At 49.0% G+C, this 121,896-nt stretch overlaps 9 protein-coding genes across 21 annotated transcripts; 6 read left to right on the top strand and 3 right to left on the bottom strand.

The window, feature by feature from the left end:
• Positions 1-8,741: 8,741 nt before the first annotated feature.
• Positions 8,742-29,639, top strand: Camsap3 (calmodulin regulated spectrin associated protein family member 3). Of its 5 annotated transcripts, none has more exons than XM_057764338.1 (19): positions 8,742-9,031; positions 17,869-18,122; positions 18,726-18,848; positions 18,931-19,026; positions 19,265-19,297; positions 20,567-20,614; positions 20,886-21,024; positions 22,523-22,662; positions 22,759-22,852; positions 22,944-22,998; positions 23,124-23,197; positions 23,980-24,049; positions 24,206-25,628; positions 26,977-27,116; positions 27,217-27,506; positions 28,304-28,403; positions 28,746-28,858; positions 28,936-29,054; positions 29,148-29,639. In XM_057764338.1, the coding sequence occupies exons 1-19, from the start codon at positions 8,884-8,886 to the stop codon at positions 29,451-29,453; spliced, it is 3,765 nt and encodes a 1,254-aa protein (XP_057620321.1). In that variant the 5' UTR covers positions 8,742-8,883; the 3' UTR covers positions 29,454-29,639. The 5 variants fall into 5 exon arrangements, with proteins under 5 accessions (XP_057620321.1, XP_057620318.1, XP_057620319.1 ...); XM_057764335.1 differs by having other exon boundaries at positions 24,155-25,628; XM_057764336.1 differs by lacking the exon at positions 19,265-19,297 and having other exon boundaries at positions 24,155-25,628.
• A 1,098-nt stretch (positions 29,640-30,737) lies between these two features.
• Positions 30,738-41,312, bottom strand: Xab2 (XPA binding protein 2). Its single transcript, XM_057764429.1, has 19 exons — positions 41,203-41,312; positions 38,584-38,732; positions 38,216-38,339; positions 37,738-37,935; positions 36,174-36,308; positions 35,920-36,084; positions 34,928-35,072; positions 34,486-34,637; positions 34,275-34,394; positions 34,036-34,167; positions 33,815-33,946; positions 33,617-33,730; positions 32,279-32,441; positions 32,000-32,190; positions 31,732-31,854; positions 31,467-31,638; positions 31,189-31,318; positions 30,973-31,082; positions 30,738-30,874 (listed from the first exon to the last, which is right to left on the bottom strand). Exons 1-19 carry the CDS (start codon positions 41,251-41,253, stop codon positions 30,813-30,815), a joined length of 2,568 nt encoding a protein of 855 aa, XP_057620412.1. The 5' UTR covers positions 41,254-41,312; the 3' UTR covers positions 30,738-30,812.
• Positions 41,313-41,457: 145 nt separating this feature from the next.
• LOC130871460 (protein PET100 homolog, mitochondrial) lies at positions 41,458-44,567 on the top strand. Of its 2 annotated transcripts, none has more exons than XM_057764819.1 (4): positions 41,458-41,583; positions 42,261-42,347; positions 42,517-42,549; positions 43,124-44,565. In XM_057764819.1, exons 1-4 carry the CDS (start codon positions 41,557-41,559, stop codon positions 43,205-43,207), a joined length of 231 nt encoding a protein of 76 aa, XP_057620802.1. In that variant the 5' UTR covers positions 41,458-41,556; the 3' UTR covers positions 43,208-44,565. The 2 variants fall into 2 exon arrangements, with proteins under 2 accessions (XP_057620802.1, XP_057620803.1); XM_057764820.1 differs by lacking the exon at positions 41,458-41,583 and adding an exon at positions 41,600-41,946 and having other exon boundaries at positions 43,124-44,567.
• Pcp2 (Purkinje cell protein 2) lies at positions 43,324-46,428 on the bottom strand. 6 transcript variants are annotated; one of them, XM_057764812.1, is made up of 4 exons: positions 45,297-46,428; positions 44,847-44,988; positions 44,588-44,712; positions 43,324-43,454 (listed from the first exon to the last, which is right to left on the bottom strand). In XM_057764812.1, the coding sequence occupies exons 1-4, from the start codon at positions 45,426-45,428 to the stop codon at positions 43,335-43,337; spliced, it is 519 nt and encodes a 172-aa protein (XP_057620795.1). In that variant the 5' UTR covers positions 45,429-46,428; the 3' UTR covers positions 43,324-43,334. The 6 variants fall into 6 exon arrangements, with proteins under 6 accessions (XP_057620795.1, XP_057620796.1, XP_057620797.1 ...); XM_057764813.1 differs by having other exon boundaries at positions 44,874-44,988; positions 45,297-46,416; XM_057764814.1 differs by lacking the exon at positions 45,297-46,428 and adding an exon at positions 45,090-45,154.
• A 6,907-nt stretch (positions 46,429-53,335) lies between these two features.
• On the top strand, positions 53,336-65,868 carry Stxbp2 (syntaxin binding protein 2). 3 transcript variants are annotated; one of them, XM_057765422.1, is made up of 19 exons: positions 53,336-53,379; positions 54,805-54,854; positions 55,087-55,168; positions 56,005-56,081; positions 56,658-56,736; positions 56,830-56,933; positions 57,301-57,449; positions 58,275-58,359; positions 58,438-58,568; positions 58,654-58,761; positions 59,010-59,067; positions 59,193-59,258; positions 59,340-59,420; positions 59,929-60,067; positions 61,956-62,065; positions 63,363-63,458; positions 63,938-64,023; positions 64,097-64,254; positions 64,799-65,868. In XM_057765422.1, the coding sequence occupies exons 3-19, from the start codon at positions 55,096-55,098 to the stop codon at positions 64,882-64,884; spliced, it is 1,686 nt and encodes a 561-aa protein (XP_057621405.1). In that variant the 5' UTR covers positions 53,336-53,379; positions 54,805-54,854; positions 55,087-55,095; the 3' UTR covers positions 64,885-65,868. The 3 variants fall into 3 exon arrangements, with proteins under 3 accessions (XP_057621405.1, XP_057621404.1, XP_057621403.1); XM_057765421.1 differs by lacking the exon at positions 53,336-53,379 and adding an exon at positions 53,667-53,755 and having other exon boundaries at positions 64,100-64,254; XM_057765420.1 differs by lacking the exon at positions 53,336-53,379 and adding an exon at positions 53,667-53,755.
• A 7,497-nt stretch (positions 65,869-73,365) lies between these two features.
• Positions 73,366-75,751, top strand: Retn (resistin). Its single transcript, XM_057764870.1, has 4 exons — positions 73,366-73,464; positions 73,610-73,749; positions 74,548-74,625; positions 74,889-75,751. Exons 2-4 carry the CDS (start codon positions 73,620-73,622, stop codon positions 75,023-75,025), a joined length of 345 nt encoding a protein of 114 aa, XP_057620853.1. The 5' UTR covers positions 73,366-73,464; positions 73,610-73,619; the 3' UTR covers positions 75,026-75,751.
• Positions 75,752-80,446: 4,695 nt separating this feature from the next.
• Positions 80,447-83,609, top strand: Mcemp1 (mast cell expressed membrane protein 1). Its single transcript, XM_057764871.1, has 7 exons — positions 80,447-80,501; positions 80,731-80,820; positions 81,718-81,849; positions 81,987-82,037; positions 82,128-82,274; positions 82,786-82,839; positions 82,926-83,609. Exons 1-7 carry the CDS (start codon positions 80,447-80,449, stop codon positions 82,940-82,942), a joined length of 546 nt encoding a protein of 181 aa, XP_057620854.1. The 3' UTR covers positions 82,943-83,609.
• Positions 83,610-90,400: 6,791 nt separating this feature from the next.
• Positions 90,401-94,928, top strand: Trappc5 (trafficking protein particle complex subunit 5). Its single transcript, XM_057764828.1, has 2 exons — positions 90,401-90,522; positions 92,855-94,928. The coding sequence occupies exon 2, from the start codon at positions 92,864-92,866 to the stop codon at positions 93,428-93,430; it is 567 nt and encodes a 188-aa protein (XP_057620811.1). The 5' UTR covers positions 90,401-90,522; positions 92,855-92,863; the 3' UTR covers positions 93,431-94,928.
• Positions 94,929-95,621: 693 nt separating this feature from the next.
• Fcer2 (Fc epsilon receptor II) lies at positions 95,622-103,677 on the bottom strand. Its single transcript, XM_057764690.1, has 11 exons — positions 103,656-103,677; positions 102,561-102,689; positions 102,288-102,341; positions 101,274-101,336; positions 101,019-101,081; positions 100,777-100,839; positions 100,606-100,668; positions 100,408-100,497; positions 96,945-97,096; positions 96,725-96,831; positions 95,622-96,331 (listed from the first exon to the last, which is right to left on the bottom strand). The coding sequence occupies exons 1-11, from the start codon at positions 103,675-103,677 to the stop codon at positions 96,130-96,132; spliced, it is 1,008 nt and encodes a 335-aa protein (XP_057620673.1). The 3' UTR covers positions 95,622-96,129.
• Between the last annotated feature and the right edge of the window lie 18,219 nt (positions 103,678-121,896).

Below are 121,896 nucleotides of genomic sequence, written 5' to 3'. Positions count from 1 at the left end.
ACAGAGCTTGTGTGGTCCACTGGGTACCAGTAGGAATGTCTTAGAGATGGTGGGTCCCTCAGGGCCAATTTGAAGCTCACGTATGTATATGAGCACTCCTGGACCAGATGTTCAGTTAGGCTCTGTTATTTGCATACATGCTTCATCAACCCTCCTCCTGTTCCCTGTCCTCCCTCGTACTAAAGGATTGAACCAAGGGCCTCCTACGTGCTAGGCCAGCTTTCTACCACTGAGGCCCACCCCCGGTATCTCACTGGTGGATTCTGAACTCCACCCCAGTTCCTCACTGACAGTTTCGAGTCTCTCCCAACAAAGCACACCCCTTGCACTATATACTACTTTAAGATTTTTATTTCTTGTTAGAATGCTTGTATTCATGAGTGCAGGTAGGTGTGTAAGCTGCCACATAGGTGTGTAGGTAAGAGGAGGTAAGAGGACAGCTTGCAGGACTTGTTCCCAATCCTGATGACTTCTGTTTGATCCCCAGAAAACACAGGTTGGAAGGAAAGAACTGACTTCTCCAAGTTGTCCTTTGAGACATACACATGCTAAAAAAATAAAAACATACATTTTAAAAATTAAGGAAGCATTTTAATTTTTAACTCACGTCCCCTCATTGCTTTGATCCCCTCAATTTTCCCAAAATGCCCCTTTTCTACTTCAGAGCCCACCTTGGATAACGCCGATTTTTGTGTTGTTTGGGTGAAACCCAGGGCTACAACATGCTAGGCCAGTTCTCTGAGCCACACTCACAGGTCCACATGTCACGTAGTTATCAAGTCTCCTCCGATCCTTTTTTTTTTTCTCCTCCGATTCTTTTTGACTGAGATAGTTTCTCAGACACTCCTTGTGTCTGGTGCTCTCAGCGGCGGGTTGGAGGAAGGCTAGTGTGTGTTGCAGAGCCCTTCTGTCGTCTTTCTCTCTTTCTCTCTCTCTCCTGCCTCTTGTTCCTCTTCCTCCTTCCTCTTGACAGGATATCATTTCTCAAAAGTTGCCCCCTAGTCTACTATGTAACCAAGGATGCCCTTGAACTCCAGACCTTCTTGCCTCTATTTTACCACCACATCCCAGGTTTGGTGGTGGCTGGGATGGGATCCAGGGATTCCCTAATGGCAGCCAAATTCTCTTTCCTCTTCCTCTTTCTTCCATATATATCATCCTTCCTCATCTCTCTCTTTTTCTTGAGACAGAATATCAGTATGCACCTCAGACTAGTTTCCCATTCTTAGCAATACTCCTGCCTCAACTACCCTAGGTTGGGATTACTGGTGTATACCACACCTAGTCACCTAGTTTTTTTTTTTTTAACTTTTTTTTTTTTTCAGACAGGTGTCATTCTGTTGCCCAAGCTTGTCTGGAACTCTTGCCTCAAGTGATCCCCTACTGTCCCTGGCAGACGTTTTATGGGTTGGAGAGAGACTGAGCCAGGCACGGAGTCAGTGAGATTATCAGAGAGAGAGAGCAAATGCAGGAGCCCCTGTTTGGGGAAGGGGGAGTTTGAATCAGACTTTCTCTGCATAGCCCCTGGCTGTCCTGGAACTCACTCTGTAGACCAGGCTGGTCTCAAACTCAGAGATCCACCTACCTCTGCCTCCCAAGTGCTGGGATTAAAGGCGTGCACCTGGTGTTGGAGCGCCTTTCAAATTCCTTATTCCACAGAGCGCCTGCATCCCTGCTCATTCCTGCCCCGGGGCTCGGCCCTTATAGGTTCCTCTGTTTGGAATGTTCTTCGTGAAGATGTCTCCTACCATCCAACATTCCAGCATCGACTCTACCCCCATTCCTCCAGGAAGCCTTCCCCTGACAGTGTCCCAGCAGAGGTAACCTTCTCCAGTTACTATATACGCTTTCTTGCAGAGGACCTGGGTTCTAGTCCTGTAGGTACCTGCATGCGTGCACATACACATATTTAAAAATAAAGAAAACAAAAAGTGTTTTAAACTACATTTGTGTAGGTGTACTTGTGTTACACACTTGTGCCATTTTGTGTGTAGAGATCGGAAGACAGCTTTACTATGTGGGTTCTGGGTACCATGCACAAGCTGTCAGACTTGGTGACAACCTCATTCTAGGCACTGGGTCACCTTAGCAGCTCCACATTTAGTTTAGTTTTGTTTTGATTTGCAGATAGAGTCTTGTTATTGGCTGGTCTGGAACTCTCTGTTTTGTTGACCAGGTTAGCCTGGAACTCACAGAAATCTATCTGCCTTTGCCTGCAGAGCCTGAGTACTGGGATTAAAGGTATGCACCACCACCTGGCGTGATTTTGTTTGTGAGGCAGGATTTCACAGAGTTTCACAGAGTCCAAGCTGGCCATATTTTTTTTAAAAAATTTTTTTAATGTACTTTGGTGTTCTACCCGCATGTATGACTGTGTAAGGGTGTCAGATCTCCTGGAACTGGAATTACAGACAATTGTGAACTGCCTCAAGGGTACTGGGAATTGAACCAGGTCCTTTTGTAAGAACGGCCAATGCTCTCAACTGCTGAGCCATCTCTCCAGCTCCCCCACAAATTTATAGAGCCAAAGATGACCTTGAACTTGTGACCCTCCTGCCTCTACCTCCCAAGATCTGGGATGACAGGTGTGCCCCACCAGGCCCAGTTTATGGGGTACTGAGGAGAGAATGCAGGGCTTCCTGCATGCTAGGCAAGCCCTCCACCCACTGAGCTATATTACCTGGCCAGAGACCCAGTAGCTTGATTCAAGGGTTAAATTATTATGCTAAGATTTTGAGGGGAGATTAAATGAGAAAAAAATACACACTCAAGCAAAAACCTTGCAGATGACTTTTATGGGAATTCTCTGGCACCCCCAAACTTAATCCTGAACACCCCTGACCTATAAACCTTCTAAGTCATCTCCACCCCCAAGCTTAATAATCAGGGCCTTTCTCTCTCTGAGACAGGAGGCGTGACAGAGAATAAGGATCCAGGTGATGAGGAGGAAGGAGGCAGGAATTTGCTGGGAGCAGGAGGGAGGCTGCGGGTTGGGGGCTGCCTGCGTACACAGAAGAACCAGTGTGTCTGAGGCTGCCCTGGCTGCAGGAACAGGCCCCCAGGGGCAGGTGGGCCCTCCATTCCAGCCTGCCTGGCTAGTGTGTGGGTGGGGCAGTCTAGCCCAGCCAGGCTTACAGGTCTGCCAGGTGTGGGGGCTGGGCCCCATGAGGGCCCCCAAGGCCCTGGGGTTAGGGCATTTAGCCTGGCTTCTGCTAGGACATTTTTAGATGCCCCCTGCCCTTCCAGACCAGTGTGAATGAGAGCCTGCAGCCCTCTCCTGGGATGGAAAACAAGTGCCTACACGTTCACCCGGTGTCTCTTGAGTGTTTGCAGCAGGCTGTAGGTTCTCTGGCTCACCTGAGCTTGTCCTTAGAGGTCCACAGAGGTCATGAGAACCGTCTCAGGGAAAGCGAACAAGTGGGTGAGCCAGGTAGAACATGCCAGGCTCATAGTAGTATAGGATAGTAAAGGGAACACCCTTCCTTGCCGGGGAGTCTCTTCCAGTGTTCCCAACCCCGCAAATACAGCAGATAAGGAAACCAAGGCTCAGTGCAGAAGTCACCTGGTATGCGGTATGCATGCTTTAAGAGCCTGGGCTGGGAGCCAAGGCAGGAGACGTAGTGATGCAAAGGTGCACGTGCGCGCCAACACACTACGCACACTGGCCGCTTTGTGCACCCACACCCACTCCTGCTTAGGCACATCCAGACAGGAGGACACATGCCCCAGCTCCCCTCCCTCGGGCACACCCATCCCCCTGCCCAGTCACATGCTCTGCTCTCCACCGTGAGACCTATGCCTAAGTAGGTGTGTGTGATGTGCATCAGGACATTGAACTTTTAACAAAGAGTCAGCCCTGGGGTTGGGGAGCTTGAGGACCTGCAAATAATAATAATAATAATATTCCAGATCCAGGTGATTCAATGCCACTTTTCAGTTTCTACTCGCTCCAGGCAAGAATGTGGTACACACACATACATACAGTTAAAACACTCATACACATGCAAATAAAAATAAATAAATCTAACTGGACAGTAGTAGCATATGCCTTTAATTCCAGCACTTGGGAGGCAGAGTTCGAAGTTTGAGGCCAGCCTAGTCTACAGAGTCAGTGCTAAGACAGCCAGAGCTGTTACACAGAGAAACCCTGTCTCAAAAAACCAAAATATAAAACAAACAAAACAAACAGACAAATAAATTGTCTTAAAATAAAGAAAATAGCATAATATTTGTATTAAACTTGCACAATATTTTCACAAACTCTATTGTATGCATGTGTGCGCACGAGTGTGTGGTGCATGCACATGGATATGTGTGTGTTCCAGCATTTGGAAGATGTTGGATGTCTTTCCCCACCAAGGATTTCTTTTCTTTGTCTTTTTCCCTTAAGACATGATCTCTTGTCTAAATGGAAAGTTCACCATTTCAGCTAGGCTGGACAGTTAAGGGGCTCCCTGGATCTGCCTGGCTCTGACTCTTGATGCTGGGATTATAAGTACACAAAGTCATACCTGTCTTTTCAGGAGGGCTCTGGGGATTTGAACTCAGATCTTACTGCATGCACAGCAAAGTTTTTATTTATTTATTTATTTATTTATTTATTGTGGCTGGAGAGACAGCCATGGGTGCTGGGAACTGAACTCTTATATTTTTGGTTGTGAGCTTAGCCTTTAACGGCTGAGCCATCTCTCCAGCCCACAGCAAATGTTTTTATCCTACTAAACCATCTCTCCAGAGACAGACAGAGACACAGAGACATAGAGAGGGTTCCATCATGAAGTCCAAATAGGCTTTGCCTTAAACTCGAAGCAATTCTCCTGTTTCAGATTTCTGAGTATGAGGATTTCAAGTCTACATGTACTGTCTCTTTTTTTTAAATGAAGCAGAGTTGGTGTTTAATAAGGATATTTTAGTATAGGCTCAAGCAAAGAGTTAAGAGAAAGAGAGGCGTTCAGAAGACACATACGACAACATGGGTGTGGACTTCTTGAAGAGCTGCAGAAAGTAAGGCATACCCAAATGCCAAGTGTGGGTACAGACTCTTTCTTCAGATGAGTTCCACGTAGCTCAGGCTGGATTTAAACTACTGATCCTCCTATCCCCGCCTCCTAAACCCTGGGATTAGAAGTGTGTACCTGCATGTATGATGCTAAAGATTAAACTCACGTCTCTGTACATGATAGGAAAGAGCTCAATCAACAGAACTACAACCCTAGCCCTCATATACTTCCAATTATCTCTACATGACGTGATTCATACTCATTATCTATATGCTATGCATATTGTCATGTTATTGTTTGTTTTGCTTATTTATTTGTTAGTTTATTTATTTTGAGATAGGATCTCACTGTGTTGCTCAGGTTGACCTGGAACTTGATATGTAGATCAGGCTGGCCTGGAACTTACAGAGATCTGTCTGCCTCTTCCTTTTTGAGTGTTGGCATTAAACATTCGCATCGTCAAGCCCAGTTCTGTCAGCATATTGTATTACTTGGAGAATAATTTTTTAAAGTTTATATTTATTGTTTAGTTAAGACTCAAATCTGAGAGCTTGAGAGATGACTCAGAAGAGTTTGTACTACTCTTGCAGAGGACTGCAATTCAATTCCCATCATTCATATTGAGAGGCTCACAAACACCAGAGATTCTAGATGCCCTCTTCTGGCTTCCCTGTTCACATGCACACATGTGTGCACACACAATTCAAACTCAAACACACTCAAACTCACACGCACACACACACATACACAAAATAAATTGTTAAAAAATACTTTTGTATGCTGGGCAGTGGTGGCACATGCCTTTAATCCCAACACTCAGGGGAAAGAGGCAGGTGGATCTCTGTGAGTTCAAGGCCAGCCTGGTCTACAGAGCAAGTCCAGGACAGACTCCAAAGCTACACAGAGAAACCCTTTCTCGAAAAACAAAAAAATAGCTGGGTGGTGGTGGCACACGCCTTTAATCCCAGCACTTGGGAGGCAGAGGCAGGTGGATCTCTGTGAGTTTGAGACCAGCCTGGTCTACAAGAGCTAGTTCCAGGACAGGCTCCAAAACCACAGAGAAACCCTGTCTCGAAAAACCAAAAAAAAAAAAAAGAAAGAAAAAGAAAAACAAAAAGATAAAAAGAAAAAAAGAAAAGAAAACAAACAAAAAACCAAAACCCCAAACCAAAAAGCCTTTTGTAACCTTAAATTTCTGACTCCACTCCTGACTCCACTCCTGGGTGATGACAGGGTGTGATGCAACACCTGGGTTTTGGTTTTTGTTGGTTGGTTGGTCTTTTGTTGTTATTTTGAGATAGTTTCACAGTATAGCACTGGCTGGCTTAGAACTCATCTGCCTCTACCTCCAGAGCGCTGGGATTCAAGGCATACACGACCACACCCATCTGTTGCTTTACTTTTGAGACAGAGACCCATCTATATTCAAAGCTGGTCTTGAACTCATGACCTATACTTCTGCCTCAGCCTCCTGAATGCTGAAATGATAGAAGGAAGCCACCATACACAGCTGGACTCCATGACTTTTCTAAATACTTTATCTTTTTTTCTTTCTTTTGAATCATTTATTCTTTGACAAGTTCATACATATATAAAATGTGTTTGATCATGTCCCCTCCAATGCCTCCACCATTCACCTGGAACTCCCCCAAAAACATGTCCCCTTTCATACCACTTTTTTATTTTTTGTAGCCCACTGAGTCTAATTAGTGCTGCCTGCTGGAATACCGACTGACCATGCTGCCTTGGTCTTGCGCAGGTCTAATGTGAGTAACCACAGCTGCCGTGAGTTCCTGAGTCCATCAGCCATGTCCTGTCCAGAGACTGTTTTCATGGCGCTTCTCCTCATCCTCCAACTCTTACAGTCTTTCCGTCTCTTATTCCATGATGGTCCCCATATTTTGGTGAATGTGTGTGAGACACAGATAGATGGTCTATTATTTAGGGCTGAGCACTTAACAGTCACTTAGCCTCAGCGTGCTGACCAGTTATTTCCAATCTGCAATTAATTGCAACCATGGCTGCTGAAACTGAAAACACAAAAGACAGACTGTGTGTGCAAAAATTATACACCGAGGAATCATTACTCATATGTACAAAGCCCCATGTATACAACCACACCCAGAGACTCACATACGAACCCACTCAGACCCAGCCTATCCTTACCTACGTCCAGTAGAGCCCTCCCTCAACAAATACTGCAGATATCAAAAGTATACATGAGGACATTGGAAAAACACCCAGTAACAAACACAGAATCACTCTTACACACAGCCTTTCTCCTGCCTAAATACACCCACTCACTATCTCCGCCATCTTCCTGCCTTGACAGAATCAATAATCACACCCTTATATGATAGACAAACATGTTTGGATTCTCTCTCTCTCTCTCTCTCTCTCTCACACACACACACACACACGTTTCAATCTTTGAAAACAGAAACTTCTATAATGTGAATCTTTGATATTACTCATTTACTGATCTCAAGCAGCCCAGGCTGACCTTGAACTCACAAAAATTCTCTTCTCTTCACCTCCCAAGTGTGTTGACTACCATGCCTAGTTTATGTGGTGCTGGGGAAGAACCCAGGGCTTTGTGCATGCTAGGCAAGCACTGGAGTATAGATGCAACCCTGTATTACAAATCTTGAATATGCAACATGTGTGAAATAGACACCTTTACATACAGATGAATCACATAGCTAGATACCTATGAATGGAGATTGTCACTTGAATCCATTCACAGGTGCTCTCAGACACATGGAGATAAAGACATTCTTTTTCTTTTTATTTTATTTTATTTTATTTATTTATTTATTTTTTTTTTGGTTTTTCAAGACAGGGTTTCTCTGTGGTTTTGGAGCCTGTCCTGGAACTAGCTCTTGTAGACCAGGCTGGCCTCGAACTCCCAGAGATCCGCCTGCCTCTGCCTCCCGAGTGCTGGGATTAAAGGCGTGCGCCACCACCGCCCGGCCTTCTTTTTCTTTTTAAACCAAGACAGGGTCTTGCTCTGTAGCCCTGGTTGGCCTAGAGCTCACTGTATAGACCAGGGAAGGCTCAAACTCATGGAGACCCACCTGCTTATGTGAGGGATCAACAACACGTGACACCATTACTTTTCTTATATGGTCTTTAATATCAAATTTTATTTAGTTTAAAAATCATTATTAATGGAAGAGGTGGTGTGGAGGTCATAGGACAACTTACTGGAGCCGGTTTTTGCGTCCCACCACGAGGGCACCAGGGATTGAATTCAAGTCTTCAGACTTGTTAGCAAGTTTATTTACCTACTGAACCATGCCTTCATCACTCCCAATCACCATTCCTATACCCACACAATGAGAAACAGAACAGGTGCATACACACACTCGGCTCCTGACTGGGTCAAGCAGAATAAATCCACATAGGTGCTCACTCAGCGACCTGAATGTGGACACAAGCCTGCATGGACATCCACGATAAAGGCTACCTAAGCCCTCCAGGGTCCAGGCGTGAGCAAAACACACACACATACACACACACACACGCACATGCGTTCCTCTGCAGCCCTTCCCTCCTCCGCCATCACCGCAGTCCTTTGCAGCAGGACGACACACAGTAGCGTTGGTGGTGTCCGTGGGCACCCGTGGGGACCTAGGGTACCCGAGAGGACCGAGTCCGACTCAGGAGGCGGGGTGCACCTGGGCTCCGCCCCGGGGCGGGGTCGACGCAGCGTCGCCAGCGCGATCGGCCGCACCTGGTTCAGCGGCGCCTCAGCAGCGTTAGCAGCAACAGCAGCAGCAGCCGCCGCGGCAGCGGGGACCGTGGTGGCGGCGGCCCCGCAGCAGCGCAGCCCAGCCCATCGGAGCGCGCCGACCCGGGCGGCTGTAGCCCCGGCGTCGCCATGGTGGAAGCGGCGCCCGCGGGGTCCGGGCCACTGCGGAGGACTTTCCTCGTCCCCGAGATCAAGTCATTGGACCAGTACGATTTCTCTCGGGCCAAGGCGGCGGCGAGTCTGGCGTGGGTGCTGCGGGCCGCATTCGGGGGAGCAGGTAACCCGAAGGCCTTTGGGGAAGGGACAGGGGCGCCAGGCTGGGGCGCGGCAGGTGCGGGGGGCGGGGCGCCAAGCCGGGGCCGTGGGAACAATAGCATCGGGGCTGCTCAGGGTCCCCCGAGCTCTCGGTCTCTGTTAAGCTGGGCCTCCAAGCTTCCTGCTCGGCCCGGGCCCTTGGACTTTGCCCGCCCGGGTCGCTGGAACGCAGTGGGGGGTGGGGCCCGCCAAGCAGCTGTGCGCAGGGGGAGCCTGGGATTAGAGCCCCCAGGTGAGCAGGGGCGGGGTCTGCAGACAAATTTTGGGTGTGTGGGGGAAGGGGCTCCTGCTACAGTCCTCTGCTTCCCGCTTCCACCCCACTTCTCAGACCCCAGGGCCTGACTGCATGGCCAACTCCCCTTTTACACACATCAGAAACATATAAGGATTTCCCTTACCCCACCCTAATACCCACCCCACAACACACACCGTGGCTTGGACTCCCCAAGGAGCGTTTTAAGAGCTCAGATCTACGGATCTACAGCTCTGTGACTGGGACACACACCCTGCATTGGCTCTGTCTGCGTTGCGGGTGACCAGTGTTGGGGGACTCTGGGAAATCCCCCCCTTTCGTCTCCATGACTCTTGCCACAGGATGGCAGCTGTGACTTATGGCCCCATTTTCCTGAGGATTCAGGCGGGCATAAATGGCTTATCCACCAGGTGTCCTGGGGTGGCAGCCCCGGCTGGCAGGCCTTCTCTTATTGAAGCTGACCCTTCTCTGCCCTCTTCTTCATGTTCACAGGCCTGAGGGACTAGGGCATCCTACTGGGGAGAATGAGGGTGGATTGTTAGACCTGGGAAGGCTCTCCAAGTCCTGGCTTTGGGCAGCTTCAGCCACCGCAGGCCAGAGCTGGGAGGCCAAGCCTGCTCTTAGGAAAAACAGGGGTTAATTAAGGTCTAGGCCTTCCTGGGAGCAGCAACAACTCTGTGTGTGTGTGTGTGTGTGTGTGTATGTGTGTGTGTGTGTGGTGGGTGATGCCCTGCCCTCCTACTGATTTTGGCACTAACTGGGTGCAGCCCCTCCCCCGACTCTGTTGCCTTCCCAGATCAACCTGTTCTGGGTGTGGGTCTCCTGTGACAGTTGTCAGTCAGTTGCTTCTGCCCAATCCTGTCTTTCCCACTTTCTCTTAGTCTCTCTTTCTGCACCCTTCCCTGTGTGGCCAGCTAGCTCCGACACCTGCCCACCCCCAGGGATTTGCTAGATAAAGAAAAGATTTGGGAGTTGGGACCTGTGTCCCAGTCAGTCCCTCACATGCTGAAATAATTAGATTAGAAAGACTCGCTTTGTAGGCTTTTCGTTTTGATGTTTTACTATGTGTGTATAGAAGTGTGTGTGTGCACCCCAGCATGTAGTTCTGGACACCTGACTGAGGTCGGCTGGCGTTGGCACTAGGCACCTCTACCCACTGAGCAGTCCTGCCAGCCCAACAGCACAACTTGGCTAAGTCGTAATTGAGTTTGAGTCCCAGCTCTTCTACAATGTGTAGAAATAATTCAGATTCTTTGAACTTTGTTTTTTTTTTTTTCTTTGTATTTTTTTTTTAAAGGTGTTTGTCCACTTAGGTATCCACGTGAAAACACATAGAAGCTGCTTCCGTGTAAGGCATGCCATGGTTTTCCACCCCAGTACTTTTTTTTTCTTCTCAAGACAGGGTTTCTTTGTGTATTCCTGGCTATCCTGGAGCTCACTCTGTAGACCAAACTGGCCTTGAGCTCACAGTGATCCTCCTGCCTCTGCCTCCCTAGTGCCGGGATTAAAAGCATGCACCACCACAGCCCATTGACCCCAGTCCTTTTTTTAAAATTACATTTATTATTTGTGTGTCGGGGGCACATATGTGGAGCTCAGAGAACAACATGGGTCCTGGGGATCAAACCCAGATCGTCAGACTTAGTGGCAAGAACCTTTATGTGCTGAGCTATCTTGCTAGCTTAAGACTCCCAATACTTTTGGGGCCAATTTGCTGAGAGGTGAATTCCTTGTCTTATGTGACACCCAGCTTGATGGGTGCTCCCAGTGGCTACTGCTGTGACTGGTGAGAGTACTTTACTAATGCCCCTCACTGTCCCTTAGCCAGAGAATAGTGCAAAAATCACTATCATTTTACACAAGGGAAGAAAAGCCCCTTGAGGGAACCCCTCAAGCTCAGATTAACCATTTCTCTTCCTATTGATCCAGCCCCTTCCGTGGCTGCAGCTGCCCTGGGGATCAAATTCAAATTGTCATCTACCTGTCTCCCAAACAAGAAGGGGGTGTGGGACTGTGGGACTGGAGGAAATGATGAGGAACAGAACTATATCAATTTTTAAAAATATTTCATTTATTTATTTGTTTGTTTATTGGGTGCCACAGGATGTATATGAAGGTCAGAAGACGATTTGGGGGTGTAGATGTTGGGGATTAAACTCAGACTGTCAGGCAAGTGTCTTTACCAGTCGAACCATCTCTTTCTTCCTGGTGTTTTTTTTTTGGTTTTTTTTTTTATTATTATTATTACCAGCACTTGGGTTGAAACTTAGGGCCAGCATGCTAGCAAGGGCTCTCTAGCTGAACTATGACCCCAGCCCCTCATTGGGGGATTATGCGGAGGCCCTGTACCTCTGAGCCACACTTTCAGCTCCTCCCTGGTGACCTCTGGGCTTGTGTTTTTTGCTAAGCCACAGTCTCAGGCTTCTTTTTACTTCTTTTGAGATAGAGTCTCACTAAGTTGCCCAGGCTGACCTATACTCTCTCACTCTGTAGCCCAGGCAGGCTTTGGACTTTTCTTTTCTGATAAAAGAAATGATTTATTCTTGTGTATGTATACATGTATGCTATAGAAGGACAGCTCTCAGAAGTTGATTCTCTCCTTTCCTTCTTTGTTGGCTTCTGGGCATAGAACTAGGCTTACCAGGCAGGCTTGCAATGTTAAGCACCTTTACCTGCTGAGCCATCTCACTGGACCCCAGCTTTGATCCTCCTGCCTCAGCATCCTGGTTTGCTAGGATAGTAGGCTTATGCCACCAGGCTCTACAAACTTGGGATTCTTTACAAATGCCTTTCAAGAGGCAGGCCATTGTTGGGTGCTTGGGGTGTGGAGGAGATGCTGGGAGAGATCAAGGACACTGGGGGATAGGCACCGAATTAGATCCTGGATATCCATGGCGGTAAGACCTGGTGTGGGCCAAGCAGCTGGGCCTGCAGGAGAAAATTGCCAAGATCTTTCAGAGAGACAGGTGAAGGGGTGCTCCCCTGAGAAGCAGTCTTGAAAGCCACCAAGGGCAGGAGCCTGTGTATGCAAATAACTTCTTAGAGGAGAACTTGAAGCGCTTTGTGATGGCTGGAGGTTAGGGCCGAAAGATAGTGTGTGCTCCAGAAGGAAGGCCTCTCAGACCAAGATCTGAGGGCACTGGGGAGTCAGAGAAGGTGTCTGAGGACCAACAAGATCAGACAGGCAGTGAACTAAGGCTTGGGGAGGGGTAGTTCTGGTGACTTTCAAGGTGTGCTTGTGAGGTATGCAGGCTGGTGGGCTCAGAGGAGACAAACTTGGAGGTAAAAGGTTCCAGATAAGTCTGAGAAACACTGAATGCCATTCCTGAGGCCTTGAGAGTATGAGAGAGGTCTGTGAGGGAAACTGCTTTCATCTGGGCTCCCCTGTTTACTGACTGTGTGATCTTGGGCAAGTTGGCTTAGTTCTCTGAACCCTGGTTTTCTTATCTGTATATGGTATTGGAGTAAATGCCTCAGGGACTAGGGATGGAGCTCAGTCATACACAAAACAAGACCTTATTCTCCAAGACAGCAACAAAAGTGTGTTTTAGGGTTAAACACAAAAAAGTCATGGAATGGATAATACTTGTTACGTTATAGGAATGTTCTGCCCAGTAGGGTGAGACTAGCCCCCATGTGGTTTCTGAGCACCTGAAATGTGGCTAGCGTAATCTAGATGTGGTGGCGCACGCCTTTAATCACAGCAGAGAGACAGTCCAATCTCTGTGAGTTCGAGGCCAGCTTGGTCTACAGAGGGAGTTCCAGGACAGCTAGTGCTATACAGTGAATCCCTTTCTTGAAAAAACAAAACAAAACAAAAAGCCAACAACAACACCAAAAACAAAACCCAGAATGTGGGGATGTGGCTTAGCTGATAGATTGCTTCACTTAGCACGCAGGAAACCCTGAGTTCCCCACGCTCAAATCCGCACAAACTGGGCGTGGTGGGACAGGCCTGTCCTCCTAGTTTTGGGGAGGTAGAGGCAGGAGGATCACAAGTTCAAGGTCATCTTCAGCTGAGTTTGAGGCCAACCTGGGCTACAAAGACCCTATCTCAAAACCAAAAATCAAATATCCTGTTAATGTTTTGATACTCAGTATGTATTGAAGTGGTGTTTGAATGTGTATTGGGCTGACACCAGATTAATGGTGTTTGTTTCTACTTTTTAACTTTCTATTTTTAATATTTTCTCACTATTTAATTTTTTAACTAGAATTTTTAGTTGTGTTTATTTAGTGTGTATGGGTGTGTGTGTGCGCGCATGCCATGTGTGTGCCATGGTGTATGTTGCAGGGTCAGGGGACAGCTACTTTGGGAGTAGTTGTCAGTTCTCTGCTTCCACCATGTGGAAACCAGAGATTAAACTCAAGTTGTTATGTTTAGCGACAAGTGCCTTTTACCCTCCGAGCCATCTTGCTGGTCTCTTTTGTTTTGTTTTGTTGATAGTGTTATACTGTATAGTTCAGGCACCTCAGCTCACTGTGCTGCCCAACTCGGCCTTGAACTCATCCTCCTGCCTCAACCTTCCAAGTGTTGGGGTTGCAGGCTTGAGTGGTAACAAAACATCTGGCGGTTTTGTCTTCTTGAAACAGTTTTGCTATGTAGTCAGGATGGCCTTGAACTCATGATCCTCTTGTCTCTGCTTCCCAAGTGTGGCACCATGTCCTGCTGGCTATCTCTACATTGGAATGTGGACCAGGGATTTTGCTAAACTGTATACAATACTACTGTCCATCCCCTCACCCCAAACGGCAGTCAAGTCGAGTGGAAGGACACCAGAGCAGAATGAGTGCTTGATAATACGTTTGAGATGACGAAGACTGTAGGTGTAGCCTAGTGGATAGAGTGCTCACCTAGCATGCTCAGGGTCCTGAGTTCAGTCCCCAGCAAGGCATAAAGTAGGCCGTGGTGGCACTTGGATAGTTGCATTCTTGGCACTGGTGAGGTAGAAGCAGGAAGATTGGAAGCGGAGTTCGTCCTTGGCTACATAGCAAATTTGTGACTGGCCTGAGTTCCTAGAGACTCTGTCTCAAAACAAAATGAAGCACGAGTCAGTGATAGGCCATTTTTCTTCCTTAGGGAAAGTCTTTACATTTTGCTCTTGGGAACAGGAAGTGCTCAGCAGGGGGCTGGGGAGATGGGGGGCTCAGGATTTGTGTGATGTCAGGAGGTAGATGTAGCATGGCAGGTAAAGGCAGGGTGGTGATTTATCACTGGGTAGCCTGGGGGATGGGGTGGGAGATGCCAGGGTAGAGACACATCCTGGTCTGCAGCAGGTGGCAATCAGATGGCCACACAAGCCTACACAAGATGGGGTGGGGCTTGTCCCTCTGGAATAAGATAGCAGGAGGAAGGGTTCCGGAAGGAGGTACTGGGCACAGAGCCTGGGTGCATTATGGGCCTGTGGGTGTGTGTTTGGCTGGCTGCTGTTGGCCTTGGGGAGACCAGGAACAGAACAGAAGCTGGGTCTAGGATGGAAGGCAGGACAGGGAGGTTGAGGCAAGGCCAGTGATAGAGCAGGCATTGAGCCTTCAAATTCTTCATCTTTCTTTAAAAGTTTAAAAAATACATTTAAAAAAATGTGTATGGACGTGCCTCTCTTGTGACACACACGTGAAGGTTAGAGGACAACTTTTGGAAGTTGGTTCTCCCCTTCCATTACGTGCTCCTGCGCATCAGACTCAGATTTTGAGTCTGGACAACAAGTACCCCTACCTGCTGGGCCATCTAGCCAACCTGAAATCCCTCATCTTTCAAGGAGCAAAGCTAAGGACAGGGAGGTGCGCTTGACTCTCCATAGGAGTACAGCCCTCACTGGGAAGGTCAAGTGTGGTTTTAGGAGGTGTGGAAGGAGATGTGGCAAGACGGGGTTTCTGTCAATGATGCCAGGTCCTTATATCAAGTGGTCTCGTGGGAGCCTGGCTTTGGAGAATGAATGGTCTGGTCTGCTGTATCTCGTTCACATTGTTGATGTATCTTGTTCACTTGTTGTGAAGTACAAAAGGCTCACAATTGCTTTAAAAAGCTTTTTCCCCCTTCTGGATGTTGAGCCATGCCCCCAGCCCCTCACTGGGGGATTCTAGGCAGGAGCTCTGCCTTTGAGCCACGCCCCCAGTCCTTCACTGGGGGATTTCTAAGCAGGGCTCTACCCCTGAGCCACACCCCAGGCTATCACTGGGGTTTCTAGGCAACATATCCCTCACATATTTTTCTTTCTTTTTTCTTTTCTTTCTTTTTTCTTTTTCTTTTTTTTTTTTTTTTTTTTGCTGTTGTTGGTTTTTGGTTTTTGGAGACAGGGTTTCTCTGTGTATCCCTGACTGTCCTGGACCTCACTCTGTAGACCAGGCTGACCTCGAACTCACAGAGATCCACCTACCTCTGCCTCCCCAGTACTGGGATTAAAGCGTGTGCCACCACTGCCCTGCTCTCCTCTTCTTAAAATATACTTTGTTCTTTGATAGTTTCAAAGACATACATATGTATACAGTGTATTTTTATCCTATCCACTGTCAACTCCCCTCCCTGACTCTCCACTGTTTGATTTATATTGTTGTTGTTAAGATAGGGCCTCTCTTTGTAGTCTAGGTTGGCCTGGAAGTTAATGTACCCCATGTTGGCCTGGAGCTTATAGCAGTTTTCCTGCCTCAGCCTCTTGAGTGCTGAGATTAGAGGTGTGATCTGCCACACTTCACTGGTTTTCCTGCCTTAATTTTATCCCAGTGTGTGTGGTGTGTGTGTGTGTGTGTGTGTGTGTGTTGGGGGGAGGGGAGTGTTGAAGGCTGTGGCTCGTGCATGGAGGTCAGAAGATAACACTGAGGAGTTAGTTCTCTCCACCTTCCTGTGGGATCTGGAGAGTGACCTTACGGTTGTTACTTTATCAGCAAGCACCTTTGCCCGCTTAGCCATCCCTTTGCCCTCCCTTTTGATTTTTATTTATGTGGGTATGTGTGGGGGTAGGTGTCCATGCTGTGGAGTATACATGAAGGTCAGAGGGCAACTTGTGGGAGTTGGTTCTCTCCTTCCACCATGTGGGTCTTGTGGATGAAACTTAGGTGACCAGGCTTTGTGGCAATGTTGAGCCATATTACTGACTTTTTTTTTTAAAGACAGGGTCTCACTTTGGCTTCAACTGGCCTTGATCTCAATTTGCTTGCCTCTCAAGTGCTGCAATTACAGACATGGGCAACCATACTCGGTGGGCTCTTTGAGGCAGGATGTCATAGCACAAACTGGCTTGTTACTGGTTCATAGCCTTTCTCAGTTTCCCAAGGCTAAGGGTATAGCTGTGCACACTGGGCCCTAAACTTCCACTCTTTATGCCCTCTGCTTTTCAGTGTCCCCAAGGCCTGGCATACCCAGCTTTTACCCTTGCCTGTTGTCTTACCCGTTTCTGTTCCTTGTCTGGTCATCTTCCCCTCTCTCCTCTTTTTCTTTAGTTACCCAATTTAATGCCCGCTGTTTCCTCAGCCTGCCTTTGGCATGTATATCCTGTCGGCAACCTCACAACCACCCCAGCCACCAAGATGGCATAGGGTATAAGGTTTGCTTAAGGCCTGAGTTTGAGTCTCAGTCCTGGCACTGGAGACCCATGTAACCCGAGGCCAGTCACTTTCCTTCCCCCAGCCTTCTGTAAAACGGTTGCTGTCTATGAAGTTTCCAGGGCTGTGGATGGAAGTTTGCAGGGCTACTCGCTGGGTAGAGTGCTTGAGGAGTGTGTGGGAAGCCCTTCGTTCCATTCCCATCAGGGCATAGACTGGGTGTGGTGGTGCATGCCTGTAATCATAGGACTTTGGGGGAGAAGATAGGAAGATCAGAAGTTCCTGTCATTCTTAGCCACATCGCGGTTTTGAAGCCAGCGTGGGGTAAATGAGATTCAACCTCTAAAATCTAGACAAATAAGGACTGAGGAGATGGCTTAGTGGGGAAAGTGTCCTGCTGGGAACTTGAGTGCAGATCCCCGGCAGCCACAGGAAAAAGAGCTGGGCAGACTGTAACCTCAGCTCTGGAGAGATGGAGACAGTGGGTCGCGGAGGGCTCACTGACCAGCTAGTTCAGCTGGAATGGCCAGGCCCCAGGTTCATTGAGACTCCAGGTTCAAGGAGAGACTCTGTCGAGAGTGGAGATACGCTCAGCTGTCAAAAGTTCTTGCTGCTGTCCTAGAGGGCGCTAACCCTAGTTCATTCTCCAGCTTCCATGTCAGGTGGCTCATGACTACCTGTAACTAGCTTCTGAGGGTTTGACTGACACCACCCTCTTCTGGCGTCCGAGAGCACTTTTGTATAGGGCATGCGTGCACACACACACACGGAGGGAAAAAAAGGAGTGCCATGATGCCTTGACTACTTCCTAGATTTGAAGCCTTAAAATGAGTTCAACACTCAGAATTCTTCCCAGCTTAGGTGGCCTGGAACCCCCTGTGGTTGCCCTGACAAATGACAGTCCCTTCCTAGGCCAGACCCTCCCTTCCTGGGGATCATGTCTTTGAAAGGGGGTGAGTAGGTGGGTTATGTGTTGATCTGACCTACCGTGCCCCTCCCCACTGCAGAGCACGTGCCCCCGGAGCTGTGGGAACCGTTCTACACGGACCAGTATGCACAGGAACACGTGAAGCCCCCGGTGACACGCCTGCTGCTCTCTGCGGAGCTCTACTGCCGGGCCTGGCACCAGGCACTACCGCAGCTCGAGCCACCCCCCAGCCCCTCTGCGCTGCTGGCCTTGCTGGCGAGGAGGGGCACTGTGCCGTCCCTGCCCGAGCACCCGGTGCGCGAGGCTGACCTCAGACACCAGCCGATTCTCATGGTAGGCTCTGCGCCTAGCCCGTGAGGCCCCGCCTACCAGGCATGGCTCCTCCCCTTAGCCACCCTGACAGTCCTGAGTTCACCTTCCTCCAAAGTTTCCAGTGTCTTTCCTGAACCTCCTTTCAAGTTCTGCCCGCTGATCCTGGTTTCTTCTACCAAACTTTTTCTTCTCTAGCCACACCCGCATGCTCAACCCATTAGATAGAGCTTCTCCCACAAACTTAGCTCCTGTCAAACCTATCTCCATTTTCCAAGCCTAGCTTCTCTCACCAAGCTAAGGGCATCACACTCAGTTCTGCCTTTCATGCATGGCTCCTCCCTCGAGTTCCTATAGCCTTCCACTCCTCAATCTTCTCCAACCCAGGCTTGTTCTGACCTTGCTTTCCCTACGTGGGCCACTCTATTGTAAATCCTGGTGTCTAGCTTCAAAGCCTAGCCCACCCTCTGTGCCTCTTCCGTAACTAGCCCTCAAGGTCCCACCTGCCTACCCCTAGCCCCATCACCAATCCTACTTTCAGGTTTTTCCTCTTCTTTGGAACTAGAAGCGGAAAGGTAGTCCCCTGCCCTGCCTTCCGGCCTCATCTTCCAGACTTTGCCCCTACAGGGAGCCCACCTAGCTGTCATCGACGCCCTCATGGTTGCCTTCTCCTTTGAGTGGACAAAGACACTGCCTGGTCCCTTGGCTCTGAGCAGCTTGGAGCACAAACTCCTTTTCTGGGTAGACACAGTAAGTAGGGTCAGGCCAGGCCAGGAATGGAGATAGTAGCATTGGCCAAGTGATCAGGCACTGACTTCTCTCTGACCCCTAGACCGTTCGGCGGCTACAGGAAAAGACAGAACAAGAAGCATCCCAGCGTGCATCTCCTGCAGCTCCTTTGGACGGGGCTGCTCCTACCCAGCCCTCGGTGAGGCTAGGGCGATGGATGCATGCATGGACGGATGGATGGATGGACGGACGGACGGATGGATGGATGGATGGATGGATGGATGGATGATTGTGAGGCTGGGTGGGGAGGGATGGGCTGCACCTCCTGGCCGTTGCTGAGGTTGGGGGTGGGCCTAGAGGTGACTCCCTTTTCCTCTTTCTCTCTGCACCTCTTGCACCGGCCCCTGCTGTCCCCTTCTCTGTCCCTCTGGCAATAGTGCCCCACACGCTGGTACTGGAAGCTGGTTCCTGTAAGTGGGGCTGTCTGTCGGTCTTGTCTGCCTGTCCTGCTTGTTTCTGTCTTGTCTGTGTCTGTTTCTGCCTGATGGCCTGCATCCTCCCCCACCCTCAGCTGTGAGCAATGGAGGTAGCACCCTGGCCCTGGGGACTGGGAGAACTCTTTGGAACCCAAGACTAGGGGGGGGAAATCTCTGTCATTAGCAAAGGTAGAGGTGAGCATTCTTTTGTATGTTTATAATCCCAGCCTCTGGGAAACTGAGGCAGGAGTATTACAAATTTTAGGCCAGCCTAGGGTATATCTAGAGACCATGTCTTTAAAAAAACCACACACAGCCCTGTCGGTGGTGGTACACACCTTTAATCCCAGCACTCGGAAGACAGAGGCAGGTGGGTCTCTGTGAGTTCAAGGCTAGTCTGGTCTACAAAGCTAGTTCCAGGACAGCTAGGGCTGCTACACAGAGAAACCCTGTCTTGAAAAACAAAAAACAAAAAGAAAAAAATTACAGACAGACAGACAGATAGAGGTTGAAACTGGAGAGATGCATGTAACTCCAACTCCCGGGAATCCAACACCCTCTTCTGGCTTCCATGTGCACTACATACACATGTACATACCAATATACAGACACATATATACACACATAAATAAAAATAAATCTAAAACAAAATAAAAAACCCAAAGTGGATGAACTAAAAATGCAAGACTCCCTGCGCCTGTCCTTAGCTTGAGGAGCAGGGCCCCTTCGCCTACCAGATACATAGATACCACAAATTGCAGATGGATGCGGAGGGAATCTTCCTAGCCAAGGGGAAGATCGTCAGCTTTCCTGGGGGGAGGGAGTTGAGTTTTAGAAGATTTTAAGTTCTCTCTCTCTGCTACTACTTAGCTTTGTGATCTCGCACAATGGTCTAAACCTCTCCTTGCTTCGTATAATTTATTGCAGTATATAAATAACAGGAAAGTGGAGGCTGGATAGGGGTTCCCACCTTTGCTCACTGCTTCTCCCTACCCCGGGGTCTGGGTTGGGGGGTTGATATTTCTTCTGCCTACCTGCTTCCTTTGCATCTTCTTCCTAAGCCGGGGCCTGGGCTTGTCTTGGGAGGCTGCTTTTGTGGGGTTCCTCAGGGCTGGGAGGAGCTGGGGTCCCCGAAGCTGGCCAGAGTATGATTAGGGAGTTAGATGGCCAAGGCTCAGGACAGGGGTCAGCACTCCTCCTTTCCCCAGAGGAGGCTTTGGGGGCCCAGCAGGCCTTGCTGACGGCCGCTCCTTCCCCCCCCAGCACGCAATTGCCTTCTGTTTGAAGGAGTCGGGGAACAAACCCCCTATGGTAATGTATCCCCCTTCCCCGGGGTCTCAGGAGGCCCTGTCCCTAGCCCCTGCTGCTGGCCTGGCTGCTCGCAGACAAGTCTTCTGCCTCTCGCTGCTGTCCTTCCCTTGCTCCAGGCTGGCCCTCCCTCCCCTCCCATTCTGGCTCTGGGGATCCCGAGCTTCCCACCCCTTCATGGCAGAAATCCCCATCTTCCCTGTTCCAGCCTGCATGACTGCCAACCTGGGGAGGACCAGACTGACTGCTAACCTCACTCTGCTCCTGTCCACAGATTCGATACCGCAAGGATCGTGCCATTGCCCGACGGGCCCCCTGCTTTCCAAATGTGACCACCCTTCAAGACCTGGCTAGTGGGGCAGCGCTGGCAGCCACCATCCACTGCTATTGTCCCCAGCTATTGCGGCTTGAGGGTGAGTCATAGATAATGCAGCCCCGATCCTGGGAAGGCTTCTCCAGTCTGCAAGACCAGTATGATTCAGTACTGAGCCGGGGTGACAGTGTGCACCACCCTGCCCGGTCCATGCAGTGCTGGGGATGGAATCCCGTGCTTCATGCACCCTAGGCGAGCACTCTACCAGCTCCGCCACATCCCCAGACCCTAAAGTCTGCTTCTAGAATCAGAACGTTCAGGTCCACATCTCTCTCTTCCCTTGGCTCTGTGACCCCATACAAGTGTCTAAACTTCTCGGGCTTTAAGGAGTTCATGCTTGCTGAAGGCCATGTTGCAGACCCCACTTTAGTTACCCCGAAACAGAGGCACACTCTTGACTTCCTGGATGTTCTGATTGGGGAAAAGAGATAATAAAGTTATTTAGAAGTATCTTTTGGGTCAAATGTGGTGCCTAAAGGGCAATGGTTGGCTAAGAAAAAGAGACTTGTTACTGTTTGGAGACAGAGGTCTCTCTGTAACCCAGGCTGGCCTCAAGCTTCCTCTCTTCCTGCCTGAGGCCTCCCATGTGCTGGGATTACAGGTATGTGCTATTGCATCTCCCTGGGGAAAAGTGATTTGTTTTGTTTTTATTGAAACAAGAGTCCCATGTAGCCCAGGCTGGCCTCAAGCTCACTAAATAGCCAAGGATAGCCCTGAACTCCTGATACTCCTGCCTCTACCTTCCAAGTATTAGGATTACAGACATGTATCCCCCAGGCCAAATTTATGGGATGCCGGGGGGGGGGAGGGGGGAGCCAGGCTTTGTATATTCAAAGCAAGCACTTTTCTAACTGTCCTGTATTCCCAGCCCTTAGGAAGCTGTTTTTTTTTGTTTTTTAAGATTTATTTTGGTTTTAAATTATATGTATATGTGTGTGGGTCTGTGCACATGTGAATGCAGGTGGCCCTGGAGTCTAGAAAAGAGTGTTGGATCTCCTGTAGCTACACCCTTCTGATGGGGTGTTGGGAACTAAAGTCAGGTCCTCTGTAAGAGCAATACATACTCTTAGCTGCAAGCCATCTCTACAGAAAACATATTTTGAGGAGGAATGGGAGATGGCTCAGTTGGTCAGCTGCAAAAACATGAAGACCTGGGTTTGGGTTCTCAGCACCCACACAAGCATCTCTGTATGGCGGTGAGTTCCTATAGTCCAGTGCCAGAGAGGTGGAGACAGGATGATTCTGGGACTCACTGGCCAACTAGTCCAAGCAGCAAGTTCCTGTTTTAGAATCTTCAAGTACAGCGTGTGTGAAGGGAAGACGCCCACTGTCAGCTTCTAGCCTGCAGCCTTGTACACAAGGGTGCACACACATACAGAGGACAAGAAAGAAAAAGAGCCCTTGAGTTAATTTTAGGGCGTCAACACTTTATAGTGTGCACTTGCAGAAGGTGTAAGACCTGGTTCATAGGAGGGCTTCCCTGGGGCTCCCATCTTCCTTCCCCTTGAGTTGGAGACCCAGACATACTGTCCCCGCAGAGGTGTGCCTCAAGGACCCCATGTCTGTGGCAGACAGCCTGTACAACCTCCAGCTGGTGCAAGACTTCTGTGCCTCCCATCTTCCTCGTGGCTGCCCCCTGTCCCTTGAGGACCTGTTGTATGTCCCACCACCCCTCAAGGTAAGGTCATCTTGGGAGTGTGGGGGTGAGGCTCAGGGCCTGAGGTCCACATCCAGGCCTCTTCCACCAGTCAGCTGACCTCCCTCTGGCCTACAGGTCAATCTGGTGGTGCTGTTGGCTGAGATGTATATGTGCTTTGAAGTTCTGAAGCCTGATTTTGTGCAGGCAAAAGACTTGCCTGATGGACACGGTGAGCCCTGGGGTCTTGGGTTTGCCTTGGGGTCTGAAAGAGGGTAAAGGAGCCCTGCCCTGCCTGACCTCTTTCTTTGTGCATCCAATAGCTCTCTCCCCCCGGGGTACTGAGACTTTACCATCTCAGAACAACAGCGGGAGCAGGTATGGGTCCTCATTGGGGTGGACTTTCTCTTCCATGGGGGTTCTTCCTGCCCACCTGGATGCTGGGGCAAGACTGGGGACACCCGTGAGAGGTGACTGAAGGTTGATGTGTGTCTGTTTGGCAGTTCTCCTGTGTTCAACTTCCGTCACCCGCTACTGTCACCTGGTGGCCCCCAGTCCCCACTCCGAGGATCCACAGGTGAAGAGAGAATATGGCTTCCAATACTAGGAAACTTCAACCACAAGAACCCCCCAGCTGACTTCATGTTGAGTCCTCCGAAGGCCCTCGTTGGGTCTTTCTGGCTTCCTTTGTGGCTAGTTTCAAGACCCTTTGCATCAGCCGGGTGTGGTGGCTCATATCTTTAATCCCAGCACTGAGGAGGTAGAGATAGGTGAATCTCTGTGAGTTGGCAGCCAGTCTGGTCTCCATAGAGTGTTCCAGTCCAGCCAGGATTACACAGTGAGATCCCATCTCAACAAAACAGACAAGACTCCTTGCTTGACACCAGATAGCCCCAACTGTCAGTATTTGGTTGTTTCATTTTAATTTTTAAATTATATTTGTATATGTGTGGGGATAAACAGGTGCCTCAATACATGTGTCGAGGTTCAGAGAGGACAACTTGCCGAAGTTGATTCTCTCTGGCCACCATGTAGGTCCCCAATATTGAACTCAGTTCATCGGGCTTGGAGGCAAGTGCTCTTATCTGCTGAGCCATCTCATCAGCCCAAAAGAAACTGCTATCTGGACTTTGCAGTACTAGAGATCGTATCCAAGGCCTTATACATGCTAGGCAACTATTGTATCATTGAGCCAGGCCCATATTCCAGCCAGCCACTAATGGAAACGCAGCACAACTAGACACAGAACGACCCATCAGTGACCCATGTGGTGATTGTGCAGAGGTTGCCTCATACACTAGCCAACCCATACATCAGTGACCTCCCCCTCCACAGTGACCATTCACTCTCCCTCCCCAGGCTCCCTGAAGTCATCTCCGTCCATGTCTCACATGGAGGCTCTTGGCAAGGCCTGGAACCGCCAGCTTAGGTGAGTGCATCTTAAGGGGCCCCATAGCCTTGGAGGAGGGATTGGGCTAATCAGGGCAGGGCAGAGGCCTGTCCCAAGGGCTGACCCCACCCTCTGGCCACCCAGCCGTCCCCTCTCCCAGGCTGTATCGTTCAGCACTCCCTTTGGCCTGGACAGCGATGTAGACGTGGTCATGGGAGATCCTGTCCTGCTCCGCTCCGTCAGCTCAGACAGTCTGGGTCCCCCACGTCCTGTGTCGTCATCATCCCGGAATCCTGCTCAGCCAACCCCAGAATCTGGAGACCTACCCACAATTGAAGAGGCCCTGCAGATCATCCACAGTGCTGAGCCCCGGCTGCTCCCTGATGGGGCTGCCGACGGCAGCTTCTACCTCCATTCTCCTGAGGGCCTCTCCAAACCACCGCTGGCCTCTCCTTACCCTCCCGAAGGAGCCTCAAAGCCACTGTCCGATGGGCTTAACAAAGCGCCCATCTATATAACCCACCCTGAGACCCCTTCAAAACCATCTCCCTGCCCAACAGGGGAGGTATTAAAACCACCACCCCCATCTGAGGGGTCCCCAAAAGCTGTGGCTTCATCCCCCGCAGCCAACAACTCAGAAGTGAAGATGACCAGTTTTGCTGAACGCAAGAAACAGCTGGTGAAGGCTGAGGCCGAATCAGGAACAGGGTCTCCAACATCCACTCCCGCAGCACCTGAGGCCTTGAGCTCAGAGATGAGCGAGCTGGGAGCCCGACTGGAGGAAAAGCGCCGAGCCATAGAGGCTCAGAAGCGACGCATTGAGGCCATCTTTGCCAAGCACAGGCAGAGATTGGGCAAGAGTGCTTTCCTGCAGGTGCAGCCTCGGGAGGCTGCAGGGGAGGCTGAGGAGGAGGCTGAGCTGGGCTCAGTTCCTGGTGGGGAACGACCAGCAGGTGAGGGCCAGGGAGAGCCATCCTCACGGCCTAAGTCAGTTACCTTCTCTCCAGATCTGGGCCCAGTGCCCCCAGAGGGACTGGGGGATTACAATCGAGCAGTCAGTAAGCTGAGTGCCGCTCTGAGCTCTCTGCAACGGGACATGCAGAGGCTCACAGACCAGCAACAGCGGCTTCTGGCCCCTCCAGAGGCCCCTGGACCTGCCCCACCACCTGCAGCCTGGGTCATCCCCGGACCCACCACTGGGCCTAAAGCGGCATCCCCTAGTCCTGCCCGTCGAGCCCCAGCTGCCAGGCGCAGCCCAGGGCCAGGCCCCAACCCGACACCCCGTAGTCCAAAACATGCAAGGCCGGCAGAGCTGAAGCTTGCACCCCTAACAAGGGTGCTCACACCACCCCATGATGTAGACAGCCTCCCTCACCTACGCAAGTTCTCACCCAGCCAGGTGCCTGTACAGACTCGCTCTTCTATTCTCCTGTCGGAGGGGACGCCTCCCGAGGAGTCCGCCACCAAGCCTGCCCTCATTGAGATCCCCCTAGCCAGCCTGGGAGAGCCTACTGCTGATGAGGAGGGAGATGGGAGTCCCCCTGGGGCTGAGGATTCCTTAGAGGAAGAGGCATCTTCTGAGGGAGAGCCCCGGTCTGGGCTTGGATTCTTTTATAAGGTGAGTCACCTGGGCAGGTGAGAAAGGGAAAAGGTGAGCTAATAGGTGGATATGTGAATGATGGAAGTGGGAATGTGGGAGGGCGCTAGTAAGGAGGTTGGGAGGTAGTGGATAGATATTGGGTGGGAAGTGGAGGTGTCCTAGGGGACTGGTAAGAGGCATGGGAGGTAGTGGATGGGTTAGAGGGAGGGTGGATAGGTTAGAGGGATAGGTTAGAGGGAAGGCGGATGGATAGGGGGATAGGTTAGAGGGAGGGTGGATAGGTTAGAGGGAGGGTGGATGGATAGGGGGATAGGTTAGAGGGAAGGCGGATGGATAGGGGGATAGGTTAGAGGGAGGGTGGATGGATAGGGGGATAGGTTAGAGGGAGGGTGGATAGGTTAGAGGGAGGGTGGATGGATAGGTAGGGGGATAGAAGGTAAATTGATATACGGGTAAGCAGACAGAGGGAAGGTTGATTGGTAGACAAATAGTTGCTGGGCAGATGGACTGGGTGAGTGTGAGACAGATGGGCAAACAGGGCTAGGGTGATTCTAGAGTTCCTCTTTCCTGCCCGGCCCTGTGTAATTATCCTCCATCTTCATACCGCCTGAAGCCTGGGCCACCATAGTGTACTAACTGTACATAACTGAAGAAGGCATACTCAGTTCCTGCTGGTCTAAACCCCCTTCTCCCCTAAGGACAAAAATCCTGTCCACTCTTTGGGCTCTGCTCCCTTCTGACTGTCATTCTCCCCAGCTCATGTTCCAGACATGCTGGTTTGTTCTGGCCTCAAGGCTTTCCTTTGCACTTTCTGTTCCATCTGTCTGGAAAGTTCCCCTCACTTCTCCCCTGTTAAGTCCCTTTCATATTCCTCAGGGGTACTTCTGGGAAGGCTCGCTTGGTGCCTCCAGAATAGTATAGACTTTAGTCCAGTCTGGCAGCACTCATAGTTAAAGCATTGTAGGTCTGTGTTATCACTTAATTATCTTCCCCTTTGGGTCAAATGCTTTATGTATGCAGCTCTCTGGTCTGTAAGTCTGTGCATAAAGTAGGCACCAACTAAATACTCTGAAGACTTTTAAAAAGGTCAGGTGAGCCGGGCGGTGGTGGCGCACGCCTTTAATCCCAGCACTTGGGAGGCAGAGGCAGGCGGATCTCTGTGAGTTCGAGACCAGCCTGGTCTACAAGAGCTAGTTCCAGGACAGGCTCCAAAACCACAGAGAAACCCTGTCTCGAAAAACCAAAAAAAAAAAAGAAAAAGAAAAAGAAAGGTCAGGTGAGCCACAGTTGGGTCAGTGGGAAAAAAAATCAGACTTCAGCTATAGTGGGGAGGGACAGTCACCTGGATTCTGATGTCATCCTACAGGACGAAGACAAACCTGAGGATGAGATGGCTCAAAAGCGAGCCAGCCTGCTTGAGAGACAGCAGAGGCGGGCAGAGGAGGCCCGGCGGCGGAAACAGTGGCAGGAGGCTGAGAAGGAACAGAAACGGGAGGAGGCGGCAAGGTGAGGCTAGAGCTGGAATGAGGAGACCCTGGCTTTTGATATTGCTGCCTCAGTGCCCCCATATTCTATTCTTCTTGTTCCCCTTCTGTTTAATATGCAGGCTGGCTCAGGAAGAGGTCCTAGGCTTGGCCACTGCAGCCCCTGCAGCCCCTGCTACCAGAGCTGTGGTCCCAGCTGAGGAGGAGGTGGGCCCCCGGAGAGGGGACTTCACCAGGCTTGAGTATGAGCGCCGGGCACAACTGAAGCTGATGGATGACCTTGATAAGGTGCTACGGCCCCGGGCCTCAGGGACCGCGGGACCAGGGCGGGGCGGGCGCAGGGCCACCCGGCCACGCTCTGGTTGCTGTGATGACTCAGCCCTGGCAAGAAGCCCAGCCCGCGGCCTGCTGGGTGAGGACCCTATGGGAAGGGCCTTCCTTGTGTCTGGGAGAGGCTCCACAGTTGTGGAGTAAAGGGAGCATCTGCAGTGGTGTAGTGTGGGGCAGGTGTTTAGGGTGAACAGAATTTCCGTTATGAGGAGGGGGCCTTCCCTCCTTGGCTGAATGTCTGAAGATGTTACTAAGCAATACTCCCTTCTCTGTAGGTATGTGGATGGGAGTGTGAAGCGCAGGGCTGGAGTGTTCAGACTGTGTGATGCCCTGGGTTCATTTCCCAGCACTAGAAAAAGATTTCCTTGCCATATTAAGCCAGGCATGGTGGCACGTGCCTGTCATTATAAAACTCAGGAGGCTGAAGCAGGAGGATTTTGATTTTGATCCCAGTCTGGGCTACTGAGCAGGTTCCCGGCCAATTTAGGCTACACATACGCATGTATGTGTGAGGGAAAAGTTCAGAGTAATGGTAGTGGCCCACTTGGTAGAGTGCTTGCCTAGCATACAGGAAGCTCTTGTTTCTTCTCTCCCCAGCATAAACCAGGTATGAGGGTATAGGCCTAACTCAGCACTCAGGAAGTAGACAGGAAAATCGGGAATTCAAGGTCATCCTTAGCAAATAGGGAGTTTGAGGACAGCCTGGGCTACAGAAGACCCTGTTTTTAAAAAAGAAAAAAAGCCAATGAAGCAAACACAAAAATGGAGTTGGGCTGCAGGAGGCTGAAAGGGTTTTGGGAAGGTCAGACCCTGGACCCTTGGGCATTAATGGAGGTAAAGGGGCCTTAGGTGGGGCTGACTGGTCCTGTTTCATCCTAGGCTCACGACTCAGCAAGATCTATTCCCAGTCCACATTGTCCCTGTCTACTGTGGCCAATGAGGCTACCAATAATCTTGGTGTGAAGAGACCCACATCTCGGTGAGTCCGGGTAGGCAGGGCTCTCTCAGAGCCCATCATCATCCATAGACATCTCTGGAATCAAGAGTGGGATCTGGATGGGTTGTATAGATGGAAGGAAACACATGTATATGCAGATAGGATTTGGGACCTGATGGAGGGGTCTGGAGAACACGCTCCCATGCAATGTAGGTGTATCAGAGGGGTTGAGTGTATGGAAAGGTATCACATGGACTTGTAGGAGTATGCAACATCCGTGTATCTCTACTCTGCAGCGTACTGATCTCACTGTATACACTGTATACTGGGGGGGGGGGGGTCACACACTACTGACCCCACTTCCATCCTTGTCCTCCTCTATAGGGCCCCTTCTCCATCAGGCCTCATGTCTCCAAGCCGCCTGCCTGGCAGTCGAGAGCGTGACTGGGAAAACGGAAGCAATGCTTCTTCGCCAGCATCAGTGCCTGAGTACACAGGTAAGTGAGGCTTTGGATAATGTGAGCAGCCGCAGGTTCTCTACCTGTCCCGTCCCTGCTGACTGACTGCTGTCTAGGTCCCCGGCTGTACAAAGAACCCAGCGCCAAGTCTAACAAGTTTATCATCCACAATGCCTTGTCACACTGCTGCCTGGCAGGCAAGGTGAACGAGCCCCAGAAGAACCGAATTCTCGAGGTGAGCCCTGCACCTGCCTGGATACGTGGGGCTGGCGGGTGGGTCAGTGGTCCAGCCTGACCAGCTGACCGGCTTCTTAACACCATCCCTCAGGAAATCGAGAAAAGCAAGGCCAACCACTTCTTGATTCTCTTCCGGGACTCAAGCTGCCAGTTTCGGGCACTCTACACTCTTTCTGGGGAGACGGAGGAGCTGTCGAGGCTGGCAGGCTATGGGCCTCGTACTGTCACCCCAGCCATGGTCGAGGGCATCTATAAGTACAACTCAGACCGCAAACGCTTTACCCAGATCCCTGCCAAGACCATGTCTATGAGTGTGGATGCCTTCACTATCCAGGGACATCTTTGGCAAAGCAAGAAGCCTACCACGCCCAAGAAGGGTGGTGGCACCCCCAAATAGCGCCCACCTTGGCCAATGCACAGGCTGGGTCTGTTGTGTTTGGGCCACTGCGCTCTTGGAGGACAGTGTATTGGATATTCCTGGATCCTGTCTGGTCATGCTGTGGGGGGCTGAGCTGGGAGCTTCAGGGACTCAGGGCTCAGTTCAGTCCCCTTGTCTGTCCTCCACTTTCTTGAATAAAATAATTGAAAAGAGAAGCTGAGACATGGTGTCTCCTCCCTGAGCTGGACTGAGTTCAAGTCTCGAGTTCTCTCTCACCAGCTTCAGCCTGTCTCATTGCCTCTTGCTGGCCCTGAGGTAACTTCTGCCAAGGTCTGTGGTGACCTTCCTGTTGACACTCCCTCCCCTGAGACATTCTCAGCCACCTTTGAACTGACCTGGCAGGAGGTTCCAGACCAGCTATCCTCTCCTGGGCCTTCCCCACCCCCACCTGCTAATTTTCCTCCTCCATGTGGCTGTTATTCATCTTTCCTGGCATTTGGTGTGCAGCCAACTTCTAACTCGATCTCCATTTCTTCTTGCCAGCCGCCTTCATTTCAGGGCTCAGTTACAGTCTCTGAGCTTAGGATTCTGTGTTCCTCTTCGGAGTCCCATATCTAAGGATCCAGTTGCCACTGTAGGTGCAGGACTCAGGTGTAAGGCTCACTATAGCCTGGCTTCCCAGACACCACCGAAACCACATACAGCTCACCTCCTAAAGCCACCCCTCTGTGACTATCCCATGATCCAAACCAACAGCTGTCTCCACTGCCCCCTGCTCACATGGCAGCCTGCGTGACCTGCTCAGAACTCAAATCTGATTATGTCCCCTGATGCCAAAAGCCCCTTAATGGTTTAGAGGCAACTAATGGCTTCCTTCCCAGAGCTTAAGCAGTAAGGCCTCCACCCAGAATGTGGCCTGTGCACAGGGCCTGGTCCCTGGCCTCTAGCCAGTGATTCAAGTGCCTTACTGGTAGGTTCACAGGGCCTGCTGACTACATAGGGCTTGTGGGTTTGTCAAGTCCTGGAGCTATGACACCCACACAAGTGGGGCCAGGTGCCCCTCAGCTTGAGCCTCAAGGAGCCGTCTTACTGGGCAAGCCTGACAAGAGGCCTGGGGTGGGGCAGGGGAACTGGCCCTGCAGCGTCCAGAACTGGCTCTACAGGGTGAGGGCAGACTGTCCACTTGCCAGGGCTCCTGACTACCCCACCTCCCATCCCAGCCAATCAGGGTTCAGAGCCAGACAGCTCTGAGGTAGCATGCCCTGAGGCACCTGGGCAGCAGGAAGGAGGCTGAGACAGTGATGTACAAAGAGGGGCTGTATTACAGAGGTGGGTATGGGGGAGGGACGATGGAGAGAAAAAATAGTGTGGAAGGTGTCAGTCTTCCTTCAGGCTCCCAAATACAGCAGCTGGCACGCTCTGCTGTTCCAGTCGGACTTCTGTGGGAGAAGGTAGGGTTGAGGTGGTTACTCCTCTGGGGGTAGGATGGAGAGTGGCCCACCTCTACCCTTGACCCCTGGGCAGGCCGCCCACTGACCATTGGGCTCCAGATCCATCTCATCCTCGTCCTCTTCCTCGCCCAGCTGGATCTCCTCGGGATTGGCCTGCTGAGCCAGCTCTGCCAGCTCCTCCCTGGATGCATCACTCCTAGAGTTGGGGAGGGAAGGTGGTCTCAGTGGTACTCCCTCCCCCGCAGCCTCCCCAAACACCCCTTCCCTAAGAAGGACTGGACCGTGCACCCTCCTGTCCTCACCTTACAAAGAAGATCTTGCTCTGGGCCCTAGGGGGCTGGTCCCGCTCTGCCTCAGCTGCTAGCTGCTCTGCCCGCTGTTCTAGCAACTTCATGTCATCCATGCCGCTCTGCCCAGGAGCCAGGTCAGACACTGTGGGGTACAGCAGACCAGTTCAGGTTGAGGTGCCCAGGACTGACTCCAGGGGCTGCCAGTCTTAGGCAGTCTAGGCTCTGAGATGGGGAAGACACTGCCCCTTGTGGCCTGGTCATGATTAGGAAAGGGAGGTTAAGCAGCTCACCGGTGCCTGTGGCACTGCCGGACACCTTGAGCATCTGTGAGGCCATGAAGTTGACCTGAGTATTGTATGTGGCCTGCACACTCCGACGTATCCTCAGCATCTCCCTGATGGTGTCCTCATTGCCGTGCCGAACCTCAAAGTCCTTCCATGTTTGCCAGAATGCCCCAGTTGTCTGTGGTGGGGTGCAGGCATGTGGGTGATCTAGGTGCTTGATGTAAATCCCCATTGCCCACCCGTACCTTTCCGAACCCATACCCATCCCTACCCTGGGATCACAGATCTGGGAGCAGAAACTGTAGATGGCCCGGGCACGGTCAATTTCACCAAGTTTGCACTCCATGTCTGCAAACCGCAGGCACATCTCCCGGGCATGCTCGTCAGACAGCACCTGGTACCGTGTGGTTAGAGAGAATGGGGGTGGTGGTGGTCAGTACCTGGCTTCAGGAAGGCCTTTTGCCATTCTCTACACAGGCAGGCTTTCTGCGATCCTTCTGTCTGCCTGAACCCCAACCCCATATACTAGTGGTAGGTACCTCAATGGCCTTCTGGTAGATGCCACGAGTGTGGGTGACACCATAGATCTCAGCAGCCCGCTTGATGTAGATGTTGAACATATCATACTGCTGGGCTGGCTCCACTGCCCTGGTAGCGCGATCATACACAGCCATGGCATGACGGGCAAGGCCCCACTCCTCCTCCAGCTGTGCATAGAGCAGGTATAGCGCTTCACAGGACAAGAGGGTCTAGTTAGCAGTTCAAAGCTCAGCCCATGCCGCCCATCCCAATGTCCCGTGACAGCCCAGATTTCTCACTCTTGGCATATTTGGGCGGGCAGCCATCTAGTGCCTGCTCGAAGAGGTCCCGTGCGCGTTCCAGCTTGCGGCCCCCGTAGCGGGCAATGAATTTGGTCAGGTAGGTACTCCAGATGTCTGACACGTTGGGCCATTTGAACAGTGATATGCCACGCTCGTATGCCTGTTTCCAAGGGAGATATGGAGGTGTCAGCACCCAGATGCCCTTGGTTCATGTCTTCCATAAGCCTGCGCTGGACCCCTTCTCCCTCACCAACTACAAGGGCCCAAGGTATAGGAACAACAGGGACCTTCTAAACTTCATGGATGAGGTAGCTCCTAACCTCTACAGACACAGGCACCCAATATTCTAGGAAAGGGTTCACATTCCTAGGCAGGATCGGGGACATGTGAATAAATGCAGTCTCCTACCTGTGTATCTGCCTATGGCCATCACAAACACAAACACACCCACCACTGTATCCACCTACTCCCTATCACTTGAATAAAAACCAACGGGAGCTGCACACATGGCGCCCACATTTATTCTATTTCACACAAGTACCTGGAGAAAGACTCAGTACCAGGCTATGGGGGAAGTGCCCATATCCCACAGCATCCATGCACCGAGGCCCTGATACCCAGTGTTTTACCATGCAAGCATTTATTTGAAAAAGAGGAAATAGACTTAAATGATATTATATGGGTAAGCCTAACCAGTAATGACTGGTGACTTTACAAGAGATCAAGGACCAAGATGTTGCTCAGTGGTAAGAGCCCCTGCTTCAAATGCCCAAAGTCCTGGGTCCCATACATAGCACTGCTAAAAGGAATAAAAACAGAACCATGATAGTTACTGTTGTCAGTTTACCAGGATTCTAGAGTCAGATTAATAGGATTCTAGAATTACCTAAGGACAGATTTTAATGTCTTACTTATGTTAACTGAGACAGGAAGATCCATCCTAAATGTGTGTGTATGGTGGGGAGGTACCATCCCATGGGCGGTGATCCTAGACTACATAAAAGAAGAAACTGCGCTAATCGCTGGCATTCGCCCTCTCTGCTTCCTGACTGCAGGTGCATCGGGAATAGCCATAGGATGTTTCCATTGCCATGCCTGCCACAATGCAATAAATCCTCTAAATGGGAGCCAGAATAAACTCTTCCTGCCTTAGCTTGCCTTTGTCAGATGTTCTGTCCCGACAACAGCGAGAATAACTAAGCCAAACCCCTATCCCATGGTCCTGATGTGTCTAAACACAGGCACATAGACAGTGCTAGAGAGAGGACATCTGCAGACCACGAGGAACCCTTATTGTGCCTTGGCCTTGACTTGCAGCCTTAGTGCATGCCTCACCTTAAAGCTCTCCTCAAAGTACTTGTGCTCCTCCAGGAACATGGCATAGTTGATGACGATCTGCGGTGTGGCTATGCGCAGATCCAGGATTCGGTCATATACAGCTTTGGTTGACTGTGGGGACAGAAATAGGTCAGGGAATGCTCCACTCTGGGGCTGGCAACCAGCTCTGCCTCACCCCTGTCCATGGCAGCTGACCTGGAAGGTGCCCAGACTTTCCTCCAAGTCGGCAAGCATGGACCACACCTTCAGCGACTTGTATACACGGTTCTGCACTGGCTCTGAACCATCAAAGTACTCAGCCCTGCGGGCAGGCAACGCTGTAGCTTTCTGTGGAGAGACAGTGGCAGAGGCAATGAGACACTGAGAGGCTGTCCTGGGCCCCAGCACCCACCCCTGGCTGGCCTTCACATCCTTACCCGCAACAGCTTCAAGGCCTCATCATAATTCTCATGCCGGAGCTCCAGCTCCCCACACTGGCACCACACGCTTGCCAAGTCATCCACTTGCTTGAAGTTTACCTTGGTGGCCTTCTCTAGGATGACACGGGCCTATGGTGATGGGCAGAGACTGAGTGAGACCCTGCCACTTGACCACCCCTAAGTTCCATGGTGAAAAGACCTGTATGCAGATGCATGCATAAATGTAACTCACTTACATCATCTAGCTGTCCATTATCTTCATAAAACTTGGCAAATGCAACCCACAGCGTGTGGGGCTTGCCTGTGGCCTTGAAAGGGTCCACTGTCTGCACAGCCTCTGTGTATGTGTTGATAATCTGGAAGAGGAGGATCAAATAGGTGAGGGCAGAGTTTGGCCATGGCAGCTCTAAGAGGCAGGGCAACATGGGCTGGGGGACCATCACGTACCTCACGGGGGCGGCCCTGATGCAGGGCCACACGCTTGTGCCACTCATGGACATGGTGTGGGTTCTGGCGCAGCAGGACACTGTTGAGGAGTAGGGGCCGCCGGCTAATGAGCTGCTCGAAGCGGGCCAGGCGCAACTCCAGGTCCACGTCATCTGGGAGCCAAACACGTTCATGAAGCTAGGAAGGTTGGAGGTGACAGCACAGGCCCTTGGCTACCTGTCTTTAAGCTTCCTTTCCTCTAAGCCCAATGTTATAGACCCTAAAGAGCCAGGCTGACCACCCTGTACCTAGCTCCAGCCCTCCTGCCGCGCCTGTATACAATTATGGCTACTCCAGGATACCCTGACCTTGATGTCCACCCAGCCTCTCTGTTTGCCTGTCTGTTCCACCGCAATGGCTGGAATTCAACCTTCTCCCCCCAGTCCACTATCCCACATCGTACCCTCCTCCTCACGCCCCAGTTCAGAAGAAGTCTCCATCTTTGCTGCAATCATGCTCTCCTCAAACTGGGCATAGCTGTCGAACACCTGGGTGAAGTCCCGCACAGTCATCACAGTGCGGACAGCCTCCTCATACACGTCCCGAGCCTGTGCGGTTCAGACACAGTGTGAAGAAAAGTACAGAGGAGAGGCATGAGAGCCCACCCACAAGGACCCACTGCCAGCAACCGAGGGCTACCAAGTGCTGAGCACAGAGTGGAGCTGGCCTGCTCCTGCCCTGCCCTGCATGACTGGAGCTGCAGGGCCTCCTTTATAAGCTGGGTAGTCCCCTGTGCAGCACCATCTCAAGACTTACGTGAGACACCTCAATAAGGCACTGGTCATGAAAGAACAGGTGAGTGCCAGGCGGTGGTAACACACACCTTTAATCGTAGTACTCGTGAGGCAGGGGCAGGTGGATCTCTATGAGTTTGAGGCCAGCCTGGTCTACAAAGTGAGTTCTAGGATAGCCAGAGCTACACAGAGAAACCCTGTCCTGAAAACCAACCAATCAACCAACCAACCAACCAACCAAACAAACAAACAGACAAACAATTGATCAGTGATGCTTCAGCTCCCACAGAACTCTGAGCCCAGCTTGCTGAAGCTATTTTTTCCTAATTGCAACACTCCCTTCTGGAGGAGGAAGGAGGCCCCTAAGGCTCAGAAAATATATGAAACTTACAAGATTTACAAGACCCCTCCAAACAAGCTCTCAACAGGACACTCACACTTACAAGGTCCCAGACTACATTGCGAGGAGATAAGAGAAGCAGACCCCGAGTCAGCCCATCCTGAAAGTTAGCCTCTCTCCAGGGCCCTGCTCCCATCCTTACTGCCGGGGTGGAAACGTGGACTATGTGATGTGTCACACAGCACGTGGTTGTTTCCTGGCCGTGCACTCTGAGTGTCCTCCAGAGACCCACCTCACAGCAGAGCCTAGGTACCCACATACCTTCTCGAAGTGGCCACTGCGGATGTAGTAGTCAGCCAGCGAGCACCACAGCTTGCCCAACTGGTCGGTGAAGCGGGTGAGTCCACCACGGATTATGGCATCTACATTGAGGGACTGTACCTTGTCCGGGTTCTGGGAGATAAGGTCGCAGAGCTCATGCCACAGCTGCAGGACACAGGGTGTTGGGGACATCTCAGTCTTGGTCCAGGAGGGAGGACACCTCTCACTCAGCCTCCATATTCCACCAGACCCACCTGGTAGTTGGACTTGCCGGCCTTGGACACAAAGCGCTCGTCGTTCACCACGGTGGCCAGGCGTTGTGCAGCCTCATCCAGCCGGTCACTGGATTTCAGGTACTCGATGTACTCCTCAGCACTCTCAGGACTGAGCTGGAGAAGACCCACCCCACTGGTGAACAGGGCTGCACGAGATGACATTTCTCTCCTGTCTAAGTGACTGACTCAAGGCCTCCCAACCCTATTTACAAGTCTTTTAGCAAACAGCCAGCTCAACTCAGCCCGCCTCAGCTCTCTGGTGGTGCAGCCTGGGCTCAACAGTTCAGTCTCGGACCTTGGTCTCGATACCATGGGTCTAGCTTGGCTATAGCACTTCTGCTGGTCAATATAACTATGAACCCGGCAGACTCTAGAATCACCTCAGAGATGGGTCTGTAGTTACAACATGTGTGTGAAAGATTATCTGGACTATGTTAATTTATATGAGAATGCTCACGTTCCTCATGGATGGGATCACTTCCCGGGCAAGGATGCTGTATAACACGGACACGGTGGGCAGCACACAAGCGTGCATGCATGGCTGTTTTCTGATCTTGGATGTGATGTGACTACTAGCTTCTTCTCGTCTATGCACCCCTGAACTGTGAGCCAAAGCAAACCCTTCTCCCTTACATTGATTTAGGGTGTTTTGTCACAGCCACAGGAAGAGGAATTGAGACAGTAATCTAGCCTGGGCCTTTAGCCTCAGCCCTGAGTGGTCCAGTCTTGGCCGTTCCTTTAGCCTTGACACCTCCCCCAGTCACCAACCCTGTCCAATTACTTCTAAGCAGTCCGACTTAGACTCCGATGGTCAGGAAAGGACCTGCTTCTGTCACAAGCTGCTGCCCAAGCTGTAGCGTGCTAGGGAACTGACGACAACAGTTATCACAGGCCTGAGCACACATGCTCTGCCTGCTATGCTGCCCACTACATGTGTCTCTTACTCTCACCTCTTCCCATGGCCGGGGTTTCCTTCTGTTTCACATAACTGGTTCATGCATGTGTCTACCAGTTAGTCTGAAAGTCCGGTGCAGGTGCTGGTGACTGCCTTATGCACGCTCTCCCTAGCTCTCATCTCTATGCCTGCTGTGGAGCAGTTACAAGCTAAAAGCTAACTACTTAAAAACCAAACATAGTAAACCACAGGGGCTGGCAAGAAGGCTCAGTGTATAAAGCATTTGCCTTGCAAACGTGAGGACTGGAGCTTGAATCCTTAGAACCCACATAAACGTTGGGTAGCCATGGCAACACTGGAGCGGATCCCTGGGGCTAGAGTTCTAGCTGGTTCACTCTCAGCTCAGTAAGAGATCCTACCTCAATAAAGTGCAGAGTAATTGAGGAAGATATCCAGGGTCAACTTTGAGCCTCTACATGCCACACACCCACGCGCGCGCACACACACACACATACACAAAATCACAAATAAGCTGTTTTTATTCATAGGAGCCTCTTCCTGCAGACTCTCTGTTGCATGAGGGCCCTTATCCCAGTGAGTGAAGGTTTGGAAGCCGACGCGGCAATTGGACTGTTCAGTGGTGCTTACCTTGAGGAAGCGACGGTAGCCTCTCACAGCAGTCTCAGGCAGTGGGTGGGAGCGTAGGAAGCGGAGGTACAGGGGCCAGATGCGAGAGTGCTGTGTGATGGGTAGGGCCCGGAGGGCACGATCAAAGGTGCGGCGGGTGTGTGTTACTCGTCCCTGGTCCATGAGGAACTGGCAGTAGTCTAGCCACAGACGTGGCATCTGGAAATAATGGAGAGTAATGGGCCAGGTCTGAGCCACAGGCTCCATGGCCTGCTTGCCATCCATACCTAGGGCATAAGGGCAGCAGGGAGACGAGGCCTCATTACCCCTCACTGAGCTCTGTAAATGGGCCCAATAAATTCGTTAGTTCCTCAAGTCGGTGGAACATTTGGGTGGACCTATACTGTTTTGTTGGAGCACTGTAAGGAAGGGGTAGACATCTGTTTACATATCCCTGGGGAAATAGCTCCTACTGCATAGCCCCTCTCCAGCTCCCCACCTTGTGCATGAACACAAAGGCCCTCTCATGGCAGTTGTTGACATCTTCATAGGCAGGATCAGTCACGCAGCGATGCTTCACTTGTGCCCGGCGTGCCTTCAGATAGCGGTACCAGAGTTTGTAGCTAGAGAGCGGGAAAGACAGAAACAATGGCTCATGAAACCCCGGAATCCTTCCTTTGCTCTGAGGAGGGGTGAGCGAGATCACGAGGAAGGGAAAGACTGGGACACGAGAGGTGTGACCCATGGGGGCTGTGCTTCAGGAAGGGACGACACAGCAGTCACCTGGGACACATTGCCGCTTGGGCTGTGACGCATGCGGAGGGGTGGGGCTGGTGAGGAGGGTAGCACAGGAAGGGCCATTTTCACCTGCAGGGAAGCAGTTTGAGTGCCCGCTCGTACAACTGATTGAGCCGGGGTTTGGGGGCCCCCTGTTTGAACTCGATGTAGCGGAGCCAGCATTTGACGGAGAACTGATTCCTCATGATTTCTTCCTCATAGGGAAGGTCCTCCTCCTCCTGCCAGGGAAAGGGAGGAGAGGCCTGCCTTAGTCTCAGTGGAGTCATACCCTATAATGGGTCTTAGAGTCAGCCTGCACCCCATCACTTCACAACAAAAAGGCCTCAAAGAATAAAACAAACGAGAGGTTGGTGAGAAGCCCAGTGGGAAGAGGCACCTGCCACCGAGCCTGAGACCTGAGTTTAATCCTCATCGTAGGAGAGACTCAGTTCCTTAAGATGTCTTCTACTTTCCACATGCACACACGACTTACCTCTTGCACATGCTAAGATAAAAAAAAAGAAAAAGAAAAACTAAAAAGGAATGGAAAGATGGCCCAGTCAGTATGTACACACATGACTCCCTGAGTTCAGATCCCCAATGCTCATGTAAATGCCAGGCATGGCAGTGTCTACCTATAATCCCAATGTGGGGTAACCAGACAGGGGTAGATCCCTGGAGCTCACTAGTCAGCCATTTAGCTAGCCGGCAAGCTTCAGGTTCAGAGAGAAGACTGTCTCAAAAAGATGGAGAGCAGCTGAGGAATACACATTCACACACACACACACACACACACACACACACACTCAAACACTACATACACACCATACTTAAAAACAAACAGGGCTAGAGACATGGCTCAGCAGTTAAGAGCACGTACTGCTCTTGCAGAGGACTCGAACTCAGCTCCCTGTACTCAGGTCAGGCAGCTCATAACAACCTATAACTCCCGCCTCTGGCCTCTATGGACACCTGATTGACATGTATACACCCATACAAAGATACATACACAATACAATATGTACAACATAAATACATCTTTAACAAGCAAACAAACACAACACAACGAGGTCCCAGGCACGGTGTCTTCCTCTGTTGAAACAGGATTACGAGTCACTCAGACGCTACAGCAATAGTTCTCGGCCTACGGGTCACACCCCCTTTGGGGATAAAATCCTTTTCACAGGCGTCAACTAAGACCACCGTAAACCCCACCGCCCACTCCCTGGTCCCAATTCCCCCACTCTAAAAAATTCTTTGGCAATTTCATACATATATACAGTGACTTTTGGACATTTTCACCATCCATTTTCCACGCCCATGTCTTCCCCATCATCTCTAGACTTTTGTGACTCTGGCGCACATGTCCGGGCGCCAGGACTCTACCCCGTCAACAGGTGGCATCTACTCACAACACTTCTCCCCGGACATAAGGCTTTGCTCCCCCATGCTCATACTGTCAGCACCAGGCCTATCTTCATGCCAGGCCCAGACAATGAAATTTTAAAGATTTCCCCCCCAAGACAGGGTCTCACTATTTGCTCTGGCTGTCCTGGAACTCACTTTGTAGACCGCACTGACTTCAAACTCACAGAGATCTACCTGCTTCTGCTTCCCAAGTACTGGACTCAAAGGTATGTACTACCACACCTGCCTCAAAATTTTAAAGTTTTTCATTTATTTTTTTTTTTTCTTCCAGCCTCTTCTACGGAGGCACATACAGATGGATTTCTATGAGTTCAAGGGCAGACTGGTCTACAATAAGTTCCAGGCCAATCAGAGTTACATAGTGAGAACCTATCTCCAACAAAACAAAAAAACTTTTTTGTAGGTGTATACATTCATATATGCACATGTGGGAGCGGACGCTGGAAGAAGCCAGAGCTCCTCCTCAATTGTTCTCTGCCTTTTGAGACAGGGTCTCTCACTAGCATTTATGGGTGCTAGGGTTCTGAACTGAGGGCCTATGCTTGTACAGCAAGCACTTTATCAACTGAGCCAACTCCGCAGCCCCAGGTACTTAAGTCACTTGGTCCATCAAACTTCTGGCCCTTCCGGTTCTCATTACCCTGTACTTTAACTCAACGCTACCCCAGAAATTGCAAGCTAAAGGGTTTTTATCTCTGGAGCTAGGGTACACACACATATTGTTGGGGAGATATAGATCAATTGTAGAGTGCTTGCTTAGCATGCTCAAGACCCTTGGTTAAACCCCAGAAACCCACATACCAGTTATGGCTCTTAACCCAAAACACTATAAACGCAGTTTAAATATGGAGCCACTGTTTCAGCCACCAAAATTTCACCTTCTTAGGATCCCAGGGGCCATCCACATCACTAGTCTTTTCTTCATCCTTCAAGGTTCTTGTATCCCCAGAAGTCAGAACTCTAACCTGGTCACTATGTCTATCAAGATCCATACCTTTTCCCTACTATCCCCTTCCGCTCTTGACCTCCCTTGTCCCGGCCCGAGACATCAAGACCTTAACCTCAAAAGCAGCTCCTTGCTTCCACTCAGGCACTGAAGGACCCGGTTCTTTATTCCCGGCCTGATCAGTGTTTTGACATGTCGCCTTTGGCTCGTTAGGATCCCCATGGACTGGGCATGCACAATCTCGGCCATCCCCCGAAAGCCAGATTCCGAGCCGAGGAGGAATCTAGCTTCGGATCTTCCTTCACGGATCACCCTTGGCCTCGCCGCAGACTTACAAAAACAAGATCCGGCCGCTCGGGACGCGGAACCCGCGCCATCACCACCATCTTCCTGGATCCCAGGTACAGACGAGAGTTGTGCTCTGGTGGCGTCACTCACAGAAGGCCCGCCCTCTCCGGCTAGACTTTCTCTATTGGCTGCACGTCACTTTCTCTGCAGGGCCTGCTCTATCGAATTTTGTGTCGTCAAGGTTGTGACCGGAAGCAAAAAAGCGGCGCCGGAAGATGACGCCACCGTGCGCGTTTTTGGCCCTCAGCTTTAATATCTCTTCTAAGATACACCAATGAGATTTTGTGTTGCTGGAGAGTCACCTTTGGGCGGAAGTGGCTTCATAGAACCGGAGAAGCGAGATGGGGGTGAAGCTGGAGGTGTTTCGGGTCAGTGAGCTCAGGAGTGGGTTGGCCGTTTGAACCTGGCATCTTTCAGAATTTGAGAATAGTTATTGGAAGCGAGAGAAGAGTAGAGCGGGGAGTTCCACGGAGAAAGTATCTGAGATTTGTATTGGAACTCAGCGGAATGAGCTCTAGCTGTGGGGGCTTAAAATGGAGAGTCTGGGTTTGGTCTGAGGAAGCGTCTCAGAGAGGAATGAAAGGAGGCTTCAGATCCAGAGCGGGCTTTCCAGAAGGGGAGCCCCGGGCTCCTAATAGGTCTTAGTAGGCTGCAGACTCCTAGATGTAGAAGAGTATAATTGAAAAAATGAGGCCTCTCTATTTAAAATGCTACGGGGATCAGATTGGGAGGTAATAATATCTCAAGGATATATCTTTGTAGTAGGAGCTGTTGGACTGCCCCCCACCACCACCGTGTGCCTTGGTGTGTATGTGTGTGTGTGTTTGAGAGTGAGGCTTGGAAAGGACTGTTACGTATAAAGCCTACTGGATCAGGAAGACCAGGCTTTAAGGTGTCGAATTTGTATTCTCCTGGTAGGATTTCTGGAGTTCCTTGGGGAGGCCACGAGGCCAGGCTAGATCTGTCTTCTGGGCTTTCCTACAGTCTCCCTGTACTAGGGTGGTGATAGTTCTGGGCTCTGTCCATCCACTCCTTGCTTTTGCAGATGTCACTCTACCTCACTTTCCCCGTGGTTATGTTTTGGATCTCCAATCAGGCAGAGTGGTTTGAGGACTATGTTGTCCAGCGCAAGGTGGGTACCAGGAGAGTTTGCTGGGTCATTCCTGGAGATGGGGAAGGCAGGGTATGAGGCACTGACTTGTTGCTGGGGACCATTACCTGCCTCTCATGTGCAACTCTGCTCTGAATGAGGGACTCTGGCTTCTCCTGGCTGTGTTCTCACTTGTGACCTTGTTCCACAGAGGGAGCTGTGGCCACCAGAGAAGGAGGCTCAGGTAAGGAGCCCGTTCTTCTTCCAAGGGGCTGGGTCACCTTACCCTGGGTGGACTTGGAATAAGTTCCACCATCAGCCATAGATAGGAAATTGGAAACAGAAAAACGAGTAGGAGTTCCAGGCTATCCTGGGCTAGAGACCTTGTTTCCATACAAGTTTCTTACTGTTAGAGATGGGTTATACCTGTGATTACTTGGAAGTAGCGGTAGGAGGATTATCAGGTTGAGTCAGCCTGGACTGCAAAAGGCTAGAGAGAGGGAGCAAGGAGAGGGGGCTGTAATTCCAGCATTCCAGTGCTTAGGAGGTGGATGCAGGAGGATCGAGAATTCTGGGTATTCTCTCCTGCATAATGAGCTCAAAGCTAGCCTGCAGTATATGAGACCCTGTCTTAAAAAGTGGGAAAGGCACAAATGGTTTCATATATTACCTTCTCCCTGAAGACTCAAACTGAACTCACTGGTATGGTGGTTGTGATTGGCATGGGGTCCCAGGATGGGTACTAAACTGTCAAGCCAAAGGGAGGGTAGTGTGTGTGCCCCTCCTTCCTTTCCATCACACCCTTTTCTTCATTCCAGCGCCAGGAGCTAGAAGAATTCAAACAGAAGGTCCGGAAGCAGAGGGAAGAGAGACTTCTTCAGGCTGCTCAGCAGAGCTCCTGAGACCTTCAAGTATTCAAGTCTCGGCCCCTCCACCCAGGAAATAACACACACTGAATTCTTTGTTTCTAGTACCAAGAGTTTTATTGTTGTCTTCAGGGGCCAGTGAGGCCCAGGATGGCTAGAACGCTCAAGGAGCTTGTGTCTGGGGTTGGGGGCTGCTGTTCCTGCGGAAGCTGAGTGCAGCAGGGTCCTGAGGGGTGAGCAGGGGTTGAGGGCTGAGGGTCCCGGGTCGTTTCTGCATTCCATCCTGCAGATGAAGAAGGGTCAGACAGAGGGAGGAGACCAAGGAAAGTGCAAGCCAGAGAAGCCTTCAGACAACACTTCTTTTTGTCTGCCTTCATCTGCCAGTCAGTGTGGTATTTGGTATGAGACAGTCAACTCTCAGTGGGGTCTTGATCAGAACCTGAGCTGTTGGTTTACATCTTTAATCCTAGCGCTCAAGAAGCAAAGGCAGGAGAATTATCTCAAGTTCAAAGCCAACCTGGCCTACATAAAAAGTCCCAGGCTCACAACCCTGTCTCCAAACCAAACAAATAAATGGGCTGAGAAGATAAGGTAGTCATTAAAATCCTTGCTGTGTGCACTTGAAGACCTGAGTTTAATCCTCAGCATCAAAATGAAAAACCAGATGTGGTTTTATTCACTTGTAATTTCAGGGCTTGATTAGAGTCAGGAGGAGCCCTAAGGCTTCCTGGCCAGCGAACCTGGTCTACTTGGTGAGTTCCAGGGCAGTGAAAGATCCTGTTTCAAATGGTGATGGCGACCGAGGAACAGTATCTGAAGTTAACTTCTGGCCCCCGCCTGCATGTGTGCACATGGACCTCTAACATGTTTGTTAGTGTACTCAGACACAGAGCTGGGGGTGTAGCCCAGTTGACAGAATGCAACAAAGCTCCGGATTCCATCCCTAACCACACAGCCCACTCCTGGTGGCTCACCCGTAATCCCAGCACTAAGGAGGTACATGTAGGAAAATTAGAAGTCCAAAGTCATCATTGGCTGGTGGGTTTGAGGCCAACGGAGCTACATAAAACACTATCTCAAAAACAAAAATACCCTCAAACAGAACCCATGCTCTTTGTTAATACGTGGGTGTGTGAGCTCATCTGCCCTTCTCCAGGAGCATCACCATAGGAAAACTATCTGTTTTCTCCCCGAGGCCCCTCCCAGGTACACAGATGTCGTGGCAGTTGTAACTTCCAGCCATCATTCTGATACCAGCACAAGTCCTGCATGATGTTAAGCCCCCTGACATCCACATCCATCTGCGCTTTCCTCTTCCAGAGTTAGAGACAGGGTCCCGTCCTATCTTGGCTGGAGATGGGCGTAATCTAGAGAGCTGTACTGCTTCACTCTACAGGTTATCTAGACATCACCTACCTTGGGACCAATAGGTTGGAAGCCAGGCAGGGAATTGACTGTTACACGCTGGTCATCCATGCGGCGGCCCTGGGTGTCGGCCAGCATATCCATGAGATTGTCCATCTCAGGAGCAGGGCCACCCTCTGGATCAGAGACAGGTGGTAATGAATACAAATCCAAAGGAGGTCACATGGTGCTTTCCAGCCGGAGTCCAAAGAGCCACAAGACCCCAGGACCCCTGCACCTCTGCTGCATTTGCTTCTCAGGCAGTACCCACCCCAGCCCTGCATCATGCCCAGCTCACGGCTTTCTGGGGTCTGGCCTGGACCAGCCTGCAAGGAACAGCGCTGCTCCTCCATCCGATCGCCCTGCACGTGGCTCAGCAGGTTGAAGAAGCCTTCCTGGTCTGGTGAACCTGCCTTGGGAACAGACGTGCTTGGTTTAGCTGGGTACTGTAGCGTTCCTGCCTTCCATCATCGCCCACCCGAACCAGTGCCTGCCTTCCCATCGCTGCTCTCACCATAGTCCTCACAGGTCTGTAGAGTTTCTCAAAATGAAACGTGAGTCTCCTTCCCTGAACTGCCTCCCCAACCTCCCACCTCCCACCTCCCGCCTAGGGCCCCAGCCTGCAGCACAATTTCACAAGGTACCGCCTCTAGGGACAGTATTCCACCACTGTCCTAGATCAAGACCATACTGGGGTTGGTTTGGGGGTTGGGACACTTACCAGAGAAATGGGGCTCAGAAGTGCCCCTAAATCATTGCACCTACCATCTCTTGGGGGGAACAGTACTAGGAATCCAACCATTTGCCCTGGGCAGGGGGAGGGGCACTTATACCCTCCTAATATACCCCCCATGTGTTGTGGTAACTGGGTCAGGGGACCCCAGAGACTTGCTTCCTAATTAGATGCCCTACAAATGAGTTAATCCTGTCAGTCATGGGTACTGAGACCTCAAGAAACTGGTGGTGGAGTCAGGCAGAGCCCTCTTACCTTGTTCAGACGGCCTGAGTCCCCCTCACCCCTTTCTTCTTCCTGATCCATCATTTGTTTTTCCCACACTTTCCTCCTGGCCTGTGACAGGGTCCCCACACCTGAGAGGGCCTTTTAAAGGGCCAGGATGTGGGGGAAGGGGAGCAGATACCTTTCCCCATCCCCAAATCCCCAGCTCATATCCCATCTGCTCCCATCCACGCTTAAGCCCCAGAAAGATGATCTCTAGGTAATTGTTCATCCAGACTGATGCTGAGGTGGGTGTGGGTGGAGGGGGCAGGGAAGTCCAGGTTTGGACCTCATTGGACCCAGTCATACTCATGGGGTCCTGAGGACTCTCAACTGGGGCCAAGAAGAAGCCAGTGCAATGTTGAAGACCAACAGGAGGGTGGAGGATGTCCCCAGGCATGCCATCCGGTTCCTGTCTACAGGTTCATCCCTCTGCAGGGCAGATGACATCTGCAGGGGGGTAGCCAAGGAGGGAGCTGGGGTCCGGTACTCCTCTTCAAATCCCTGCACCCTCCACAGACACACAAGCCAACCTGGTGCCCGCTACTCACCACTCCTGAGGTTCTTTAGTGCCTACCCTGGGGCCACTCTGAAAGAAACACCAGATCTCCTGTCCATCTGCCCCTCAAAGGCCAAGCTGAGTGTCTTCAGTCTCTCATTCCTACATGGAACAGGAGAGGAAGTCCCAGCAAACAGGGACTCTGAGAGCCTAGTCCTGTCTTCAAGATGCCTTTCAGGAAACCAGAAAAGCTTCTTTTCCAGGGCTGGAGGGACAGTTCCTAGGTAAGAGCACTGGCTGCTTTGCCAGAATACTAGGTTCAATTCCCAGCACCCACATGGCAGCTAACAACCATCTGTAACTCTGGTTCTAGGGGAATCTAATGTTCTCTTCTGGCCTTCTGGGCACCAGGCACACTCACAGTGTACAGAGATACATTCAGGCAAAACATCCATACACATAAAATAAACATTTTTAAAAGTTTAAATAAATAAAGTTAAAAGTTTACATTTTTTTCCTTTGGGGGTGCGTGGGGTGGGGTTTGTATATATAGTGTATGTGTGCACATGTGGTGTGTGTGCACATGTGATACATGCATGCTCGTGTGAAGACCAGAGGTCAGCATCAGGTATCTATCTCCCTCTACTGCTCTTTACCTTCCTTTGAGACCCAGTCTGAAAAATTAAACCTCAAGCTGCTGGGTTTGGCTGGGCTGGCTGGGCATTGAGCATCCTGGCTTTAAATTTATTTTTATATTTATTTTATGTGTATGGGTGTTTTGCCTGAATGTATGTTGTTGCACCACATATATAATATGCCCATGGAGGTCAGAAGAGGACACTGGATCCCTTGGAACTTGAACTATGAATGGTTATAAGACACCATGTGGGTGCTGGCAATTGAACCTGGTTCTGTAGAAGAGGAGCAAGTACTCTTAACCACTGAGCCATCTCTCCAGCCCTCAGCTGTCTTTCATTCTCTCCCTCCCTCACTCCCTCCCTCTCTCCCTCCACCCCCCTCCTTTTTGAAATGTTAAAACGTGGTCCTGGCTGTCCTGGAACTGTTGTGTAGTCCAGGCTGCTGTGAATTCACAACTCTGTCTTCCTTCTGATGCTACCAGAGCCCAGCTTCTTCTTTTCCAGTCCAGGCCCACCTGCTCAAGGATAGCACCTCCCACAGTGAGCAGAACACTCCACATCCATCAGTAATCAAGAAAATGGCCCCACAGACATGCCCACAGCCAATCTGGTGGAAGGCAATTCTCAACCGAAGTTTCCTTTTCCCAAGTGTGTCAATGACCAAGACTAGTCCTCACACCTCCTAAAGTTATTGAACCAGCACTCTTCCCACCTGCCCCAATCCTCAGAACACAGTATGGTGTCCTATTCTCTGTAGGATGTATGCATTTCCTAAGGGCTGCTGGGTCAGAGTGCCTCTCATAAGGTGGTTTAAAGCTGCAGGAATTTATCGTATCAATAAAGGTGTCAGGGAGGCCATATTCCTTTTGAAACCCAGGAGTCTGGGTATTCTTTCTGCCTTGCCTCTCCATACCTTCAGTCTTGGGATTCCTTAACTGGCAGCTTCTATACTTGAGTCCCTGCCTGTGTAGACACACGACACTCTTTCTGTTTGTACACATCTTTATAAACTACCAGCTTGGGGTTTTGTTTGTTTGAGATAGGATGGATAGATAGATAGATAGATAGATAGATAGATGATAGATAGATTGACAGATAGATAGATGATAGATAGATTATAGATAGATAGATGATAGATAGATAGATAGATAGATAGATAGATAGATACATAAATAGTTGGCCTAGAACTTGTTGATCAGACTGATCTTGAGCCTCCACTGACACTCCAGTCTCTGCTTCCTGAATGTGCCACCATGTCCAGTGGCTATAAGGCCATCAAATTTTTTTAAAATATTTATTTATTTATTATGTATACAATATTCTGTCTGTGTGTATGTCTGCAGGCCAGAAGAGGGCACCAGACCTCATTCCAGATGGTTGTGAGTCACCATGTGATTGCTGGGAATTGAACTCAGGACCTTTGGAAGAGCAGGCAATGCTCTTAACCACTAAGCCATCTCTCCAACCCCCTAAAGGGCCATCTAAAGTTTTATTTATTTATTGCTGTGTGGGGGTGAATGCATATGCCAGAGGACAACTTCCTAGTATCAGTTCTCTTCTTCCACCTTCATGGGGATTCTAAGGAGCTCACACAGGTTTTTAGAATTAGTCCTGGCTGTCCTGGAACTCACTCTGTAGACCAGGCTGGCCCCAAACTCAGAGACCAGTGTGGTGATATTTTGTTTGTGCTTTAACAACTAAAACTTGCCTGAAGATCAGAGTGTGGAGCTAGCCACGCTAGTTAGCCATAGAGGTCAGGTAGTGGTGGCACACACCTTTAATCCCACCACTCAGGAGGCAGAGGCAGGAAGATCCGTAGCACAAATTCTAATTGGTCTTAATAATAAAAACCTGGAGTCAGATATCAGGGGAAATGCTGTAAGATCAGAAAATTAAAGGAGTCAGCCACTAGAGAGTTTTGTTTTGTTTTGTTTTGTTTTGTTTGCTTCTACCAAATCATCCGATCGAAGGGGGTCTGACTAAGGTCATTTTAAAAAAAACTGTGTGTGTATATATTCATATGTCAGCAGGTGGAGGCCAGAGGACAACCCCCGGTTATTCTCACAAACACTTTCCACTTCCTTTGAGACACACATTTGTAAACCCAGTACTTACGAAGCCGAGTCAGGAAGATCTCAATTTCAAGGCCAATTTGGACTACATAGGAAGCTCCAGGTCAGTTGGAGTTACAGGAGGACACCCAGTCTCAAGCAACTGCAAGACCGGAACAGGAATATACCTTGACAGTTAATGTGAGACCGAAACAGGGAGCATATAGCTTGCAGGTGAAGGGTTCTGTTTGCAGGTAAGACAACTAAGAATGAGTTTGTCCTGTGCAGATTAAGGTTTCTGTTTGTAGTTAAAGGATAAGTGCCTGTTTGGTTAGTTCCCATTTATAATTAAGAATAAGTTCCTGTTTCTGCAAAACATGTTTTCTAAACCTACACTCGACTTGTGACCCAATTCACATGATGTACATCCTTGCCAAACTCCTTCCCTTTCATAGTATCTTTCTAACAATGTGTAACAGCTAACTCTCTCGCCTTTGTGGATACCTTATCTCTCCTGCAAAAGGGACTTCAAAGGAAGGCAGGGGTTGCTTTCTCAAATCCCAATTTAGGGAGAAGCAGCCGGATGGTTATAAATATAAATATAGCTTGCTTTAATCAGACTGAATAAAAAAAGAAAAAGGAAAAGAAGGGAAACACGACTGCTCCTATGTATGTTGGAGGAGAAGGTTTATTGTAGATATGGGGGACAGCAGAGCCAGGGTCAGGGACAGGGACATCTGGGAGAGTCCAGAGTGGACACGACCAGACTGAGCTCTGCCGTTTGAGAAGAGGATGGAGGGCAAGGGGGAGAGGAGAGAGAAGAACCATTTGCGGTAGTCAAGAGGCCCAAAGGTCCAAAGAGGGCGGGTAACTGAAATGGTTGGATTATATTGGCAAGGGCAGTCCAGCTGGAGAGTTCAGGGTAGGGGGTGGGGTACGCCATCCGGGAGGGCCTGGTAACAGGTGGGGGCTGAAGGATGCAGGGAGGACCTGGCCATCACTTTGAAACCTAACAGAGACAACTGTGGTCTTGTTTTCTCTCCTCCTAACTCAGGTTTAACACAATAACAAACAAATGGATTGTGGCAGTAGATGTACAGCCTTTAATATGCCAAAAGTCATTCATTTGTATACATGGCACATATGCGGAGGTCAGAGGACAGCTTTCAGCTCTCTTCTTCCAGCATGTGGGGCCCTGGGTTGAACTGAGGTTGTCAGCCTTGGTAGAAAGCGCCTTTCCTTGACAAACCATCTCACTGGTCCAGTGAATGACTTCGGCAAAGCTGTTAAAAAGGAGACAGGAGGAAGAAGAAGAAAAGAAGGAAGGACCCCAAGTCCCACAAAGGTGGCTGGCCATCCTTGTTCATCTGTACATGTCAGATCTTATGGGTTGGTCCTGGGCATGCAGGTTTGTAATCCCAGCTACTCAGAAGGCTACAGCAGGAGGATTTCAAATTCAAGGCCGGCCTGATGATTAAATAAGACCCTGTTTCAAATGAAAAAAAGGACTGGAGATATTGCTGAGTCCTTCAGGAGAGGGAGAGAGAGAGAGAGAGAGAGAGGGAGAGAGAGAGGGAGGGAGGGAGGGAGGGAGGGAGGGAGGGAGGGAGAGAGAGAGAGAGAGAGAGAGAGAGAGAGAGAGAGAGAGAGAGAGAGAGAGAGAGATTTTTCCCACTGTAAATCTTGGCTTGTGACTTGAGGAATCCACTGAGGAGGGTTGGCTTAGTTTTGTTTGGTCTCAAAGAAACTCAATACTTGGTCCCAAACCGGTTAACTGAGAGGTGCCTGTTAGCACACCAAAGCAAACTCTGGCCACCAAACTTACTCAGTATCCTTGAATCCTCTCTGTTTTTCTCACCTCACCCCTTACCCTAAACCTCTTCAGCCCAGGGGCTTCACTTCCCTCCCCCAGCTTTGGAGTCCTAAGCTCTCTTGGTCTGATTGCTTCTGTCTGTCTCTCTCTTCTTTTCCTCTTTTGCTCTTCCTGTCTCTCATCTCATGGCCTGGTTCAGTCTACTGGTCATGTCTAGTCTACTAACTTTCTCTTTCTGCCCTGGACTCCTCTAGAGGCTTCTGGCTGTACCCTCACTCAATCTACAATAAAATCCTCCTCAACCATACCTTGGAGCAGTCATGTCCTCATTTTCACTCAAATTTGACCTAAGAAGTCTGGCCACTGCTTCTGTAAGCACTTCTGGCCTCTCTTGGTCATCTCCCACTCCTGCTACCCATTAGCCACTCCTGCCAGCCACTTCCGGCTCCTGTCACTTCCAGTCATTCTCATATTTACTTACAGCTCACACCCCTACCCTCCTTCGTTCCCTATAGGATTATTTATTTATTTTGATACAGGATGTCATGTTGTCCAGCCTGTTCACTAACCAGCTATGTAGCCAAGTATGGACTTGAATTCCTGATCCTCCTGCCTCTAGACATTGCTGGGATTACATGTGTGGGCCTAAGTGGTGCTGGGGTTGGAACCCTGAACTTTGTGCATGATAGGCAAGTGCTCTACCAACCGAGCTCTATTCGCAGCCCCACCTGGAAGATTTATTTTCAGACTAGCAAGTCCGCATCCACAACTATCACTTGTTAGATTTGCAACCTCATGCCTATGGGTGACGCACCCTCCGTCACAGGGTGTCAGCTCCTCTCTAGAGAAATGACGGAAACAGGTTCTGATCTGACATTCTAAGATTAATTTGACTCCCCCCCCCCCCGTGTATGTGTGTAGCATTGAATCTGCACATGGACACATCAGCACACGGATACAATTGTCACCCTGTGTGTGTGGTTCTTGAGATAACACTGTGACAAACATCTGGAGTTGTTGCTCAGTGGTAAAGTGCTTGCCTAGTACATATGAGATCCGGGGTTTGATCCTCTGTCACCATGACCCCCCAACATCCCCCCCTTTTTTTTAAGAACTAGGAACCTCCTCAAAGCTCAGGAAGCATTGTGGGAGAGGGGGTGACAAACATGAAAGGAGGAGGGAGTGCTGAGAAATGCTGCTTCCAGACTTCTTGTCCCCCCAAGAGACGACCAGAGAACCGGGACTTGGATGCAAAAGCAAGGTTTCTAAAACTGTTAAGATCCACCCTTGCAACCGTTCTTTCTTTGGGACTCTGGTCTCAGCTGTTCCCTGTGATCCCTTTAATCTTTTATCTGGGTGACTCTTGAATTACAAGGTTTAACTGACAGAGCAAGATAGATGAGAAAGGAAGAGTTCGTGTGTAGGCTCATTTGGAATAAACTTTGCTTTTGCATCCAAGTTCCAGTTCCCTGGTGGTCTCTTTGGGGGGGGGTGGCAAGAAGTCTGGGCACAACACAGACAAACATGGCTGTTACCTTCGTGCACTCCCTGCACAAAATCACGCCAACACTATCAGTCAAAATTCCAGTAAGCAGCACTAACTAGACACAGTGGGTTACAAAACAAACAAGCAAGAGAAGACATCAAGTGGGGAGGGTTACGTATTGGGAGGTATCTTGGGGAGTAGAAGGAGGAATTTGGGGATAGATATGATTGTTACAGGCTCAGAAAGCCTCATTCTTTTCTGACCTATTGGAACTGAAGGGGAGGGAGACATTTTTTTCAGCGATGTAGCCACTGGTAAGTTGCTGATGCTGCTGTAAGGAACCCCAGTTAAAACCCATCAGGACACACATACACATGCAGGTAGAGGTGACTGAAGGGATGCTAGCCCACTTGAGCATGTGGCTCTGTCTGGCCTTTCACTTCTCCCTCTTTCCCCCTGCCTTGGTAAAAATCACTAGATTGTGTCCCTAAAGCTAGCCACCAAGGTCTGTTTCCTTATTTGGACACTTTCCTGTGCCAGACTCTGCTGAAGATGAGTACCAAAGCCCAACAATCAAAAGCCCCCTTTGGTTCACCTAATTAACATGTCCAATAAAAATATGCCAATGCATTCTAGCAGCTCCTAACAGACCTCCCTCTTTTCTCCTCTGAAAAGTTACACCCACAAGGTCATTTGCTGCCGTTTTTTTTTCTGCCTGAGTCTGAAAGCAGCCACTCTAACTTTTCTTCCCTGCTTAATAAAGGATCTCTCTGTGAAAGCAGGTGTTTGGATGTGGCTTGTGCCTAATCCAGGGCCTGGGGGGGAGCCCCTTCTGTGCCGGTGTGTGTGTGTCCTCCTTCAGGAATTAGTTAGGAAGGGGAAAGGGATCATCCAAATGGGGCATAAGGAAGAATGAGAGTAACTATGATCAACATACATTATATGCATGTATGAAAATATCATAGTGAAACTCACTATCATGTGCAATTAATATATGCTAATAAAAAAGACTGGGAAGCATTTCTTCATGAGCAGGCACAGATATATGGTCACAGACCCTACGTCTATGTTCCTGTTTCAGCACGGGTCTCCCACAGAATGTTAACGCTGTGAGAAAACTGGAGAAAAAATACCTAGTACGCGGTGGGGTCTCCAGGCCTCCGGAGTCTAACAGCTGTTGTCCGATCTTTGCTACTAGTCTTTGGATTACAGCAGCAGTTGTTCTAACAGTTCCAGATCTAGAAGGCCGCGTTGTCCTTTCAGTGGGCACACTATATCACAGACGGAGGAGCTTCTGGACAGGATGGTAGTGGTACCCAGGTGAGATGGGTATTTTTACTGCTCTGCCATCGCGCTGAGCAAACTGATCTCAATGTGTGTGAACAAGAGAGAACTTAAAGAGTCCCATGAAGGACTCCTCGAGGGAGCACACAAATTGGGGATTGTCCATCTGAGCCCCTGTCAGTGCACCCGCCCTCAAACTGCTGCCACTGGGACCCAACTTCCTGGAGGCAGGGAGAGACCAGATGACCACGGGGCGGGACCAGGTGCGCAGGGGGCGTGACCCGAACCCGCGGGGTGGGGCTCACATGGATGACGGGCGGGGCCACGCCCCCACCTTGGGACCGACCCGGAAGCGGCCGTACTCCTTGGGGGAAGATGGCGCCCTTGGGGCTGAAGGCGGTGGTGGGGGAAAGTGAGTGTCACCCCAGTGCGGGGCTCTGGTGTTCCCTCGGCTGTCCCTCGGGGGGCTGGAGGCCTCGGGAGAGGGGCGGTGCACGGATTCTGGGATCCCAGGACCCTGACGATGGGGAGAGCACCTGACTCTTGAGGGGACGGGCGGGGGACTTGGGCCCAGCTGGGCTGCCCACCCCTCAAATGCAGCCGGAGGAGCAAAGTTGGGACACGAAGGACTCAAAGGATCAAGGAAAGAGAGAGACGGGCTCGAGTCTAGACCTGTGGGTCTGCCCCAGCTATAGGCTGTCGAGTGTCTTAACCCGGAAAGTTCAGGGACTGGACTCCGGAGGTCCTACAGTGCCTTGGTCAGCGACTCCAAGTAGTGTATGAGTTCACAGGTGGTGTGCACATTCCCCATGGGGGTGGAGAAGGGGACGCTCCCCCTTTTGCATCGTGCCTAGGAGCTCCTTGCAATTTGAGGATTGGCTTCCTTGCCTTTCAGGCTCAGGTTCTTGGTGTGGAGAAAGAGGGTTTGAGGATCCCCTCCCCCACCTCCAATAGTTCCGGCCTCAGCTGCTTCTTCCGTCCTGATAAGAGTGTACTGACACTCTGGTGTACTGGCCAGGCTCTGGGCAAGGCTACCTTTCTTTCCCCTTTCCCCTACTACTGCCTCTGGGCAGAACAGGTTTCGTGGAAAGGCCCAGTAGTAACTCAGTGCTACAGAGGAACCTCCCCTACATACATAAGCATTAGTGGGAGATGGGGAAAAGAGGCTTGGAGGTCGATAAGAACCCGCAGAGCTGGGCACCAAGCGTTCTAGTCTAAGGGAACCGGGAGACCCTCACTTCCATTCACTCAGTTCTCTAAGATGGACCTGTGTTCTGAGCATTATACCTTCTAGACATGAGGGTGCTTGCGTAAGTTACCCAACCTCACAGAACCTCAATCTGCCTATCTGTAAATTGGGGGTGATGCTAGGAGCTGAGCTGCCACTCAGGATCTGGGTTGGGGTCTAGCCCAGAAGATGAGTGTCCAAAGCCCTCTTCTCCCCTTCCTCCTTCCCTGTAGAGATTCTAAGTGGAGTCATCCGGAGCGTTAAGAAGGATGGCGAGTGGAAGGTAGGGGCCAAGGCAGAACGGTCTGGATACCCAGGGGGATCCCAGAATGTGACAGTCCCCTCAAGAATTCCTCGAAGAAGATGTTGATCCCCAGGGGTTGGGCTGGGTAGTTGGGTGCTCCATTGCCTCTGATCCTCATAGAACCAGCTACAGGCTTTTTTTTTTTTTTCTTTTCTTTTGCCTGCCTCACCCTTCTATGTCTTTCTATGTCTGTGTCCATCCATCTGGACAGGTGCTCATCATGGACCACCCAAGCATGAGGATCTTATCATCCTGTTGTAAAATGTCAGACATCCTGGCGGAGGGCATCACCAGTGAGTGGATGCCTGCCCCCGTGTTCCCCAGATAGAACCTGAGCCCTTGAATGTGGGACCTCTGGGTGTAGCCCTTGAGTATGGGATCCCTTCAGATTGGTTCAGCTTATAGTTCTCCCTACATAACCCAGAGCATATGACCAAGTGCCTCCTCCAAGCACGGAGGTCCATGTTGAACTTCCTGATTGCAACCCTTAAGGTCAGCCTCATTGACTGTAACCAGCTCAATGCCTTGGGTGAGAATGTAGCTCCACTGGCAGAGTGCTGGTAGGGGGTGCACAATCATTGTTTTATTTGTTTATTTGAGTCAGGGTCTCATGTAGCCCAGGGTGGTCTTGAACTCACTAGCTAACTTAACTTCTGATCCTCCTGCCTCCACCTCCTGAGTGCTGGGATTATAGACATTTGATACCGTGCCCATTTTATATGGTGCTGGAGTGTGGGTAGACTCTGGGCTATCTCTCTCTTATTTTATTTATTTATTTCCATTTTGTTTTAAGACATGGTTTCCTTGTGTAGCCCAGGCTGTCCCAGAACTCACAGAGATCTGCCTGCCTCTGCCTCCTGAGTGCTGAGATTAAAGGTGTGTGCCACCACCACCCAGCAACTCTGGGTTCAAGAGTATATAGACTCCGAGAGTATGGCTGTGTTACTCCAGATATGCAGAAAGAACCCTGACTCTTAGCTCTTTAAGTGGGGGAACCTTAGGTCTTTATTTCTGTTTAGGGATTAACCCTTTAAAGTACCCCACCATGGGTCCAGTTCCCCAAACCTGAGATTCCCCCTGTCTCTTTCCCCATACCACCTGTGTTTGTCTTTTCCTCTGTTGCTTTTAGTTGTGGAAGACATAAACAAACGGCGAGAACCCATTCCCAGCTTGGAGGCCATTTATTTACTGAGCCCCACGGAGAAGGTGCCTATAGGAGTTAGCCTCCATGTGCATGGGTTTGTGTGTGCTTGCAAGGTGCACATGTCAATGCATGTATCTGAGTGTGCATACCCATGCCATTATGCATGTGTGTGCATTTTTGATGCATGCACACACATGTAACAATGCATGTGTATTCATTTGCCAATGTATGTGTTTATATGTGCATGTGTGTATACCTGCCTGTGCCAGTGCATGCATATGCTACATATACATATGTACATGTCAGAATGCACATGTGTATATATGCATATGTCAGTGTGTACACATCAGAATGTATGTATTTGTGCATATATGTGTGTGCACATGCCAGAATTTGTGTGTTTATATGTGTACACATATAAGATTGTAGGCGTTTGTGTATTCACATGTCAGAATGTATATGTGTGTATGTGTGCATGAGTGTACATGTCAGAATGCATGCATGTGTCAATGTATGTGTGTATGTGAGCCCCCCTCTCCACAATTGTATATAGTGGGGCATGAGCATCAGTTGAGGACTCCCTGTGGAAGATAGGTCTGGGGTGCAGGGTCTGATTCTAACAAATCTGCATTCCTCAGTCGGTTCAGGCCCTGATTGCAGACTTCCGGGGGACACCGACCTTCACCTACAAAGCAGCCCATGTCTTCTTCACTGACAGTGAGTGAGGAGAATCAGGGGTGTTGGGTACTGTGATGAGGTGGGGGTTATGGTGACGGAACATTGGTCTGATGGTCCCTCTCTCAATCCCAGCATGCCCTGAGCCCTTGTTCAGTGAACTGGGCCGCTCTCGCCTGGCGAAGGTGGTGAAGACACTGAAAGAGATCCACCTGGCCTTCCTCCCCTATGAGGCCCAGGTACAGCCCCAGCTTGTGGTGGGGAAGGGATGGACTGTCCTCGACCAAATGGCCCAGCTCCCTCCAGAACAGACAGCACCAACAAGGAGTGAACAATTAGCAGGCCCTTGCCTGGAATGCTAACCCTTTGGGCATTCCAAACAGGCAGCCTGGAGTACAGGGTAGAATTGTCTCATTCCCCGAAGTGGGAGCGAGCAAAGAGCTGTCTTTGTTCCCTTCCAACATAGCTGCTACCCTAGCCTGCTTCAAAGCTGATGAAACAGGTTCCATAAGATAGCAAAGGCCCCTGGCAGGTGCAGGGACGGCAGCTGGAAGTGGGGTTGGGGTTTCCCCTGTGGTGTGGCCATGACACTTCTGTCCTCCCCAGGTGTTCTCTTTGGATGCCCCACACAGCACCTACAACCTTTACTGCCCATTCCGGGCAGGGGAGCGGGCGCGGCAGCTTGATGCATTGGCCCAGCAGATAGCCACACTATGTGCCACCCTTCAGGAATACCCATCCATTCGCTACCGCAAGTGGGGACCCATCTCCTCCCCAATCCCAGTGCTACCTTTTTACCTTCACTCTCATTCTGTGTCCATTTTTCTCTGTGTGTATGCATGTTTTCATGTGTGTGCACATGTGTGTATGTATGGAGGTGTCTTCCTCAGTTACCATCCACCTTTATTTTTTTTAAAGATTTTTTTTAAAAAAACTGGGTGGTGGTAGCACATGCCTTTAATGCCAGCACTCAGGAGGCAGAGGCAGTTCAAGGCTAGCCTGGTCTACAGAGCTAGTTCTAGGACAGCTAGGGCTGTTATACAGAGAAACCCTGTCTCACAACAAACAACAAACAAAATTATGTATATGTTTATGTATGTGTATGTGAGGGTTGTTACGTAGTCCAGAAGAAGGTGCCTGACCTCCTGGGCTAGAGTTACAGGTGGCTGTAAGCCTCTGGGTGTGGGTGCTGGGAGCAGAGCTCAGGACCTCTGGAAGAGCAGTTTGAGCCTTTAACCACTTAGCCATGTTTTTGAGACAAGGTTCCTCCCTGGGCCCAGGGCTTCTGCATTTGCCTGGACTAGCAGGCCAGGCCCAAGGACCCCCTGTCTCCACCTCTCCAGAGCTGCAAATTCAAGCACAATTTTAAAACGTGGGTCCTGGGGGATTGAAATCGACCCTCATGCTAGCATGACAGTCATTTTACCAACTTAGCCATTTCCCTGACTCCTGTGTCCAGTCTTTAACTTGATCCTCACCCAGTCCCCTACCTTCTGTCCTCATCCCTACCCTTGATGTCCCCTATCTGTGCCCAGTCGTCCCAGCCCCCATATCTTGATGCCCCTATGTCTGACCTCCAGGGGTCCAGAAGACACAGCCCAGCTGGCCCATGCTGTCCTGGCCAAGCTGAATGCCTTCAAGGCAGACACTCCTAGTCTGGGCGAGGTAAGGGGGATGCTGAGGGTGTGCCAGGGAGGCTTTGTAGGGTCACAGCCAGTGTCTTCATCCCCTCTCCTTGTCCAGGGTCCAGAGAAAACACGCTCACAGCTACTCATAATGGACCGGGCAGCAGACCCCGTGTCTCCGCTCTTACATGAACTCACATTCCAAGCCATGGCCTATGATCTTCTGGACATTGAACAGGACACATACAGGTAGACAAATCCAGGAAGATGCCTTCCACCTCTTCCTTTGTCAGCTTAGGCCCTCCCATCCTCCAGCATGTCCTGGTCCCTCCAGGTATGAGACCACAGGACTGAGTGAGTCCCGGGAGAAGGCGGTGCTCCTGGACGAAGATGATGACCTGTGGGTGGAGCTTCGACACATGCACATAGCAGATGTTTCCAAGTGAGAGTATAGCACGGGTGCTAGAGGGAGGGCTCCAGGCATCCAGCCCTCCTTTGTCATGATTGTCCCCCTATGAGTTACATTCTTCAGGGGGATCCTTGCCCTGCTTCTAACTGCACTTCACCCTAGTGCACACCCACGGCTGGAACTGGTACAGGCATCTAGGTGTCCTCCATCAGTTGGCAGAAAGAGGCCCTCCTCCACTGTCTCAGCACCCTTTCTCTTCCCCTGCCCTTGCTCATGGCTAGGAAGGTCACGGAGCTCCTGAAGACATTCTGCGAGAGCAAGCGGCTGACCACAGACAAGGTAGCGGTCCATGGTGGGACAGAGCCTCAGCCTGTGTCCTCAGCCCAGAGTGGAACCTCCCCTGGTGTAGGGCAGGGGTTTGGCATCACCCCTACCCTCTCTACCTTCTCCTACCCCTACTTCAGGCCAATATCAAAGACCTGTCTCATATCCTGAAAAAGATGCCTCAGTATCAGAAGGAACTGAACAAGGTAAGCTTGGACGGTCGAGCCCCAGGCTCAGTCCGGATGTCTGACTCGATTGTGTCTCTTAACCCAGTCTCTACCGTGCAGTATTCTACACACCTGCACTTAGCAGACGACTGCATGAAGCGTTTCAAAGGCTCCGTGGAGAAGCTGTGCAGTGTGGAACAGGTGGGGCCTCAGAGGGGTGCCCTCCAGGAGGCAGAACCAAGGGAGGAGTGGGGCTCCCCACAAGGTGGAGCTTGGGGAGGAGTGAAGCCGAAAGGGGTGGCCAGGGCCCTCCATGGGGCAAATCTTGGGGTAGCAAGGGCGCGCTCACACAAGGCCTGGGGCCCTCTGGGAGGGAGAACTTAGGGAAGGGCAGGGCTTCAGATAGAGGGTTTACAGTCAGCTTGCGGAGGGGCGGGGGTTGGGAAGGAGGCATCTTGGTGAGGTGTGGGCCCCGGCGAAGGTCTTGGACAGGTGGGTAGAGTTGTGCTTAGAGACAAGACCTGGGTGAGAGTTGGAGATGACGGGGAGGGCATGGCCTATGCTCAGTTAGATGAGCTTTAGGAGACCCGTTTCTAGGAGGAGACAGGGTGGGAACATCTTACCAAAGTCCCTGATTTGCCCCTGCTCTGCTGCCCTCCCACCACCTCCCCTAGCAGCTGGCTAGACAGTTGACTCTCATACCATGCAGGACCTGGCCATGGGCTCTGATGCTGAGGGTGAGAAGATCAAGGACGCCATGAAGCTGATTGTCCCGGTCTTGCTGGACGCCTCGGTGCCGCCCTACGACAAGATCCGGGTGCTGTTGCTCTACATTCTTCTTCGGAACGGTGGGTGAGGGGGTGTCCAAGGACAGGCTCAAATCCTTGAAACATTGCAGCCTCAAGGCCCTCATCCCTTGGCATGCTGTCTTAGTTTCCTGTCCTGTTGCTGTGGTAACATACCCTGACCAGCTTAAGAGAGACATCACCATTGAGGGGAGGTCGGGGCGGTGGGAGCTCAAAGCAGTTGTTCATATCCACAGTTGAACTGAGAGGAATGGATGCATCATGCTTGTGCTCGGCCCTATTTATCTACTCCTGCATAGTTCAGGATCCCCTCCACAGGGAATAGTGCCAGTAATAGTGGGCAGGTCTTCCCACTTCAACTGTGACATTAGGAAAATCCCCCACAGTCATGTCCCTAGGCCAACCTGTTCCAATTAATCATTTTTTAAAAGATTTGTTTATTTATTTTATATGAGTGAGTGCTTTGCCTACATGTATGTTTGTGTACCGTGTGTGTACCTAGTACATGTGGAGACCAGAAGATGGCATCAGATCCCCTGGAACTGGAGTTGTGATCCAGGTTGTGAGGCACTACGTGGCTACTGGGAACTGAACCCTTTTGAAAGGACAGCCAGTGTTTTTAACTGCTGAGCCATTTCTCTAGTCCATGCGATGCCCACTTGTAATCCAGGGCCTGGGGAGGCAGAGATAGGTGGACCCCTGGAGCTTGCTGGTTAGCTAGTCTAGTTAAATTAGCAGACTCCAAGCTAATGAGAGAGTCAAAAAACAAGGTGAAGAGTGATGGTCTTCAGTGTTCAGCTTCCACGTTTACATATATCCACATGCACACGCACTGATAAACACCCACAAGCACACACATACGTGTACAAATATAAAAAAGAAGAAAAGGTACCAAGAAAAGACTCCCCATCTGTGGCTTCCATGGAGCTGGTGTCCCTGTACTCATTCTGTGTACGGGCGTGCGTGTCCATTGTATGTGTTGTGTGCTCATGGGGAAGACCAGAGCAGGACTTCGGACCTTGCTCTATCAGCCCCTCTCATACTCCTTTGTGACAGGGTCTCTCCCTGAATATTGTGTTGGACTGGAGTCAAGTAGGTCTGTGACCACCTGGTCCCCATCCCTGAAGCACTGGGTTACAGGTGCATATGACTACTGGGTGTTGAATTCAGGTCTTTTTGCACGCATGTGGGAAGACCAGAGTATGACACTGGAAGTCCTGCTGAATACCAGTATCATTCTCTGCCTTATTCCCTTGAGACAGGGTGTGAGGAAGCTATGAGTGGATGTGTATTGTTGACATGGGCACAGCCATGTCAAGGACCCAATGCTTCAGATCCATGGGCTGGCAAAACCTTCCTTGGGTCAGGTTTGGAATGGCAAAGCCTTCCTCTGATCCAAGTACAACATTTTCAAATGATTGACCAATGTGGGCAAAAACTTGCAGCTGTGCCGCTCCATATGGGTGTGCACAATCCATCTGACCTGTACATGTGCCTGATTTCTTTAGTGTTTTTGTTTCTTCATTCCCTTACCGCCCCTCGTCAGGTCAGGCCTCAAGTCTCAAGTCTTGGCAACAGGGTCTCTCCCTGAACCTGACCTAGACTGGAGTCTAGAAATATCCAGTGATCTTCCTGCTTCTGTGGCCACGCCCAGCTTTTTATGTGGGCATTGTGGATTTGAACTCAGGATCTCATGCTTGTGCTGTGAACACTCTAATCCACTCAACCATCTCTCCAGCTTTCTTCAACTAATTCTGGAAGATTCTCCCATTCTACCTTTCCAGGGATAGCTATCTACAATTCCTCGATTCTGTGAACACTAGAAGCTTCTGGATTTTGGAGATGTCCTAGCTGTGAGATCTCTTTACAAATCTCTTCACACAGGATGCTGCCAGTCACTTACTATTTATTACCCTGTTGCTCTCCCCAGGTGTGACTGAGGAAAACCTGGCCAAGCTGATTCAGCATGCCAACGTGCAGGACCACAGCAACATCATCCGGAATCTGGAGCAGCTGGGGTGCACCGTCACCAACTCTGCGGTATGTGGGAAGCTAGCTGAGGAGCCATGGAGCTTGGCCCTTGCAGGATAGGGATAATGCATGTCCGGCCTGGGTGTATAGCATGGCATGGCTTTTTGGGGACCAAGAGTACCAAGGCCTTCCCCAGTTCCCTAACATGATGGGCAGCAGAGCTGAAATGAGCCCCCTAGGTGCTGGTACAGTAGGGGTGTGTGACCTGAGCCTTCCAGGGCAAGTGGGAGAGTGAGTCAACATTAATGGGAGACAGGGTCAAACTGGGACTTTTGGGTGCCACAGTAAGCCTCTTCCCCCACTCAACACACATGATGGTTTCCTATGTTCTACTCTGAGGTCTGTCTTTCCCTGACCTACATGTCCAGCTTTGCTTGATTCTGCTGTACCACAGGCCTGTGACATTGTCCCTTGTCCTTCCCCCTGTCTCTTGTCTGTCTGTCTCTCACACAGTCTTTTTATTTTGAGGCAGCTTTAACTATGTAGCTCAGGTTGGCCTTGAATTCACTCTGCAACTAAACTAAGGCTGATTTCCCACCTCCCAAGACAGGGTTTCTCCGTGTACACAGGTTGTCCTAGAACTCATGTTGTAGACCAGGCTAGCCTTGAACTCATAGACATCCACCTGCCTCTGCCTCCCTAGTGCTGGGATTAAAGACATGAGTTACTGCCACTTGGCTGCTAAGGCCGCTCTTAAACTCACTCCATAACTCAGACTGGCCTCAGATTCATGGCCATCCCCTTGCATTAGCCTCCTAAGTTCCTGGGATTATAGATGTGACCTGCCATGCCTGGCTCGTCCCTTGCCTCTTGCTGTTTCTGTATCCTTCACCTGACTTCCATCTTCCTTATTTTTCTTTGTTCTGTTTCTCCCTTCCCATTTCTGTTTCTTTTGTCTCCCTTTGCATTCCTACTCTGTCTCTCTCCCTCTCTGTCCATCTCTGTATCTCCATGTCTGCATGCCTCTTTCTTTATCTGTCTCTTACTTTGTCCTTCTTATGTCTTTTGCATTTGTGTCTTTCTGTATCCATCTCCCATCTCTATCTTCCCATCTTTCTCTGTGTGTCTTGTCTCTGTCTACCTCTGTTTCTGCCTCTGCCTGTCTGTATCTCTCGAATTCTCTCTTTTCTCTGCTTTTTTTGTGTCTCTGTCTCTCTGTCTCTGTTTTTCTGTCTTTTTGCTACTGCTTCTCTGTCTTTTTCTGCTCCATGCCTCCATCTTTCTGTGCACCTGTAGCCCCTTCCCATCTGTGATGGGCTCCTTCCCTTTCCAACCCCATTCCGTCCCCACCTGGCCCCATCTGTAGGGTTCAGGGACCTCCAGCCGGCTGGAGAGAAGGGAGCGCATGGAGCCCACCTACCAACTGTCGCGCTGGTCCCCAGTCATCAAAGATGTGATGGAGGTACACATGCTGGGGCCCTGTTCCTCTCTACTGATCCCATTACCCACTAAGCCTTCCACTCCGCCCACGCAGGCTCTCAGTGCTAAGCCTTGGGGCTTAGTGGAAAATCCTTCACTGTTAGCATACCCCTGGCACCCTATCTGTTTTGTGCGGAGGGTGGCATGTAAAACTGCACCCCAGCAATTGGGACCTCAATGGAACGCCTTGCTAGAAAAGCCTTTCTTATGCTGGCCTCTGGCCACCCTGGTACCCCTAAGCTTCAACATCAAATAGTAGTATATTGGGGCCTCTGTTCCCAGTCTTTGGAAGGTCCTGGTACCTCCTGCATGGGGACCTAGCATCCTTGAACCTTGGCTTCCTGGACTCTTGGGTCCCCAAGAGACAAGGAAGTATAGACGGTGGTGCTGTGGCCCATGGCCATTTCCGTTCCTGGGTTCCACTGGCTGGGATTCTTTAACCCTTCCTGTCTGACCTCCCAGGATGTGGTGGAGGACCGGCTGGACCGAAAGCTGTGGCCCTTCGTGTCTGACCCTACCCCTGTGCCTAGCTCCCAGGCAGCTGTCAGGTGAGGGTCCTGAAGAGGCCTGGGGTGGGGACTGGGAATACCAGCCTGGACTGACCTCTGCCCATCACCCCAGCAGTGCCCGCTTTGGCCACTGGCATAAAAAGGCTGGCATCGAGGCTCGGGCTGGGCCCAGGCTCATCGTGTACATTGTGGGTGGTGTGGCCATGTCTGAAATGAGGGCTGCCTATGAAGTGACCAGGGCTACTGAAGGCAAGTGGGAAGTTCTTATAGGTGAGTAGCCAGAACTGGGGTCCTTGGGAGCTTAAATCTGGGGACTCTTAGAGTTCAGGGCTGTACTTGGGGGTCCCTTGGAGTCTTCAGTTAGATTTGGTATCCCAAAAGGCCTAAGACATGGGAACTCTTAAGACTTTGGGATGGATTTGAGCTTTCTTGGACCCTGGGGATCGATTCTGGGTCCCTAAAAGCCCGGGGCTGGATTCTGGAGTCTTTCGGAATTAGGACTGGACTCTGAGGCCCCTTGGGCTCTGGGGCTGAACTCAAGAGTCCCTTAAGGCCTAGGATTAGACTCTGAAGTTTTTGGGCTTGGGACTGGAGTCTGGAGTCTCTAAGGGGCTGGGGCTTGGGTCCCCAGGGGAGTAAGCACCTGGGACTGGGACACCCATGTTCCTAACCTTCAGGACTCCTGAATCGTTGAGAAGACAGGGCATTGGTTTGTGGAGGGGCAGGAAATTGCTCTCACCAGCCAGGACACTAGCCAGGGGTAACAGACTCCCAGGCGGGACTTGTACCTCCCCAACCTTGCCTTCCTGCCCAGGTTCTTCTCACATCCTTACTCCAACCCGCTTCCTTGATGACCTCAAGACCCTGGATCAGAAGCTGGAGGACATGGCCCTGCCTTGACTCAGCCCCTGCCTCTGTGCTCTCCAGTTCCAGAGAAATAAACTCCTCCCTTGGTCTTTCCCTCAGGGCTCACCTCATTTGCTTCCAAGAGGGGGCTGTACTGAGCCAGTCCTGCACTGCAAGCCTCCCATTCTTTACTGTCCTGCTCCGAACATTTCCCTGGCTCCCAGCCACATTGTCAGCTGTCATGAAGTTTGAGAACTTGGGCTGTAGGTTCTGTACCTGCTGCAAGTTTATAAGGCCCTGGCTATCTTGCTGGGAACCATCCAATACCCAGGGTCCAATTTTAGCAGACAGATTGCAGAGGAGAGAGCAGAAAGCTGCAGATCAGGGAGTGACAGGGCTGGGACCCCATTGTAACTAGAGTTCTCTAGACTTATAGAACAGTTTCTAACGTTCCTTTTTATTTTATGTGTATGAATGTTTTTGCTTGCATGTATGTCTGTGCATATGCATGCAATGCCTGCAGAGGTCAGAGTAGGGTGTTGGATCCTGGGGACCAGAGTTATAGATGGTTGTAGTTGCCATGTGGGCTCTTAAGAATCAAACCTGGTTCTTCTACAAGAGTAGCAGTGCTCTTGACCACAGGCCTCTCTCCAGCCCCAGAAATAGAAGCAGGCAGAGTCAGCCTGAATCCTGACTTCCCTGCAACCTTCCAGAAGCTATTGCAAGTGTAACTTGCAGCCACAATTCCAGGAATTGGAGCAAGCATTTAAAACACACAGCAAACATATCCTCACCGGCCCAACCCCAAGGTATGCCTGTAGACTTGAATTGCAGGTCTCAGAGCGTTTAGTAGAGATATATTTGTTCCTTAGGGTCAACTTAAAAAGTATCCCCAGGGTCTGGATGGCTCAGAGGTTAAGAGTGCTTGCTGCTTACAGAGGACTAGAATTTGGTTCCCAACACCTACCCTGGGTGGCTGACAACTGTCTGTAGCTCCAGCTCCAGGGATACAGTGCTCTCTCATGGCTTCAGTGTGAACCAGATACATGTGCGCACACGAGTGTGCGCGCGTGCACACACACATGCACAATACAAATAAATAAAAGCACGTCACTCTGCATGACTTAACAGGAATTTATTGTCCCATGGCTCTGGAAGCTTGGTCTTTACCCAGGGTGTTGGCTTGGTTGGTTTCTAGATGACCATCTTTTGTTTTGTTTCAAGGAAGGGTATCCTGTAGCCTCAGGCTGGCCTTGTTAAATAGCCAAGGATGTCTTTGAATTCTGGTTCTCCTGCCTTACTCCTGGGGTTACAGCCAAGCACCGCCATGCAGTTTATGCAGTGCTGGGGATGAACACAGTTCTTCAAGCGCGCTAGGCAAGCTCTCTTCCAGCCGAGCCGCATCTCCAGCTCTGAGGTCGGCCGTTTCCCTGTGTCCTCGCGTACCTCCTTACAGGTGTCCCAGTTTCCTCTTACGAAATCGCATATTGGATTAGAGCCCACCCTGTGGCCTCATTTTGTTTTTTTGTAATTATCTTTTAAAAGACCTTGTTTCTAAATATAGAAAAATAATCAGTCATCTTGAGATACTAAGGGTTGGGACATGAGCATCTAACTCTGGGGAACAGATACAATTTAGACTACAACATTTGGGTGACAGGAGATGTGTTTCACTGTGAATAATTCAGAGAAGGGTCCATCCCTCTGGAGACACAACCAGACAGGTGTGGACAGGATGGAAGGAACCCCAAGCGTGTTTCATCTGGAGGGGATGATGTGAGGAGAAGGGCATGGGGAGCTCAAGGCTGCAAAGCTGAAAACGTGGAATGAAGTAGAGTATTGACAATTGATGCTGGGACTCTAGAGCTTGCCTGGCATTACCGGGAAGTCCCGGGTTCCATCCCTGACCTTAGCATAAGGTGAGAACTACGTGGGCCCTTTCAGGTTCGTCAAAGACTTTTGGTTACTGATAAATGGACACCATGGTTGTGGACTGGGCTGGAGCCAAACGTAGCGCCCCTTGGCGGTGCGATGTTTACTTCTCTTGAGTCCCCTTCTGGGCTTGTGAACTATGCTTACGAAGAGTTGCAGACAGCAAGAAGGCTCCTTTTGATTGCGAGTTCATCTAAGTCGAGGGAATCTAAAAACAATTCCCAGAACGGTTGAGAACACGAGCCCCTGGCATTCTAACCGGATTGTTCTGAGCGCCCCAACTCGGGACAGAAAGATCATGAAATTTGTGGGATGAATAATAATTGTGTGGGAGGAAGTGGGTCGTCGCAGACCTACCCCACCCCCACCCCGTGAGACCAGCTGTCCTAGATTCAGTGCAGAAGGGGTCGATGTTAAGTGGAGGGAGATGAAGGGTGTTTTTCCTGTTCTGTAGCTCAGGCTGCCCGGGAACTCGCTATCCCCTTGCCTCAGGCTCGGAAGTGCTGGGGTTTTCTGGCATGGGAGGTATTTCTAAAGGTAAAAATGTAAGCTCTAGGATCCCTGGTGGAAAACTGCGGTTTCTTTCCCAGAATCTATCTGTGTAGTTAAGCAAGACGAGCGCCAGAGGACGCTGCAGCTCAACTCTCCAGTTTCTCTGCTCATTCCAGATTGTAATCAGGGTTTAAGCGACTTTAAGTGGACTAAGGATTATTTCGTGGTGCTCAACAGAAGCAAAACCCTCTGTTGCTCAAACTACTCTCACTTTTTTTTTAAAAAAAATCTCATCGTACTGTGTTGTCTTGACTGTGAGACAATGTGGTCCAGGGTGGGCGTGGGGGCAGTGCTGGGATTAAAAGGCAGGGGTAGATCCACTGTCCCTGCCTGCTTTTCTTTCTTTCTTTTTTTTTTTCTTTTTGCCCCAAGACAGGGTTTCTCTGTGTAGCTTTGGAGCCTATCCTGGAACTTGCTCTGTACACCAGTCTGGCTTCATATTCACAGAGACCTACCTTCCTCTGCCTCCCGAGTGCTCAGATTAAAGTCATGTGCCACCACCACGACCAGGCGGCCCCCTTAACTTCTAATGATACTCGAAGCGATGTGTGTGTCTTAGGGTTACTACTGTTGTGATGAAATGTGACCAAAAGCAATTTGGGGAGGAAAGGGTTTATTTCTCTCACAGTTCCATATAACAGTTCATCATCAAAAGCATTGAGGGCAGGGACTCACACAGGGCAGGAACCTGGAGGCAGCAGCTGATGTAGAGGCCATGGAGGGGTGCTGCTTACTGGCTTGCTCAGCCTGCTTTCTTATAGAACCCAGTACCACCAGCCCAGGGGTGGCACCACCCACAATGAATGGAATGGGCCCTTCCATATTAATCTCTGATTAAGAAAGCATCCTACAGGCTTGCCTACAGCCCAAAAGAAGTATTTTTTCTGTTGAGCCTCCCTCCTCTGATGATTCTAGCTTGTATCAGTTTGATATAAAACTAGCCAGTATAGTGTCTGTACCAGACACAAATCTTGATTTGCAAGTATTCATTGTCCCCCATAGTAAATGTCATCATCTGATATCTTGGCACACCTTCCACAATACAAAGAATCTCTATGAGAATAAAATGTCCGCTCTTGCTTCCTGTGTTACGTGGGTAAACCCCTCGGGGGAACTCGCTGACTTTCCTCTAACCAGTGACACTTTGTTCCTGTCCCAGGGGCCTTTGCGCCTGCAGCTCTCCTGCTACCTCCCCTTAGCTCAAGTGTCACTGTATTAACATTACTTGCCACATGTTTTCCCAGCCTGTGGAGTGTCCCACACTCTGGATTTGATTGCTGGCTTCCTTGGCACCTTCCATAATGGGTCCCCCAGCATCTATGGGCTCCCACCCTTGCCTTCCTGTCTTCCGTAAACAAACAGCATCTGTTTTAATTTGATTCAGTAATCAGTAGCCAGAAAAATGCTGTGCTTGCTGGATCCTTCCTGTTGCTTCACATCAAGGGGCCTATGCTGTCCTCTCAGGGCATGTCCCTAGTCCTCAGTAACTCTCCAGGTAAGGTGTTAGGTGGGGCTCTAGGCATGACTTAGCAGTAGAGTGCTTGCCTGAAGTTTCCCAGAAAGGAACTGGGGACATAGCTCAGAGGTACAGCCCCTGCTTGGAACCCAATAGTGAGGGTGGAGCCTCAGCAGTATGGCACTGGCTCAGCATGGTTAAGGCCCTAGATTCAATCCTCACTGCTGCACAAATTTAAAAAAGAAAAAAGAAAGAAACCTTAGCCATCAAAAGTAGCCATCAAATTCTCCGTCCAGAACATTTTTGTGTTGTTGAAGTTGCTCAAGTCTGGCAACACAAGTTGACCGACGACTCCTTGCTGCCAAGAACATTGTGAAAATGTATCTGGGGTGAGGGAATGGCTGGTAGGGGAAAGGGTGTCCTTTCTCAGGCAAGAGTGATGTCCTCTGGGTCTAAGGTTAGCAGCACATGGTAATTGGCTGTACGCAGTTCTATCTTGTGTTTGTGCGTGGAGCGTGGGACAGAACCCGAGGTCTTGTACCCTTGAGTCAAGCTCCAGCCCTTCTTCCCCTGAGCCACACCCGAGCCCCTCCCTGGAGAATTCTAGGCAGGGGCTCTTCCCCTGAGCCATGCCCTAGCCCCTCACGGGGTAGTCTAGGTAGCTGCTTTTCGCCTGAGCCACACACCAGCCCCTCAATGGGGAATTCTAGGCAGGGGCTCTTTCTCTAAACCACAACCTAACTCCTCACTGGGGTATTCTAGGCAGGAGCTCTACCACCGAGTCATGTCCCAGCCACTCACTGAGGGATTCTTGGCAGGGGCTCTTCCCCTGAGCCATAGCTCTAACTCTCCACCTTTATTTTTTGAGGCAGGGTGATTTTTAAAAAATTGAACTTGGAGTTTGCAGATTCAAGCTAGACTCTGGCTGTCCAACCCTAGGGATCCTCCTGTTTCTGCCTCCCCATCACTGGGATTATGGGTATACAGTTTTTTTTTTTTTAATGTGGATGCTGAGAAATTAAGTTTAGATTCTTACACTTGCAGAACAAGCACTTTACTGACTGAGCCAACTCCCCAGCTGTCCCAGTAGCCTTTTGGATGTGCGTCCACCTCACGTGACATCAGTTGTGCCATCTGTAAAATTGCACACGACTCTTGCAAGAGTTGAGAGGGAGCGTTGCGGTACATGTGTAGTCACTGGGTTTAATGGTAGAGGCTGGAGAGATGGGAGGAGGGAGTTGGAAGGAGGATGGCTCAACTTCGTTCCAGGAAACGGTAACCAGTAGGTCCTGGCCCCACTCCTTCCCCCCCTCAAGACTTCTTTTGGAGGAAGTTTTAAGTTGCTCCATAAATCCACAGCCCATTTACTTTAGTTACTCCTGGCAGTAGAAACGCAAGGACGGTAGCTGGGGAGACGGCCCCGTGGGTGAGAGCTCTGGCTGCTCAAGGATGAGGACCTGAGTGTGCGTCTCTCAAACCCATGTGAAAAGCTACAGTTAGTTGTGTGCTTGCCTCTAGCCCCAGCCGTAAGTGTGGCCGAGACAGGAGGGCTGCAGGGCTCACTGACTATCGGTCTAGGCCCAGGTTCAGTGAGAGATCACGTGTCAAGGGAATCAGGCTGGGGGTGATGGATCTGGGCACCTGGCGTCCTTCTCTGTCTTCTGCATCTATGTGCCTGCATATACACACAGGCACATACATCGCACACAGTCCTGCACATACAACACACACAAGATCAATTTAAGGAAGTGGGTTTTTTTGTAAAGTTGTGTGTTTGGGGGTTCCTTTTAACATTGGGACACTTTGTTAAATCAAGGTGAAGAGGAAGTGGAGATGTAACTTGGAGAAAACAAGGTGTCAGGCTTAACACAGTCAACATAGAAGGAGCTTGGCAGAAGGAGACTGGAATCCTAGCATTGGAGAGGTGAAAGCAGCAAGGTCACAAGTTCAAGGTTGGGGCTGGAGAGATGGCTTAGAGGTTAAGAATGCTTGCGGTTCTCAAAGACCTGTGTTTGGGTCCCAGCACCCACGTCTGACACCCACTTCTGGCTCTCCAAGGGTCACAACTCCCTATACACATAAATAAAATATAAATACACGTAACAAAAATATAAAGAAAATTAGTTCAAGGTTACTCTTTTCGTACCCTTGGCTACATGGGGAGTTCAAGGCCAGGTTTGGATACATGAGACCTGTGAAAATAAACAAGCAAACACACAAACAATCCAAAAACCAACACGAACACTGGCTGCTCTTGCAGAAGACCCAAGTTTGGTTCCCAATAGCTATATGGTGGCTCACAACCACCTGTAACTCCAGTTTGAAGGAACCCAGTGCTCTCTTCTGGCTCCCATGGGCATGGCGCTCATGTAGCAGATACATACACACAAGTAGAAGTTTAGAAGTTAAAAGCAGAAACAACACTGGCCACATTGGAAAAATCTTTCTTTTTGCCTTTCATTATTAAAGATGATTCTTTAAAACCAATAGCAACATGAGGCTAGAGGTAATAATACAGATGCGAGGGGAGTACAGACTTTTTTGTTTTGTTTTTTGAGACAGAGTTTCTGCGTGTAGCTTCGAAGCTTGTCCTGGCACTCACTCTGTGGAGTGGCCTCGAACTCACAGAGATCTGCCTACCTCTGCCTCCCAAGTGCTGGGATTAAAAGGGCGTGCGCCACCACTGCCTGGCAAGTACAAGCTGTTTATTTCAAGTATAACAAACGAAACTTGTCAAATACTTAAAAGAGGGAAAAAGAAGACACCCTCCCTCCAGGCCAGAGGACTTTCTGGGTGTATTGAGAATGATGTGTCCATCTTTCTGCTCTTTTATGAGCTCAATGGTGTCAATGGGCTCCCCTTCCAGAGTGATGGGCTTTAAGAGAATATGCACCCTGCCTCTGAGGTAGATTCCCCTGGGTTGTGACCATCTTGGCCATCTTCTAGCTTCTTGCTGACAAAGATCAACTTGTGCTAGTTTGGGCTGGGGAGATGCTGTTCTTGCCTTGGATCTTTGCCTTTGACACGATGGTGTCACAGGGCTCAGCCTCTAGGCTTACCAGTTGAAGATTTTTCTTTTCCATTTATGTCTCTGCATGCATATATGTGCATGTGAGTGCAGGTGCCCACAGAGGCCAGAAGGGGGCGTTAGATCTCCTGGTACTGGAGTTTATAGGTGTTTGTGAGCTTCCTGATGTGGATGCTGGAACTAAATTCCACCAGAGCCGTAAACACTCTTAATGGCTGAACCAGCTCTCTGACTCCAGTTAAGTTTTTTTTTTTTTTAATTTATTTATTTTTTTTAAATTTTTTTACTGAACTGCTCCAGTGACGGTGGTAGCAGACCTCACCAAAAACCAAAAAACAGCTATGGTCATAATGCTCTAATTCCAGTATCAGACCTTTGAGACAGGGTCTCATGTAGCTCAGGCAGGCCAGGAACTCACTATGTAGCCAAGGATAATCTTAAACTCCCAAGCCTCGGGTCTCTAACTCTCTCTCAAGTGTTATGGTTACAAGCGCTGCCTTGCTGTGCTTAATAATACGGCACTGGGACTGATGAGGTGACTGATGAAGGAGCCTGCATCCAGGCCTGAAGATCTGAGTTTCATTCCCGGGACCCACTCCTGAATATTGTCCATCACAGCCAGCATATTAAAGTCTTTTCATTTGTCCAATTTATAATTTCCTCTGCCGATCTCAATTTTACATCAGTTAAAAGATGTTTAACTGGAGAGAGAGCTGGGTGGTGGTGGCACACACCTTTAATCCCAGCACTTGGGAGGCAGAGATGGGTGGATCTCTGTGAGTTCAAGGCCAATCTGATCTACCAATCAAGTTCCAGGACAGTAGGGCTGTACACAGAGAAACCCTGTGTGTGTGTGTGTGTGGGGGGGGGGGATGGAGAGAGGCCAGTGCAACAAGTCCAACAGTTCGCAAACCTGACAACCCGAGATCAGTCGTCCTCTGACCTCCACCAAGGCATGGTGTGCGCGCGTGTGCACACACATACACACACACACACACACAATCATACACAAGCAATAACAACTAAATAATATTTTTTTCTAAATAATATTTTTAAAGTGAGAAAATAAACCAGTCCCACTGAGTCATTTATATACATGAATATTCTGTATTCGGACCAGAACTATGACCATCCAGTGGTTACCATTTAAGTTACGAGTGAGAAAGAGGGATTTCCAAAGGACCCAGAGGGTTGGACCCCTTGCTCCCTGAACCAGAACACAGAGCTCATTCAGTAATTGAGCACTTGTCTAGATTTTAGGTGGTAGGACTACAGAGTATGTCTGCAACCAAACAAAGAAACATACACGGCAGCTGTGGTCACACAGGGACATTGTCTCAGTTTGCATATCCAGCCCCTCCCTGAAGGTAAAGCCTCGACTCCTACCCCTGCCTCTCTCACTCTGGTCCCTGGAATTATCCGCAGACGTCACCTCCTGAGCGGTACCTGATGCAGGAGGGGCTGGGCAGGAGGGAAGTACCTCCTCTGGGGTCTCTAGAGTCTGCTTCTCTTGGCCCAGATGTGGCAATGGAGGGCAAGGGCCAAGGGGCCAAGGGACTTATTACCCAAGGCAGGATGGGCCCCTTCCAGAGGTCTACAAGAAGGAGCTGTGGGACAGGAGCTCATGGCCAGACCTGATTTGTGTCCCGCTGAGTCCACTGCCACAGTAAGTGACAGCTCTGATGTGGGGTACCTAGGGCCACTGAATGTCCATTCCTGTGTCCCACAGGTACCAAAGGATATTGTGGTCTGGCTCTCTCCAGCATGGGAAGGGTCTGATCTAAGGTGGGGCTCTTGGTTGTCTCTTGCAGTACTTACAAGATGAAAAACCTCTCGCTTCTCCTCCTCTTCCTCCTCTTCCCAGTCCCGGGGTTGCTGGACTCCAGCAGGTCACTGTGTTCGATGGATAAAGCCATTGACAAGAAGATCAAGCAAAGCTTCAGCTCCCTATGTGAGGAGCCCCCCACCCAACCTTGCTGAGGGCCTCACAGGCTTAACTCATCCCCGTGGGTCTCATCACAGACCCACCCAGCTGCAAGGCTAACGTTAGCCTCAAACTTGCAGGTTCCAACCCAACCCCACCCTGCCTTACCTTGAACCACGGCTCCAACCCACAACCTAACTTCTTCCCACCATCACCACCAAACCTCCCCTCACCCCCAAAAGGCTTCAATTTGCAGTTTAAGGAGTCTTCCAGCCCCTGTTCCTCTTGTCTCAGTCTCCTGAGTGTTTAGAGTACAGGTGTGAGCCACCATTCTATCCTCTCTGGGGACAAAATATTTTACTATACACAAGTGTGCTGTACATGTGTGTGTATGTGTATATATGTGGTGCACATGTGTGAAGGTGCATGTGTGCGCATCAGCATGTGGATGCCTGAAGCTGATGTAGAGCCATCATCACTGATTTTTCTCTACTTTGTTGAGGCGGAGTCCCTCAGTTGAACCCAGGGCTTGTGGGCTTGGGAGAGTCTAGGCAGCTTGTTCTGGGGACCCCATGTCTGTTTTTCTCCTGGACACTGGGTTTATAGGTGGCCCCACACATGCCTGCCTGGCTTTTAGGTGGGTTCAGGGAATCTGAGCTCTGGTCCTCGCACTTGTGAGTCAAACTCTTTACCCACTGAGCCATCTCCCCACTCTGCTGGGAAGGGTTTGACTTCTTTGCTAGTGACAAACCCAGAGGTCTCCCCGTGCAAGGATGCAGTTGGGACAGCCTCGTTTTACCACCCCTTCTGCCCTCCTTTCTGCAGGGTCAGAAGCAGTAATCAGCGGTGGCATCCGATGCCGGACAGTCTCTTCCAGAGGGGACTTGGCCTCCTGCCCAGAAGGTAAGTGCAAACTGTTGCTCAGACTTTCTGGACGTCCCCTGAGACTCCTCTGCTTCCTCGTCTCGGTCCTTGATATCTACTTCCTTAGGACTCTGTCCCACCCTCCAGTCTTCTTGCTCCCAGCCCAGCTCCAGGTCTCCATTAGCCCCCCATCCAGTCATTTTACCCTCTACTTCCTGGGCAACAGCCTCCAGCCTCCTCAGCCCATCTCCCCCGCTCACTCCTGCAGTTTCCCAGCTTCTCAGGGGCTTCTCTCCTTGCAGGCTTAGCAGTCACCAGCTGCTCCTGTGGCTCTGCCTGTGGCTCGTGGGATGTTCGCGAGGGAACAACGTGTCACTGCCAGTGTGCAGGCATAGATTGGACAGCAGCCCGTTGCTGTGCCCTGGGGGTTGGTGCCTGAGGTCTTGAGAGTTGAGCTGGTCTGCCATGTGCTGGTGCAGAGGGATGGGGCTGGCGAAAGGGCAGGGGGCAAGTCCAAGATGAGGGGCTGGAAACAGAGGATGGGGTGATGGTGATGTTGCTGCTGATGGTGATGATAAAGGTGAATGGTGAAGTGGACACGAGCCTCGTGTGGTTTCTTTAGTGGAGAAGGAGGTGTGCGGGAAGTGTTGTACCACATGGAAGCTTTTTCTCTCTATCCCCTTTTCTGTTTCTTTTTTTTCTTTTCCTTCCTCCTATCCCACCTTTTCAGCAGGGTCTCATGTAATCCAGGCTAGCCTTAAACAATACTCGCCATCACAGATGAGACTGGACCTTGGCAGGACGGGGGATCCACAATTTTCAAGTCCATTTTTCATCTCTCTGGATGCAGTGTCAAAAACTGACTTAGAATCAGAGGCATCCAGGGCACCTACCCTGTCCCTCCCCACCCCAGGAATCCTAGAATAGAAAAGCCCAGGGCAGAGGATAATTTTTTCCTTGTATCTTGAGCTCAGAATAAAGCACGGCCTGCGGGTGCTAGTGAGTGTCTATTGAATGAGGGGCAGTCAGATGACTCAGTGGGGAGTGTGCTTGCTGCCAAGGCTGGTGATCTGAGATAGATTCCTGGAACCTACGTGGTGGAAGGAGAGCGCTGACTCCTGCAAGTTGTCCTCTCACCTCCACGTGCACTGAGGTACCTGTGCACCATGTGCACACACACAATAGACAATAAATAAATGCAATAAAATGTTTGTCGACTTAATAACTCTATGATGGTTAATCTTGATTGTCAACTTGACAGGATGGAGGGTTACCTAGAAGACACACATCCGGGCATGCCTGTGAGGAGGTTGGTAAATTGGGTTAATTGATGGGGAAAACCCTGAATGAAGGTGGTACCATTTCACTGTTGAACATCCTGATTGCATAGAGAGGAGAAAGTGGGAGCTGGGGAGAGTTCAGAGGTTAAGAGCACTTGCTGCTACCTCAGAGGACCCCAGTCAGTTTCCCAGCACCTGTGATGGGCAGCTAACAAGCACCTCTGATTCATGTGCCCAGACACGTTCATTCACCCCCCCACACACAAACAGACACACATTCACACACACCAAAACCAAACCAAAACAAAAACAAAGAACAAAAAATTCATAAACCCCAAATCCATGAAAACACAAAATTGAAAAGAATAATGTATAAGCAAAAGGCCCATAAGATAAAAAATATAAAACAAAAAGCCTTCAAAAACACCACTGAGTTCTTCCTGTGCTTGGTGCCTTCCCCTAAGTATGGTTCATAAGCCCGCGAGACTCCATTTGAGAAAAACAAATTTCCCTTTGCAAGCAGTTGTCAGGTGAAGATGGCTTCTTGGTCAGGAGTAGGAGGCCATGTGCACTCCCCCCTCTCTGTTTTGGGATGCCATCTGACTTGACCTGCACACAGGTTCATATGCACAGGAGTCCTATTGGTCCGGAAGACACTGTTCCCTTGGTGTCGTCCATTCCCTCTGGTTCTTACAGTCTTTTCTCTCCTCTCCTGCATAGCTCCCTGAGTCCTGAGGGGGAAGGATTTGATGAACACAATGTAGTGTTATTTCATGTGTATTTTAATAAATAAAGCTTGCCTGAAGATCAGAAAGTAAAACAGCCACCCTGGTCAGATTTACAGACCACGCAGTGGTGATCACACATCTTTATTCCCAGTGGTCACGCTAGTTTGTCACAGAAACCAGGCGGTAGTGGTGCACGCCTTTAATCCCAGCACCAGAGAGGAATATAAGACTGGAGTTTTATGGCTGTTTTGCTTTTCTGACCTTCAGGTTGAACCCCAATATTTGTCTCTGGGTTTTTATTAATCCTGCTACAATTTAGGACCGAGTGTTCCCAATTTTCTTACTCTGCACACTGTCCAGTTTGGGGTCTCTTTGTTAGCTCCCATCTACTACAAGAAGAAGCTTCTCTGATATCGGCTGAGCAAGATACTGATTGCTGGGTATTGCAGAATGTTGTTTGGAGACATTTTTTTTTGCTATGTTCCTTTAGCATAACAATAGTATTTGGTTTTCCCCTAGACCCATGGCCAATCCAATCTCGGGTTCTTGGCTACTGTGGCAATGTCATACAAGGGTACCATCTCATGGAGTGGCCCTCAAATCCAGCCAGAGAGTGCTTGGTTACTCAAACAATGCTTGTGACACTATTGCATCAGCGTTTCTTTCAGGAAAGTCACTGTTGTGGGCCACAGGGCTTGTAGCTACCTTAGAGATTACCCCTCTCCTTTGGTAGTAAGCAGAGTACCTTCCAGTACCATGAATACTAGTCAGTAGGGGTGAAGATTCTAGGTAGACACCATTTCTACTTCTCCATGTTCAATGAGTTATGTAAGTGCTGTCTTCAACAAATAGGGCCTTACTATCAGTTTATACTAAGAGTTGGGACTCCATCTGCCTTGGAGGCATACAGGTTCATATGTCCATGAGTAGCTGGAGTTGTATGGGGGTTTACACTGGGGCCCTTTTGGCCAACAGTTCAAGAACATACAATCCATTCCTGGCACTGGAAGGTTCACTTGGTGGGGAAAGATGTCTAGTCTAATTGGGGCATTGTTGCCCTGTAATTTTGTGACTTCATTACATTTCTTTGATTCACACACACATACATACACACACACACACACACACACACATATGGAAACATCAACAGGAATAGGTTTGTGTATTCCCCTCAAATAGCATTTATTGTTAGTTGCTCCTCCCTGTATTCCCTCCCTTACCCCCTCTTCCCTCCGCCTTTCCATTTAATCCTCCCACTCCCATCTTCCCTTAACTACTTATTCTATTTATCCTTTCTTGAAGATTGTCCCCATGCCCAGTCTCTTACCCTGTACCTAACCTCTGTGGTTTTGCAGATTGTAGTATATATATTGAAGGCTTAAAAGCTAACATCTGCACATAGGAGAATACATATTGTATCTGTCTTTTGTGGGCAGGGTTATATCTCATTCAGGATGATGTTTTTCTAGCTCCCTCTATTTACTTGCAAATTTCATGATTTCACTTTTTTTTTTTAAATGATTTTTCAAGACAATGTTTCTCTGTGTAACCCTTGCTGTTCTGGAATTCTCTCTGTACACCAGGCTGGCCTCAGACTCACAGAGATCTGCCTGCCTCTGCCTCCCAAGTGCTGAGATTAAAGGCGTGCGCCACCACTACCTGGCATAATTTCCTTTCTTTTCTCCACCCTTGGTACCAGCCATCCACCTATTCAGTAGGCCCAAAGGTGGTGTCTTTTGTTTTGTTTTGTTTTGGTTTTTGGTTTTTGAAGACAGGGTTTCTCTGTAGCTTTGGAGCCTGTCCTGGAACTACCTCTTGTAGACCAGGCTGGCCTCGAACTCACAGAGATCCTCCTGCCTCTGCCTCCTGAATGCTGGGATTAAAGGCGTGTGCCACCATCACCTGACTATCTAATTTCTTTAGATAGCTGAATAATATTCCATGGTGTGAATGTACCAGATATTGGTTATTCATTGGTTGATGGACATCTAGTCTCTAGTGGTCCTTTGGTTACATTATCAAGTGTGGTATAGCTGGTTCCTTTGGTAGATCTAGTCCCAGTTTCCCAAGGAACTGCCACACTTATTAATTGTTGATCTTAGTGCCTGTGTTATCAATGTTCTGTTCAGAAAGCCTTTTCCTGGCTCATGAGTTTAAAGCTATTCCCACTTTCATTTTCTATCAGATTCAGTATATCCGGCCTTATGTTGAGGTTCTCGATCCATTTGTAGTTCAGTTTTATTCTGGATGATGAATATGGATCTATTTGCATTCTACTTCATGCAACCATCCAGTCTGACCAGCACTACTTGTTGAAGGTGCTATTTTTTTCCCAGTGTGTATTTTTCACTTCTTTGTCAAAGATCAGGTGTCCATAAACATGAGGATTTATGTCTGGGTCTTCAATTCATTTCTTTTTTTTAAATTTTTTAAAAAATATTTATTTATTTATTTATTATGTATACAATATTCTGTTTGTGTGTCTGCCTGCAGGCCAGAAGAGGGCGCTAGACCTCATTACAGATGGTTGTGAGCCACCATGTGGTTGCTGGGAATTGAACTCAGGACCTTTGGAAGAGCAGGCAATGCTCTTAACCACTGAGCCATTTCTCCAGCCCCTTCAATTCATTTCTATTGAGCAACAATAGAAATTGGTTTTTGTGTCAATATCATCCTGTTTTTATTACTATAGCTCTGTAGAACAATTTGAGGCCAATGATGGTGATATCTCCAGCAGTTCTTTAAATAAATAAAGTCTTAAAATTTTTAAGCATCACTTAGACGATAGACACTCAAAATATGCAAATATTCATGCATATTCATGTGGATATGTCATAGTTACAAAAGTATGCAAATAAGCGTGTGGCATACGAACATGAGCTGTGACTGAAGGCATTTGGAGGTTTGAATGTGCATGTATGCTCATGCATGTGTGTGAACCAGGTAGGGGAACAGATAGTTGGAGTGAGTGCCTTTTCTCCTTCTGGTGTGTCCATGTTGGGGGAGAATACCTTGAGGACGCCACCAGGGCAATTGTTACAGACCTGGGTCTGCCCTCAGTTTAGATGTAGGTGTGGTGTCAAAGTGGTTTTCTCTTCTTGCCTCACATCCGTTTTGCTCCCATGGTGCAATCGGTTAACATGTGATACTTGTATGAAAAGTAGAACTTGAATGGGGCAGGGTTGAGCTATGGAGTGGGGCTGGAGAAGGAAGGTGTTTTGGGGAGAGAGAACTCAGCCATTGTTTTAAAAGTCAGATTTTAAAAGATACAGCTTTTCTTGTGGAAACAGAAAGCATAGAAGAAAAGCTGGTCATGTGGGGCACAACTGTAATCCCAGCGGAGGAGGTGGAAAGAGGGAGCCTTAGGACTTGTTGCCCAGCTAGCCTTGCATACTTGGTGAGCTCCAGGCTACTGAGAGATGCTGCCTTAAACACAAGGTGCCCTTGCCTGAGGATCAAAAACTGGGGTCGTCCTCTGCCCGCCCCTACAAAAGTCAGGGAGATGCAGTCAGGCCCATTCCATCTGTCTGTTCTATGTGTGTGTCTTCCACCCAGACCCTCTGGCTTCCTCAAAATCTCTCTTCTGTCCTAACATCTAGGATCCCCTCTTGGCCACCCATGAGACTTCTGTCAGTCTAAAGGAGTCATTTAGAGTGTGGAGGAAACTGGAGATGCTTCTGAGCAGGAGATCTGGTGTGGATCCCTGAAAGGAGGAGATGAAGCCTTCTTCCCTCCCCTCCACCCTCAGATTTCCTCATCCGTCTTGACGCCTTCCGGTAGGTGGGGATATGTGGACACTTGGGAGGTCCAGGGCCCAAGGCTGTGGTAATCTATTTCAACCAACCAAGCAGAATGCAGGCATCAGCCTCCCAGGACAAGACCCGGAGGAAGCCTGGCTATAATGAAGGTCAGGACACTTGGGATGGGAAGGGGAAATGAGGAAGCCTGAGGTAAGAGCGGTCAGGACAGAGGATCTCCTTTCTTCGAGGGGCTCACAACATCTGCACTGCTTAATCACAAGGCTGATTTTGGTCCTTCATGCCTGCGTTAGTATAATCCCCTAGACTGAGGTCCCCCACCAACGCCCCAAATATCTGGATGAGTCTCAGCATCCCCTCTCATCAAACCATACACAGGTACTCACCATCCTGACTATGAGAATATAACCTTGGCCTTCAGAAACAAGGAAGAGCTCAAACTCAATAAATCAGCACCCAAGAAACAAGGTGAGCAGACACCTGCTTGCCCACCCCCACCCTAACCTTAAGGAGTATGTGGAGGGGTGAGTGCTGGAGAGTGTGGGGTTGGTGGCATTAAAGATGGCGATGCAGTTGTGGTTGTGGCTCAGCTGGAGACAACTTGCCCAGCATGCACAATGCCGTGGGTTCAATTCCCAGTTCTGTATAAACTGGGTGTGGGAGCACACCTAGTATTCTAATATTTTGGGGGGCAAAGCATAAATTAAAGGTCATCGTAGTTGAGTTGGAAGCTTGCCTGGGATACGGGGAACCTTAACCAACTAACTAGCTAGCTAGCTAGCTAGCTAGCTAACTAACTAGATTGTGGGACTGGGGAGCTGGATAACTCAGTGGTTAAAAGTGATGCTACACAAGGATGAGGGCCAGAGTTCAGATTCCAGCACCCACAGAATAAACCAAGTGTCCTGTGCTGCCTGTAACCCCAGCGCCGAGGGGTGGAGACAAGAGGGTCGTGCTAATCCCCAGCCTTGCTGAATAAACAAGAGAGTCTCTGCCTCAAAGAAATAGGCAGAGAGTGACAGAGGAGGATACCCAGTGCCCCCTGCCACACACACACACACACACACACACACACACACACTACTGTTACGTACTCTGGTGGGGGTAGCTTTGTAGCTGAGACAATGGAAGTGGGGTTTCTAATGATTCAGGCAGTGCTGTGCTTTTAGTCTTTGGGTGACAGAATTTGTTGAGAGGAATGTGAGGGTCACAATGTAAGGAATACAAGGTAGTAGTACTGATGCTCACTGAGTGGGGATGTTCTTGGTGGTCTTCGGTGCTGATGATAGATGCTACAGACAGTAATAATGGCCTGGCTGGTGGGGCTGGACTCTGCAAGTCACGTGCCCTGTGTTTTCGTCCCAGCCCAGGTCAAGCCATCACCGGACACACCTCAGATCCCCCCCTGGTTTCACAGAACCATCATGATCTTATATGTCCTCCTCGCTCTCATCTTTTTATTTTGCATCATCCTGTCGGCCTTGGTCCTGGTCAAAAGCAAGTGATCTTGGGAGCTGGGAGAGGGGCGGGATTGTGGAATTTCCTCTGCTACCTCTCACTTCCCCAACTCCATTTCCAAGAAGGCTAAAAAGAGGATGGGGGTCTTAAAAGCTTTTCTATCCTTTCCTAAACAGATTCTGAAATGTCCAGGGAGCTGTGGAGCTTGAGAGCGGAGCTTCTGAATGGTGAGTGAGAGGAGCAGAGGAGGCCCACAGTGGTGCTGGTGGGACAGGAGAGGGGCGGCCATCTGAGCATCTCAAACTCTGTGTCCTTAGTTTCAAGCCTGGTGCAGCAGTGCCAGGATCAGCAAGACAATCATTGGAAAGCTGTCCAGACGGGCATCCGGGAGGCCAAGAGTCACATTGCTACAGTCTCGAGCAAAGTGCAGAGTGGAAATGACAAGCTAAAGACAGTGCCAGCAGGTATTCCTTCAGAGGCCTGCTCTCTTTGGGCGGATTTGTTTGGGCGCTTGGAACACTGGTGGGGCTGTGAAGGTGACACAGCCAGTAAGGTACAACATGAGGACCTGAGTTTATATCTCCAGGGCTCACATAAGAACTGGGCATGGTGGCACAGCTCTGTAACCCCAGCAGTTGGGCAAGGGTGGTGGTGGTAGAGATAGGCAGATATATGTGGCTTACTGGTCAACCAGTCTAGCCAAATCCCCAGGTTCAATGAGAGACCATGTTTTCAAAAATAAGGTAGATAGTCGTAAAGGAAAACAGCTAGTTGGTGCCAGCTTCTGACTTCTTCACATATTTGCATACACAAGTGCAAATACTGTGAACATATACACATGCACAAATCACACACCATTTCATTACCGCGAATCAATATCTGAATCTGCTTCATTCAGACTGAAAACTGCTAATGATATTAGGGCTTTATTTGTAGCCCTACCCCAGGTTTGCCTGTGTCTTCTCCTCCCACCAGATATAACTGACATCAAGAAAACCCTTCAGGCACTAGAGAAGAAAGCACTTGCTCGTAAGCCAGGGCTAGGGAGGTACGTTGGGGTGGAGTTCCAGACCTAGTGCTCGTCTGCCTGACCTCAGCTTTCTCCTCTCTGACAGCGCCCACTTCTAAGTAAATAAGAGGACATTACAGCCATACCTGGAAGGACTTGGGATTGCACCTGCTAGTGAAGATGGCAAATGGGGGTACCCGGCTTGAGTGTGAGTCTGCCATTCATCCTCGTAGAGAAAATTATCTGTCTGGAGAATGACTGTTGAAGAGTGTGCACGTAAGGGGACATTTTGTGGCATGTGGCATTTCCATGCATCCAAGGAGAAGGTATTACGGTGGAAAGAGAACATGGAAGTCACAGCATGTGTTACTCTTTATGGGCCTCATAGGTGTATGGCCTGACGTATATGAGAACAGGCATGCCCTGTTAGATAGCTGTTCCTGTGAAGCCCTCAAAGTGTGTCATTGTGAGTGTGGGTGTAGATGATATGTGGGATATGCCTCCCCATTAGCTTGAGTGTGTATGTGTGCATGTGACTATTTTGTGTGTGTCACCGCAGTGGTGAGCAATGTACACTCTGGGGATGTACTGTGTTGTGTGTCATTCCTAGTGTGCTTGGCTGTGTCACCTTGTGGGTTCAGAGCATGTACACAAATGTGCCCATTAATTTTTGTGCTTGTATTTTATGACTCATGACGATAAATGCCAAGAGGAATGATAATGGCTCTCGTGCTGTTATTGGGTTGTCTGTGGGACAGAAGTTCAGGACTGGTGGTGAGACTAGATTTAGGGCTTGGATTTGGGGATGGGACAGAACACTCATTGCTGTAAGCCAGGCGTGATGCAGCTGAACTGTAAGTCCATCACTTGGGGGGGGGGGAGGTTGATGTAGGAGGATCATGAGTCCAAGGCCAGCTCTGGCTATAAAAGACGAGTTTGGGTGGGTAGTGAGCTGGCTCAGAATGTAAAAGGTACTTGGCATCGTCTTGCCCGAGTTCCATCCATGGGCTCCACATAGTGGGGCAAGAGAGCCACTTCTGACCCGCACATGCATATCATAGCACATGCACACACAAATTCTAAAATAAAAATAAAATTTAAAAATACCCACAGGAATCTACATCCTACCACAGAGACACTTGCTCATCCATGCAATGGATGATGTAATAGAGCTTATTGCTGCTCTGTTCACAATAGCCAGGAAATGGAAACAGCATAGACGTCCATCAACTGATGGCCATGAAGATGTGGTGCACATATATGCGATGGAATTTATTCAGCACAAAAAGAAAAATTAAATCTGCAGGAAGATGGATGGAACTGGAAATCACTGTGTTAAGTGAAATCAGCCAGACTGAGAAAGACAAAGACTATATGCTGCCTCTTATATGTGGAGTCTAACTTCATACACACATACGCACACATGTATATATATGTATACACACAACATATATATATATATATATATACACACACACACATACATATATGTTGAAAGAAAGTGGAAAGGGTACTGGGGAGGTAGGGTCCTAGTGGTATTGGGGGCCAGGAACATGGAAGAGCGGAGATTTAAGGGAAGAGTCAACCAAACTAGATACGTATGAAAATGTCAGTAAGTAGCTAATTCAAAATAGAAAAATGCTCAGGGTAGATTTCAGATAGGCTGCTGAGTCGGGTAGCCATGCGCGCCCCCTTGCGGCTGCTCTCCCTCACAGCCTGGGTGTGCATTTGTCCGCCCCTCCCCGTACTTGAGCCCGCATAGTACCCTTTTAATGATTCAAAGAGCTTGCAAACAGCCCGGTGCAGTTTCGGTGAGACCCCAGCTCTTCCTGCATCGGTCTCGTCCTTTCTTTGTGGATCTCAGCTGCATCTCCCACTCTATCTGCTTTGGATTGTTCTTGGGGCGGAGTGCGGTGGGGGAGTTGCCGGGGAGGTCTTGAGGCACAGTCCTGGAGCAGCTCAGCTCAGCCTCTCAGAGCGTACAGGTAGAGGGGTCTGCATAATCCCCTTCCCGGCTGGCGTGCAGTACCGCCCAACCCCATCCCTGGTGCATGCATAGTGGGGTAGGGCTCTTGACTTCTACCCCATTCCACAAGAGTGTCTGTCGTTGCTTTATCGGGAGAAGCACCCGAGGCCCCACTTCGCCTCCGAGATCCTTTTCTGGAACCTTGCGCTACCCAACGCCGGCTTCTTGATCTGCTGTGGCGATAGTCTTCTCCAGGGCCCTTGTCTCCTCTCCAAAGGGTTAATGCAATGGGGTGGGTCAGGACCACCCGTTGGGAGGCGGCTTCAGTTTCAGATGATGCAATTCTCCTTCCTCAGTACAGTTTGGACTAATTAGGTTTAGCTGAGTCTATAAGCACCACTCTTCGCCCTTTTTCTTTTCTTTTAGGATGATGGCCCCTGTCTGAATACGGTTTTAAGCTCTGTAACGATTTGGCTTGGGCTTCTTTAGTCTTTTTTCTGAAGCTCCAGTCCCCATCACGTGTGATTAACCTCCATGACTGTTTATTGTCTTCGTTCTCCTCTGGGCACCTTGCTTGCCTTCCCCTCACCTACAGTTTGCTCGCCCTGGGCTTTTCATTTTAAAGTCGGATAAATTGCCCTAACGATTCCATTTGGGCGATTCCGCCTGAGTGTGTTGATTTCTTTTTGTTCCGGCGCTAGGAAGACTTCATAGACTTTCATCACAGCATAGCATAGAATTTGGGGGTGACATAAATCTGTGTTCCCTGGGCCACAGCCATTGATAATTTACCTCCAGAATAAACTATCTCTTATCACTATTGAAGTGAGAGTTGTGTGTTTGCATTGATAGGGCAGAGGCAGGAGGATTGCTGCAAGTTCAGAACCATCCTGGGATATATATAGCCAGACTTAAAAAATGTAATTATGGTTATTTTGGGGGGTTATTCGATACTGGTGGTTGGATATGGTTATAGATAGGGGCAGATGCAAAATACTTGTCAAATACAATGGCAGAAACATTAACTAGGCAGGCAACAAAGTGGAGAAATCTCTGCTACAGGTCTCAGATATTATCTCCTGGACTCCAGTGTTCCTCTAGTAGACACATTCCAAAAGGTCAGACAGTGAGAACCAAGCAGACATTGTAATTAGGTTCTGGACCTGCAACATTCCAGCCTCTTCACCACCGCCGAATCTCTCATCAGTGGTTCAGTCTTGCAGAACGGTCCATATAAGGTCCAATTCCTTCGTTCACAGCCTCCAGTGTGTGGCAGTTATAGGCACGCAGCACTTTGAAAAGAAGGTGAAACAGGTCCCTTGCAGTGCTGAGGCAGCATGGGCAGCCCATTTACATTGGGTTTCATTGTCTGAGTTGATGAGGATCACTGACCAGGTCTATTCCTCAAGGAACAGATTCCATCAAGTTATGAACTCAGATCGCTGGATACAGAGTCCAGGGTGTTAACTATTACATCACGGGAGCTGGTGTATTCAGCACCATACTCAGTTATATTTACTATTTTTGTTGCTTTGTTTTTTATTTGTTTGTTTTCAGACCAGTAGAAATGTTCACTGATAGAAATTGGGCAAATGAAAAAAAATATTAATATTCATTTACTTCCAAGATTGACCTGTGAGGCCAAGGATGATCTTGAACTCCTGATGCTCCTGCTTCTACCTCCCAGATGCTGGAGGCATTTTCTCATATTGACAAAAACCCACCAGGACAATATGGGAGGTATTATACTAATTAATATTAGTATATTAATGACATTCCAATGATATTGGAATGACAGTATTGGGGCTGTCAGTCCAAGGACTCAAATGGTGGAAGAAGAGAATTGGCTCACAAAAGTTGTCCTCTGACCTCTACTCATGCTATGGCACACACACATGCACACAAAATTAATAAAAATGTAATAAATCTATTAAAAATTAAAAATTAGATTGGTTTATTTTATGCTATGGGTGCTTTGACTGCATATATGACTGCATGCATCTGCACCACATGCATGCCTCATGCTTGTGGAGGTCAGAAGAGAGCATTGAATCCCTGGAATGGTTTTGAACCACTAGGTGGGTGCTGGTGTTTTGAACCGTGGTCCTCTGCAAGAGTAACTAGTACTCTCTGAAGGGACACTAGCCCACTTGAGCATGTGGCTCAGGCAGGTCTTATCCTTCTCCCTGTCCCCTCTGCCTTGCTACAAACCATTAGATTACATTCCTGAGCTATCCACCAAGGTCTGTTCCCTTATTTGGCCACTTCCTCTGTCTGAGGCTGACTACCAAAGTCCAGAAATCAGAAGCCCCCTTGGCTCACCAAATTAAAACTGAACACCTCATCCTAACAGGGAATTTTCCCCTTTACATATATATATACCATTTGCCTGTGTGCCGTGTCTGTCTCTCTTCTATGCAGAGGCTGTCAGTCCTTTGTCCCTCTGAGACAAATACCCTTCCCCCTTTCCCTCGTCCCCTTCTCCCTCATCCTCTATCTCTTTTATCACGGCATCCTAGCCCATTCTAACACAGTCTTCCCCTTTCTTAAGAATGACACCCACAAGGCCATTGGCTGCTGCTCTCCTGCCTGTCAGAAAGCAGCCACTTTAACTTTTCTTCCCCGCTTGAAGGATCTCTGTGGTATGCTTTGTGCTTAATTGGGGTCTGGAAAAGAGCCCCCTTCACTCTTAGCAACTGAGCCATTTCTCTAGTTCTCAAAACAAAGCAAAACATTTAAAAAATAGTATTTTGGGTCAGGGGATTGAAGGGCTTTAGCAGGCCCAAGCGCGGCAGACACAGGCCTGAGCTTGACAAACATGGCTCCGGCAGGTTTTGCCCTTTCCCCTTCCCTCACCCTTGCTAAACCATTAGATTACACCCCTGAATTCAGCCCTCAATGTCTATTCTCTTATTGGCCACTGACTCATTCCTGAGGCTGATCACCAAGGTCCAGCTATCAAAACATCAAGGTCCAGCAACCAAAATTATTATTTTGACAAACCAAATTAAGTACCCAATCAGAATTCACCAACACACCCTGCCTCATTCAAACACAAACCTCCCCTTTTCTCTCTTGAAACTAACGCTTGCAAAGCCATTTGCTGCTGTTTTTCCTTAAGATTCAGTTGCCTGGTCTTTCACCTTACTTAATAAAGGATCTCTTTGTGTTTGATTTGTGCTTGGAAATTGGTGTTTGGATGTGGTCTGTATCTAATCCGGGGTCCTAGGGGAGCACCCAGCAGTACAAGGGTCCCTCCAGGAATAATCCACTCTTTAGAGCCCTCGCTACATTGCCAGAACTCACGTGAAAGGTCACATATGTTGGTGCACAGCTGTTATCCCCGTGCCGAGGAGACAGAGCCAGGGGGATCCATGGGGCTCATGGTCAGCCACCCTGGCTGAATTGGGGAACTCTAAGTCCCAGCCAGAGACCCTGTTTCAAAAAGGAAACCAAAGCCAGCTGTGATGCTGCATGCCCTTAATCCCAGCAATCAGGAGGCAGAGGCAAACTGAGCTCTGTGTTTGATGCCAGCCTGGTCTAAACACCCAAGGTTGACCTCTGGCCTCCACAGGCACAGGGCCTCCTCCTCTTCCTTCTCCTCCTCTTCCCATTTGAGACAGGATCTCATTATGTAGCTAGCCTTGACTGGTCTGAAACTCCCTGTGTAGATCAGGCTGCCCTCAACTCATAGAGATCTACCTGCCTCTGCCTATTGAATTTTGATATTTATTAAGGGTGTGTGCTCCCCATGCCAGGTTACATGCATATTTCTGCACGCATGAGCACGCACACACACAAGCACACCGCACACACAATATTAAAATGAGCTTAGAGTTGAGGATGCCGCTTATCAGCAGAACACCTGCTCAGCACATGTGTGGCCCTGAGTTCCACACTTAGCACAGAAAAACCAAACAATTCAGTTTACTGTTTTTTTTTTTAATTTTTAAAAATATTTATTTATTTATTTTGCATACAATATTCTGTCTGTGTGTCTGCAGGCCAGAAGAGGGCACCAGATCTCATTACAGATGGTTGTGAGCCACCATGTGGTTGCCGGGAATTGAACTCAGGACCTTTGGAGGAGCAGGCAATGCTCTTAACCACTGAGCCATTTCTCCAGCCCCTCAGGTTACTGTTTTATACCATTCGTGGCTGCTAGGATGTTTTAACTAAAGACATGGTACCAGTGCATGGCTCGGCTGGAAAGACTTGCCTAGCATGTGTGGGGCCCTAGGTTTCACTTTCAGCCCTGTAAAATAAATTATTCATCATGCAGCTGTTATATGCCTGTTGGAGATATGAATGAAAAAATGACCACGTTCTTTCTGCCTTTTGCATTTCCTCTTATCAAGGTAAGCTAAATTCAGGAAGATCTGGGCACATATGTCATCCCAGTGTCCAGGGAGCCAAGGCATCTTGATTTTGTGGCCAGCATGGGCTACATAGCAAGGCTCTTTCAAACAACCAACAACCAACCAATGAACAGCACAAAAACGATTAAGGGGTTGGGGAGGAGTCTCCGTGGGTAAAGTACAAGCAAGAAGACTTGAGTTTGATTCCCAGTTCCCTAGAAAGGAAGGAAGGAAGGAAGGAAGGAAGGAAGGAAGGAAGGAAGGAAGGAAGGAAGGAAGGAGGAAGGAAGGAAGGAAGAAATAAAGAGGCGAAGATGGGTGTGTTGGTGCACACCTATGACCCCAGAACATCTGCCAGTGATGTATTTGTGGGGCAGATAGAAGGATTTCCTGAGATGCTGCCAGCTAGCAGAAATGGTTACCCCAAGTTCAGTAAAATAGACCCTGTCTTAAAAATAAGTCTCAGAAGCTGGGCGGTGGTGGCGCACGCCTTTAATTCCAGCACTCGGGAGGCAGAAGCGGGCAGATCTCTGTGAGTTCGAGGCTAGCCTGGTCTACAAGAGGTAGTTCCAGGACAGGCTCCAAAGCTACAGAGAAACCCTGTCTCGGAAAAAAAAAGTCCCAGAGCAATAGAGGTATCCACTCAGTGTCAACCTCTGGCCTCTCCTCACAGGAATGTGGGCACACTGGACACAGACACACAGAGGAAATATAAAGGTGGTCAGAGGGCTCCGCAGGTAAAACCGCCTGCTGCTCAGGATGATGGCCTGGGTTTGATCCTGATGGAAGGGGAGAATCCATTTCTGCAAGTTGTCCTATCACTTTCTCTCCTGACCCATAGAAATACACAACAAATAAATACATGTAATGCAACGACTGTTACTAAAGCACTGGGGCCACACCTTTGGTGGAAGATGGAAAAACATCCCCCGATTAAGTCCTTCATCCATAGTGTCCTCATCATCCTTCTTACGTCTGGGTAAACCGTGAGAAAATGCATCACACCTATACCTCACGGGTGTTCATAAGAAAACATGTGCCCCAGGGCATGCCTGTGCTCCTGCTCAAAGGCCAACCTGGCTCTCCTAGTCCAGAGCAGGCTGGAGTTCTGGGCCGCTGGCCTGGGAAGGACGTGCGCGCCCCCTAGTGCCCTTCTTGGTCACCGCATCACCTCGCCCTCCGTGAGCTTAGTTTGGCCCATACGCGCCTGCGCACTCGGGCTTTTTTTTTTTCTTTTTTTTTCTTTTTACGACGCCGTCAAGAAGTTCCGCTGAACCTACGGCTGCCCAGTTCCGGTTCAAATCTTTCCCGGCCTAACACTCTACTCCTGCACTCAAGGGGCTCGTCTTTTCTCTGTGCGTCCCGAGCAGCGTTCCCGGGTCAGTCTATTTTGGGTTTTGGGAGGTAATGCGGGTTTTGGGGTCCCGGCCCTTGAAAAGCTCAGCGGAACAGCCTTGTGGCGTGCTCTGCACTGTCTGCTCCCCAGCTGGGTGGCAGGATGATCCATCCTGATCTCCCAGGACCGGGTCCCTTGGATGTGCTTTGTAGGGGCGGGCTGTCGGCTCCGATGCATCCCCCAGAAGTGACGAAGGTTTCAGCCGGAGACGTCGGGGTCCAGCTCCGCGGGGGAGCCTCCATTCACTGCTGGGGCCCCCTGCTGAAGGCACGGGAGGCCCCGAGGCTCCCAGTGCCTCCCCCTGGCTCCTCCACTAGTTTCTCCACCATCGGTGCATCCTTCTAGAGAATTTGTGCGATTCGACTTCCCAATAGGAAATCTATAGTTAAGGGTCAACGTGGAGACACAGACACCTTCGGTGCCGCCCCCCCCCCCCCCCCGCCCCGGATATAGGGTTGGGGATTTTCTACACACTCTCCTGGCTTGGCCTTGACTCACCCTCTTTCTGTCAGTCACTTGCTTTCCTGGAGGGGTTGAGCAGGAAGGTCTCCAGGGTAGTCTGGGCTGGAGCATCCCCAGCTAGGGAAAACATAATTGACCGTCCTGTGTCTCCTCACCGTTCCTCAACCGTCCGCTTTAAAGGCAGGGTGTATTAGAGCCTTTCTCGTTGTTGCTGTGGTCAGATCTCTGACAGAGCGACTAAAAGAAGGACAGGTCTCTTTCTGTGACCATCCCAAGACATGGCAGGGGCCCGGGGCAGCTGGTCGCCTTCCACCCACGGGCAGAAAGCAGAGAGATGAGTGACGCGCTCAGGTGACTTTATCTTTTTTATTCAGCCCTAGGGGGCGATGTCCACATTCAGAGTGGATCTTCCCTGAGTTAAACTTACCTGGAAACCCACAGGTGTGTTTTCATGGTGATTCTAAATCTAGGTAGTGAAGGAGAACCATCATGCAGGGTCTCACTGTGGCCTAGGTAGCCCTGGAACTCACTCGGGCTGACCCCTTTCAGCCATCATACTGCCTCCTGCCCTAAGTGCTGGGGTTACAGGTGTGCGCCTCTGCACCCAGTGTCGTGTCACCTCTACGCCACCTTCAGTTTCAGCCATTCTCCTGCCATGTGCTAGCTTCCTGAAAGTTACGCTTTTATTCAGTGCGTGTTTGTAAGCGTGCATGGGGGTAAGAGGACAGCTTTTGAGAGTGAGTTCTCACCTACTATGTGAGTCTGGGGGCTAAACCTGGGTTATCAGGCAAGTGTCTTTACTCCTGAGCCATCTTGTCGGTTCCGGTGATAGTTCTTTAGGAAGACTATCTGTTTGAAGTTTGTTTTGTGTATATGGGTGTTCTGTCTGCACACACACACACACGCCTACACATGCCTGGTGCCTTCAGCAGCAGAATAGCTTCTGTAACTAGTTACAGAAGGTCCACATGATTCACCATGTGGGTGCTGGAATTCAAACCCAGCCCTTCTACAGCAAATATTCTTAACTGCTCACCCCCCCCCCCCCCGTTTTGAGACAGGGTCTCATATAGCCCAGGTTGGTCTCAAGCTCCATATGTAGCAGATGATGACCTCTGACACCTGATCCTCCTGCCTCTGCCACCACCTCCTGAATCCTGGGATTGCAGAAGTGTGTCACTGTACCTGGCTTTATACAGTGCTAGGTATTGGACCTAGGATTTCATGCATACTAGGCGAGCTCTGAACCAGCTGAGCTGTGTCCCCAGCTGCAAGTGCTTTTCATGAATAAGAAACCTCTTGGGTCTCCAGCTTTCGGGTCATTCCCGTTGTTCCCGTTAATCCTCTTTAAAGATTTCTTTTTAATTTTTAATTTTTCATTATGTATATGCGTGTGTGTCTGAGTGTGGGTTTGTGCATGTGAGCTCAGTGCCAGCCAGAGGCCAGAGGCACCGATTCTCCCTGGAGCTAGGGTTACAGGTGGTTGTGAGCCGCCTGAAGTGGGTGCTGGGAACTGAACTCTGAACTCAAGTGCTTACAAAAGCAGGACGTGCTCGGAAGTGCCGAGTCATTTCTGCATCTTCTCTACTTCTCATCTGTCTTCTTTTCCCCACTGGCTGGCAAGATTATAGAGCTCTCCTCTACTGTTTATGCTTTGCTTGTTAAAGCTTATATGGGGTGCGGTTTACCATAAGTTTGAATGTCAGGTTTCCTTCTTATCTGTTTGGCACCGTAGTGCCCAATGCTGGTGCAACTGGGTTGTGTGGGCATCCTAGAGCCTCTCCAGGTTCTCCCTCTGGCGCTTGGTGCCAGGCCTCATCCATCTATCACCCTGACTTTTGGTCTCCCTGCAGGGCGGCAGTATGGAAGCGCGTTTCACGCGCGGGAAATCGGCGCTGCTGGAGCGCGCACTGGTGCGGCCACGCACCGAGGTGAGCCTGAGCGCCTTTGCCCTTCTCTTCTCCGAGCTGGTGCAGCACTGCCAGAGCCGCGTCTTCTCTGTGGCCGAGCTTCAGGCACGCCTGGCTGCCCTAGGCCGCCAGGTGGGCGCCCGAGTCCTGGATGCCCTGGTAGCCCGGGAAAAGGGTGCCCGGCGTGAGACCAAAGTGCTGGGTGCGCTGTTGTTCGTCAAGGGCGCAGTGTGGAAGGCACTCTTTGGCAAGGAGGCCGACAAGCTGGAGCAGGCCAATGACGACGCTCGCACTTTCTACATCATTGAGAGGGAGCCGCTCATTAACACCTACATCTCGGTGCCGAAGGAGAACAGCACACTCAACTGTGCCAGCTTCACGGCAGGCATCGTGGAGGCTGTGCTCACACACAGTGGCTTCCCTGCCAAGGTTACAGCGCACTGGCACAAGGGGACCACACTCATGATCAAGTTTGAAGAGGCCGTTATTGCCCGAGATCGGGCCCTGGAGGGACGCTGACCCCACAGGAGATAAAGGATGAGCAGATCCCGTTCCTAAGCTTGTGTTGTGTCTTGTGTAGGGGCGCCAGATCTGCCCACACCCTAATCCGGGTCCTGAGTCTCAGGCTGAGGGAGTCCAGAGGCAAGTGGGTCAGACATAGGTAGAGAGTGATAAGTTGACAGTGGACTGACCTAGCTTCTGACTTTAAGATGAGGTTGGAGGGTTGGGTATACTGGGGAGATGGGGCACCTGTGGAATTATCTTTGGGGCCTCTAGGCTGGAGAGATGGGGACAGGGATATGAGGTTAAGAGGGACCAGGTCCTGGCAAACTGCCAATGCTATCTCCCAGTTGGTCGAGTGCCTTGGGTTTGATTCCTTATGCCACATAAATTGGGCATAGTGGTGCAGATTGTCTCATCCCAGCACTAGGAAAGTAGAGGGAGAAGGATCAGAAGTTCAAGACCATCCTCCGCTACTTAGCAAGTTTGAGACCAGCTTTTGGCAGCACAGGACTCTTTCTTAAACAAGTTTCAGGCAGGGGGACTTTCCCCTTGAAACTCACTTTTCCTTAATCTACGTTTGCTCTTAAGAAAAAGTAGATGATAAAGGAGAGGGCATGGCCGTATGACTAAAATATATATGGAGAGTGACTGTTCTCCCTTTAGACCTTTGCTGCTTCAAAGTGGCCTGTGGACTGTCAGCATCAGCACCAGTATCAGCATCAACACCAGCACCAATAGCATCAGTATCTTTGTCCCACTTGCAGAATCCCTGGTCCATCCTAGACTTACTGGACCAACATTTGTATTCTAGCCCCATTGCCAGAGGTATCCCTGGGTCGCTTATTTTAAGAAGCAGAGCTTCAGAGCATTAGAGTCACATAGAGGAGTTTCTAAAACTCAGGTGGTCGGACCCTGCCCTTTCAGTCAGATTCTGCAGTTTTGGGGTGTGCCTAAGAACTTGTTTCTGGTACATTCTGGAGAGCTGCTGGGTGCCCCAGGGATCCCACTGAGAACAATGACACACTGGCCTCTTGAAAGGGGAAGAGCCAGAATCATCTGAGAATTTAAAGGCTTTAAAGGTTTTATATATATTTGGGTTTTTTTGAGATAGGGTTTCTCTGTGTAATAGTCCTGGCTGTCTTGGAACTCTTTGTAGACCAAGCTGGCCTTGAACTCAGAGATCCACCTACCTCTGCCTCCCAAGTACTGGGATTAAAGGCGTGCACCACTACTACCTGGTTTAAGGTTAAATATTTTTAATTTTTTTTTCTGAGACAGGTTGCTGTTAGCCTAGGCTGGCTTTGAGCTTGCTGTGTGTTCCAGGATGACCATGAATTCCAACCCTTTTGACTCTGAGGTTGGGTGTTTATCTTAGTGCCTCATTACATTATTACTATTTTAGGCAGTCTCAACTATGTTGTCCTGGCTGGCCTGGAACTCACTATGTAGACCAGGCTGGCCTCAAACTCAGAGATCTGCCTACCTCCCTAGTGCTGAGATTAAAAGTTGTGCACCACCATCCCCGGCTATTTTTTTTTTTTTAAAGACTTTTTATTTGTGTGTGTTTGTATGTAGGTTTGTGAGCATGAATGCAGGTGACTGGAGGCCAGAAGGGGGCATCGGGTCCCTAGAGCTGTTGCAGGTGGTTGTGAGTCATCTGATGTGAGTGTCGCAGTCTGAACTCCAGTCCTTAGGAAGAGCGGTGTGTCTGGAACCGCCGAGGCATGTCTCTAGCCCTCCACCTTGTTTTTAAAATTATATTTATTTTGTGTGTGCCTGTAGAGTCAGAGATGTGAGATGCCTTCCTCTGTTGACTCCACCTTAAACTTCTTAAAATACGTGTGTGTGTGTATGTGTGTGGGGCTGCACACGCCACAGGGTACTGTGGAGGGCAGCTTTCAGGGCATGTTTCTTTCCTTCCGCTACATGAGACTCAGGAGACTCAGGCATTGAACTTAAGTTATTGCTGGCCCTCCTCTCAGCTTTGTTTGGGGCTCACTGATTCGGCCAGGCTGGCCCAAAGCCACAGTTCCAAGCTTACTTGGATTATAAGAAAGTAACCAGCGCACCTGGCTAAGGATCGGGTGCTTCTGAGCCGTGCTCCCACCCCTCCCTAGCACGTCACTTTAGTAACATAAGAAAAGAAATAACCAAGATACACAAGGTGTAAATTCCATGTCAGTTGCACTGCATTCTCAAAGGGGCTCGTGGGCACCAAGTCTGTGAAACTGTCAGCTTCTACCTGCCACACCTGAACACACAGACAGAGTCTCCAAGGAGGGGAGGAATGCTGGGGACCAGCCATGATCTTTTTCACTGATGATTCAAGCTTGGTGGGAGCATTCACTCCCAGACCCTGGGGAGAGGGACCTCTGTTTTGTGTTGCAGAGAGTGGGAAGAAGGGGAAAACTTGATAGGAGGGTAGGAAGCCTCCTGAGAAATCTGTCCTCAGCTCCCTGGATGGTTCAGCCGTCCACATACATGCTGCATGGCTGGGCTGTGGTTGAGGAAGGCAGAGGGAATGGGATGATCAGCTTAGGTCAGCAGTAGAAGCTTTGTGGGGAGCTGGCATATGCCAGCTGCTTCAGTATGGATGGGGGCATAATCATGGAGGCCTCCAGTCACATAGAGGGGTCCAGGCCTTGACAGGGGGTCCCCAGGGCCTGACACTTTCCATGATGGGAGAGACATCCAGAAAAGTGGGCAGAGGTTTGTCAGGGTTCGGTTTTTGGAGTAGTGGGTCCTGTTGGACGCTCAGAGGCTAAAGGGGCAGAATCCTCGCATGTGGCCAGCTGCTCACACACCCAGCCTTCCAGAAAGCTGTGACAGAAGGCATCGTTCCACTGGCCGGATCCCCGCATCATTACGCAGTCTTCACCCTGCCCTGCGTTGTTGGGCTCCCCGGGACTCCAGTTGCTGGAATGAGAGACACCTCCAGTCATAGGATGTGATGAGGGAGGTGTCCCTTCTCTGCAGGTCCTCTGAGGTTGAGCCCTCTCCCACTACACTCCCTTCATAGGAAAGGTTCCCCTGTTTGGGGCATCTGTTCCTGGACCTCCCCCATTTCTGTATTCCCTCTAAGCATGCAGCCCAAGACCCACCTTTCCAATCTACGCCTGCTCCTCACTTCCTCAGGCCCTTCATCCCTTCCTTATGGCTAAGAAAGCTAAGAAGTCCAGACCCCAGGGCTCACTCTCCTTCACCTGTAGCCTGTGGGACCCTGAGCCCTGGACTCCTGCATGAGGTCCCATCCAGGGGCCGCTCCCTCCTTGGTGTTTCTCCCATCTCACTTACCACAGGCCCCCTTACCTGTAGCCCACTGGGCTTCCATCCATCCATATGAACTCTCCCTCCACATTGAGATCCCGGAGGCCAATCCAGGAATCCTTCTTGTTGGTGTGTTTCATCAGGAAGTCCTAGGGGGAGATGCATACGGTCCTTCTCATCCGTTCCAGAAGGCCATGGTGGGATCCTACCCCGACCCCAGCTGCCATCCAGCTGCCCATAGTCTCCACAGAGCCCAAGCCACCTGCTCCTCCTGGCTGTGAATGCTGACTAGCCGCCCTTTTAGGTCACTGCAGGTGAATCGGGCCTGGATCCATCGCTTGGAGTCATTGCCAAAATAGTAGCACTTCTGTTGGAAATGGACCCAGTTTTTGGGACACGTGCTGCATGCAACTCCTGGGGTCACACAGAAGAGAAGAGGCTCAGGAGCATTGTGGGGGGCCACCCCTGACCCCCATGGGCAGAGTGTGTGTGTGTGTGTGCATAGTTTCTCTTCTGAGGTCACCCAGGGGTCTTGTCCTGTCCCTCCAAGCTTAGAGCCTAACAGCCTGTCTGCAGATTGCTTTCTTCATGGGATCCCCGAAACTGGCTAGTTCTTTGATGAGGCAATCTCAGCCACCAACACTATTACTGAAGACACCTCAGTGGTTAGCAGAATGGTAGTTGTCACTAACCTCATAAATACCTCAACCACTGGGACCAGCAACAAGCAGCCAAAGCTAACCACAACTCAGCTACCAGCATTATGAAACATTTCCAGTTCCAAAGTTACTAACGCCTCCATGGTTAGTAATACTTTAATTACCAGAACCATAACCACAGACACCTCAGCCACCCACATGTCAGCCACAGCATCACCCCTATAGACACCTCAGTCAAAACAGAGATGGCTGAGTGATTAAGAGCATGTATAGCTCTTGCAGAGGACCTAAGTTCTGTTCCTAGCACCCACATTAGATAGCAGCTCACAACTGCCTGTAACTCCAGCTCTCTGGGTCTGGCTGGCCTCTGTGGGCACCTTAAACTTACGTGCATGTTACCTCTCCTGTAACTAAGAATAAAATATTAAAAGAATATTTAAAAGGAAATAAAAAGTAAGGGAAGTAAAGATCGAGAGAGAGATTGGAACTGGAAAAGGTTTCATGACTGTCACACCTAGGGACAGACAGTACCAGAGCTGAGCTCAGGCCGCAGGAAGTAGAACCATTTGCACATGGGAGATCTCAGCTGGCAAAGCACTGAACAAATTTGAGGTCTGAGTATGGGGCTTATGGATGATTGCACCTGTAATTCTAGTGTTCCTGTGGTGAGGTGGAAAGCAGTGTGTGTGTGTGTGTGAGAGAGAGAGCGAGAGAGAGATCGAGATCTGTGTATGTGATTTGTGTGTGATGTGTGTGTGTATGAGACCTGTGTATGTGCAATGCATACTTGTTGTGTGTGTAGGTGGTCAGTATTTGTGTGTGTGTGGTTTGTGTGTGGTGTGTATAGGTTGTGTATGTGGTATGTGTGTATGTGATATGTATATGTGGTGTGTATCTGTGTAGGTGTGTGTATGTGGTGAGTGTTTATGGTATGTGTGTATGCGAGGTACGTGTGTGTAGTGTGATGAGTGTTTGTGTACGTGTGAAGTGTGTGTTTTGTGTTTGTGTGTTGTGTATGTGTGTTGTGCATGTGGTATATATGTGTGAAGTGTGTGTGTATGTGTGAGGTGTGTGGTGTGTATGATGTGTGTACTCAGAGAAAGGGTAAGAGGTGAGAACAGTGAAAATAACTTCGAGTCTCTTCATCTTCTACCCCACAGAAAACCACAGGGGTTTTCTGCCGGGATCCCCAGAGTCACATGTCCCAAGGGATGGGAACTCCTTCCAACCAAGCAAAGTTCCTTCCTCTTGTCTTGTTCTTTGGGGCAGCTGGGACTTTCCAGAAGGAAAAGGGAAAAAGTCAAGGGCAGTGAAGTGAAGGGGCCAGGAGTGCAGCACCGCGACCTCATTCTCAGCCCATGTTACAGGCTCTTCAGCGGCTCTTGGTCAAGCTTGGTGGCCTCCTGGGGCCAGTGTCTCCCCCATCTGAGGCATCCCTGGTGGAGGTGTCGAGTCCCTTAGCGCGGAGTAGGTCAGTTTATGGCGGCTGCTATGGTGAGGGTGAGGTGGGACAGGGGGAGGGAACATTATAGGGACATGAAAAAGGAGAGCAGCCCCTCATGCTGACGTCTCGCAGGAGCCTCTGAACAGTGCAGAGGCAAGAATTTCAGCACAGTTAGCATTTGCTTTGAAGGCTGACCGAGTAGCGGCAAGGACTTGTATATCTCTATATTCTTTCCATATAGGGATAATTTATATTAAAACGAGGAACTAAGCTCAAAGTCTGATCATGGTATATGATCTCAGGTTGGACTTCATTCCTCCACCAGCTAAATTCTAGGACTCTCAAACAAGACTATTGGTTCTGTTTACAATAAGAATGTCCTATCTTCCTGCACCCCTGTGGCCTTTCACCTCATCAATTGTAACCATGTTGGGAACTGCCCTGAAATCTCATTTAAATTCTCTGGGCTGAGCAAGCATGAGGACCACAGTTTCGAGCCCCAGAACTGATTAAAGCTGGACCTGGCAGCATGCACCTGTAATCCCAGTGCCCCTATTTAGAGCTGGGGGGAGGCAGAGACAAGAGAACCCCTGGATGCCTCTGAGCCAGCTAGCCTGGCTTATGCAGTGGCTAACAAGAGATCCTGTCTCAGATGAGATAGAAAGTGAGGACTGACACCTGAGGTTGTCCTCTGACTCCCACAGTACACCATGGCACATGCGCACACCAACTGTGACACACACACACACACACACACACACACACACACACTCTTCAGCAAGCCTTTGAGGATAACCTCAAAACCTACTCCCATCTGAGATTATTGGAGAGACCAAGATGCAGCTGCCTGAGAAGCCCACACCCAGCTCCCCCCTGCCCTCCAAGGACACATCCTTTCTCTTTCGTGCTTAAATCCCTATTAGGGCTAATGAGATGGCTCTATGGGCAAAGGGGCTTGCTGCCAGGTCTGAAGACCTCAGTCAGTTCTCAGAACCCATGGAGTAGAAGGAGAGAATCATCTCCTGAAAGTTGTCCCCTGACCTCCAAATGTGTGCCCTGGCATGCATTTCCTCCACCTTTACAAACACACATAAAATAAATAAAATGTAGAAATAATTTTTAAAAATCTGTGTTAAAATCTCTCTGGATAAACTCCAGTCCCACTTCACACTGGCTTGTCCTGCATTCTCGGAATCAGAGACAAAGAGCCCTGGTTTACCTGAGTTGAGGTCCCTAGAGGGTTAAGGAAACTCATCAGGCTATGGAACTGTCCTGTCCCTGCCACCTGGGTAGGGCTGCTGATGACCACATCCCCCTCTAAGCCTGGCTGGGCAGACTCCAGGAATGGAAGAAAGCTGGTGGTGGTTAGCCATACCCGGGAAGAGGAAAAAGCGTGGACTCCGCCCCAGCACAAGAGGATGTTCTTCTACGTCCCCATCTGTCCTGGTCCGTGCACATCACACAGATCCCTCAGTCACACCATGCCACACAATCGCATCAGCACAGCCTCGTATGACACACATGCACACACACACACACGCATGCATGCACACACACACGCACACGCAGGATGTCCCAGGATGTGGTTAGAGGCCACCACTGTGGTGGTAAGTCAGACTCACCCTTTGATAGTAGCATCTCTATCCTCAGCTTTGCCACCTCTTCCTGGAGTTTCTCCAGAGAATCTGAGGCTGTGCGCTTCTCATTCAAGCCTTGGGGGACCAGGGATGAGGGCAGCGTTCAGAGACTGACCGGCAGCTCCCAGCACCACCCGCTTCCCACTCAGTTTGCCCCTTTCCCCTGGCCGTCCCAAGACTCACTCTGGGATTTGATGTTGATTAGATCCTCTAGTAGTCTGTTCAGGTTCTGGGAGAGTTCAGAGTCTGAAAGGCATAGGGATGGGTGCAGGTTTCAGAGACTGACTGGCAGCTCCCAGCACCACCCGCTTCCCACTCAGTTTGCCCCTTTCTCCTGGCCGTCCCAAGCCTCACTCTGGGATTCGATATTGGTTAGATCCTCCTGGAGTCTGTTCAGGTTCTGGGAGAGTTCAGAATCTGAAAGGAGTAAGGCTGGCCTCAGAGATGCTGCGTATGGATCATCTGCCCCTTCCTCCCCCCCCCTTTCCTTCTTTTCATCCACCATTCCCCATCCTGAGCCTGGCCTCCAGCCTCCTGTGCCCCTGTGGTTCTCAGGGTGGTGGTGGTGGTGGGGGCTTCCTCTCATCCTGTCTTACCCTGAGTTTTCATTTGCTTCTGTTCTGTTTGGAGCTCCTGCATGCTTTGTGACATCCGAGCAGCTGCCCACAGAGAAGAAGAACTCAGTGATGAGAAGGTTCCCCTACCCCAACCCTGCCTTTTCCGCCATGGGCCCTAGGGCTGCCTGTTCCCTGTGTGGTTTGGAGCAGCACATGGCTGATCACACTGATTCCAAGGCCATCCCAGCCTTCCCCCCTTTCCCATCTCAGTCTGACAGGAGGTGGCTGGCTCACCCTGGGATTTCTGGGCCAACTGATTACTCTGGTATCTTTGTAAGTCCTGGGAAACATGAGAGACTGGGACAAAGGGAAGAAGGAGAGAGGTGTTTTTAAGAACCACAAAGACCCAGCCTCCATCCATCCATCCATCCCTTCCCCTCCCTCTTTTCTTCCCGCCCTCCCTTTCTCCTTTCTCCCTGTGCAGCTCATATTGCCCTCTCACTTGCAGTCCTTCTGCCTCAACCTTCTGACGTCACAGGCAAACATGCCTCCACACCCAGTTAAAGCGGAACACTGCACTTCAGCCCAGTCCTCCATGCAGGGGCCTCTCTCACATCCTCACAATGACCGCAGCTTTTTTTGTAGTTTAGATGGAGCAAGTTTAGATGGACCAAGTAGAACATACAAGGGACAGGCTAGAACTAGAACACAGCTAGCAGTCAGCTGTGCCCTCCTTTCGCTCTAGTATTAAATATGAAGTCAGTTCAGTAGCCATATTTTCTGAGGGCTTTCCTTCCCCTCTCTTTCTCTTTCTTTATTTTTATTTATCTATTTATTTATTTTGAGACAGGGTCTCGTCACTCAGGATGCTCTGGAACTCAGTATGTAGCCAAGGATGAGCTTGAACTTCTGATTCTCTTGCCTCCATTTGTCAAGTGCTGGGATGGCAGGCAGCCCCATGGTGCTCAGTTAATGCAGCAGGGTAAACACTCCATCAGCTGAACTACATCCTCAGCCCTGAGGCCTTGATCTTTCCACACTTGTTATTTTGCTATTTCACACCTGCGTTACAGAAGGGCACTGGGAGGCACAAGTGTTTTTGTGGATATCAGGTAACAAGACAACCGGGCTTCTCCAGAGACTGGACAAGTTTCCTCCTGGGATAGAAAAGGTATTCTAGACTGTCCATTCATTTCCTAGGGAGAAGGTGACTTTGACGTAGCCACCGCAGTGATCACTGGCAGGGAAATGGCAACCCCTGGTTATCCCAACCGTCACTTCTGCTAGCCCACCTTGACCCCCTCATACCATTCTGTACGGCGGCAGCCCCCAGCTGTTTCAGATTCTTCTCCGTTTCCCAGTCTAGGGTCAGTGGAAAGAGGACCAGGTAAGAAGGATAGTCGTCTCCCCACACCTGGCAGCTGGGGTTGGGGGTACAAGCAGAACCAGGGATGCTGGGCAACGGGAAGGGGGACATTGAGATGGAACAGAAGATGGGGAGATCAGGTTCCAAAGAGGGTGGTGGGCTCCCCAGGCATTGGGATGGGAGTAGAATGTCTCAGTGATTGGGGATGTCCTTACGCCACAGAAGAAGCAGGCTCAGCACGGCAGCCCACATTGCTGTACTCAGCAACCCCACCAGCAGGAGCTGTGTCCCCCGTCTTGCACAGCAGGAACGCTTGTGAGAAGGCTCCCAGTATTCTGTTGGTTCTGCAGAGAGTGTTGAAGGGTGCAAGGGAGTGTGGGCTCCACCTCTGTCTCCCAGAGTCTCAATAGCCAAAGTTTTAATCTAAACCCTCACCTGAAGCAGAGGGTCCCAGTGAACCCTAGGCTCTTTCTTTCTCAATTTTCTCCACATGCAAACTGCCCACCACTGTGTCTATCTGTATGGCTCATGTCCATCAGTCCTGAACTTGGTCTGTCTATCTCTCCTCTGTGTGTCTCTGAGTCTGCCTGTCTGAGTTTTGGCTTGTCTAGCCAGAGTCTGTCCACACTCCAGCAGGCAACAAGTCTGACTCCAGTCCAGGTCATTTCCAGGGAGACAGAAAGACATAGGAGCTTCTAAGCCTCCCCACTTACAATGCTGGGTCCCCCAGTCTCACTTCTAAAGGACAGAGCCTTCTTTTTCTGGTCTGTTCTGACCCCCGACTCTCCAAGCTTATACCTTGATCCTCTAGTCCTAAATATTCTTGTGTATGTCCCAAATCCTGAGGCCCTTGCCTAGTTACAAGACACCACATTTCAATTCTTGCCCCATATGGAAGTCCAGTCCCCAGACAGCACACTCTGCAGGCTCCACCCTGCTACTCGAGTTCCCCCAACTCTGTCTTGATGTCCCCTCCACAGGCCCCCGGCTCTTCCTTACCCTGGTTTTGAGAACTCATTCTGAATTCCAAATTCCTGTTCAAATTGGCCTTCAACTCTATGCGACCCTTAGCTGCCCAGCTGGGACTGAGTTTTGTTGGGAAGGTGTTGAGTCACAGGAGGAGGGGCCCCGAGTTTCCCTGTCCCACCTGGCTGTGTGCCACTGACATCAGTCAGTACTCATCTCCACACTTTACCCTGCCTCCTGGCCTTTCTTGGAAACGCACCCTCTTGGGTGAAGAGGGACTGAAGAGGCCCCCACCTCTCCCGGGCAGAATGGGTGACAGCTTTGGCCCCTGGGAACTGCCTTACCTGAATATTCATTGTCCTCCATGGCAGTCCTGCTGAGATCCTTTCAGTGATGGTGCTGGCACTGCCTGCCGAGGTGGCTCTCACTGTGCAGTTCGTCAGAGCTCTGGAAGCAACTTGGTTTCAGTGGGCATTAGGATAAGTGTCATACTCTCTATGAGTGTAGGACAGCATCTGGGACTTGGAGATCTCAGGGGAGTTGGCTGATTTTGTTTAGTTCAGAAGTTGAATGTCGTGGTGAGCTTGGGAGATATGGCTAATATAGTCTTAGAGATCTCACCAGTCCAGCACCTAGAACATATCACAGAGGAGGCACGCGCGCACACGCGCGCGCACACACACACACACACACACAGCAGGTGCTCGAGACATGTGAAATGTCTTTTTTATCTGTAAAAAGGGGATGTTTAGCATCTGTGTATATGTCTGTATGCATTTGGGTATGTGTGTGTGCAGGTGTGCTTGCATGTGTGTACATGTGGTTCATGTGTGTGCTGTAAGCTTGTGCATGTGCATTAGTGTACACATCTGTGCACACGTGTGTGGAGGTCAGAGGAAAACATTCATGGACCAGCTCTATCACGCTCCACTTTATTCCCTTGCAACAGGTCTCTTACTGAGCCTGGAGCAGCCAGTAAGCTCCATTGATCCTCTTGTCTCCACTCCCTGACTTTAGTACTGAAATTACAGGCATGCTTTTATGCTTGTATATGACCGTGCCTGGGTCGGTCTGTCTGTCCTCCTATCTACCTATCTATCTAGTCTATCATCTATCTATCTATCTATCTATCTATCTATCTATCTATCTATCATCTATCTATCTATCTATCTATCTATCTATCTATCTATCTATCATCTCTCTCTCTCTCTCTCTCTCTCTCTCTCTCTCTCTCTCTCTTTTTCTTTCTTTCTTTCTGGATGCTGCTTGCCCAGCAAGAGTGCTTATGTGCTGAACCTTGTCTCTGGAGATTTTTGAGACAGGATCTCTCTGTGGCCTGGAGTTTGTGGATTGGGTGAGGCGGGAAAGCCAGTGAATCCCAGGGTCCCTTTTGTGTTCATCTTCCTGGCCTTGGGACTCCAGGCATGCACCACTAGCCTGGACTGATGTGGGGCCCAGGGGTCTGAACTCGGGTTCTCATGCTTGCAGGGCAAGCTCTTTACCCACGGAGCCATCCTCCTGGCCCTGCCTCGCACACTTAGCAATGCTGTGGGGTTGTGGCAGGCCTGTTTGGATGTGCACAACTTTCATTGTGATCACTCTAAATGCTGCTGGATCTGATTATAGTCTTGGAGCCATTTGTGTCAGGCTCAGAGAAAGCATTTTCAGCTCTTCTCCCTATTTTTTTTTTTTTTTTGGCTCTTACATTTAAAATGTACTTTTATGCAAACCTGCCTGTCAACAACTGTTCTCTCTTTGCTGTGTGATTATGGGTAGGTTGCACGCCCTCTCTGAGTCTTAGGAGCATGATGGTGTGGGGCAGCTATCCTCTGCCTAACAGCACTGTAAACTGATTCTGCCATCAGGGGAAGAGGCCAGAGGTATCCCTACTCCCGGCAGCTGGATTAGGGGTGGGACCTGGGAGAGTGGCTTGGTTTATTCATTTACCAAAAAAGTGAGCAGCAATTTGACTCTATTTGTATGCAAAACACAGATGAGGTGTTTAGGACCCCACTGATTGATACTTAGGGAGTTTAGCCTCATTCACGGAATGAAGTACCAGACGGGGAATCATCTGTCCACTCCACACAGTGATGAGACAGGAACATTGTAGCCCAGCTGCTCCCCTTGCTGACAACTTGGCCTTATTAGGGAGCTGGCTTCTTTTTTTTTTTTTTTTTTTTTTGGTTTTTTTCGAGACAGGGTTTTTCTGTGGCTTTGGAGCCTGTCCTGGAACTAGCTCCGTAGACCAGGCTGGTCTCGAACTCACAGAGATCCGCCTGCCTCGGCCTCCCGAGTGCTGGGATTAAAGGCGTGCGCCACCATCGCCCGGCCGGGGGCTGGCTTCTAACAGAGTAGCAGACTCTCACTTTCTGATCTGAGAAGTCTTGCCCCCTCGGATACCACTTTCTCTGACTTCCCATAGCTTTTCCTGATCAGCCTCTAGTTGAGCCACCAACCAGTATTCTCAACCCAATTGTGTTAGATTTCAGTATCTAACCTCCGCCCCCCTGCATCAGTCAGTGGTGTGCTGAGCACCTGATACGTTTCTTCCCCCTCATATGAATAGAGTCAAATTGCTGCTCACTTCTTTTGTAAATGAATAAATCCAGTCTCCCAGGGAGAAGTCAGCATCTCCTAAGCTGAGGCCTCTTTATTCTGTCTACGCTATTGCCCCTGATTGCCAACTGGGTCTCTTGTGGTTTACTCTTGACTTAGTTCAAGGTAGTCTCTATCAAGGAGCCTTTGCTGTCCAGTACCCATAGCTAGTTCCTGATACAAAGAGACAGACCTCCCCCATCACAGACAGACAGACAGACAGACACACACACAACACACACACACTTAACCCACACATAGACACAAACTCACTTGAACTTGGAGTCTGTCCTCTTGGTGTGTGTGGGCCACTTGGAGAAGGCTGTAGATCCAGTGTGGTGGGAACACTTCTCTTTTGTCAGCAGCTCACTAATGGCTTCTATTTTCACAGACTTAATTATGGGCTTGCCACTTGGGCAACCACAGCACGCACAATGCCTTTTTTGGTACTCTGCAGAACCTGGGGAAGTCCGGGCTATTATTACCTTTATTTCTCAGGTAAATGAACTGTAGGAGACTCAGTGATGCCAACCAGCACTCTTGAAATTCAGAAGAAAGTGGCATAGCCTAGATCTGAACTAAAGCTATGGTGGACTGAGTCACTATGTGAGGAAGAGGAGAGAGACAGAGAGAGGGGGAAGAGGGAAGAGGGAGAGAGACAGAGGAAGAGGGATAAGAGAGGGAGGGGAGAGGGAGAGGAGTAGGTGAGAGGGAGAAAGGGAGGAGATGGAGAGAGGGAGAGAGAGAGGAGTGTGTGTGATACAGGAGTGACAGAACAAGGAAGAGGAGAAAGCCAGAGGAGGAAAGAGGAAGAGAGGAGCGTGAGAGGCAGAAAAGCTACGGAGACATAAAGAGAAAGCAGACAGGAAGGAGAGGGAGAAGACACAGGTGAGAAGTATACAGGACAGAGAGGGGTGAGGCAGAAGAAAGGGAGAAGAGACGGGACAAGGATAGAGGAGGGGCATGTGATAGAAGGAGAACGAGAGAAAGGGCAGGAGTGCATGGGGCGGGGGTGGGGTGGGGTGGACACTGAGACAGGAGGAGGAAATGTGATTCTCTCTCTCTCTCTCTCTCACACACACACACACACACACATACACACACACACACACACACACACAGAGGTGTGTTTATGCAGGTCTGTAATCCAAGCACTTGGAGGTTGAGGCAGAAGGACTGAATTCAAGGTTAGCCTGGGCTACACAGTGAGTCTGAGGCCAGCCTGAGCTACATAGAAAGAAGTTATCATAGAGCAAATGAAAACTCCAAGTTAAAAGAATAAAACACTCAAATATTGACAGCCATGTGCCACCCCTTAATTTAGAAGCATTCTAAATTCTGAAAAATTCTTAGTATCATATATATATATGTATATATGTATACACATACACACATATATGTATATATATACACACATATACATACACACACATATATATGTATATATATAAATTTTCACGACTACCCCAGAAGCTCAATGCTTTGGAAATCAGTGCTGTCTTATGGAAATTCAGAGATAAGTAACTTGCCTGAGATTCACAGCTCCTAGACGGTAGTGCTGGCATTTAAATTAGGCAGTGTGGGCGGAGTACCCATGCCCCTAACCTTGGCAGTTTCACCCAGCCTCCCACTCACATAAACCTCTCATACTCCATCCGGTCTGTTGTTCTTGTGTAATTGTTTGTTTGTTTGTTTTTCACAATATAGAATCAATTGGGAAGAGAGTCTTAAGGAGGAATTATTTAGATCAGGTTGGCCTGAGGGAATTTCTCTGGGGGACTGTCTTGATTATTACTTGGTGTGAGAAGAATCGACTCTAGGTAGAGAGTCTAGAGCAGTGGAACCGTGGAGAGAGGTAGCTGACAGTGCGCAGACAGACCTGAATGCATTTTTATTTCTCTCTGCTCTTGGCTGCTGTGAGTGCCATGTGACCAGGAAGCTCCTGCCTTGATGGACTTTTCCTGCAGTGATCAATTTATGATTCCCTTCATTCCTAATTTGATCCCTTTCTTTTCTTTTTGAGACAGGGTCTTTCTTTGTAGCCCTGGCTGTCCTGGAATTTGCTACATAGACCAGCACGACTTCAAACTCACAGAGATCTGCCTGCCGTTGCCTGAGTGCTGGGATTAAAGGTGTGTGTCACAGTGCTCAGCCCTATTTTATTTTTGTCAACATACTTTTTAAATTGAAAATGTTGCAATCATGGTTTTCACATCCTCTAGCTTTTCCCAGATCCTCCCCACCCACCTAACTCCACGCCTTTTCTTTCTTTTTCATGAAACACCCCCCTACACACTTGCAAGCCACATCTCACAAAACCACAAAAATGGGAAACATGCAAGCAAAACCTAATAAGACAGAAAGTTAATATTCAGGAGGATGCCTATATGTTTTTCTTTGGGTTCACCTTCATATTTAGCTTCTCTAGGATCACGAATTATAGGCTCAATGTCCTTTATTTATGGCTAGAAACCAAATATGAGTGAGTACATCCCCTGTTCCTCTTTTTGGGTCTGGCTCACCTCACTCAGGATAGTGTTGGAGACAGAGACAGAGACCCACATTGGAGCACTGGACTGAAATCTCAAGGTCCAAATCAGGAGCAGAAGGAGAGAGAGCACGAGCAAGGAACTCAGGTCCGCGAGGGGTGCACCCACACACTGAGATGGGGATGTTTTATCAGGAACTCACCAAGGCCAGCTGGCCTGGGTCTGAAAAAGCATGGGATAAAACCGGACTCGCTGAACATAGCGGATAATGAGGACTACTGAGAACTCAAGAACAATGGCAATGGGTTTTTGATCCTACTGCACGTACTGGCTTTGTGGGAGCCTAGGCAGTTTGGATGCTCACCTTGCTAGACCTGGATGGAGGTGGGTGGTCCTTGGACTTCCCACAGGGCAGGGAACCCTGATTGTTCTTTGGGCTGACGAGGGAGGGGAACTTGATCGGGGGAGAGGGAGGGAAATGGGAGGCGGTGGCTGGGAGGAGGCAGAAATCTTTAATAATAATAATAAAAAAAAAAGACAGAAAGTGTCCCACCAAGGCAATATGAGATGAAAGTATACAGAAATACCATTGGATTTGTTGTGTGTTGGTCAGCTGGGTATGGGGCCTGCCCTGAAGTGTGGGTTATATACTCACTGAGACTCCATTGGAGAAAACAAATTTTTCTTTGCCACTGAGTATCAAAGTAGCTTCTTTGTTAGGGGTGGGCGCCCATGTAGACTTCCCACTCTCAGTGCTGACCCCCCACCTGGCTTGAACCTGCACAGGCCCTGTGTGTGCTGCCACAGTCTCCGTGAATTCTTATATGCATCTGTCCTGTTGTGTATTACAATCTTAGGTTGTTTGGGGGTTTCCATGGGGCCCCTTTGGCCAAATGTAACCTATTCCCAGTCCGGAAGCTTCATTTGTTGATGAGAGATGTTCAGTTGGGGCTCTGTCTGCCCCATTACCTGGTGTCTCCATTTTAGATCTCTTTCGTATACATAACCTTCTATTGTAGGTTTCGAAATGCCCCTTAGTGTCAGTCGTCTCTTTCCATAATCCCTCTCTCACCTCCTTTCCCGTCTTCCTCCCGATTTAATCCTTCCACTGAGGTCTCCTTTGCTGTCTCTCCATAATAATGTATTCGATTTTCCTTTCCTTGGGAGGCCCTCCCTGCCTTTCTATTCCCTTTCTCTATGTCTAACTTCTGTGATTACCCAAAGTGTGACCTGCTTATCCAAGACTTAGCAACTAGCATCCACGTATAAGAGAATACACACAATATTTGTCTTCTGGGACCTGGGTTACCTCACTCAGGATGATTTCTTTTTCTAGCTTCATCCATTTACCTGTGAATGTCACTTTTTAAAAAAAAAGATTTATTTATTTATTTATTTATTTATTTTGTGTTCTGCATGTATGCCCGCATGCCAGAAGAAGCCACCAGATCTCTTATAGATGGTTGTGAGCTACCATGTGATTGCTAGGAATTGAACTCAGAACCTCTGGAAGAGCAGCCAGCCGGTGTTCTTAACCTCTGAGCCATCTCTCTGACTCATGAATTTCACTATTTTTTTTAAATTGTATTTTATTTTTATTTTATATGCATTGGTGTTTGTCCTGTATGTCTGTCTGTTTCAGATCTTGGAGTTACAGACAGTTGTGAGCTGCAATGTGGGTGCTGGGAATTGAACCTGGGTCCTCTGGAAGAACAGTCAGTGCTCTTAACCACTGAGTCATCTCTCCAGCCCCGTAAATTTCACTTTTTAACAGCTGAATAATATTCTATTGTGTAAATGTAGCACATTCTCATTATTCATACATTTGTTGATGGGCATTTAGGTTGTTTCCAATTTCTGCAGTTTTTTAAAATTATTCAGAATTGTTTTAGTGATACTGTGGGGTTTTTTGGTACATGTGTGTGTTATTAAGTTGAAAACGGTACTTTCAAGATCTGTAAAGAATTGTGTTGGGATTTTGATGGGCATTACTTTAAATCTGTAGACTGCTTTTGGTAAAAATGACCATTTTCATATTACTAATCTTACTGATCCATGAGCACGGGAGATCTTTCCATTTTCTGATATCTTCTTCAGTCTATTTATTAAATTCTTAATGTTTTTACCATAGAAGTCTATACTTGCTTGGTTAGAGTTACCCCAATATAGTTTATATTACTTTAGGCTACTATGAAAGATATTATTTTCATTATTTCTTTCTCAGTCCATTTGCCATTATAAGAGGGCTACTGATTTTTATGTTTTAATTTTGCATTCTGTTACTTTGCTAAAAATGTCTATCAGTTGCATAGGTTCCCTTCCCTGATGAAGTTTTTTGAGTCTTTTATGAGTAAAAATATATCACCTGCTAATAAAAATACTTCAACCTCTTCCCTTCCTCTACGTATCACCTTGATCTCTTTCAGTTGTCTTATTGCTCTAGCTAAGGCTTGAAGTACTATATTGAATATTGAATAGGTATGGAGCGAGTGGACAACATTGTCTTACCCTTATTTTAGTGGAATTGCTTTGAATTTCTCTCTATTTAAGTTGATGTTGGCTATGGGCTTGCTTTATATTGCTGTTATTAAGTTGAAGTCTGTCCCTTGTATCCCTACTATCTCCAGGACTTTTATCATGAAGGGGTATTGGATTTTGCCAAAGGCATTTTGTGCATGTAGTGAGATGATCATATATTCAGTCCGTTTATTCGATGGATTATGTTTACTGTTTTATGTATGTTGCATCATCCCTGCTTTTTTAAAATATTTATTTATTATGTACACACTGTTCTGTCTGCTTATATGCCTGTACAACAGAAGTGGGTACCAGATTTCATTACAGATGGTTGTGAGCCACCATTTGGTTGCTGGAAATTGAACTCAGGACCTCTGGAAGAGCAGCTAGTGCTCTTAATCTCTGAGTCATCTCTGCATCCCATCCCTGCATCTTTCATTCAGTAGTGCATTGTTCAGTTTCCATGAGTTCATTAACTTTCTGTTGTTTCTGTTGTTGTTGATATCCAGCTTTACTCCATGGTAGTTCAAAAAGATGCAGGGTGTTATCTCAGTTTTCTTGTGTCTATTGAGACTTGTTCTGTGTCCAAATATGTAGTTAATTTTTGAGAAAGTCCATGCATAGCTGAGAAGAAGGTATATGGTTTTCTTTTATTTTTTTTTCGAGACAGGGTTTCTCTGTAGCTTTTTGGTTCCTGTCCTGGAACTAGCTCTTGTAGACCAGGCTAGCCTCGAACTCACAGAGATCTGCCTGCCTCTGCCTCCCGAGTGCTGGGATTAAAGGTGTGCGCCACCACTGCCTGGCTAAAGAAGATATATTGTAAATGGAGGCTGCTCTTTTGTTTCCTCCTGCCCAGACCCAAATAATCACACAGAAACTATATTAATTACAACACCGTTTGGACTATCAGCTCAGTTTCTTTATTAAGTAACTCTTACACCTCAAATTAACCCATTTCTATTAATCTATGTATCACCATGAGGCTGTGGCCTACTGGTAAGTTTCCAGTGTCTTTCTCCTTTGGTAGTTATATGTTGTCTCTCTGACTCCACCTACTCTCTTTTTCTGTATCTCTGTTTGGATTTCCTGCCTGACTTTACTCTGTTAAGCCATTGGCCAAAGCAGCTTCTTTACTAACCAATGGTAATAAAACATATTTACAGCATACAGAGGGGAATCCCACATCATTATATCATTTGTGTTTGGATGGCATGTTCTGTAGTTATTTGCTAGGTCCCTTTAATTTATGGCATAATTTAATTCCGGTATTTCTTTGCTTAGATTTTGTCTGGATGACCTGTACATTAGTGAGGGTGGGATACTGAAGTCACACACTGTTACAGTGTGAGGGTCAATATATGATTTTAGCTGAAGTAGTGTTTCTTTTATGAACTTAGGTGTCCTTGTGATGGGGGCATAAATGTTTAGAATTTCAATATCCTCTTGATGAATTTTTTGTTTGATGAGTATCCTTCCCTATCCTGATTAGTTTTGTTTTTAGTCTATTTTGTCAAATATTAAAATGGCTACACTGGTTTGTTTACCCGGTGTCTTTGCTTGAGATATATTTTTCCATTCTTTTACCCTGAGATGATGTCTATCGTTAATGTTAAGGTATATTTCCTGGGTGTAAAAGAAGGATGGATCCTGTTTTCATATCCAATCTATTAGTCTGTATTTTTTTTTTTTGGCTTGTTTTTTAAGATAGGGTTTCTCTGTGTAACCCTGGCTGTCCTTGAAATCCTTCAGTAGGTCAGGCTGGCCTTGAATTCAGAGATTTGCCTGACTTTGCCTTCCAAGTGCTGAGACATGCACCACCATTGCCTGACTTAGTCTTTTGTAGGTGGAGACTGCTCGTTTGTTTCCTGGCTGCCCAGACTTGAATAATCATATAGGAACTATATTAATTACAATACTGCTTAGCCTATTATCTCAGGCTTCTTATTAACTAACTCTTACATCTTAAATTAACCCATTTCTATTAATATGTGTATCAGCACAAGGCTGTGGCTTGCTGGTAAGGATTGGGCGTCTTTTGGCAACTACATGGCATCTCTTTGACTCTGCTTACTTTCTCTCTGTATCTCTTCCAGCCTGGCTGTAGTCTGCCCAGCCATAGGCCAAAGCAGCTTTATCCATCAACAAATAAAAGCAACACATATACAGAAGGACATCCCACATCAGTCTCTGTCTTTTTATTGGGAAATTAAAACCAATAATGTTGACATATTGACAGTTATTAATGAGCAGTACTTATTGATTCCTGTTGTTTTGTTGTTATGATGTGGCCTCCCCTTTTGATTTACTGTTCGGTGACTATTTATTTCTTGTGTCTTTTTGGGTATGGTTAACTTCTTCAAGCTAAAGGTTTCCTTTTAATGCCTTCTGTAGAGCTGAATTGGTAGGTAGAAGTTCCTTCCTTCCTTCCTTCCTTCCTTCCTTCCTTCCTTCCTTCCTTCCTTCCCTCCCTCCCTCCCTCCCTCCCTCCCTCCCTCCCTCCTTCCATCCCTCCATCCCTCCCTCCCTTTCTTCCTCTAATTATATAATTTGTAGATTTAATATTTTCATAGTGTCCCAGATTTCCTGGATGCTTTATGCATGGATTTTCTTTTCTTTTAGATGTAACATTTTCTTTGACTGAGGTAGCTGTTTCTTCTATCTTGTCTTCAGAGCCTGATATTCTCTTTTGCATGTCTTGTACTTCATTGAGGTTTTTGTTTGAATTCCTAAATTTTCCATTTTTCTCTTAACTTGGGTTTATTTTGTGATTTTATTCCTACTTTCATGTCTTTAACTGTTTTTTGTTACTTCAATTCAACTGTTATTTGTGTTTTCATTAAGGGACATATTAATATCTGCTCTAAGAGCCTTGAACAAATTTATTATTGTTGTTTTAGAGTTCTTATCTTATTTTTCATCTGGATTGCATTATTCAAGAGCTCCTGGAATAGGGCAGTTGGCTTCCGGTAGAGGCTTGTTGTTTAGCCTGTTAATGTTTGCGTTTTTACATTGGTGTCTAGGCATTTGAAGTTATGATGATTGAGGTGTTTCTGGTGTTGATATCTGGATTTTTGCCTTTGTCAGGGGCATGTTCCTTTCTTTGTTATTACTATCTCTGAATCTTAAGCAAGTATGGAGGCTGTGAGGTCCCTGGTGGAGAGTGTATCTTCAGGTTGGTGGGTGGCAGAGAAGAATGGAGATTGGCTGGGAGAAAAGACTTTGAGGGGTTATGGATGACTGGGTCCCATAGCAAGTGGCAGAGTTCCCAGAGAGTGGGGGTGTGGCAGGGCAGTGGTGAGGAAGAGACTCTTGCAAGTAGGTTGCAGTGGAATAATGAATAAGTCTGGAGAGATAGGGATGAAAGGGGGACCCTGGGTCACACCAAGAGTTAGAGTGTCAAGTGAATGGAGCTGGGTGGGTGGGGAGCTCCTGTAAGCAAGCTGCGTCAGGACTAAGAGTGAGTGTTGACACAGTGTAATGGGGGGCAGGAAGCACCATGAGAATCTCTTACCTGAGTCCCAGTTCTGTGAAGTCACTGGGGATCCTAAGTACAAAATATTTCTGGGACCAGCAGTTGGCACAAAGGAGTGGTGATGGACAGGATCCTCACACAGAGAAGTTCTCAGGGCTTGTCAAGGTGTTTTATTACAGCAGCAGAAATGAATCCAGAGGACTTGTCCAGAACATGTCCCCTAGGGCTGGAGAGACAGCTCAGCACTGAATAAGGCTTGCTATTCTTGAGAACCCAGGTTCGGTTTCCAGCACCCCTATGGTAGCCCACAACCACCTATAAATCCAATTCTAGGGACTCCTGTGCAGGAGGGACACAACTGTATTGTTGGCGACCCAGGAAAGAAAAAGAAGTTTATGAATAAGTTCATGGGTCTTTGTGGGGAGGTGACACAAAATGAAATCCTGACCAAGGATGGACCAAGAGGGAGTTTAGTGTCTTAGCTTCTCCAAACTCTTTGGGACCAGGTTTCCTAACCCAAGGCCACTCTTGTGTTCATTGACTCTGTAGTGTCCTTTATCAGATAATCAGGTGTGTTCCTACCAAGACTTATATCAGAGAAGAGAAAACCTTGGAAGGGGACCCATTTACATGACAGTCCTCACCTCTTCCCTTTCTGATTTTACTCAATCTCTCAAACAATATGGGAAAAAACAGGAAGTTGTACAGACATCCGCTCCAGATCAGGGAGTTTTGGTTCTCCTTTTCTGTTTGGAATTACAGAAGGGAGGCCTCACTCATCATGTCTTGGATCCTGACTTGTCCTAAATGTTTTGTGTCACCATAGGTCCCCCTCAGGGGTTCATTAACATTGTTCCTCCCACCTCCATGAACATGGTGTCTCCCACTTCCATGACCAAGGTATGCTGGCTGGCTTTATGCCACTTGACATGACCTAGAGTCATTGTGGAGGAGGGATTCTCAACTGCGGAAATGCCTTCATAAGACTAGCCTGTAGGCAAGTTTGTCAGGGATTTTCTTGATTAATGATTGATGTGGGAAGGCACTGTGGGTGGAACCATCCCTAAGCAGGGGGGTCCTGACTTATATAAGAAAGCAGTCTGAACATGCCACGAGGAGCAAGCCAAAAAAGCAACCTCCTTCATGGCTTCTGTTCCAGCTTCTTCCTCAGTGAAGAAGTGTGACCCGAGAGTTGTAAACTGAAATAAATCCTTTTGGTTGCTTTTGGTCATGGTGTTTTATCACAGGAATAGAAACCCCAGCAAAGACATGTGGTATGTTCAATTTCCACAAGCAAGGTATCTTCCACCTCCACCAACACCATATATTCTACATCAAAAGCTACTTGCTGTGTAGTCTGTTCCAAACTTACAGGTGTGGTTCAAACATTATCTGTTCCCCTGAGACTGTATCTCCACACAGAGGAGAGCACTGGAGTTCTTCCTGTAGATATACAAGTGTGGCACCCAATGTGGGACATAGATCCACATAAGACCTAAAAAAAGTTTAAATAAAAACAAAAAAGAGGGTTTTTAGACCCACAAAATGGGAGCCAACTGCAGCTTTTTGGTAGCTGCATATTTTTTTTTAGATGGGCTCCATTTGCTGGCAGCAAGCAGGGGCACTGTGGCTACTTTAAGAGAAGTCTTCCTGACTCAGTATTAGTGACAAAAAGTTGCACAGCTTCTTTAAGATCTGGCTTCTTGGTTCATACTGGCAGAATGAACTCTGGCTCTTTCGGGAGGTCCTGTACTTAAATAGGGTTTGTGGGCAGAGTGCTACCGCTTGCTTAATGGCAACGCAGACCTACTGTGTGCCTGAAAATGGGGCTGTGAGCATGGCTCACAGAGCTGGAACTGAACAGACCTCTGCCATGTTGGACTGGGCAGAACCAAAGGCAAAGCAGCCTTAGTCCTAGCCATGCCATATAGCATTTTAAGAAGTGGTCATGGTCAGATAAAGGTTACAGATATGCAATAAAGACAGATTCAGATGAAAAAGGCCTCTAAATGGGTCACAGTGATGGATAAATGTATATAGTCTTGAGAGAGAGAGGAAAAAGAGTATAGACATTTATAATATAAAAGAGTACAAATAGTCATAGATTAAAGGAGTAAATATAATAAAATAAACATTAAACTTGTAAAACAAGGTAATAGAGTAAAAAAACTAAGCCATGTAAAGATGGAATATATGCAGAGAGCCTGGATTATGTATATTATTGTGTTTTCTTTGAATTTTTGTCTATGAATGAGCTAAGTACACAGAGACATTTTATTGTATGGGCTGCTAAGATAAACCAACATATATATTTTAAAGATATCTTGACTTCAAAATTTTGGTCTAAGGATATGTTTCTTTGGGAAAGAGGTTCTGCTTTTGTTTCCACGGAGGATGAGATCCTGTGGATTCTTTCCAGACTAATGTGATTTGATAGACCAAAACCCTCTGAAAGGTCATTGTGAACACCCCCAAAAATTACTTTGCCCAACAAAAAGCAGGAAGCAGTTTGGAGAGAACTATGCCCAAAATCCCAAATATTGCCTATAAATGTTTGTTTACACTTAAAGGGGGATATGCTATAGAGATGAATATTTTGCATTGGTATGGATCTTAGTTGATACAAATTTGAGGTCAATTTTGTTTTATATATATATTTCTGCTCTTGATTAAGGTATTGTGTTTGCCCAGCTCATTTAAAGATGTATGTATAATTAAGAAATACAGGTTAATAGACAGTCATCTATAAGAATCAAGCTTGAAGTAATGTTAGTTAGGTTTTCTAGATGTACTATGGAAGGTCAGAATAGAGCTAGGTAGGAGAACTAAACTGAATGCTGGGAGAAAGTAGGCAGAGTCAGAGAGATGCCATGTAGCCGCTGAAGGTGAAAGACATGAGCTGCCAGCCAGAACCTTACCAGTAAACCACAGCCTTGTGGTAAATTACAAAATAATAGAATGGGTTAATTTAAGATATAAGAGCTAGCTAGCAATATGCCTAAATGATTGGCCAAGCAGTGTTGTAATTAATACAGTTTTTGTGTGATTATTTTGGGTCTGGGCAGCCAGGAATGAATGAGCTCCTCCATTTACACAAGTGTGCTAGTTGGCTTATGACCTCTTAGAGAAGTCAGTTCCCTGAGGAAAATACAAAATCTGAAGAGTTAGTGTGGGACCCACATGAGAGATGCTATGATCCAGCAGGGCAAGAAACATGGAATGTGAAGTGTAGGGTCTCCAAAACACACACACACACACACACACACACACACACACACACACACACACACTCTTGCAGAAACCACAACATATTACCAAACCACAGACATATTTGACAATCACAGCCATCACACAATAAAAGCATGAAGGGACACACCACAGACACATTACATGTATACAAGGATACAGACGAATAATCTAATTCAACCATAGATTTGAAACAACGCAATAAGACCTCAAAGAGTGGCACATGCCCCTGTTTATGTGACATATACATGAAGACAGAGGCCATACAACACAAATCACAGACATTACACAATAAAAAATCTACACATAGGAGCCTGGAGATAAAGAACTTGTACATACAGACACACAGAGAAAGGCAAATCCACAGAAACACAACCCAACCAAGCCAAGCACGTCTCACACTAAAAAAAGGTGTTTTTTTTTTTTTTTTTTGATTTTTTGTTTTTTTTTTTTTTGAGACAGGGTTTCCCTAGCTAGCTTAACAGTCCTAGCTGTCCTGGAACTAGCTCTTGTAGATCAGGCTTGCCTCGAACTCACAGGGATTTACCTGCCTCTGCCTCCCGAGTGCTGGGATTAAAGGCATGTGCCACCACAGCCTGGCCAAAAAAGGTATTTTTTTTCTCACAGGGAAAATAAATGCACATTAACAGATTTTGATACTTGTCTTTATTATCAGCTTGAATCACCACGGAAACAAAGCTCTGGGCATGTCTGTGAGAAATTTTCTAGATTAAGAGCTGAGGTGGGAGGGCCTATCCTAAGTGTGGGTGCCACCATTCAGAAGCTGGAGCTCTGAACTGAAGAAAAAGGAGAAAGTGATTGGTACACCAGGGCTCGTCTCTCTACTTTCTGACAGTGGATACAGTGTGACAGCCAGCTCAGGATCCTGCTGTGGGAACTTTCACACCATGAGGACAGTACTCCAAACTATGAGCCACTTTGAACCCTCCCTGCCTTAGATTGCTCTTGTCAGGATCTTGTAGCAATAACTAAGGAAGACACAGACACAATTCACAGATGTCTACACAACACTCATTCAACACAACAGACCCACAGTGTACTTCCACATGTAGACATCAAGGTATAACCATGTACACACATAGCATGTTCACATAGACACAGCACACACACATATCACAGCAGAAGCACACAATTGTGCACAACCATGGTCAATTATAGCACTATGGTAGTTTGTCGCAGCCAAACCGATGCAGTGTACTGGCAGACACATGCGCACAATGCATACACAGATAAACACACATGCTTTATGTGTGCACACACAAACACATGCATGAAACTCAGAGAGGTATGCAGACAGAACACATTCTGTCACCTCCACAGATGCACAAGCAAGGACAAGCACTTACCCAAATGCATGTGCTCTCGGCTGGCTGCCTGTAACACTATTTTGGAGGAGAAAGTTTTGATGGGTTTTTGGCTCCATTCCACTCTTACCCCTGATTGTAGGCTTCATTTTTCCCCTCTTCCCCATCACCCCTTGTTTCCAATCACCCTAAAGCTCCTCTGACTTCCTGCATTCCTGTTTTCAGCCTAACCTACCTCTTGAGACATACTCTGTGTGTGTGTGTGTGTGTGTGTGTGTGTGTGCATGCTAGTGACCCTGGAGGTCAGAGAAGGACATCGTGTCCTCTGGAGCTGGAGGTACAGGTAGTTGTGAGCACACACACAGAAATACACTAACACATGTGTTACAGGCAGTTGTGAGCACACACACACACACACACACACACGCATGCACGCACGCGCATGCCTGCGCGCCCCCCTTCCCCCCCTTCGGGAAATCCCAGCAGCAGGAACCTGGGGCAACTGTAACATTGTATCCACTGTCAGGGCAGAGAGGGAGTGTGGCTGACTGGTGCTCAGCTCACTTTCTCCTTTTTATTCCATTCAGACAGATGCACAGAAGTTATATTATTCAAAGCATTTTACATGCACACAGATGTGTGCTTTATGAATTTGTTCTGTGGATTTTTTCCTTAAGAGTGTTTTTATCTCACCCAGCCTGGCAGTGGTGGTGCACGCCTTTAATCCTAGTACCCTGGAGTCAGAGGATCTCTGTAAATTCGAGGTCAACCAGGTTTACAGAGTGAGTTTCAGGACTGGCTCCGTACATAGCTACTGAGAAACCCTGTCATGACCTCGTCCCCCCCACACACAAGAAAGAGAGATCTCACCCAGCCCAGGCTGGCCCTCAAAGTTCTAATCCTCTGCTTCCATCTCCTTAGTGTGAGGTGTGGGCTGTCATGTTTGGTTTCTGTGGTGCTGGGGATAGAATTCAGGGCTTTGCGACCTCTGGGACAGCACTCTACCAACTGAGCCACATCCCCAGGCTTTTAAAAGGCTTTGATGAGTATATATTAATTCTATGTGATAATGTGGCATTTCCATACATGTATGTATGTATTTTGATCATAGTCATCCTGAGGCCCTCTCGTCTCTCCTGCTCCCTTCCACCTTCTTCTTCCAGACAAACCCCCTTCTGTCTACTTTCACTCCTTTTCTGGTGACCCAGTAACTTTCACTGGGGTTCCCACAGCAGCGTTAATGAGGGTTATTTCCAGGACTGTGGGCATCTTACCAATGCTGTATCACTACAGAAAGTGGTTCCCCTCCGTGGAGCAACCCTGACTGTCCATGGAGCAGGGCCTCATCAGCTCTTCTCTCAGCAAGTCGTTGGCCTACTAATCCTCAGAGAATGTGGATAGGTCTTCTTCCAGGTAAGCTAGCACTCACAGGCTCCAGGGAGGAGGAAGGAGGGTACTTTTTGAGCCACACTGGGGAGGTAAATGCTATTGTTATACTCACTGGGTAAATATGAGAAAAGAACCCCAGAGAGGCAAAGTCATGAGTCCAAGCTCACAGTCAGCAGCCAGCACAGGTTCCCAATGCCCAACTTTCTCCAGCTTCTGTGAATCCATTTATCAAAGACGTCAGTGCCAGGGCTCCTGAGTGTCAAGAGTCTGGGCCTTGTGGGGGACAGAGGGATGAGTCTCATAAGGGAAGGGGCTACCAAAAGCTTGAGGAGAGTAGCCAGTCCCCCCCTTGGAAACCCCCTGGGAGCTTCCCCAGGTGCTTCAGCCTTCCCGGGAAGAAGAAACTGGGCTGCAGGGGGATTTCCTGGAATCAGGACGATGGAGCTAAGAGACTAGAAAGGTCGTACTGCCCTATCTCAAGGCCTTGTTTTGGGATAGTGGTGTGACGGCACATGCAAGAAGCCCCATCGGGCTTCCAAGGGTGCCAGGATGCACTAACTCAGCCCCAGAGAAGGTGGTCATGTGGTACTTGGAGGACTGCCGTGGGGTCGCTGTCTGCACAAGGATGGGGTAACTGACCCGGCTCTCCCTTCCCACCCTCCAATGCCTCTCTGCCCTCAATCAGAAATGCTGGCAAACGGAGTCGACTTTTCTAGAAGTTTCCGTTTGCAACCTTAGCACATAAGCACATCATTTCTAGTAATCTTCACCCCCCCCACTTGTAATACAAATTTTATGTGTTAAATAAAGACAGTTTAAAAAAATTACCAAGAATGAAACCCACAAACAAAATTTCTTCCAGTTGTGAATCACGTAACTCAAACTTATTAATACACAAAACAACACCCTAGAAAATCTCCCCGACACTGCAGTTCTCTGCAGCCTGCTTGTTGCAGGGCTCCCGACTCCCTTCCCAGCTGGAACTACAGGCGGCCCCCATGCCCAGAAGGTGCTTACGAGATTCTGGGGATCCAAACTCAGATTCTCTGACTTAAAGAGCTGAGCCATCTCCCCTCCTTTGCCCCCCCCCCCCGCCAGGCCATCCTTTTTTAAAAATGGGCACCCGAAGTTTCTGTTTTCATCATGGTGTTTTCACCTTCTGCTCCCCGAAAACCATTGTTTCTATCCCCACTAGAGCTGGTTCTGTTGCTTCTCCTCCCTTCTCTTGTCTCCTGTCTCACGGCCCACTTCGTACCCTCCCACCCGCTCTTTTTCTAGTTTATGAATCGTGTGCCCTATTACTCTCTCCCATTCCTGAAAACCTCCTCCCCCCTCCCGTGGTTTCCATTCTTGTTTCATGCCCTGTACCCACACTCAACCTGGCGTATACGCGTACGTATAAACATGGTAAGCTGGGACCTTAGACAGACATATTAGACAGAATACGCAGTGTTTGTCTAAGTCTGGTTCACCTTATTGACACTTTCCGGGTCCATCCATTTTTCTGCGAACTTCAGGATTTTATATTTCCTTACAGCTGAGCACATTT

Source organism: Chionomys nivalis, chromosome 3 (genome assembly GCF_950005125.1).
Source record: "Chionomys nivalis chromosome 3, mChiNiv1.1, whole genome shotgun sequence".
NCBI classification, from domain to species: domain Eukaryota; kingdom Metazoa; phylum Chordata; class Mammalia; order Rodentia; family Cricetidae; genus Chionomys; species Chionomys nivalis.
The sequence above is the reverse complement of the archived record's forward strand: the minus strand, read 5'-3'. Positions and strand labels throughout refer to the sequence as shown.

Excerpts from the sequence above, each read along its gene's own strand:
- Camsap3 (XM_057764335.1), top strand. The coding sequence starts at position 8,884 with ATGGTGGAAGCGGCGCCCGCGGGGTCCGGGCCACTGCGGAGGACTTTC. Across the intron at positions 23,198-23,979 it reads CCCACTCCGAGGATCCACAG|GCTCCCTGAAGTCATCTCCG; the intron begins GTGAAGAGAGAA and ends CTCCCTCCCCAG. Across the intron at positions 28,859-28,935 it reads ATCAGTGCCTGAGTACACAG|GTCCCCGGCTGTACAAAGAA; the intron begins GTAAGTGAGGCT and ends ACTGCTGTCTAG.
- Xab2 (XM_057764429.1), bottom strand. The coding sequence starts at position 41,253 with ATGGTGGTGATGGCGCGGGTTCCGCGTCCCGAGCGGCCGGATCTTGTT. Across the intron at positions 37,936-38,215 it reads CCTTTGTGTTCATGCACAAG|ATGCCACGTCTGTGGCTAGA; the intron begins GTGGGGAGCTGG and ends CATTATTTCCAG. Across the intron at positions 35,073-35,919 it reads GCAGTGGCCACTTCGAGAAG|GCTCGGGACGTGTATGAGGA; the intron begins GTATGTGGGTAC and ends TGAACCGCACAG.
- LOC130871460 (XM_057764819.1), top strand. The coding sequence starts at position 41,557 with ATGGGGGTGAAGCTGGAGGTGTTTCGG. Across the intron at positions 41,584-42,260 it reads TGAAGCTGGAGGTGTTTCGG|ATGTCACTCTACCTCACTTT; the intron begins GTCAGTGAGCTC and ends TTGCTTTTGCAG. Across the intron at positions 42,550-43,123 it reads CACCAGAGAAGGAGGCTCAG|CGCCAGGAGCTAGAAGAATT; the intron begins GTAAGGAGCCCG and ends TCTTCATTCCAG.
- Pcp2 (XM_057764812.1), bottom strand. The coding sequence starts at position 45,428 with ATGGGGGGTATATTAGGAGGGTATAAGTGCCCCTCCCCCTGCCCAGGG. Across the intron at positions 44,989-45,296 it reads TTCTGAGCCCCATTTCTCTG|GCAGGTTCACCAGACCAGGA; the intron begins GTAAGTGTCCCA and ends TCTGTTCCCAAG. Across the intron at positions 43,455-44,587 it reads TCCAACCTATTGGTCCCAAG|GATGGAATGCAGAAACGACC; the intron begins GTAGGTGATGTC and ends CTTCATCTGCAG.
- Stxbp2 (XM_057765420.1), top strand. The coding sequence starts at position 53,719 with ATGGCGCCCTTGGGGCTGAAGGCGGTGGTGGGGGAAA. Across the intron at positions 60,068-61,955 it reads CTACATTCTTCTTCGGAACG|GTGTGACTGAGGAAAACCTG; the intron begins GTGGGTGAGGGG and ends TGCTCTCCCCAG. Across the intron at positions 63,459-63,937 it reads TCATCAAAGATGTGATGGAG|GATGTGGTGGAGGACCGGCT; the intron begins GTACACATGCTG and ends CTGACCTCCCAG.
- Retn (XM_057764870.1), top strand. The coding sequence starts at position 73,620 with ATGAAAAACCTCTCGCTTCTCCTCCTCTTCCTCCTCTTCCCAGTCCCG. Across the intron at positions 73,750-74,547 it reads GCAAAGCTTCAGCTCCCTAT|GGTCAGAAGCAGTAATCAGC; the intron begins GTGAGGAGCCCC and ends TCCTTTCTGCAG. Across the intron at positions 74,626-74,888 it reads CTTGGCCTCCTGCCCAGAAG|GCTTAGCAGTCACCAGCTGC; the intron begins GTAAGTGCAAAC and ends CTCTCCTTGCAG.
- Mcemp1 (XM_057764871.1), top strand. The coding sequence starts at position 80,447 with ATGCAGGCATCAGCCTCCCAGGACAAGACCCGGAGGAAGCCTGGCTAT. Across the intron at positions 80,502-80,730 it reads GAAGCCTGGCTATAATGAAG|GTACTCACCATCCTGACTAT; the intron begins GTCAGGACACTT and ends AACCATACACAG. Across the intron at positions 80,821-81,717 it reads ATCAGCACCCAAGAAACAAG|CCCAGGTCAAGCCATCACCG; the intron begins GTGAGCAGACAC and ends TTTTCGTCCCAG.
- Trappc5 (XM_057764828.1), top strand. The coding sequence starts at position 92,864 with ATGGAAGCGCGTTTCACGCGCGGGAAATCGGCGCTGCTGGAGCGCGCA.
- Fcer2 (XM_057764690.1), bottom strand. The coding sequence starts at position 103,677 with ATGGAGGACAATGAATATTCAG. Across the intron at positions 102,342-102,560 it reads GAGCCTGCTTCTTCTGTGGC|ACTGGGAAACGGAGAAGAAT; the intron begins GTAAGGACATCC and ends CACTGACCCTAG. Across the intron at positions 101,082-101,273 it reads GTTGGCCCAGAAATCCCAGG|CTGCTCGGATGTCACAAAGC; the intron begins GTGAGCCAGCCA and ends CTCTGTGGGCAG.